Source organism: Mya arenaria, chromosome 8 (assembly GCF_026914265.1).
Source record: "Mya arenaria isolate MELC-2E11 chromosome 8, ASM2691426v1".
In the NCBI taxonomy this organism is placed as follows: domain Eukaryota; kingdom Metazoa; phylum Mollusca; class Bivalvia; order Myida; family Myidae; genus Mya; species Mya arenaria.
Window position 1 is genome coordinate 17,645,051 of NC_069129.1, and position 122,576 is coordinate 17,767,626.

At 36.4% G+C, this 122,576-nt stretch overlaps 4 protein-coding genes across 8 annotated transcripts; 3 read left to right on the forward strand and 1 right to left on the reverse strand.

Annotated features, from left to right (window-relative positions):
* Positions 1-751: 751 nt before the first annotated feature.
* LOC128243076 (zinc finger protein ZFPM1-like) lies at positions 752-46,785 on the forward strand. Of its 4 annotated transcripts, none has more exons than XM_052960583.1 (6): positions 752-1,071; positions 29,664-30,139; positions 33,076-33,196; positions 38,760-38,969; positions 39,611-39,802; positions 40,314-46,785. In XM_052960583.1, the coding sequence occupies exons 1-6, from the start codon at positions 1,032-1,034 to the stop codon at positions 43,319-43,321; spliced, it is 4,047 nt and encodes a 1,348-aa protein (XP_052816543.1). In that variant the 5' UTR covers positions 752-1,031; the 3' UTR covers positions 43,322-46,785. The 4 variants fall into 4 exon arrangements, with proteins under 4 accessions (XP_052816543.1, XP_052816545.1, XP_052816544.1 ...); XM_052960585.1 differs by lacking the exon at positions 752-1,071 and adding an exon at positions 1,381-1,534; XM_052960584.1 differs by lacking the exon at positions 752-1,071 and adding an exon at positions 24,924-25,011.
* Positions 46,786-47,936: 1,151 nt separating this feature from the next.
* LOC128244018 (uncharacterized) lies at positions 47,937-53,582 on the reverse strand. The gene is made up of 8 exons (XM_052962036.1): positions 53,577-53,582; positions 53,315-53,459; positions 52,177-52,784; positions 51,591-51,681; positions 51,138-51,204; positions 50,544-50,680; positions 49,213-49,306; positions 47,937-48,564 (listed from the first exon to the last, which is right to left on the reverse strand). The coding sequence occupies exons 1-8, from the start codon at positions 53,580-53,582 to the stop codon at positions 48,474-48,476; spliced, it is 1,239 nt and encodes a 412-aa protein (XP_052817996.1). The 3' UTR covers positions 47,937-48,473.
* Positions 53,583-55,159: 1,577 nt separating this feature from the next.
* Positions 55,160-73,353, forward strand: LOC128243088 (uncharacterized). Its single transcript, XM_052960614.1, has 8 exons — positions 55,160-55,277; positions 60,378-60,539; positions 60,924-61,035; positions 62,806-62,866; positions 63,887-64,037; positions 64,509-64,662; positions 66,734-66,849; positions 71,966-73,353. Exons 1-8 carry the CDS (start codon positions 55,194-55,196, stop codon positions 72,629-72,631), a joined length of 1,506 nt encoding a protein of 501 aa, XP_052816574.1. The 5' UTR covers positions 55,160-55,193; the 3' UTR covers positions 72,632-73,353.
* Positions 73,354-75,022: 1,669 nt separating this feature from the next.
* LOC128243074 (CCR4-NOT transcription complex subunit 1-like) lies at positions 75,023-116,193 on the forward strand. Of its 2 annotated transcripts, none has more exons than XM_052960579.1 (46): positions 75,023-75,426; positions 75,930-76,037; positions 76,367-76,465; positions 76,981-77,167; positions 77,528-77,671; positions 78,236-78,345; positions 78,782-78,837; positions 82,524-82,647; positions 83,174-83,284; positions 83,743-83,913; positions 84,233-84,360; positions 84,747-84,879; positions 85,329-85,556; positions 85,873-85,995; positions 86,333-86,484; positions 87,101-87,347; positions 90,713-90,899; positions 92,777-92,941; positions 93,225-93,406; positions 94,206-94,330; positions 94,959-95,148; positions 95,439-95,747; positions 96,235-96,375; positions 96,613-96,792; positions 97,015-97,131; positions 97,293-97,403; positions 97,975-98,109; positions 98,574-98,888; positions 99,114-99,254; positions 99,682-99,837; positions 100,921-101,064; positions 101,569-101,790; positions 101,961-102,149; positions 103,730-103,878; positions 104,758-104,968; positions 105,334-105,401; positions 106,312-106,570; positions 107,828-108,064; positions 108,755-108,918; positions 111,578-111,695; positions 111,974-112,075; positions 113,318-113,575; positions 113,883-114,129; positions 114,400-114,532; positions 114,791-114,925; positions 115,530-116,193. In XM_052960579.1, the coding sequence occupies exons 1-46, from the start codon at positions 75,325-75,327 to the stop codon at positions 115,615-115,617; spliced, it is 7,401 nt and encodes a 2,466-aa protein (XP_052816539.1). In that variant the 5' UTR covers positions 75,023-75,324; the 3' UTR covers positions 115,618-116,193. The 2 variants fall into 2 exon arrangements, with proteins under 2 accessions (XP_052816539.1, XP_052816540.1); XM_052960580.1 differs by having other exon boundaries at positions 76,981-77,161.
* The last annotated feature ends 6,383 nt before the right edge of the window (positions 116,194-122,576 follow it).

The following is a 122,576-nucleotide window of genomic DNA, read 5'->3' on the forward strand; positions in this document are numbered from 1 at the left end:
TACATAATGACCATTATTTGAAGCGTCATACAAGAAAGAGTGTTCGTATCTTCAATATTATTTCATATAACATGTGAAAATATGCAAAGTCAGTGAAATGTGATTCGTTAATGGACATTTTTTGATAATCAGGTTGGAAAGTGTCCGCTAACATTCAAATTGCCGTCCGACGAAAATGAACATGCAGGTGCAAATGTGCCAATCTTTTACTAATTGGAACCTATTTTGTAATGAAATACCCTACTTGCACCAGATATTCTGGTCAATCATTTCAATAATTATTTTTTCCTATCAAAATTCGATCTCAATTGGCATTGTATTTGTTAAATTGTAGGCTTTAATTGCAAGAGTATTTCTAATTTCCACACTAAACAAGCCGCGCTATTATTCCAATTCAACACCTCATATCAAATGTAATATCTACGAACAAGGTTGACAATTTTGATATCACATCTAATATCAAACTAATATGCTATGGAAGGCATTATTGAAGCATTGTTTCCCCATTACATTACTGGGGACCATAATAATGGAGTCGCGTACCGACCCTCGCGACCTCAGATAAGCATGATAATACGTGATGAATGGCGAAGATTATTTACTAAGATAAGATACGATCTAATCGCGAAGTTTGATAAGCCAAAACCTGAAAACTCTGTACGTCCAATCACGGGAACTGAAACTCTAATTGCAGACGATAACGCGAGCGTATTTTCAACTTCAGTGGTGTATTGATCGTTATACACTTCACTCAGTGAGAGCCATTGTCACTATTATCATGGTAGTCATATCATATACAGAGAGCATAGCGGTTGAAAGTGAGTTCGACAATGTAAAAATGTAAATAAACTGGAAAACAAAACTTATATGCGACAAATCGTGGACATAAATGGATGAATTTGATCGGCGACTTTCAGTTTTAGTTTTGGAATTGCAGGAGGTCATGGCGCAACCCACAGCGGGGTCACTGCACATAGAGTACGGGTCAGATATCTAGAACCGGGGATTTTAACTTGATACTAAAGCGAACAATGTCCCGAAGGAAGCAATCCAATCCGAAGCCATTAAAAAGTAAGTGAAATAAGTGGAATAAGTGAATTTGTTACGGATTACAATGCTATTATAGGAAATACTTATCCATGGTGTTCAAAGGATTTATTATTTCTGGGGGCTGAGAGAAGTGGCTTGTGTGTGTGTGTGGGTGTGGGGGGGTGTAACTTGTTAAGTTGTTAGTGGTACTTATTTTATGCAATTGTCCATCGTATCAGCTAATGTTATCACGATGGCATTTGTAGCATTTCCGAGCTGAAATTGACTCTCATTCCATTCGCATTTTTTGTTGTAGTGTGGGTTTACATGGCCTATTGTGTTTTAAAAAGTTATGCTTTATAGCCTATTGTGCTTTGAATATTTATACTTTTATAGCATAACATTTAATGTAGATATTATTTATAGTTCCTTAATCACATTTTAATTGAAAACATTACAGTATCAGAATCACGGACTTATAGTTATACTTCGACAGAGTCGTTTGGTATGTAAGAGAGTTTATATACTATCACACAAGTATTCTGAAATAGTACTTGACTATTTGAACACAATTATGTCACAGCTTATTATTACGCACAGTTCTTCATAGCATTTAATCTTTTTTTTAATTTATCGTATTTCATAAGAAAGGTTTTCTATGCATATTTGAGGTGACATCAAAAGATGATAATAGATCTTAATCAAAATGACAACACAAGTGACAAAGAGCAAGTACTTCTTAACACATATTTTACCATGTATACATTAAAGGCTTTGAACTAAGTAGCTTAAAAAACAATCCAACATTAAGATCGTAAGTAAATAAAGATCCCAGGAGGGGGTTGATATGTACAATTCTTTGTTGCTATGACCACACAAACATTTGGAGTCTTCTCTGAGATGGTATGAGATATGAGCCTGGACCTCGCGATAACCCGTTCGTCCTCTACCCTCGTTATCTTGTCTCCGACCTTACTTAATCTCCATCTCACGTACAAGATAAAGATAAAGGGGGGTTGGAGACGTACTTTTTAAATAGATTAAACTTGTGACATCCGTGGTTTAGGTGCTGCAGAAATATGCGTGCATATTATTATCCTCATTTTAGCAATTTTTAGACTTAGTGTTTATTATACATGTTGGTAGTTGATTTCTTAAATTCCAAATTCCATTATTTATGCTGATCTTATGGTCATTGTATTTACCTTACTCACCAATGTGATCATGCGTGCACACTGATCGAGTATATATTGCTTATTTCGTGGAACTAATTCCAAGAACTTAATATTATCTGTTCCAAGAGAACTAGCCTTTGAACTGTTATTGTGTATGCAAGAATGGAGATCATGCAATTGGTGTTCTACAGAGACATGCATGACTGTAATTTCAAAAATCCTGGACTCGTTTTTAATCTTGTCGATTTAATCGTAAATTGAAAATATCATAGTGTAATATTTTCATTAATTTGCTACATATTTGTGTAAAGTTGACTACAGCCTGTATTAAGATTAACACAAAGTTGATTAAATTTTAAAAACAATTAACTTGTTGACATTTGTGACGTTTCTACAGATTGACGATAAATGTAGTTAAGCCTTTGATCCTTTACTATAAACGGACGCCTGTGCTGTATGCTATAATACAAAATACTAACTACAAGTATATGACTGCCCGTGGAATATATCTAATGTTTGTTTAATTGATAAAATATCTCAAAATATGAAAGTTATTTGAGAATGTTCTATACATTCTCGTACACCAGAGCGATGATGCTATGCGTTAGATTTAATATAATCAAACCTCTGATGAAGGAGAATGGGTATATACAGTTTATCTTAATTCAACTGATAACCGTCTGTCATAATAATACAGGTGAAAACATATACATAATACAGTTGAATACATATAATCAATAGAGGTAAATAATATAAACAATACAGGTACATACATATAAACAATACAGGTGGATACATATAAACAATAGAGGTAAATACATATAAACAATACAGGTACATACATATAAACAATACAGGTGGATACATATAAACAATAGAGGTAAATACATATAAACAATACAGGTGGATACATATAAACAATACAGGTGGATACATATAAACAATAGAGGTAAATACATATAAACAATACAGGTACATACATATAAACAATAGAGGTAAATACATATAAACAATAGAGGTAAATACATATAAACAATACAGGTACATACATATAAACAATAGAGGTGGATACATATAAACAATACAGGTAAATACATATAAACAATACAGGTACATACATATAAACAATAGAGGTAAATACATATAAACAATACAGGTGGATACATATAAACAATACAGGTGGATACATATAAACAATACAGGTGGATACATATAAACAATACAGGTGGATACATATAAACAATACAGGTAAATACATATAAACAATACAGGTGGATACATATAAACAATAGAGGTAAATACATATAAACAATACAGGTGGATACATATAAACAATACAGGTGGATACATATAAACAATAGAGGTAAATACATATAAACAATACAGGTACATACATATAAACAATAGAGGTGGATACATATAAACAATACAGGTAAATACATATAAACAATACAGGTACATACATATAAACAATAGAGGTAAATACATATAAACAATACAGGTGGATACATATAAACAATACAGGTGGATACATATAAACAATACAGGTGGATACATATAAACAATAGAGGTAAATACATATAAACAATACAGGTGGATACATATAAACAATACAGGTAAATACATATAAACAATACAGGTGGATACATATAAACAATAGAGGTAAATACATATAAACAATACAGGTGGATACATATAAACAATACAGGTAAATACATATAAACAAAACAGATGAATTTATGTAATCAATACAGATTAAATAAATATGAACAATGTGTCGTCCGCGTAAGGACCCAGTGTTCATTCGTGTGTTTCGTTGGAATTGGATAATCCATCACTATCTATCTATTTGTTTATAACTGTGTCTAATTATAACCGAAGGTCATTCATAATAAATAAGAGCTGATCTAACTGATATTGCATACTGTGAGCTATGTCGTAATTTAGAATGATCATTTAGAATGAACCTTTAACTACTAAATAAATAATGCATTTATGGAAAATAATAATTACTGACACATGTAACAAGATTGTAACCGTGTAATTAATTGCAGAAAGCGCAAAAATATTAAATGATTGGTGAATGCTAAAAGATTCACTGTGGGCTACTATAGTCTCATAAGGTAGAAATACCATGTTTTATGAGCAAATAAAACTCGGTTTCCTTCATAAGAACCATTGTTTTCGACATTTTTTCATCCTTGTTTTGAATATTAAACAATATCATTAATTGTGCTAGATCTGATATGGTAGTAAGAAAAAGAGTGCATCTTTAAATTATGCAAAATACCTTTTAAGTGATTAGAGAAAGAAAATATTATGGTAATTAAATCATAAGTCGTTCAAAGATATAGTTCTCAATTCTGCAAGCGTCCAACACATATCAGAGGTCTGAGCCCTTGGTATAGCGGCTATCCATCTTGAGATAACGTTATCGCAGTAATTGTCCCTGATACTTAATTTTATGGTTGTCATATATCATATCTGTGGGCTTATCCCTGCCATAACTTTCCTATCTCCAACTCCTTATCCAGCATAATTTATATCGCCAGTTTCTTATCCATGTGTAATTTAGGCCGTGAGATAACTGCCGGTGTTTTATGGGGGAAGTCTTTTGTTCACGTTATCTGTAGAAACCCAATACCTCGGACTCAACCCAGGGACTCACTCGGAGACTGGAATCCATGGAAATAATAATGGAAATCATCGAAAAAACATTTTATTCCTATATGCAGGATTTGACCAAAGGTGGCAGTATCAGTAATATATACTATAAAATTATATGTATCATTTCTGACTAATACTGTCTCCTATGGGTCTGGGGCCATGATGACAGACAGTCTCAAGTCTGAGTCAAGACTTAGTCTCATAAAAGCTTCTTTTTTGCGGAACAAAATCATATTTTTGACATCTTTAAGAAAATATATGCAAATAATAGTAAAACATTCAAATCGTGATATAACTAAGCAAAGTTAAGCATCAGTGCTTTTCTAGAAGGAAAAGTACAATGAAAAGAAGATTTGCAATTTTGAGTCTCGAGCCTGAATTCAGGCTTGAGACTGTAGACTTGAGACTGTAGAATTTAAGACTGTAGACTTGAGACTGTTCGTATTCACTGTCGAAATATCTTAAGTCCCTAAGCTAAGATCATTACCTTAATTGCGTTATAAATTGAGTAGTTTTCTCGTTTGAAAGAGTAACGAGACTTTTAAAAAAGTGTCTGAATAAAATATGGTTCTTAAACCTATGTTAAAGACTGATGATGATATTTCGAAAACTCGGGACATGATCAGAAGCACGTAAGGATCACTTGAGCTTGCACACAGGCAATGAAAGTTAAGACATTTGTTTTTACCATAAATAAGGTTTTGCTATATCAAAAGTTATTATGTAAGGCGGCGACTGTTTACATATTGTCCCGGTTGTTATGGTCTGTGTACGCTTAATATCATATTTTCAACATAAGTAATCAAAAATCGCTTTTATCTCTTAAAAGATATATGCATACTGAATAGCATTAATTTATCGGCGCTGGATAAATTACAATACCGAGAAGATAATTTCAGTATTTAAAACTGGCTTCGTTTGTCGACTGTATTTTTCTTATCAGGGATTTGATAATCACATGCCTTATATGACCAGAATCAGAAAATTTATTCTGCCCACATTTGGTCAAGTGAAAATCTGTTTATCTTTAGGTTCATGGCATGTCATAAATCATCGAAGAATGTGACAAAATTTTATCATTTTATGTGGCCCTCGACTTTATAGGTTTTGCTCGAGTTATCGCCCATATCTCGTATGAGTATTTACACAACAGATAAGACAAACGTTTAGACGACCAAGGCTCTCTCTTGACAGTGATAGCGAATCTTAACACCTTATCAGACACGCATAGAGTATTACACGTTGTAGGTCAGTGTTGGAGGCCTGTTAACAAATATGCTCATTCCCGGTACCCGGATACCTCGATATACACTTACACTTGTGGTGTGTGTCGCTAAATCCCGGCGCCCGGTGCCCAGGATACGCTGATAGATACAGTCTGATAGGAGACCTTATCAGATTGTGACTAACCCAAAATTCCAGTTTTGTCATAGATACTGTGTAAATGATTACAGTGACTTTTAGTTTTAACGCCCCTCACTTCAAAATTATAGTTAATTCATATATTCATCTATATCTTTTTCTTTCGGATAAAAGCATCGGAACAAGTAAATAATTATTATTATTCACAAAAAAATGTTTATTCGATAGTTCTAGTCGGCAACAGTCCTAGTACATGTCATTCGGAATCAGCCCTAGAGCATAACAGTCGGGGACAGTCTTAGTGCATGGCATTTGGCTTTAGTCCTAGTGTATGACAGTGGGGAACAGTTCTATCGCATCCCGGAGGTCAATAGTCTTTGAACATGACAGTAGACAGCTTACTCTATTTCGATTGAAGTAAACAATATGTGGGCTATGTTTTATTTGATATTTATTTTGCCTCACTGCTATATAACATATTTGCCTCACTGCTATATAACATATAGTTAAATCGCCAGGGCAATATAGTTTCGACAATCACCCGACACTATCATCCTCTGTGTTACTGTTTCCCTCTGACGTCATGTGAGATTTTGTTTGGTATAAATATTTTTTATAATAATCATGTTCTCCTCTGTCGACAGTATTCACCTTAGGTTGGAAATATGCACTGTCACCCTTAAGGCACTCAATATCTATATATAATACAAATGTATACTGTATTTGAAATAAATTTTACAAAACAATTCTCACAATAGCTGTTTTAAACCTTCAGTAGGTCTGATAGGCGTTATCTTGTGGGTAAAACACTTTTGCAACAAACCATTTGGAGATTATAAATCATCGAAAGCAACTCGTTTTCAAGTTTTTGTTTTATAAACATGGCACTCGCTCATTTGTATACAGTTTATACAGTTGCTATATCTCAGGTTCTATCTTTTATCAGATATCTCAATATTGTATATCAATACTTTCTTACAGCTGTTAAGGTATTTGCATAAAGTCAGTTTAATATGTAGTCTAGTGTTTTATTTCAAAAACAATTATTTTTTCAATGTACGAAACTGAAGACACATGTACATGTTCACCCACGTGTACCCTAGCACGTGTTCAATACATTTTCCATGAAATCGTTTACATGTAGATTTCTATTCCGTTTTTTAGTAAACCCGTAATATAATAATTGTTGTTTCCATACAAATGGATAATTATGTAAAATTGTATCTAAAAATGAAATAAACTATATCAAAAAAGTCATTGATATTTTCTACAGATTTTTCGTTTAAATGGTGTTAAGTAGCTAACAACATTTAATTTAAGGAAATAATAACAAAAATATTACATATAAGGTTCTTGAAAAAGCAAACATGTAATTATACAGTTTAGTATTGTATAGTTGGCTGTCTAGTAAAGCTGGTCTCCAAGCTACCCGAGCCGCCAGGCTACCCGAGCCTCTTAGCTATCCGCGCCTCCATTTAAGCTACGTATGCCTTCAGTCTGCCTGGGCCTCCTAGCTACCCGGACCTCCTAGATATTCGGGGATAGCTAGGCCTTGGAAGCTAAGAGGCCCAGGTACCCAGGAGATCCGGGCAGCTAGGAGGCCCGGGTAGTTAGAAGGCCCGGGTAGCCAGAAGGCATGAGTAGCTCGGATGCCCAGGTAACAAGGAGGCCCGGATAGCTAGGAGCCTAGCTTCCACTGCCTTCTACCTTCCCGGGTCTCCAAGCTTTCCGGGTCTCCAAGCTTTCCGGGCCTCCTAGCTACCCAGGCCTCCTAGCCAACCGGGCTTCCTAGCTACCCGGGCCTCCTAGCTAATTGGGCCTCCAAGCTACCCGGGCCTCCAAGCTACCCGAACTCCTAGCTACCCGGGCCTCCAAGCTTCCCGGGCCTCTTAGCCACTCTGGCCTCCTAGCTACCCGGGCCTCCTAGCTAACCGGGCCACCAAGCTACCCGGGTCTCCTACCTACCCGAACCTCTTAGCCACCCTGGCCCCATAGCTACCCTGACCTCCTAACTACCCGGGTCTCCTACATACCCTGGCCTCTTAGCTACCCTGGCCTCCTACCTACCCGGGCCTCTAAGCCACCCTGGCCTCCAAGCTACCCTGACCTCCTACCTACCCCGGCCTTTTAGCCACCCAGGCATCCTAGCTACCCGGGCCTCCTACGTAACCGGGCTTTTAGCTACCCGGGCCTCCAAGCTACCCGGGCCTCTTAGCTAACCGGGCCTCCAAGCTACCCGGGCGTATCTTTGGCTTATCGGAATGATAAGCATTTGTGACAGGGCCAAGATGGTCACTGAAGATAGTTGACGACGCTGGCCACGTTCACCGGTCACTGGCCATTGTTCAAAAGCCGGATATTAAGAGATGTAATCTTATATATTGATGCTATCAGGAGGGTCGGGATCATTATTGTTTCATGTAATTTCTACTTTCTCATTATTGTTGAAGAATGTTTAATCTTTCAACTTCAACGTTTATTGGTCTCGTATGTTTTAACTTTTAAGGATATTTAGGAATGTAATCCATAAATGATGCTATCATGGGTCTGGGTGCATATTTGTGTTCCATGTAATTCCCACTTTTCAGTTCTGTAATTTTCCGGAGCTGGTTAATCATGTTTGATCTTCAACGTGTAGTGGTAAATAGCCCGTACATGCTTTAATATCGGACATTCAGAGATGTTATCCATTACTGATGTCATCATGAAGAACGGGAGTGATTTGTGTTCCATGTTATGTCCACATTGCAGTTTTATAACTGTGTTAAAGTTGTTCAATGTTTCAACTCAACGTGAATTATAGGTGTCGCTGTATCGTTACCTATTTAGGTGTTGAGAAGGTGTAAAAGAGCTCCAGTCTGCCCGGTTAGCTCAATCGGTAGAGCGTTGGGCTCTGAATCGGACAATTCGGGTTCGATTCCCGGGCGGACCAGGTCACTTCTGTTGTGATTGGTTATGAAATCCTTTCTACGCACTGTACCACTGCCCCTGGTATGTACAGAAGTTGTCAGTTCCTTGCAGAGGTGAAGGCACCTAGTACTGGTTCTGCCCAGGATAGGTGTGCGGTGGTTGAACTGTCACTCTGGGACCCTTCAATGTGCTCACGCCGGGACCCGGAGTATAAACTACTAACACCACCAAAAGTGCTCCAGTAGCACAGTCTGTAGAGCACATGCCCTGATAGCGAGGGGTCCCGGGTTCAAGCCCCGGTCTGGCTTCTCACCCTGTGACATATGCTTTAATGACAAACATACATGGATGTACACCGCTATTGATGTGATCAGGAGGGTATTGATGGTATCACAGATTAACAATGTTTGACCTAACGGTTATTGTTTGCAAGTGTGTGCTAGTGTTTTCCTGTCATACCTAATTGTCGAGTGTTTTGATTGACCTTTGAGTACTTAGAAACACTTCTTTCGTCGCTCCATGCGTGTTTTAAATCGCTGTTTCCACGAGAGTTTCATTTGTATAGTTTGTGCTTTGCGGTGTTAGTTTTAATGGTATAATAGAGATGATATACTGTATATATGTAAGGTAATAGTGTTTCGAGTTGAACCCGACCCCTTCCCCCTTTGATCCCATCCCCCTCCGACCCCGGGCCATCCCCCTCCGATCCTACCCGTCCCGTTTTGGTAAGCAAGATTAAAAAGCTTCTCGAATTTCTTAAGGCGAATCAGTATGTGTAAACAAACAGGATCATTTGGAATGAAGAAATCCGGAAAATAATTGAGAAGGTGTTGGTTCGAGGGGCTGGGGGAGTGGGGGCGGGGGATGGGGGGGGGATACTTTAAGGTATAGCTAAGCCTTATTTTTGAAAACGAGTTTCCATATATGTATATGAAAGTGGACTGATCAGCGTGACAGATTTAAGTCATATCTAGGCGTTATCTCTGTCAAGTGATTTCCACAAGATGCGAGCACGGGTCTGCCATAAGCATTCCTGGGCATCCATACACCCAAAGATATATCCATAAACAAGCCAGATAGCTAAGATAACCCAAAGAGCCCGGGCTCTTTGATTGGAGCACCGTGTGACTGTATCTGGGCTTATCATCCCTTAGATAAGATATAGGGTGGGGGAACGCATTCTGATGTAGGTCTGGTGCCTTTTTGGGTTTTCTTAAATGTTGGCCATTTATGCAACTGAACTATGAGAAATATGCGCTGCCAGATAAACATTTAGTGCATCAGATATGCAAATGAGTACTCAAGTCCATTCGCCGCCTTTTACTGTTTCTTCTTCCACAGGTTTTCATACCTTTAATATAATACACTTCAAAGCTACTCTTTTCATACATATTGTTTTGAATTTTCGAAGACAATCATGACATAATTTTACTGGAGAAGGCTGTAACTGGTGTTGGCATTACTCGTGGTCCAATCCCTTTGCATGCTGGATTTTATAATGTCGGTCTTAATATTGTGTTGAAATTTGCATTGATATTGTCATTGTGAAATGTGTTCTCATGCAATAAAAAAATTATTAAATTAAAAAAAAGAGATAATTTTAGGTGGTCTGTTTTGTAACAAAAAATGTAGAGTTATTGTCAACCCTGGTGCCGTCATTGGCATCGCTATGTAAAGAGTCAGCACTAACTAATGAAAACGTTCGTGCATTCATATTCTTGTTGCAACTAGCAATTCGCAAATGTAGCGAGGTCCATAACTCTGGATTTTATAATAGTTGTGTTACGCCCCTTGTTCTACTGAGAGAAAAAAAGACGAGCGTTGGCGACCACTGAGCGGCCATCTTGTAATAACAATAATAATGACAGGAAAATATCTGATATTACCAGTGTCCTCTAGCTTTCTACTCCAAAATCAGATTTACCATAATTAATACAATTGTTTTGAAATTCCAAAAAGGATGAATAAATGTCGAAAACAATGGTTCTTATGAGGGATACCGGGTTTAATTTGAACGAAATGAGCATAAAACACGGTATTTCTACCTTATGAGACTATAGTAGACCACAGTAAATCTTTTGGCATTCACCAATCATTTAATATGTTTGCGCTGTCTGCCATCAAATACACGGTTACAATCTTGTTATCAGTATCAAACTAGTATTTTCATGCATTATGCATTATTTAGTAAGTAGTTCAGGGTTTATCAGTCAAAATTGATGTTCGTTATACATGTGTTTGTATTGATTTTGAATAAGAGTGTGACTTTGAGATAAATTGTATGCTCACTATGATGGTTCAGACCTTGTACAACGCACATATTTGTATTGAAATTATTACAATTTCTCACCATTTGTTAATGATTAAACATGCGATTAAAATCAGCTCCGTCTGTTGGTAGGAAAGATTTGAACATCGTTTCAACGTTCATTACCACAGCCGCTGATAAATACAGTGATGTTGCAAAATGGGACCAAATTAGGAGACTTCATTTTATCAAAAATCAACCAGGATTTTAGGCGACATCTCTATATCTGAAGCTTTATCTTAATCTGTAAATTACTACTTTCACTTCCATAAAACATCAAACAAAATATTTGAAAATAGTGAGTCTCAAGCCTATGAAAGAATCAATTTGATAAGCGTTGTTCATTTAAAGCAGAAGCGATATCGACCAATCAGATCTTTGGAATTCTTTTAAATCTTTTATGTCATTGGTTGGGGCAATTCATAAGTTTGCATATGCATCGTGTATACTCTAAAAAAACTTAAACACTTATATTCTATTTTTTAAAACATAGCAATGCCTACCTATTTTGGTTCCAATATTATGTTGTCGCCATTCATGTAATGCACCACTCAATTGTAACCACCCGAATGCCCCTGCAACCCAGGTAAGGCCCATTCCCTGGCATTTTGGCGCAAAGACAAAACCACCACATCCACCCGGCACTGCTATAATTCCGGGCTTCAACTATTACAAAACATGATTTGTGTTCAGATTTTTTTTTTTATTAACTTTACTTTTTTACCTTTTTATTTAAACAAAAAGAAGTATGAAAAGTCATGCATACAATACAGTAAATATAAGCAAATAAAATAAACAACAAATGAACAATGAAAAGCGGTACTCCATTAATGGCTACGTGGCCATAAATTCTGCAGTTGAAGATGCCTGCTTACTTCCAAATAAGATTGAACACAATTAATACAATTGTTTTAATATACCAAAAAGGTTGAATAAATGTCGAAATAAATGGTAATTATGAAGGATATCGAGTTTAATTTGAAATAAAAGTGCAGGAAACACGGTATTTCTACCTTATGAAACGATAGTAGATCGCAGTAAATATTTTAGTACTCACCAATCATTTAATATTTTTGTGTTTTCAGCTCAGTAAAAAATACACGGTTGCAATCTTGTTTTCAGTAATTAATATGTTCCATGAATGCATTATTAAGGAAGTAGTTAAAGGTTTATCACTAAAATTTATGTGTGTTATACATGTGTATGTACATGTGTATGTATTGAATTTGGGTAAGAGTGTCAAAAATAATTTCGCTAATATTTTTTTTAATTTGGCATCAACCTATATTGTTCCCCTTTAAAAACAACCGAACTGAAAAGTTGAATACACTTTGATGGTTAGTGATCTACTTACTTTTGGGTAAGTGGCCTGAAATGGCTGACAATCGTGTTTTGGTACTGTTACTCGAAGTCCTCAAAAGATAGGATCTCGTTGAAAATAAAACATTACATTGAATATTGTAAATACTTGTATTTGATGATATCTACTTTAGATCAAGCTGATTAAACGTTATCTCAACAAAGGGTAAAGTTATTATCAGTTTTCAAATCGTTCATCATTGCAAGTTAGCTCTTTTCCTAAAATGACATTGACCCCTTAAGTAATGGCTAATGATTCTTAGTATGCACTTAAAATGGATGGTGTGAAGCGACACAGTCGCATTACCATTTATTTTGTGTAAGTACATACTAACAATTTTTATGTGTTTTAGTGGTCTACATTATTTTGCGTAAACTACCTACAAACTGGATCAGCCATTGTTTATGTCTACCGCTTCACCTGATTAAATTTAATAAGAGCTGACTGCTGAATTATTGAAATAAATGTTTTAAAAAAATAGGAAATTCAGGCTTTTCAGTTGGGCAAAATATAATGCTGACCACTAACTGCTGTTAAAAGCATTATATTAAAGTAACCTACAACTGAACTGGGGAGATATTGGTTAGGTTATATGCTTATAAGTCTCTGGAAAAAAACACTTTTCGTGTAGATCAGTGTTTGTTTATATGCAATTGTCAATTAAAACGTGGCCAGGCCATGCGCAGCTGTGCGACCACTTAAATTCGATAATGCACATTAAAGCTGCACTCTCACAGATTAACCGTTTTGACAACTTTTTTATTTTGTCTTGGAAAGAGCAAATTTTTGCGTAAATATCTGCAAACCAGTGATAAAAGATTGCTGACAAATAAATCAGATCGCAGATATTCATATTTCCGTTCGAAAATTAATGTTATATGGATTAAACCGTTACTAACGGTTTAAAAAAAATGCTTAAAACATCAATTTTTGAACTTGAATATAAAAATCTGCAATCTAATTTTTGTAAGCAGTCTTATATAACTGGTTTCCATGCATTTTCGCAAAAATCTGCTCGTTCCAAAACATGAAATTAAAAAGTTGTCAAAACGTTCAATCTGTGAGAGTTCAGCTTTAACAAACAGTAACCGGCTTAGTGTTCGAAATGACATTGTGTCAACTGGCCCAGCTTTTTTTTAATTTAGCAATGCTACCAAATTGAAAAGTTTCGGTCAGAGGAGGTGAAAAAAGTGTTCTTATACTCGGAAAAAAGTCGACAATGCATTTGTTTGAAGTCTTAAATTGTGTCGTCAATAATTTAATTGTGTACTTTCAGCTGGACTTTGTTTGACCATTAACATTTCAGAATTCAGTTTTTTGACACTGAAGTGAAACGGACCTAGTTTATAACATAACAGCTGATTGCTGATTTAACTATGCAAATGTATTGAAAATTTCAAACACTCTGCCATCCCATTTAACAAAAACGTCGAAATACTAAATTTTGTAACTCTATAGATGAATTAAAATGTATAACTTATTAATCAAATATATCCATCCAAAACAATTAACACGCCTAAGGCCATGCTATATAAACAGTGTGTTTGGCCAAACACACCCGCGACCCGATTTTGAAGCTTCTTCGGTATTTGTTATTTATTTTTTATGTATCGGATTAATATTCGTTTTCCTTACAGTTAAAACGAAATAAGGACCGTGGCACCACACCTAGGGGCGGGGAGGCGAGGGGGGCGGCGGGTAACGCCAAATCAACTTCTCTCCAATAGGGGGTCGGGAGAGGCCAAACTAACTTTTATCAATTATGGCCTTAGATGTGTGTGGGTTTTTTTTAAATAAGGCCAATTCCGTTAACTGTGACATATCTTCACAGTCATCATTTACGTCCTTCTCAATATCCTTTTCAAACTCTAAAATCGAACGATTTCATCTTTCTTGTTCTCTTAATATCCGCTATTTTTCGGAAAATCAAAGATTACAGACCAATTAAGTGATGTTATCTTCTTTTTTCAAAAGGGGAATTGAAACAATTACTATAAATACATGTTGTAATTAAAATGATTTTCAAAATGTCTGAGTTTTTTATCATCCTAATTTCCTCTTACAATCAGTTACCATGTTTTCGAGGATCTGACGTCATGACCCTATTAGGCACTGATACTCATACATTTATGCACAAAGCAACATCAACACATCAAATGTTTTAAGGGCTATTTCAGTAAAACATATAACCCGGGGGGGGGGGGCAATTATTTAAAAAGTATATTGGTGTGTGTGTTTTTGTCACTAATGTGAACTCCAAAAGGGTTAATTTGGTCCTGTAGGGGGATGGCATAATATAAAAGTGCCTTCCCCCGAGGGTTATATATGGAATAGCCCTAAGTCAAAAAAGGGAAAAAAACTTGACTATGACTATGACTTAATTAAGGTAAAGGGCACCCATGCCACTATCATGGTACATATTTGTTCGTTTTATGAATACACGAACAAAACGCTCTATATTAAGGCAACTATACAAGCGGAGTAAAGGCACTGTGCACATTGAGGTCACCGGAGAGCCGCCGATCCATAACAGGGTCCGACCGGTGCTCTACCGACACAAACACATGCTACCGATTCTTAAAGGGTCTGTCACACCCATTTTCATAGGTTCGATCGAGATACGCATAGCATCATCACTCTGGTGAACGAGAGTGGTCACACCTGGCAGCGCAACGGCAGACATTTTTGAAAAAAAATGTACACCGTCTTCGGCCGATGCTATTTTAATGCAAATCCTCCGGAATGGCTGTGTTTATGTCGATAGAGCACCGGTAGGGTCCCCTAGTGGATCGGCGCCTACGGTGGCCACAATGTGCACCGTACTGCAATCGGAACACCTCGGCCAGCATCCAACAGTCTATCTCGAAGCTTGCCGGAGATGACCGAGTTGTTACGATTGTACCGTACTGGTACAGATGTGATACTGTAGTCCTGCCGATGTACTAACGATGTACTACCGTTCTCACCGATATGTTACCGTACTTATATCGTACATCGATAGTACAATGGAAGCGCAACTGTAAAAGTCCCCTATAGCTCAGGTCAGCGTTGGCACATCGGTAGAACAACAGATGCGCTTCGGTATAACATCGGTGCCAGAAAAGGGGTGTTTCGGTAGGACATGGGCGCTTACGCCGGTACTATATCAGTATTGCTAGGGCGAGTTGTGATTTTTCAATAGGTATCTGGACGGAGCTCCGCCGATTTTTTCGCTGTTGTTAATTGTGTGCCCCGGTTAAGTCCCGCCAAGGTACTTCAGTGGTATGTGACAGGCCCTAGATTACCCATGGAAAAACATCTTTTTATAAAGAGCATTTCATTGAAAATTGTCACAAGCATGAGTAAGTACCAACCTGTATCACAGTAACATTTATGGGCCAACAACGCGTTATCATTAAACGATTTGAAATTATTTGAGACAATTTTCGTCATAATATACGGCTTCTTTTTTCTTCTGGTATATATAATATATATAGAGAGGGACAGCTAAGAAGGAGACACGTCCCATAATATATATAATAACAGCCTGAGTGTCTTGCCGTTTGTCTGTATACATATGTATACATATTACACACACACACACACACACACACATATATATATATATATATATATATATATATATATATATATATATATATATATATATATATATATATATATATATGTGTGTGTGTGTGTTCGTGTGTGTGCATGCTGCGTGCATGCGTGCGTACGTGTGCGCACGTGGCGCGAGCGCGGTGTATGTATTTATGTACTGTACAGTTCAAATTCTCTTTACATCATCAACGTCAATAAGCCAAAACCAACTGACAAATGTTGTGATATAGTAATAGGCGATCCATAATTTGTCTGTTGCATATCATGAAATATGTATTACGGAAATATTTGATCCATCCATCAACCGACTATCAGACGAATCTTGGTTAGACATCCCGTATCTTTAGTAAATATCTATTTCATTTTCATCTTGCAAAAACACGATAAGCCGAATAACATTTTTTTATCAGAATAATGGTGTGGAATCTCTTTTCGTATTGATGTATTTATCGCTCCACCAGGGATTCAAACCTTCGTCCCAATAACGCCCTGGATTCCAGCGATATTTTACTGATAAGCCCCGCCGATAACTGCAAATGATAAGTAGAAATACACAGCAACATGCAATGTCATCACATTGCACATTATACTCGTAGAAACTGTTTTACTGGCAAGTAACATAGGTTTAATGTGCATTTGATTTGTGGTTCATTGGTTTACGGTGGGGAGCGCTGTCGATAGCCCGGCGGAATGACTTGCAAGAGTGAGATTCATCATCTATATCATACGTGAAACATTGTGTGCAAAGTATGATATTCCGCCAATTGTAAGAGTTCATAAAATTTGAAAAGAATTTCAATCATTGTTGCGAGCCGAATGAAAATACCTGCAACACTTAACAACTTGACACGCAAGCTATTGTTTATTATTCTGATTCAAAACTGCAACGAAAACCTGATGCATCTGAGATATTGTTTTGGAAAAAAAATGTCTGCGGGCTTTATATTTAGTATTTCTCGATAGACATCGGTGAAAATGAAACCCCGATCGTGCTCGCTTAACACTGCGGTAAACAAGAATAATCGGTAAGGGCGGATCTGTTTAAAAACAAGCAAGATTTCCTATCATTTCTGAGATAAGCCTCTGCTTCTCGGAACTGTCAAAGAACAATGCTTCCACAGTGCCCTTATCGCATGATGAATTTTCTGGCCATAGACAAAATGCAATTTGCAAATTGTAATTATCTATGGACGTGATTTAGTGGCAGTGTCGTGTGCTTATCTTCTTCAGCCCAGGCCTACCCATTTCTGTAGGCACGATAACATCGCATCCTATATTCCGATTCTTTATGAACGAGCCCGATAGCTGATTACGAAGTCTTGCTTTCTGATAGAATTCGCTTAAATTAATCCATTAACCAAGATGTTCTTGTGGATATGGGCGCGATAGAAGCCAACGATATCGCCCCGGGCTTATCACCCGGACACCATCATACGTAATTAGAGACTTGGGGAGACCAATCTGCATTTGGACTGATAATCAGAGCCGATATGGTGCCAAATATGATCAATATTCCCGGAAAGGCTGCTCGGTTTTGCCATTTCCTCAATTTTGGGCTAGGCTGATAATCCGAGATAAATGGGAATTTTAGTCAGAAAACCAAGATAGGACAGAAATGTGATAAAGTGACGGTTTTATTTGGAGCGTTTTCATTATTTTCTACCATATCTCTATTTATCGCCGTCGCAAAAGGAAGAGGATTCTGGCGGCCCGATCTGGGAGCACCGTTATCACGGCACGGGCAACTTGGTCCACGAAATACAAAACACGTCATGTGGCCATAATAAGTGCTGATATTAATAATGAGATTTGGGGTATTATTCTTATCACCGGCTTTATAGATTTCATTGTCAAATTCTGACACGTTTTATGGTGCCATATGAAATACATCAGTGGCTGGCTGCAGCCGCGTTTGGCATGCGATGCCAGGCCGCCACTGTTCTAACCACAGGCTGATATGCAAATGTTACGAGCGTAAGGTTGGGGATTATGACTGTTATCAGGACCTTGTCGGTACTTTGATATCGAGCATTAATCAACTCTGAAGGAAATTATAGAAATGATGCTTTAACTTACTGCACTGGCATGATGCACTGAATTTATTACAACAGACACTCGTACGCCTGACACCCACAATGACATGCGACAGAGCATCACTCGTAATTAATAAGACAATGGATTATACAGGTACACGCCCATTATCGCATACACTTAAACATAGCTCCTGTTCAAAAACACAATGAGAAAGGCCAAACAAACTCACAACAAGAAACAGACCACTGACGGATTAAGACGGAGCGCACCAGGCGCGGACCTCCTCAAAAAATATTCAAGTATTCTTTTTTATGTCCATATCCTGGAAACAAAATGTCATTGAAAATAATGCTCTTTTTTACACTAAAATGTCTTTCCATGACAGCGACATCAAACCCCAATCAATGTATTATAACTATGTATTGTTCGAATTTCTTGGGAAGGGCCATACTTTCTTAGTTGCGCTCCCAAAGTGTATCCTCTCTTACACCAAATCTTGAACCCCAGCACCCCCCCCCCCCTCCCCCACCTCCCTGCTAAACCAACCCTGCTAGACGACAAAACTTAACACGACTATCAAAATATCGTCACTGGTACTGGTTATTTATATCTAAGATATCGTGGAAAATTCACCTAAGCGCATTGTCAAGGACAGCGTTCAAAAAGTAGCGAGCGTATAAGTGAATATGGCGGTAGTTTATCCGCGTTTATTGCGTGGTTAAGCCCCGCCTACTTGGTTACCGTATTGGAGTTAAAGTGATACTCGTAATTAAAATCAGTACATACACATGTATAACAAACATAAGCTGTAAGTGATAAACCATTACTGACTTCTTACAAATAATGCATTTGTGGAAATTATTAATTACTGATACCAAGATTGTAACCGTGTATTTAATAGCTTAAAACGCACACATATTAATTAACTGATGGGTCCTAAAAGATTGACAGAGTTCAACTATCGTCTCATGGGGTAAAAATACCGTGTTTTTCACCTTTCCTTCAAAATGAACACGGTATCCTTTATTCAAACCATTGTTTTTTTAATATTTGTTCACCCTTTACGGTTAATTAAAAAAATGTATTTATTGTGGTACATCTTATTTGGGAGTAAGAGAGGATCTTCAATGTATAGACGAAAACAAAGAAAACTTTCTCCAATACGGTACACATAATTTATATAGCGTCTGAATGAGTTTGTGTCGTCCACAAATGCATACATGTAAGGTTTCTTCGTCTTCGGTGATATCTACAATCTTCATTTATTATTAATTTGAACATAGACAACACCTATTTTTCTATTCAATTTGTACGTTATGACAACTGACAGTGTAAAACGATTAGAGCAAAGCTAAATCACAAAAAGAGGACATCAGTGATCAACAATGACTGTATTTAGTTAATGTCTTATTCCTGATGACAAGATTTCAGGGAGACAGAGGGTTAGTATCACTTGGTTCCCGGCACAAGAAGATTTGGTGATACAGTGTATTGTGAGTTGATTGTGATTGTTTAATGGTTATAAAGAGGAGATATTAGAATGATTCTTTTTATCGGTAAAAGTGAAAACGGTTTTCGACAAGTAGTATCAGATTTTGGAATCTAACTCCAGACTAATGTCAAATCGTGTCTATTGCTGCACATGTTCATTTTGATGTCATCTCGGTTTAACGACAAAGCTATCTGGTTTCTGTAGTATGACTCTGAAATTGTATTGGCAATAATTATAAAAGCTTCCAATCTCACTTCGATTTTCAATTACAAAATCGCTTTGGTGTATTTAGCAATATATCAACTTTTAATTGATAATCTAAGGGCTGGATTATATTACTAGTATCTCAGTTATCGTTTTAGCCAATGGGGAACCGTAACATATCGGTGCGTTGTGTTCTGACGTCATCTATTTAGGTATATTGATGAAAGAGGGTGGGAAGATATTTCCTAATCAAATTAAAACTAAAGTTATGACATTTTTCCCAAAGGCTGTAATAAAATAAGGATGAGTTGATCAGTATCGATATTAAAATGGTTTTTGAAACGTTAAAACGAAAGAGATCAACTGATTTCTCCTCATTTCTTCTTGGTCATGTTTGGTAGAAATAGGTTGTGTAAGCTTATGACAGTCATTAAGAAATTCATGAAGTCCGTATCTCATCAGGAAGTTATTTAATTTGAGCTACAAGTATTCAAGCTCTTATATTTTCTAACACATGACGGTGAATTAAAACATTGTCTCATTTCAACTACTGCCCAATTCCTGTTCGTTCTCTTAATTAAAAAAATATTCTTACCCAAGCTTTACCAAACTTGGTCACACTTTTTAATAATAATCTGACTAATATATCGACTAAATTTGATCAACAACTAGATCCCAATATTAATTCCAGAGTTCTTTGATTTTTTTTAACAATTTTCCTTTGTCTGCTCTCTTACTTGAGAATTTCGCATCAATATATATACGAAACTATGATTGCAAAATATATAGGCATGCTAATTTGACTAAATTCAATCATTAACTCTTGTTTTTTGGATATTTAACTCCAAATTTGGTGAAATTTAGCATGAGCGTCTGAAGCTTGGGGTGTCGCCTTGTTGACGATGATAAATGTCGGGTATTACTGACGGGTCGAGATGGGTTTACCCGTATTTCGCGTAATCTGAATTTTATCTCCACATTAAAGATTCCTGATAACATAGATTATATGAGGATTTTATGATATAAGGATATAATTGCTCTTATAGCTTGGAGAAACCTAGTAGACCATCTAAGAAGTCGGTGTCAGATCGCTAACGCTGATATAACATTCATTAAAATATGAACATATCCTCTGAAAATTGTCACCAAGTTTGAAGGGTCTTTTCATTTTGATCAAGATAAGAGTATTAATAAGCAGTAAGTCTTACCCATTTCACACATGCCGACTCCTTGAATGTAATAGATAATAATAACTTACAATGTTTCTAGTTTCACCCAATGTTTTCGATTTGGCTTATTATGCATTAACAATACAAAAATATGTAGGCATGTTCAGTGTTTAGATATAAATACTGATAAGCCTTATCGGGCGGATAGCATTAAGTTTTAAAACCAGTCCAAGTCTTTTTCATTTTTTATCCGGTTTGAAATTATATCTCAATATCTTATTGTTCAAGTCAACATGCATGTTCATATAAAGTGCATTTTATTTTCTGCTGATAAAAAACGTTTCCGTTTCGCATTTTAAGATTTTATCGTTACTTTGCAATTGAAAATTACCGTTCCGTTTTAATTTCCGTTACAACGATACCAGAAAAATATCTTATTATGTTATTAAGTTTAAGAAAATGGTGTGTATGTGCAAACTTCAAAACCTCTTCCTTGTTCTTTTATCTTAAGTTACATCCGCCATCGTCAACTCAATCTTCACTTCGTCTTTACAATAAACATAAACATCGAAGCATCTGAGTCTGATTTAAAATGCCTTTTAGAAGTATTGTGAACACATGTCAAAACAATATATTTTTCTGTCCTCAGCTTTATCTTTTTCTCTTTTCTTAAGAATAAAATCTTTGAAATATATACGTACATGTATACAAATAAAACACGTCTCAATAATCAAGAGTTTTACATCATTGATATAATTATTAGTTTGATAACAAAATTCCAACCTACAAGTTGTCATTTTTAGATTCTTTATCACACCGTTTGTATTATGAAGTTATAAAGGTTGGCTGCTCAAAGCTTAGAGCACCTGAGTTTCGTCTATCCGCTGTTTTGTTCGATTCCTGGCCATTTGACCACTTAGGATCTACAAGTTTTAGGACGTGGTAATTTGACAAAAAGTGTACACTGTTTAATGCAATTAAATACGTAAGAAGCATTTTCTACTTGTGCGTCATCCGTAACCATGCATACTTATGTCAACGCCCAGTACTAATATATTAAGTCATAGCATTAATTGGGCACGTGTTCAATTTGTGCCGACGATAATCGAAAAGGCAGTGAAACCTCCCAAAAAACTGACTGGCGCCGTACGACGTCACATATAGAGCCTGGTGCAATACGACGTCCCAAATAGTGCCTGGTGCAATACGACGTCCCAGATAGTGCCTAGCGCCATACGACGTCCCAGATTGTGCCTTGCGCCAAACGACGTCACAGATAGTGCCTAGCGCCATACGACGTTCCAGATTATACCTGACGCCATACGACGCCCTTAATAGTGCCTGGCGCCGTACGACGTCAGTAGAATTCCCATTTCCCATGCGAATAAAAAGTGCAAGCAGTAACGCCATGACATAACAAGACGCCACAGCATTTCCTTATTTGTTTCTCGACTCAATAAATGTACAGTCAGGTATGATAGCCATCAGAGCAGTGCATTGCGAAAAAGGATTACAGTGACTATGTGGAAAGTGAGGTTGGTAGTTGTGCGCCTTCCAGCCGTCTAATGATTATTGGCGTATCAAACATCGCATTTCTGTTCAATCCATTGGACAGATTAAATCTAAATTAATGTTTTTCAAAGGCTTCTGGGCTTTGTGGGCTGTGGTTCAGAGTGATGATGGTGATATGGTCGCCTCGTAGGTAGATAGTGTCGCCAGATAGCTTCATGATTCACTCGCTTCCATAAATGTTCAATTCTAGATAGATTCTCGTGATTGCCACTTCAAAGTGGCCAGAAGCCTAGAACCGATGAAGCCCGACTCTTTAATAATGAAGTTTTAAAGATTTCATCAGTTTTTCTGATTTCATCTCCCTGTTGCATAAAGAAGCGATGCTGAAAAAGTTAGTTATTCATAGAGGTGACATAGATTTTGTACACGCTTTTATCACGCTAGTATGTCAAAAGTAAATCACAAATCGGATATTTTCAATTCGATGTGAAAATTGCATGTCGATCAGTGTTTTTAGTTGCAACCAATTCGCTTTGATTTCAAATGACTTAATTAAATTGGCGCTTCAGATAACGTCTGTTCTAAATTCTGTATGATTAAACCACTGTTTTTTATTTATTTATTCGCTTCAATACTGCTGCAAGATAATCATTCCATTAAATATGCACTTAAAATACTTAATCGATAAGTATTTGAATTAAGCATCAACATATTATGGTGATGTGGCTTTCTTATCTTTTGCGATATTTCGGCGTTTGAACTCAAATTCCCGCATTATCATTGTTTGGAAATCGCTAAACAATTTTGAAATTTCGATAAGGACGAAAAATTCAGATAGTGTTATCAAACATGGCAATGTTCTTTATCAGAAATTGACAAACATTCTAATCTTATGCTCAACTGTAGGCAAGGAACCACCGGCGAACATCCGATGTTTAGGCCGCCGTCGAAAGTTCACAACCGGGCGACGTTCGCGAGCGGGCGACGTTCCCGACACTGACGTTTCCTTTTGGAATGTTCCTACGCATGGCATCATATTCGTAAATGAAACGAAGAAATGTGTTTATATTTCAAACCTGCAGCAGTTATACAAGCGGCAATGCTTTATATGCAAGAATAGGATTTTCCCAAAAAGCAACGTTCTACGACTTTCTGGAAACGACGCCTTAAAGTTGCGCTCTCACAGATTAATTTTTTTGACAACTTTTATTTATTTATTTTGGTCTTGAATGAACCAATTTTGGGGTAAATGTCTGGGAACCAGTGATATAAAACTGCTGACAAAAGAGCATGCCGCAGTTTTCATATTCACGTTCGGATATTGATGTTTTATGGCTATAAGCGTTACCAACGCTTTAAGAAAAATGCATAAACCATCATTTTTTTTAACATAAATATGAAAACCTGCGATCTGTCAGCAGTCTTATGTCAATGTTTTTCATGCATTTTCGCAAACACTAGCTCGTTCCAAGATAGTAAAAAAAGGTGTCAAAACGTTAAATTTGTTAGAGTGAAGCTTAAACAAATGTCTAAAGCCAAACACGGATAAATCAAAGCCATGCAACTGGCTTGAATCGAAAACGTGATTCCTCGTGCATGCACATGCTACTGTTTTCAATCAGCATGCAAAATGTATAGATACAATCAGAATTATTATCATATGTCTTTCTTAAATAATTCACTGCAGCATTTTATCACGGCGGAATGAACAGCATTTCTCTCGGTTTCATCAATTGGGAGTCTTATCTTATTCTACAGACGGACTTACCTGTCTGAAAGGTCGTTATTTTAGCCGACCTGTCAGCTATTATGTTTTACAACAGCTTCAGGGAAAACAAAAAATGAAATTATGTATCATATGTATTCACCTACTGTGTCCTCGTCATGATGTATCCGACCAAGGTTACACCCAACTCGTCTTATCTTGAACATGCACTGTAGAGATAAGGGTAGAACAATGTTACTGATCTCCTAACTGTTGTGATAGACCCGATAGGAAACGCCGATAAGGCTTATTAGCTGATGTAGATTGAGGCCAGGCCGTTCATGCTGGGTTCTAACAATTTTCTCTGATTTTTTGACAGTTTTCTGCGGAGTGGGTGTTTAATATTCCGAAGGTACCTTCATCGCGATAGACATGAGAGTATTTGTTTGTTAAGAAATGTTGTTAGTTGGACCTAAATCTAATTGTAAGTTTTTTTCTTCTTTTTGTTCAATTTTATCTTTTATATGATAGCGCTGGCTGTGTTATACCTGGCTGTCTTTATTTTAAATATTTTTGTAGTATAAGTGATCAGTTACTGTCGTAATATTTAGGATCAAGATTATCGTAATTATTTTCATGCTCGCTATACGCCATTATTTTCGTATTTTTTTTTTTAAACTGAAGTGTCGATGTATTTTCATTTAAAAATAAATAATACTTTTATAATTTCCAAACGAAAATTGAATATACATACATGCATTAAATTAGTATCAGCTGATGGTCTGTGATTAAGAAAATCGACGCGAGTGTCGCTTTCATTATCCGTTCAGCCGGGCCTCAAACCTAATCTCCCATGGGTAGATTCTTATGTTTTATTATCAAAAACGCCTTGTTTTCGCTGTTCATAAGCCGTGGAAAATGGACACCTCTAAGTGATCTGGGCAATTTGCTGATAAACCTCAAGATAACGGGACCGACTCTGCCTGGCAAAGATTAGATAAGAACAATCTAGCTCATTTTGGGCAAAGTCGGTTCTTTCAAACAGTGACGCTAATTTCGTATCCTTTTTGGAATCTTTCATATCATTCTTAATTTCTTCAGAAACATGATGGCAGATTTTCGATTTAGGTACGCGATAAGAAAATATGAAATAAATTTTAATTTTTAATGAAGGGCATGGAGTGACAATTTCGACATAACACTTTAAACGGTTTCAATACCTTTAGTTGAAGATGCCTATCGCTTATCTGTGGGTAATTTGAAGAAGGTATATTACACAAATACAATATGAAGGGTCTTTTATAAATATGACAATTAAATAATGGATTTAATTTCCATGTCATTTACAGCTATTTTCGCGTCCATTTTCATTCTTATTACGCTTGATATTGCTAAAAGAATACTGATTCAATGGCTTTATATGTATTGATACAATGGAAGTCATGATGAACATGATACGGCATTTCTGTAATTGAAATCGTGGATGATTTTTTACAAATGTTAAATGCCGTATTCATACAGATTTTGGCATTATCTCAATTTGAATGTATATTCATAAATCTTAATTTGACCCACGAAATCGAAACTTCTAAGTTCATAGTAATTAATCATTCTCAACAAGACTGGCTGACATAAAAAAATGTCCGACTCAGTCTGTGAATAAAACACCAATTTAATAGCTCCTATTAATGTCCTATAATGTTAAATTCGGATGACGGGGTAAAGTATTTGTGATAGAGGCAAACGTTTTGGTTACAAAACAAAAGTATGTGATATAACATTTAGAACAAAACCACTCAAAAAAGCTAAACAATGTATATAAGAAAATGAAAAATATCGTGTTTTTTTTTCAAAAAATAGTATAAGTTTTTCTTGGATAATTTACCATAACCATATAACCCACTCTTATGATCTCCCTTTGGTTTAAAATCCCAGAGAAGTTACGCCCCTTACTTTATTATTTGCCATTTCCTTTGGTCGTTAGTTATCACTATGGTGAAGGTACTTTTATTGTTTATTTTGCTTGTATCTTCATTTGTATTACCACATTATTATCCACATTCCTATGTAGGATATATACCTAGAATGCCCCTAATACCACATACGAACTTTACGAAGGGGGTGGGAGGGTAGAGCACTCATGAATCATTTAATGTTGTATTGTCACTTTCCTGAGTAGTGAGTGGGACATGTACAAAAAATGCTCCTGAGTACCGCATACCAATGGGGTGGAGGAGAGGGTACAGCCGCATGAATCATTGAATGCTGCATTGTATTCTACATATTTTAAGTTCTGTTTTTTACTGTATAGCAATATCACAGTGGAGAAGCTTAGAATATGCTAACTATGCAAGCACAATATGGTATTGTAATAGAGGTATCTGAGAGTGAGATAGCAGCGGGCTGCTTCATCTTGATAACATCATAATTTTCTATTAATATCCGCTGTTTTCCTAAGATTTGCATACATTTTAAATCTGTTTTGAGCACTGGACCTGGCTACTTTACTGCCTAATCTCAGTTTCAAATATCTTGATTTATTTCATGTATTTTAAATCTAATTTAAAAATGTTTTGCTTATCTGTATATCTTGAACATAAATGAAACTAAGGGCTGGATTTTCAGATGATTACCTTTTGTCATGTGTTGTCACATATTATAATGATAACATAATTTTCTATTCAAGGGGTCAAGTTGCCTAATCAATCTTTTTTCACTCATTATTTTGCCTAAGATAAGTTTGTAATTGTGTTTTACCACAAGATCAAATTGAATCCGAAATACCTTAACTGAATTGATTGTCGAGATAAGCAAAGAACAATTAAAAAGACATTACATATTGTATTCTGTGGGAAGTATTATCCATTTTTATGTATCAAGGTGAAAGGTATATCATTGGCTTAACACCAAATGTAAACTGAATATTCCTTTTAAGTTTTTCCGTATATTAAAAATAATATGTCATAATTAATTAATGGAGTGGTTTACTTATTTCAATGATTTGTTTTAATTTATGCAATACTGGAATAACTGTGGGGTATCAATGTAATTCCAGTTATAGAGATAAAATGTAAATTGGTTTAAACTTATTTATTTCATGAAAATATACAAATGATTGCATATATTTCATACTAAATATTTAAGACTTTGATCAGAAGCTAAACACTTATAAAGATCATCTTCTTCTGTAGAAAGAAGTTTGATATATTTATTTTGTTGTCTCTTTAAAATAAGTGCATTCATAAGGGTTTCAATACGGTAAACAGATTAATTTTAAGTCACATTATCCACATATAATTTGAATATATTAATTAAGTTTTGGGTAATAGTTTGTTTTTATTACTACTAGAAAGGTTTTATGTTTTTAAGTCTTAAAGGGATTGGCTCATGTTCTTGTAAAATGAACTTTTTCTTTGTTTGTCACAATCAAGTGTGGCAAATCATTAGAAGTGTTAAGTCTAAGATATTGGGATATTGGAATGTTGATGTATGCTCAAATCTTGTCTTTGAAGGCAAATATTTTGAGTGAAGTTATCCTTGAGATGTGTATGAGTCCCTGTGGGCGTGTGATTTTGTTGTCAGTTTTCTCATTTTTTCTTGACTGAATCAGTGTGGGTTCACCCCCTCTAAAACCAAATTGTAAGTGTATCTTTTCTGCAATTTCGGTATTAAAGAATAAAATAGTTATAATGTATGTGCTTTCAGATAATATACTCGGGGGGGGGGGGGGGGGGGGGGGGGTGGTAACTGATGCCAAAACATGGGCGAGGCCCTTTACTTGCAATTATAACTGGATAAACAAAACACAAATTTTATTACAATCATTATTATATTTAAAAAATAAGTGCATCTCTTGTATTAAGAAGTTTTATATATGTGTTTGAATTTGAATTGCATTTGCAATGTTATTCTATTAATGAACTCATTATTTTTGCAGCATCATATTTTACATTTTCTAAGAATGAAAAATTCTTTGCTATTTTTATAGGTAAATTCAAGCATGTCATTTTTGTTTTGATATTTTTATTTCTGATAATGAACTGGCATCCAAGTGCCCCACTCATAAGCAATTTATTATAAGCAATTTGTCAGAAATGAAGCATCTCATGAACTAAACCTAATATAAAATCCTGTGGCATTTGAAAGTTGCAGTAAAGAAGGAAAATGTTTGAAATATATGGGAGAGATTTCCTGATAAGTTCCAATGTTACATTTCACCAGCAGGGTACCTTTAATGGCTGTGGCCTCCGTTGATCTCGAACACCGAAATCTGGCCATGAGACTGACGTTCTGTATAGATCTCTGTTGATTTCTGACAATGATAAGGGTAAAGACGCTAGAACAAGCTAGATGGATCACTTGTCAAATTAAACTGCCAGTGGTTGCGAAGGATGTTGGGATGCTGTCATAACTCTTGTGTATACTTGATATACTTCAAAAAGACAGTTATAAATGTTATTATCTGATGGCATTTTATTAAAAAGTCTATTAAAAGCTAAGCAACTCTATGTGTCAACTCCAAAACTGCTGCTAGGTCCCTCTCATTTAAACTGTTTTGATTTGGCGTACTTGTGAGTTTTTTGTATTTGATAGATGTAGTGATTAGAGCTTGCGTTCCTTCCAATGATTTTGTCTCCAGCTCACTATTTGTGTCATGGTTTTTCTACTTGTGAAAGATAACAGTTATTATCTTTCAACTTGAAGTGCTTTCCAAATTTTCTCTGATATAAAACTCCAGTTTGGTCAACAAATCAGATTCAGTCAGATTCATAACAAGGCAGGGAGATGTTTGTCTAGTTTTGTTTCTGGCTGTAAATTTTAACTGTGTTGACTGTATGATTAGATATCTTTTACTGTGTTCTAACAAAGGCAAATAAAGCAGGATGCATTGTCTAATCAGGTTGATATTTATCTTTTGTTAGTAATAGGATGTTTCTTTTTTATCTATGAATGTCTCCTTTTGATATTGTTATTTCAAAAATAGATTTTTGTTCAGTTTTGCATCTGTAAGATATTTTCAATATGCTATTGTTTTAGAATTATACAGCTATAAAATGTTAAATATTGCTATAAAATGTTAAATATTTTCATGAAATATATTTGTAAATAAAAACATGTTTGAAAAATCTTTTACAGGGCCAGAGGATGAGGAGGATGAAAAAGATGTGAGTTCCAAGGAGAGCCAATCAGAGGAAAGGATAGGTATGGAGGGTAACCAATCTGAGACAGAGTTACAAAATGAAAAAGAAAATGAGCCAATGGAAGAAGAGTGTATAGCTAAGACAAATGAAAGTGACAATGACAACGAAGAAATGATACAAGATGATTCTAAAATTGAGCATGATAGAACTTCAGAAGAAAAATTGCACAATTCAAGACAAAACCAGAAAATAGAACCTATGTCTCCACGACGACTAGATGTCATGAAAAGATTACATTTTCCGGTAGATCTACTTACATTACGTCAAGTGGACGAGTCAGAGTTTTTGCAAACAGGAATCCCATGGTCTGTTTCATCACAAATGGCTGTACCCAGAGGCAGCACCATTGGCCCATACCAAGGGGAGACGATCGCGTTGAGTTCAATCAAGCCTGGAGAACTTGTGCTGCAGGTTCGTTTATGGTGTAAATGTTTGTAATGAGCATGTTTTATTTAATATTATCACAGTTTTTAAATGGAATATCATTGTTGTATATTTATATACTTGATTGTGATCTTTTGAAGAAAAGTGAAAGTATTGTCTAAGCCTTGGGATCAAATTCTGAAAATATCGGAGAAAAATGGACAACAGTTGTCACAAGTTTGCAGTATTTTTATTAAGGCTACATAGATTTTTAAATAATTAATTTACAGAATTTTGAACAGCATAGAATAAAATCAAATCAGGCTGTTGTAAAAGAATAGAAGAAAGTAAGTCGAGGGTATGAAAGTGATCGAGTGAACCTGTAGGGATCAAGTTGTAATGTCAAAATTTCTGTCCTAATATTGAATTTTATTTGCATATAGCATAAAATTAAATACTTTTCCTTGAAACAAATTAAAGCAAAACAACATTTATTATAATTATATGATTCTTCTTCGACATAGTTTTATGAAATAAAATATTTGAAAAAATCTGCACTGAATTTATCAGATAAATCACAGGAAAACATCACGAAATGATTTCAGTGGCTTTTTGATCAGTACAACGTAACATGATTTAGATAAATCAGATTGGAAATTATATATTGGAACATTCTTCTTGGTATCATCTTTCTATAAGTTTGATAAAACTTCAATGACTTCAATATATCCTGCCTCATTTCTGAAGATTTCCGATAAAGGGAGATAACTTTAATACTTTTGCAGCTGTTGGGAGCATTATCGCTCGATTATATTTGTGACTTTATCATCGTAAGTGGAATATCACCAAATAGTGGGGTCTATCTCGACATCTAGGTGGGTAGACAAATTTTTGGATCAGTACAAAAAAACGTTTTTCTCTCAAACTTCACATGATCAACGATGGTATCAGTAGTTGATTATCTTGGACCCAACAAATGTTGATATGGAAGATAAGGGTAACAAAAAATTGATAAGTTTTCCTTCATTTTATCAGTGCACCATATAAATTTTGACCAAAAATAAGAATTTAAGATTAAAGGGGAGATAATACTTGCATTCTGGGAGTGATAAGATGATATCAGGGTGTGAGTACCCGTGCTATCAACCTTTCTAAAAGCGAGATACTGATGTGTACCGTAGGGTTTGCACCGAATAAGTTCAGTAAGATAAGTTCCGATATTTAAAGAAATCTATCTTTCCTATCACCGAACCGTTTTCAAAGTACCAGTCGAGTTTGAGATAATTCTGAAATCTTAATTGTATCTTGAAACGATAAGATAATCATTTAAATGTGAAAATTATTCAGACAATGAAAAGAGATACTTTAATTGGAAAAGTGTATCGATACTGTAACTTCAAACAAAACATTGTATCACAGGTGTTATAAGCTCCAGAGCGCACAAAAGTCACACAACTTGAATTAATATAATTTTTTGATAATTTTTATCAGTTCCGCTAAGAGAGATCTCACATTCTACAGATCTGATCAGCTCATAGGGGGTGGGCTTCAAAGGGAAAACCACTGATATTACACAAGTCATGAGACCAAAATCACACTGAAAAATGCCAAAAACATATTTTAATGTTGGGTAAGATAAGCAATTTTAATGTATTTACCTGGCTTTTCGGTTTGATTTGTAAACTGATTAAGATGCGTTGTCTGATAAGCCCAGCCTTATCTGTCTGTTTGTGAAAACAAGGTGATTTTCTAATTTCGGTGCAATTTGTACATTTTTAACTGCTGATCGATCATAATGGTGATCTGATGAGGGCTTATGAAATCTTGCTTATGTGGAATTTTCTTTGAAATATATAATTAAATTAAGTATTGCTAGATAAATAACAATCATGAACATAATTTTCACAAATTCAAAACGATGGTCTTTCATCAATCTGTTACAAGAGTGACAATATTTTCGTTTTCAGGTCATAAATTATTTTGAAGATTGGGTATTTGAAATCGTCAAATCACATTATATCAACATCAGTATAATAACAAAATATCATAAAATATATTTCAGATGTTTATCTTTATCAAAACCATCATTTATAATATTTCTTATTATGGAATATTTGTTAGTTTTATGGTCGACTAAAATCTTGACGACAATTAACTAAACCATGATACTTAGTTCACTGGTTTAAAGGTTTACGCTCGATAAGTGAAGTTTCTGAGTGATGGGCGTAGCTTGAGAAATCTCTCACAAATTATGGTATAGATAATTAAAAGAGAATTTTAGGATAATGATACGAAAACTGTCAATTGTACAATAAACATAATTATCAGAATTCAAGATAGAAAATAAGTTTTTTGGTAAGAATTTGCAGAGGATTTTATAAATAGAGAATTAAAGTGTACCTAAATTTATCCTATATCAAAATTGATATTCCAGAATTAAATTTGCTTTTGAGACAAAAACTGTGAACTCACTACTTAAAATACCAAATACCAGAAATATGAGAATACCGGTAATTCGCTAGAGAAGTTTGAACTCTGGACAGGGTTCATAATTTTTAGGAAAAAAATACAGAATTTTCTTATAAAAAGTCATTTCAATTCCTGATAAAGTATTTAATCTTATCTGTTATTCAATGAAAAATAGTCCGTATAATGTGATAGCCTTAGTGTCATTATAGGCGCCAGCATCATCGACATGCAAAAACTTTAATCTCAGCCATAACTCTTCTTCTCTTTATTTTTGAGATATTGGATTGAAACTTGGTACAAATGTTGCCAGAGATCATATGCACTTGTACAGGAAGGCAAATAACTCTGGCTTTTATCATTGTCAAATAATTCCCCTTGATGGTTTGCAAAAGACATGCAAAAACTTCAACTTGATACTAGCCATTGAAGATATTCACATGAAACTTTGTACCCATGTAACTAGTGACAATATGAACATGTGTACCAAGGTCCATAACTCTGGCTGTTGATTGCAGTTCCAGGGCAATGATGGGGAGTTTTCCTTCATCAAGGTCACAGAAGAGACAGGGGCTTGGCTCTCTTTGCTGCGCCCAGCTGATGCTAGCTCCACCCACAACACCTCTGTCTACTTTGAAGGTAAGCATACTATATTTAGAGCCAAGGGGCCATAAATCTCAAGTTTGGGGAGTCAACAAAATTACCATAAATCTCACATCAGGGGAGGCAACAAAATTGCCATAAATCTCAAGTCAGGGGAGGCAACACAATTGCCATAAATCTCAAATCAGGGGAGGCAACAGAATTAAAATAAATCTCAAATCAGGGGAGGCAACAACATTTACATAAATCTCAAATCAGGGGAGGCAACAAAATTGCCATAAATTTCAAGTCAGGGGAGGCAATGAAATTGCCATAAATCTTAAATCAGGGAAGGCAACAAAATTGCCATAAATCTCAAGTCAGGGGAGACAACACAATTGCCATAAATCTCAAGTTTGAGGAGGCAACTCCTGTTTTTTTCTGCTGTGTTGACTGACATGTAAGCTGCTTCTTTTTGTCATGCCTAGATGACTCTAGCTCTGCTTACAGCACAGCACCTCTGTTTATTTTGAAAGTAAGGATACTGGATGAAAGGGACATAATTCTTGAGTAAGGGTAGACAACAGTTACCTCTGACTGTCTTGGCAAAAAGGGGAGACAAGTGTAGATAGCTTACACAAATCTACACTCATGCTTTGTGTTAACTAGAGCAAATTGAATGATTTAAAAGGGTTACACTTGATAGATGTAAACAATTTTAATTGTTATCTTAATGCATTATTAGGTTGAACTCATTTGGCTTTGATGATAAAAAAAATAAAAAAAAAAAAAATATATGGTTTGTGTACCAATCAAAAAAATATTACCTATAATTTTTGTTTTGTTTTGTTTTAACTGTGGAATATGTGGCCAGGTAACTGAAAATCTCATTTATATACATTAAAAAGGCTAATACTTTTATTAAAAGGCTAATACTTTTTTTTAGCTGTACATAAAATTAAAATATGATAGAATTATGTTTGTCAAGAGAATATTTTCACCTGCTATAATATGAGATCATCATGAGATATGTGTTATTATTTTCATTTAAAAGAATAAGTTGAAATATTTTATTATAATTATTTTGAATATTTTAATTTAAGTATGTTATCTGAAAGAAAAAAGCCTATATAGATGAACTTCAATGTTAAATTGACATCTGCCTCCAGTTGCTTGGAGTAGATCTTTAGATATTTAGTACTTAAAGGCATTACGGTCCAATATTATACCGATTAATAGTTCTCTCAAACATCATTTATAATAAACATAATTTGTTTTTAGCTTGAACCTGCAACACAGTCGGCATATCGCTGATCTTACAAGCCTTAGGGTTGATCAAATATCTTCCTTAAAAGCATAAGATAGCATCAAAAAATGGAAAATAATCGAATGAACGCCTGAAAAGGCAAAATGATGGAAATGCCTTGTTTCAGTAAAAGGATTAGTTTTGGTAGACATTAATGGATGGTAATTTACTATAGATTGCCGATAAGGTAGAGATGTGTATCAGCTGTGATGATAGTTTTTTTCTTTAAGCGTCACTGATTTACGAACATTATTTGCTTTTGAACAAAAAATGTTTATGTTGAAATCTTTGTAGTGAATTTCCATGAATATTTGTCAGTGGTAGAAGTGCATGATTTATATTAGTTTAAACTTTATTTATTTTACAACGATTGTGAAGAAAATTACATTAGCTTATGATAAGTCACTCTTTTGACAAGATGTTGCACCAGCCTGTGGCTTTGTGTTTTTTGGGAAACCAGAGCACACCCAAAAAACCCATTTGTCTACCTTGGCGACCACCTTCAAAACTCACCTACGCCCAGGCAAGGAATCGAGCCCAGGGTGGTTCTGCGTCATGACAATTGTCATAGCAGTGTCATGACATTAAACCAATAAATTCCCATAAAATTTAAAATAAAGCATATTCACCAAGGACAATAGAGAATACACCTGTGTAGAGCATTAGCCATCAATTTTGCTATATAATTGTAGATTTTTTCGCTTTGTCTCACGTAATAGGGATGTGAATTGTGATCTGATGGATCCAGGAACACCCCACTTTTGACCCCCCCCCCCCCCAAAAAAAAAATGGTTGCTACTTTATATCCTTAGGATTGACACTCCATTTCGCTTCAAATCTGAAGCTAGGAGAGCCGTCAAAAGGGCTTCTAAAAAGCCAGTTTTGATAGGGCGGCCCCCTTGCTGAAATGGTGTCGGCCCTTCAGCTGATCAATGCTGCTTAGAAAAAGGGGCGAGCATCAGCATCTGCATGTGGTACTATTGTGTTTTTTTCTGATACTAAATCCTTAATATGATTTATAGCCAGATTTTTTTTAAGCAGAAAGATATGGATAAAAGACATTTATGAATTATCTTGTCATATCACATTTATTTCGCATACTGTTCAGCGAACCAATCATTATAACTAGGCTTAGTTTTTACTTGATATGAAATGTGAAATATTTGGAAATTGGTATTAGCTGATGTATTATGTTTCATTCACTTCTGCTCGAGTTACTAAATTTAGGCCTTTAAATCCAACCTCATCACAAAATTTAAATAATACTCTCATAATTTTAGAATTATTCATAAATATCAAAATTCTTCTGTGTTTCGTATCAAAGTTTGAGATCTTTGTTTAGAATTAACAACTGTTTTTGTTGGAAATCTAATCCTACAAGCATTATGTAAAATCAATTTTATCTCAATATGCAAATCATACCGATCACATTCATTCAGAAGCTTGCTGATAAGGTATGATGAATCTAGGTCTTATGAAAGCTTGCCTTGTTGCTTCCACATCATAATAATCTTCAACATTCACAAATAGCTGACGATAATGTCAAACATTGATAAAATCTCATTTTTCCGCTTAAAAAATGAGACATATTATGATATGCTAATTTCGGTTGATATGCAAATAAGGAAAATGAGATGGGATACAATTTAAGCCGATTATTAGAATTTTTTCTTTAGGGATAAAGCCTGGAAAATGTGCTTGATGATGTCACGGCACCAGATTGTCATATTGGATAGATCATTTATTCAACTTTTAACCTTGAACTTGTGTCATCACTGTCATCTTATCCATTACGAAACGTCATGATCACAACTATGATAACATACCATATTCAAGGCCGCCTTGTGAATCTATAGAAACATAACACTTCATTATTACATCCCCCCTACTTGGTGGTTGCGGCTATATAGGAATCACCTTGTCCCATCCCTCAGTCTGTTCGTCCTGAGACATCTAATGAGAAGTCTACTTTTCTCCACAGCTCCATATGTTTTTGAGGTATTGACTTCAAACTTCATGCACATATTGGCAGTGTTGATGAGAAGTGCTGTGCAAAAGAAGCATCCTTTTGTGAAGCATATTTTTAGAGTTTTTGTCCTTATTTCTATATATCGGTAGTAGAACTTGGACCATTAACTGAATTGATGCTTTCTCACTGACATAGGGAATTCAAAGAGCATACATCACACCCAGTGATACCTCATAATACAAAAAGGTGATTTGGTGGGAGTATATATATCACATCCAGTAAAAGCTCTAGTGAAGTCATAACTTTCACATATTAAGATCAAGAATTGAATCCTTTTTAAAAATTTGGGTGATATCGGAGTTGCGAAGCTGGCCGAGTTTGAATTCAGAAGTATTTCTGTGAGTGTTAAATCCTTTTCCCAGTGGAGAATTTTTCCTTATTTTGTACCCAAATCCTGCATATCAAATAATTTTGAATGATTTTTGAGAACCTGCATACCAAGTTGACCAAATTTTGAGTTTCTGCGTACTGCATACCAATGTTTTGTGTCCCTTGTACTCCATAAAAAGCTCTTGAAAACCACGTACCTAAAAAGGTTGGCTTCAATCTCCTTTCTTATGCTGATGAACATTTTAATCGATTTTTTTTTAGTTTGTCAAGCCCCTCTTAAGCAATTTACTTTCCGCCCCAAGCATTTAGGGATGTTCCGATCATGGTACCCGGTACTATATTTTCATTCTATGAAGACCTAACATTTGAATATAAAGAACTATTATATTTCAACTCCTCAGTAATGTATAGTGAGGACCTGAAAATGACTAATTTTTGTCTTAATGATCAGGAATGTGTGTTTAAAATCATCTTTAGATATTTAGCAGATAATAATGAAGACAGATAGGTGTGCATTAATTATAAGCCCCCTGTTAATTTTAATTTATTGATAAGAATATATGATTGGTATTGTGTATGCCTCCGTGCACTATTCTTATGGACCAACCTTGATAGGCCGTTAGTCAACTCATGATTATCATTTTTATCAATCTGTATATTTAACCAATTCATTATCTTTAACAATGTGTTAAGGTCTTAAAGATGTTTATATTTGGAAGATAGGTCTTAAAGTCGTTTTGTCATTTGTCTGTTGTTCCACTGATAATCGCATACACTTTGGTTGCGAAATATTTTATTCTTTATCAAAAATCATTCCTAAATGCAATCATTTAATTTTATCTTTCATGAAATCTAGATTAAACTATTCACACAATATCATGTTTAAATATGAAAAGGCGTCAGTTATGGGAATTTTAATTAGATTTAATGATTGGTCAAGTTTCAGATTTAGCGATTAGAATCACGGCTTAAAAATTCAATACCTGATAAAATCAGAGAATAAGCACAAAGCCGTAATGATGGGACAAATTGATTAATAGGCATCGGTGCTAGGTTCGTATAAGGGAGGATAAGGTATCTTGTCAATTCAGGCTTGCTTTTCCATATTGTTGTTAGTGATAGCTCAGTTTTCATTTGTCATTGGATAAGATTTACAATTGATGATTAACGGTTAAATGAGTGTTTTTTTCTACTGCATTTTCAAGGTATTATAAGCTTTGAGAGAAATGGCAATGACTTTCAACCATTTTTAACACTAAGCTCTATTAAGCCTTTTAAAATAGATATGCCATTTTGAGCATGGTTATCAATTGAAATCACTTTGTTTGCAAACTTATGCATTTAAAGATTCAAAGCTGCACTCTCACTGAGCGACAGTTTTGACATTTTGTTTTAATTTTGTCTCGGAATCTGCTGATTTTGGTATCAATGCTTCAATTCAGACATGCAATATAACTCACAATAAAACAGATCTCAATTGATAGGAAAACTGCCGAAAAATTATATATTCTAACAGCGTTAGTTCGGCTTTTAGCCATAAATGTTAATATGAAACACTGCGATATGATATTTTGTCAGCAGTCCTGTACCACTGATTTCCAGGCTTATTCCAAGACAAAAATAAAAAAAGTTGTCAAAACGGTCATTCTGTGAGAGTGCAGCTTTAAGGTATATCAGAAGTCCTTGTTTCAACTATGCACCAACTTGAAAGGTATAACAGAATGAGCTTCACAGGCAGGTGTTGTATTTTGTTATAATAATAATAATGATTCACAAAAACAATCCTGATAAATAATGACTACTAAACAGAAGCAACAGCAGCAGCTGGAGTAGTAGCAGCAGCAGCAGTAGTGTCATGAGTGAAGGGAATGGAAATATCAGAGCTTGATTGAAATTTATTAAGTTAAGAAGTAATGGATGCCAAACAAAATAAGTTCATGTATGCTTCTTTGCAGGTGGGAGAATTTGGTGTGAGATTGTTGAAGATCTGGACCAAGGGACAGAACTCCTGGCTTGCTTCACAACAGGAGGGGAACAGTCATCTCCCTTGGGCAAGGATAAACAAGAGAAGAGTGAGAACTGTGTTATTCGGGAACCAAGAGTTGCGGCCCCTGCAGTGAAGAAACATGTCTCGAAGTCTGGAATTGGTGTGACGCCCCAGCCAGGTTAGTGTGGAAAGAGTTTGCATTGAAATACAGTGTTTGCACTTTTAACACAAACAGCAATGTTGTTTACATGGAAAACTAGGACATTCTTATGGCATTCTCGTTCACCAGAGCGATGATGTTATGTGTATGTTAGATTGATTATTATCAAATCTCTGATGAATGAGGATACCTCATCGATATGCTGGAACTTTCCATTGACTGACTTCCTTATCAAAGGCCCTTTATGTGGCTTTGTCCAGGAATGGATAAATGTAATTAATAGTTTGATGTTAAATAAGTTTAATGTTAATGATGAAATTTCATTGAAGCCTTACAAAGTGTCACAATTATGATCATGGAACTCGTGTATCATTAGTGAAAACTATGTTAACACTATTTTCATAAGATACAGAAGAAGAGCACTTTGTCTTGAAATATATTACAGAGTGTTATTTTATTTCTAATTTATAAAACTTTTAGATGAGGTGATGCATGTTATTTTTCTCAAATATCTGCTAGATTGTTATTACAATTGTTACTTCTTATTATGTGCCATCTAATACTTCAATGTGTTGCATTATATTGATATGTAAAGCTCAATGTTAATATATGAATTATGTAGAAAAAATTTCCTAACCTGCTATCATTCTTCATTGCAGCCTTGATATACGGGTGCCCATTCTGCAGTGTCCGTTTCTCCAGCCAGCGCACCCTTGAGGCCCACCTCCAATACTACTGCTCGAAGAAGCCGGCAGACTTTGTGAGCCTCCAGGAACTCCAACAGAGGATACAGCAACATGCTGCCCTTGAGCTTCGCCTGCACCAGGCTGCCAAGATGGAGGATGACTCAGGTAGGGATAGATTGGGCATGGAAATGATTTAGCATACACTTTAAGCTCATCTGTTTAAAGAAGAGAGAGGTATTATGATAGTCTTTGTGTTGGCATGGGTGTGCAAAAACTTCAAGATATCCGCATGGGAATTGGTTCGCATGTTGCCTGAGACAATTCCCACATAGCAGGTCCTATAAATCTGGCTTTAATAACTGTTGAGTTGTGCCCCTTGTCTGACTGAAAAACATAGCAGACCAGCGTTGTTGTTGACACAGTTGTTCTCTTGCTGTTGATATTTTTTAAGAACTTAATGCCAAGACACAAAAGGATACCAAGGGGAAACCTATAGAATTTATTTTAATGGGTAACCAGTATATACTGATTTAGAGTAACCATTTTCAGTCCTTATCACAAACTTATAAGTAAATTTAAAAAGATTTTTGTGGTAGCCTGTTTTAATCATGATGCATTTGCTAATTAGACTAAGCATTTTCTTTTGTATTCTAAAGTTATCTTATTCAATTTCCAGGATCCCAGAAAAGTCCAGGACAGGTGTCTCCTCGCGGTGTTAAGCGTTCCAGTGATGGAGACCAAAGTTCTGACTCCGAGACCTCATTGAAAGTGAATTCCCCACAGAGCGAGGTGTACCGCTGCAAGATATGCACATTCTCCACAGACAGACTCTCCACCCTCCACAGACATCAGACCTCTCATAGTATAGACACGGACTCAGGTACAGAGTCAGAGCGTCTCTCAGTATCTCCCGCTTGTGTTGATGAGATGTATTGTAAGGAATGTAAGATCCAGTTCTCATCAGTAAACACTTTCCGAGGCCACAAGGAGTTCTACTGCAGGTTTAATTTGTCTTCAAAGGACAAGAGTTCAGACAGTGAAATGGCCTCACCAGGGGCAAGCAACCACTTGCATACAGCCAGTGAGCTGGCTATGAAACTCCTTAAGTCTCCTCCAGTATCCCCTGAGGCTCAGCTGCTAGCCGCTAAAGGACAGTTACAGGCAGCTCTGTTGGCTTCAAACCCTTTATTGCAATCTCCGTTACTATTACAAGAGCTGCTTGCAAAGTCCCAACAAGAGGAACTTAATAAAGCTCTTGCAAGTGCTCAGCAAGCTACTGCGAGTAAAACTGTTTCCTTGGTTTCTGAAGACCAGCCATTAGATCTGAGTAAACCAGGCAGGAGAGAGTCAGAGGACTCTAAGCCATCTGTTTCCCCTAACAAAGCAGAAACATCATTAAAATCTGAACTAAAAAGTCCCAATGAACAGCTAAGCCCTGCTTCAAAAAGAATTAAATTAAGTGACGAAAAATCAGCTGACGTTCCTGTGTCAGGATCCAAAACTCCTCTCAACATTCCATCTCTCCACCCTTCGATGTTGCTAGGCAACCAGACTGTCCAATTCGTGAACAAGAAACCGATCCCACCTCTACAGTCCGTTAGTAGGTGTGTAGAGTGTAACATCGTGTTTTATAAACACGAGAACTTTCTTATACACAAGGAGCACTATTGTTCAGGAAGGCACGCTAGCAAAGATTCTGCTTCCGATTCCGATAACCAAGAAATTGAGGTAGATGAAACTGAACCTTTGGAAAAACAGGAGGTGGTGTCAAAGGAAAACGTTACTAAGGAACCTGTTTCAAAGCCAGTGGAAACTGAGAGTAAACAAACTGTAAATAATGACATTCGGAAAGATCTGTGTTATAAATATTTCTGCATTCCATGTAAGATCAAATTTAGTTCTGCTGGAACATTGAAAGCCCACAAAGAGTTTTATTGTCCTCATGGGAAAGAAAATGCTTCCGCTGGGGAAAAAGAAGAGTCAGAAAATGGTGGAAATCATTTGAATGGATCCAGTTATCATTGCGAGAACTGTAAAGGTGATTTTAGTTCAGCCCGTCTGCTTAAGCTTCACATCTGTATGGGTGAAATGTCACCTGCCCCTCTTTTACGCTGCTTGTACTGTGACTACGTTACCCAGACTGAAAACAGACTCTCTGAACATATGAAGGTTCATGTCCCGACAAAAGCGTTCAAATGTAACCTTTGTGGATATCGTGGCAACACTGCTCGGGGAATGAGAATGCATGGGAAAGTCCATATGGAAAGTGGGGTGGAATTTACTGATGATAACATGATTGAATTTCAGGAGCCACCTTTAGTTCCAATTCAGAGAAACGGAATGACAGAAAATAAAGGCCCTGTGGATGTTGAAACTGAATTAATTAGAATGAAAAATGAACCCTACAAGAGAAGGCGGTCAAGAAAATCATTTGAAAAGTCTGAAAACATGGTTCCATTCTTAGGGCAGAATTTGATGACTCAGATCTGTGCAGCCTGTGGTCAGACATTTACAAATGTAAGTGACTTTGTTATCCATCTCAGAATGCATGAAATAGCAGCTCTAGAAGCAATGAAAAATTTGAAAAGTTTAAGATGTGAGCACTGTTCGGAGTATGTAGCAGAATCGCTGACAGCTTTGTTAGTTCATATGCAAACAAAACACCCTGAACAATTTCCTGGAACAAGCAGACGTGAGCAGAACAGTCCCACAGAAAATGAAAGTTCAAGGTCACATGACAGTCATGTTCCAAGTGACAGGTCAAGGTCATGCTCAGTGGAGAGTTCAAAAACTACAAACTCTATGTCTAGTCAGGATAATAAACTGTTGAGTGACCCCTCGCATGGAGACAGTGCACACAATATAACTCCAGGATATGTTGAGGTTAAAGTTGAGAAGGAGTCCAGTGATTCAGAATCTGAAATCAATAAACATTCTCCGGTTGCTAGGGAAACAAGATCTCCAGTGGAAAACGATCTGCCAACCAAAACAAAAACTCTACGAGATGACAGTCCCATAAATGAAAGATTAAGATCTGAGAGGAAAGACTCTGCTTCAGGACACTCTAAGAAACAGCAATTGTCAAACAACCATGAATCAAGCCAGTCACCTGGACCAGAGATGTCTCCAGAAAGTGCTGTGAAGGTTGAACCCAAATCCCCTTCCAGTCAAAATATCAGCAAAAGTGACAGAAATAGAGACTCTGATTCCCCTGCAAGTGACATTCTTAAACAAGAATCCAAGCTGTCCACTAAACTTACCTCCCCAGACCCGAAGACTCGATACTTAATGAACATAAAGCAGGAGCAAATGTCCCCTCCCGCAGCTCCTGTGACTCCTAAAAAGTCCCCGCCACCTACTAGTCCAAGAACCCCAGTAGTGTCCCCAAAAATCAGCGTACCGCATTCCCCAAAACTGCAGAACCTGCCTCTGTTGTACAACCACCCGGCAATGTTGGCCCCCTTCCATTTCCCTACTGGGATTCCTCTGGCCCTTATTCCTCCAGCGGGCCTCCAGATGAGTCCCCCCGCCCCTGTGAGCCCCATCGAGAAACCAGGCAGAAAGTACTGTAAACATTGTGATATAAACTTTACCTACTTGTCATCATTCCTAACACACAAGAAATACTACTGTAGTGCAAGAAACACAAATGATGGGGGAGAGAGTCCAACTGCTACTGCTTAATTATGCTGAGTTTAGTGTTATGTAACCTTTTTTGTGCTTAAATAAAAGACCACTTTCTTCACGATTCTTACAACAGCTAGTTGTATTTAGTTTAAGTTTTACAGCATGCTTTTTCATAAAAACATGCATTTTGTTAATTGATATAAGAAATATTTTCTTTCGAGAAACATGTTGTTGTTTTTTTATTTTGCTCTTTGGCAAACAGTTGTGGGCTATTGATCAAATATATTTTTTTCGTAGACTGAAGGATACAAAGAATGTTTTTTTCATTCATAGTTATTTATGATCATATTAATTCTTAAAAATATTCTTGTATAGCTTTTATAGTGCTCTTTGAAGACAAGTGTTTCCGATACATTGTAATTTGTGATATAATTTTTTGATAGAAAGTTGTGCCATATTGTGTTTCTGCTATATCCTGATATAAATTATTCCTAAAGGCTAAAGACAACCTGACTATACAGCAAATAGTTTGAAGATTTTTTTTCATTTTTCCTTTTGCTCCATAATGTAATGAATGAATAATATACTTTTTTTAAAGAAATTATTAAAAATACTTCCAGAATTTGGCAAAGTTTTTCTTTACCCATACTTACATGTACAAATCTATACGCAAAAAATTATCATCATTTTGCATTGTTATAAGTATTTACTTTCATGAAAAACAGTAATTAAATTTTTGATTTAGTGTCTCAGTGATTTTTTATGAATTGATTTAGAGTTTCAGCAAAAAAACTTCAACAAAACTAAATTAAACCATTCAGGTCAATTTATGCTAGATTATGCCTTGTGCTATTGTTCATTCCATGTCATAAAAAAATGATACTTTTTTATTTTTCTATGACAGCTTTATCAGTTTTGACTTGTGCACACTGTTTTAATGGAAAAAGAAAATATTTTTCCTGTGATGTTTGGGCCACACCAAATTGAAGTTTTGTTCGACGGATTTCTCTCACAATTTATTAAGAAAATGCAAAGAAATATGAAAACACACTCTTGTAAAAAATGTTGCATCGAACAATGGGAAAAATGTGTTATAATAATTATATCTTTAAAATCTCCCAGAAAACTGATACAGGCGTATAAAAATGAATACTCCATTGAGTATTTGCTGTAACAATTACACTAAGAAGAGAGAATAAAGTTATGATTATTGAGAATTATCATTCTAAATAATAACTTATGCATAAAAATGGTTAAGCTTTCTCCCTTCCTGTTTATAAACAAAATCGGAAAAATGTATTTTTATTTTTACTATTTTTCTCCATTTTTTTTACAGCTAAATTTGTAGGACATAAAAAATTGGTGTGGCCCTTAGTTAACTAAACCTTCATCATTTTTTGTTGAGAGCCAAAACTGTTCATTGTTTCATTCTGTAGTAAATTGATTTTCACATTATCAGTAATCATTAAGTTGCCGCAGGGTCAAATTATCAACGAAAAAACAACAATGTATCGTAAGATTATGAATTTCCGTTAAATACCAAGCGCCTATTAGAAATATAATTAAATTTTTTACCTTGAAAATCTTAATAACCATAGAGGGTTTGTTCCAGCCAAATAATTTCTTTCAAAATATATCTCATTATTAACAAGAATAAAGAGTTATAATAAATTTACAATATGCTCATTGGTAAGATGGCCCTAACACGTATTCAACACATTGATCAGCAACAATTTAAATCTTATTGATATGGTACAATTAATACCATTTAGAATAATTTTATAACTGATCTGATATTTTTGCTTTCTATTCAGCTATGTATAGTAGGGCATTATGTTTTTATTTGAATCCGTTACTTTTCTAAATTTTGATCATATAAGTCTCAAAATAAAAAATTTCATATGTGCCATATGCCGAACATTTCAGAATGTTTGCCGTAATAGGTTGAATATAATTATCCTATTCAACTTTACTTTATTAATGTATTATAATTCTGTTTGTAGCTTTTAATGTTTTGTTTCACTTTTGTCTGTAATTCAGCATTGCATTGTGTTCTAATTTATTTACATTCTATGGTTTATGTCGACAGTCATGTACGTTTTTAGTTTTAGCTTGTAAAATAGAGGAGGTATTGTTATAGCCTTGGTGCCATTGTCATCAGCCTTTTCATCAGAGTGGTCAGTTTGCAAAAACATTCAGTAACCATGGTCATGGCCGTGGCGCCATTGTCATCGGCTTTTTCATCAGAGTCGTCAGTTTGCAAAACATTAAGTAACCATGGTCATAGCCATGGCGCCATTGTCATTGGCTTTTTCATCAGAGTCGTCAGTTTGCAAAACATTAATAACCATGGTCATAGCCATGGCGCCATTGTCTTCGGCTTATTATCGAAGTGGTCAGTGGGCAAAAACATTAAACATGGTCTTAGCCTTGGCAACATGGCCGTCGGCGCCTTCAATGGCAACTTCAGTGTGCAAAAAGATTAACCATGACCATAACTCAAAAGCTTTTCAAGATGTTCAAAAAAAACTTGCAACATGTTTTCCGAGACATTACACAAAATTTCCTTTAGGCCCATAATGCCAGCTTAAATATTTGTTGAGTTATTCCCCATTTTTAGCAAAACAATAGACAAGCGTTCGCGTTAGCTTGACGGCGCTCTTGATTTTTTCTGTTTTCACCAGTCACATTTGTGTATTTTTAAAATAATGCATGTTTTTCTGTTTTTTTTAATGATTTTAGTCATACTGCTAGTTCAGGTCTTTGAAAATGAATATGAAAATGATATTTTCTAAAAGTATCAAAGTGTCAATTCTTACATGTTTTCTGTGTTATAATTTCTGTATAGTTTTGTTTGTAGTAAATAGATTACTAGCATCAGCATTCTTACTTCCAGGTAGTAAAAGAAATTCATAGTTATTAACAATTATCAACATCATGTTCAGTCAGGCACTTCTATCTAGTCCGCACAGTCAAAATGTCTGCATTAAACCATAATCATGCTGCGTTGTAACAGACATACACATGATTGCTATTTAAATATGTCGATGCTGACTTAACCTCTGTTTAGTTTTGTACACACTTTTCTCTAGTCTTTCGTGCAATTGGCAGTTCATACACTTTCCCGGTGCGTAACTTCAGGGGAGCAATGGAGACATTTGATGTCCATACCAAAAAATGACCCTCTACCTAAGATTATGATTAAAAAAATGGTCTGCATGGTCCTGAAATAAAGTTATATCTTTAAAGATTATATGTTGAATAAAAAATATGTGGACACATTTCTAAAACAATAGAAACTTAGTAACACCAAAATAATCTCAAAAAAAATGCTGCATGTTTTTCACCATAGTTCATCTGGAATTACGCCCCTTGCTATTTCTGTACTATGTATACCAGAGTTATCTTCCATTTTGAGGAAGCGTTGTTGTTATGTATTCAGTCCAAGTCAGCAAATGTTGTATCATGTCTATTATTATTATTATACCTATGATTTTGTTCTGATTTTATAAAAAAATAAACATATAATTATTCTAATTGTTTCTTTTCTTTCCACTAAAACAGTGGTAAAATTAATAAATTACGACAGAAAGATGGCTTGCAAGTGTGATGTCTGTTGTTGTTGGTAATTTTGCTTTGAGATAAAAAAAAGTTGAGGCATTGCAATGGCCTTGGCGTTGTTGTTATCATCATGCAAGTTTTGCATCTTTGCAATGACTGAGAGTCCTACATTGATCAAAGAATCTAGAAAGAAAGGAAGATGGTAAAATACCAATTGGTATATTAACTCTACACACGCACATTTAACAAGTCAAGAAATAAAGAAGCAAATTCATAATTTAGACTCGTGCTTATCAATCAGAGCCATTGACCAACTTTTCCTTTGTTTCAAGTAAGTAATTTAACTGACAGCACTTTAAGCGCTTTTTTTTTTTTTTAAAACTGGTTGCCAGGTCGGGTAGAACGCTTGTATCCAGAGAAGCCTCCCAGTGAATTGAATTGCAATATATCGCACAGCTAAGCAAAATAAAGAGAGTATTAAGAAACCTGCATAAAATTAATTACTAAAATACGGTGGCAATATACACATGACTAATTGTAGTAAAACCCATGACTTACTTAATAATGGTCAGTTATCCCCCTTAGTAATCTGGAAACAAGAGGCCAACAAGGGCCTATGCTCTACTGGCATGACTTTTTTGGTAATATACTGAACTCACATACAAAGGGAAGCAATCAGTAAACCATGTTTAACAAAGGACAAAGGGAAACAACCAATACAATAATACACAACACTCCATATAAAGATGTCTACTTTAACATTTAGTATTTTTGCTAGGGATGCAGAAGCTAGCAAAAAGGCCTTTCAAGCATTTCAAGGCCTATATTCAAGTCGTGCATGGGCAAATCTGGCTGATTTAAGTAAAGACCAGAGCTCTCATGAATATCTAACTACTGTTATTTACTGACCATAACCAATTTGCTAAGCAAGTTTAAAGACTAAACAATATATTATTCAAAAGTAATCAATTGGAAATGACAGGGTTAAACCTACAATGCTGATAACATGCAAGTATTCCTCATGCCGGCTGTGCTTCGCTGGTGATTCAAAAACAGTGGACTTAAACAAATCTGTTGTTTGCTCCAAATTAAAAAAACAAATTATTTTTTTGTCATTTTATTGACATGTATCACAAATGAACAATGATGTAAAAGATCGCAAAAATAAACATAACAAAATTTTAAAATAATAACAACAAGTCATATTATACACAGAAGTTATCGCATGTAACAATAAACATTTGTGAGAAAGAACTGAAGTGTCAAATTATCTTTTAAAGTGATTCTTTTTTCAGTGTTAGGCAGTATATTTATACAACACACATACTTATATCATTAGTGTATACATGTAATATAAAATAATAGATGTAATTATGTATATTGACATACATTATTAATCCACTAGAAAAACTCCTAAAACTGAAAAACGATTACAGCAACTCTATGGCAATGTTTCTGTACATAGTTAACTTTTTGTTTGTTTTTTGTCCTTAATTGCAAGCAACATGAGACTTTACACTATTCCGTCAAAACAGAGGCAATGTCAATGGAATGATCAAAATATCATTCTTAAGCATGCAGTCCAGATCAGAAAATCCAACCTAAGTATTGGTATAAGCCACAAATGAAGTCTTGATGACAATTGGATTTAGTGGTAAGAGTACAGCTTGCTCTTGTCATGATCCTTGCCTTTTGCCTTCTCATGAGTTCGCCAGTTGTGCACCTTTGCCTCGCAACACCTGCAAAAAGACAGGAAAAACACTTTGATATTGTTGAAATTATCAACTACATGTGTCCAGTTGACCACAGCAAACGTTAGTGCACCCACTTCTCACCAAGTTGTTTTGATTCGATTTTCGGCCTGGTCATATGTGAATTTAGTTTGTTGTCACATTTTCTCTGGCTACTCCAGTTACCTCCACAACATAACTTAAGAACCCTGTCTCATGCAACATCATGCTTATGGGAGCATCATGGCATTACTGTAATCAATATAACTTTCCTCACAATCATTGTAAAATAAATGTTTACTGTACACTTACTACATCTGCATGTACGCATAACACAACTAAAAGATTTAGTGACCTAGCCTAGTTCCACAGAATTGCAATCTTACAGAGTAGAATGTACGTTCAATGTAATGGGATGCACTTATTGTAAAATGCAATTGGTGGGATCAAACCAATGACCATTGACACAGTTGAGCACTCTACATGTGCTATGATGCTATAAAGCAAAACTAAATTCAGAGACAGTGGCACTATAATTATATGATACACATAAAGAGCATTTCATGTAGTTTCATGGAATGTTTGTTCGGATTTAAATTTTACTGTTTGTTTGAAAACTGCTTATTCCAAAGGACATGTGATTTAAGTCTGCCATACCCTGTCGATTTGTGTTGTGTGTAATGGTCAGCCGCAGTGTCCACAAACTGGTCACAGCATGACCATCTGTGGTCACCCGTCATTTCATCTTCCGCTGAAAAGAGGAGATAAATTTCTCTTATTGAATGAATTCCCAGGTACTCATCAGTAAATAACAAGAGCCCCACAGAGTGGACACATGCTCGTCTTTTGTTGTTTTACAGTCAAACGAGACAAAACTCTACAATGATTAAGTCAGTTATGTCCCTTGCTACACATATACTGGAACATGTGTTCCAAGTTTCATGTAAATATGTTCAACAACAGCCAACAACACAACAAAAACACATAATTTTCTAAACAAAAGAATATATAATATTAAATTAATTCATAAAGGCATATTTCAAATAATTGCCATCATATTAATAGGGTTATGCAATAATATTAATAAATCAAAATATTGTGCTACAAAACAGACACAATTTGTATCAATATGCAAAGACGGAATATCAATATTGTGCTACAAAACAGACACAATTTGTATCAATATGCAAAGACGGAATATCAATATTGTGCTACAAAACAGACACAATTTGTATCAATATGCAAAGACGGAATATCAATATTGCGCTACAAAACAGACACAATTTGTATCAATATGCAAAGACGGAATATCAATATTGTGCTACAGAACAGAAACAATTTGTATCAATATGCAAAGACGGAATATCAATATTGTGCTACAGAACAGACACAATTTGTATCAATATGCAAAGACGGAATATCAATATTGTGCTACAGAACAGAAGCAATATACATATTGATACCCATTGACAGAATATCAATATCTGTCTTTCTTCATTTATCTGGTATCGTTAATGCATTTTAATAACTCTTGACAAACAGATTCGTCCACAAGTTTTTAAATGTGAAAAAATAATCATATTTCACTTGTATAATAATGCATTTGAATTTACTTGTAGTTTTGGTATTGCTTATGATAAACACACCAAGTTAGTCAAAGACATTTAATTATCATTTTAATCATTATCATCAGGTGTTAAACAAGAAAGGAGATGGTCAAGAGAGAAATCATTATGATGAAAATAAGCATATATGATATTTTTAAAATGATTCAATACCTTTTTCCAACATTACCCATCCCTACCTATAACACTAAAGTTTCATTGCAATAGATGATAATGGTTTGTTTCTGTTTAAGAGACATGTAGCTATTCATTTCCCTGAATGAGCACATAAACAAGTATTTCATGCGTGCACACTTATTTTTCGAATATTTGACTAGAAATTATACATTTTCTAGTCAAATGAATATGTCTGTACGTTCTTACCTTTATAGCCGGCATGGTATTTACAGGTGGTTGTGTCATGCAGTCCGGGGAACGGCTTGTAACAATGGAGACAGTGACCGCCGTCTAACACTGTTGTGGTCGGCCTTGTGTTGTGACTACCTTTTCCTTTGCCCTTGCTGAAGAACAACAATAATGTAAAGTTATACAAAAAATTTTTTATATTTGCACGGATGAGTGTTTATGAAATCAGTTGGAAGTTTTATTAAATTCCCTATTTGTAGGCAGCAAGCCTACAGGGAACTGTATGTTGGTTCCAGGCCGATTTTGGACAGCCAATCGCCCATATTCACAATCTTGACAAACTTGCAAAACTTATTATTGAAGTACTTGGGGTTTACCTATTAGTTTATAATCATTTGTTTTATTATTAAGTTTCCTCAAGTTAATGGATACTTTGATTAACCTTTTACTTTTTACTTTAATCAGGACTTTTGGCTACTGAGCTTGTTTCTGTGGTTTTTCATATAAACATTACGAACATTGCGAATCAAAACTATCAACAGTATAATTATAATGATTATTAGTTGCAAATCATCCATAGGTGTATTACCAATTAAACCATAAATACAGTACCTGTTCTTGGCCGACTTGTGAGCCTTCAAAACAAAGTCATCTTCCTTCAATTCCTTTGAATTTTCAACTACAAAAAAAAATACCAGCAAGTCATCACACAATGAAATACTATGTACCCTTCATAAAAGTCTATGCCAATGTATTTAACATTTGATGGGTTTAAAATTTATTTATTATAGAATCTTATTTTAATTAAAATCCATTTCTAGATTCAGAGTAGAAACATGGGTCCACATTCGGTATACATATCCAGTAAAAAAAATCATCTTAATATGTGTGGGTAATGCACACAATTGACAAGAGTAGAAAAATGTTGGAAAATGGACAACGTGATGTGCAAAAGACAATGGGATATCACCATAGGCACTTTTTGGTGAGCTCAATTTATTAAGAGATGTATATTTGTTTCTGATAAAAGTTAACTATGACAATGTATTTAAGTAAACACTGTACCGAGATCCCTGTATACATGATCCTTTTGTTCAGCTACTATACGATTCAAGGCTTTTTGCTTCTTCTTTTCTGACATTGCTCTAATTTTTACCTGAAAATACAAAAGTAACAATGAAGTTGCTAGTCAAATATGCCAGGTGGCCACAGTAAGAACTAGTTTTTTCGATTGAAATTGCAATATTTTGTCATACATGTCACTAAATCTCAAATGCATACGTACTTAATCAGTATGGTAAATTATGTAATATAACTAATGATTAAACATATTTTCTTTAATTGACAACACTATGTAAGTATTTCCCTATGAAGTTCTTTCCTTTCTGTTTACCGGTAGTTATTTATTCAGAGACACACATCCTTTCTCTATGGAAATTGCAATTTGCTACAAATATCATCAGAACATTGTCAAGGTAACCATGTGTTCCAATGTATGTGAATATCTTTAGCAATTTTCTTATCATAGTTATTAGCATAATTAACTTAGGTTACAACAATACTTACTCAATATGTTTTTCTTAAAGCAGCAAGCTAAAAACTCTATAACGTTAACCAAACTAAACAAGCTATATATGAAACAACCACCTACTTCTCTGAGATCATCCATTTCTTTCTGCACCTTGCAAGCACTTGCTTCAAGCAGGGAGTGGAGGCAAGATACGTCCTCCAGATTACCCCAAACTTTTAATACAGTGCTTTGCTTATTTGCAGCCATATTTACAGAATTAACCTGTGCCTGAAACTCAATGTAAGTGTCCTTTTTTCTTGCAAACTGGTGCAAGCCACTTCCAATCTCCTTTTCAAGCTTTTTCATGTTTCCTGGATATATTGACAGAGTTATTTCAGTTGAATCAAGTTTCTTCATTTTCTTTATCCTTTTCTGTTTTATGATTTCCTTCTGTTGTTCTGTAAGCTTTTTCTTCTTGTTAACTTCTCTCTGAATCTCTCGTTCAGAAATGGATTTATTGGAGCAGATATTCTGTCTGAACAAGAGTGACCAATCATTCTGCTGCGCTTGAACAAGTACCTTCATCAACATGAAACGACTGTGATCAGTAGGACTAGCTGACTCAATTGCATCGCAGAGAAAACTGTGTGACGCGGGATGAAACGAACCCGAATCTTCGGCAAGGAGATTCAATGTGTCTTGGCTTCTGGATTTCACATCACTAAACTCTTTTTCACTTGGAGATGAAGCTGGAATACATTTATTATGTTAATTGTCATTCAGATTTTAGTACATACATGTTTTGGCCAAAGGTTCATTTATGAAAGAATTGCACCATATTAGGCAATACAATTCCTTGCAATTCAAATAAATTTGGTTTTCCAACCTTTCTTAGAAGAGGATTCTTCACAATCAAAAAGATAATTATTGTTTCCTAATTTTTAGTCATTTTTTAATCCAAAAACAATTAAAAAATAATGATAATAAATCAATCTATTAAATGATTGTTTGTGATGATATTATACTCATGTTTGTTTCTTAACGTATGTCAATCTTCCATTATTTTTTAAATAAATACTTGAAGCATTTATGTGCTCAAATATTCATAACTGAATTTTAGCCAGGCCCATTCCCAATTTTTGCTTAAAAACAGGAATTTAGTTTATAGAACAAAACCTCTAAGACTCTAATCAAACTTCATTTTGTTATAAGATATCAAAAACTGGTTGAAAATTACTTAATTGTAATATAATAGGATATAGTCAAGAACAATACATACATTTGTTTTTCCTACAAGCGCACACGGCCATGGCAAGCCGGTGCGCATGTTTCCGTGGTAACCATTTTGCTTTTTGTAGATCATGCTGCATATGATCAAACATGTCCCGATCATCGTGAAACAGACACCCAGACATTCTCAGTTCCTGAAATGGATTTGAAAATTTACATTTATTTACTTTTTCATATTTAACTAATTTTAATATTTAAATTTATAATTTTAATAAAATCTTCCAATGTCCTTTTTACAATAATTGATACACCCTCATAATATCTTAAATGCATTATAATGAAATGCACAAAATAAGTCATATCCAGTGAAAATGGGTCTTGTTGTCTGTTGACTATCGAAATTATGTCTCTATATAATGCACCAGTCAATTGTAACCACGGCCCCCCAGGTCCGGGGAATAGCGGGGACTTTGACTTTCGGTCCAGCCAAGCCCGGGCAAAGTTTCCGCCCTGCGGGGACGAACTGCTCGTGAAACCCCCGCCAAATGCCCCCTCACCCAAGGGACTCAAGATAAGGCCCATTCCCCGCTATATTTGGCGTAAAGACAAAACTACCGCATTCACCCGGCACTGCGGGGCCACCTGAAAGATAAAAACATGGCCCATTTCCCCGGCATACCCCCGGACCTGGGGGGCCGTGGTTACAATTGACTAGAGCATAATGGTGCCAAAATATTGTTGTTTGCATGTGCGTTTTTGTATTACTATTATCACCAATATTTAAGTGAACATTTAATACAAAACGCCTTAACTGATTTAAAATTTTTATTGACATGCATACATAATAACTTTTTATGTGACATCATTAATGAATAGAGTTGTAAATTGTGTGCGTTATTTAAATAGTGATGATTTTTACCCAATCAATCTTCAGATCTTTTATCTTTATCTTATAATATAATAGGGTTATAAGTACTGCTTTATGATTGAGTAGGACTTATTTAACTTGAGTGATTCTTCACGGAAATTTGAAAAATGCACTAGAATTGAATATGACATCCAGATCTAAACAAAATAGTAATAACCCTTATACTTCAGATATTACTCTTTTAATCACTTAAAATACACATTATTACATAATAAATTTTTAATTTGTTTTATGACATCATTTGAACAATGCGCATTATGTTTTTATTGTACTTATAATAATCTAGTATTGTTATATTTTTACTAAATTAGTATAAAGACATAAGTTAGCACTAGTGGAAATAATAACATTTTTGTGATATGTATTGCTTACAGATTTTTATGAATATAATATATAATTAAAAAAGAATATTAGTCTACAGTTATTTTTATTTTTACATTCAAGATCTTTCAAAAACTAATTTATTAAAGTTGATAAAAACTTGCAAAGGTTCATAGGACATAAAATTATAATAATTCCATACTGAATGATTTATGTCATAAATTATGATGAAAAATATTTTGTGTATAAAATCACACATATAAACCTGGTTTATAGGTCCGTGATAAAATAACTTATTTTTATCTACAAACCTTATTATTTGCATTTCCTGATGGAAGCAGCTTATATATAGTAAAATATAAACACTTAAAATAACCCACCTTTAAATTCCAAAAAAAATAAGTGCTATAGCAGCTGGATTTCAGTTAAAATGCAATTCAAGAGGCGTCAATGAAATATTTATATCATCTGGAACCCTGCAAATAGAAATGACACGGGTCGAGAATATTCCAATTTCAATTTGATGAGCTATCATAAACATGCAAGGATTTTTTGTTGTTGTGCAATCTGTCACATGACTGTCACGTGATGTAAACAAAAAAAGTGCAGAAATCACAACGTAAAATATTTGTAGGATCGTGAAAACACGCGGGAGTTTGCCGGTAAAAACTGCGTCAACATGGATCTAAGTGCAGAGCAAAGAAGACGACAAAACATCCTTGACAACAAACGAATTTTGGCGGAAATTGGTCTTATTAACCCGGTACACACTTTTGCATTCTCTGTGTTTCCGATCGATTAGATTTTCATGTAAATTCTTACCTAGAATTACAGTGCAAAATCACCCTTCAAGGCTTCAATCAGAGGCCAGGGGAGACAATTTCAAATTAAAGGTTACCTGGTCTGGTTAGGAAAGTGGTCCAACACTGTACACTCTTCGCCATGGCTTACTAAAATCTGTATATTCAGCAAAATGTCTGGGCGTTATCTTGTCCACAGATCTATGGTGGCCTCATTATCAGAATGTGCACAGAAATTTTCTTTTGAAAAACCTAATACAGCACATTACGCCACAGTTACTTGGTATTTGGACATCATTTTTGGCCAGTCGAGCTATTTGGTCCCTTGGGTGATTTCTTGGACTGAGAATCATAAAAAATGTTTGTTTTTTTACATATTAAACAAGTCCAAATAATTGTACGTTGACAGATTTTTTTTAGATTTTTGATATGGCAAATCCTTCACGTACAAATTGGTTGGTACCAAAAGTGGGTAGTTGTTCCGATCAGGATTCCGGGTTAAAGCATATAGCGTCTATAAAATATCATACAAACAAGAAATATTACCAGATAATGTTATTTTATATTAGTTTCGTACATAAAAAATAAATATCCAACTTATAATTATGAGTTTGACGGCTTTTCTTCATTTCATTCTGTCAAAACATAACGATATATAAATGAAGGGCGCCTGCAGGGCTTCAGGGCACAATTTTAAATCGCTTGAACATCTCGAAACTTTGTTGGAGGTGACCAAGTTATTACGATTGTATCGAGTTGTTCCCCTTCGCATAATTGTTGTCGGAGTCGGTCAACTTTCGTTTTATTGGAAAGGTAAACAACTTGTTTGAATGCATTAAATGCTTGTTTAGTGCAAAATAACATTTCACTTACATGGTAAAATATGAATATAACTCTTTATGATCAATTTCAACCATAAAATAATTCACTTAAAACAATTTCAATATTTTTAAAACACCCCCGTTTTTTGCACATTCCCATTTAGACGTTAGGGATTGGAAGAATCCTGTATAACACGTCTATTATTTTAGACTAATATTAAACAAATAATCCACTTTTGGTCGTTTATTTTTACATATTAAATATTTTAAAATTTCATACAATCTTTATCCATTCACAAGTTATGAAGGTTAGCAGATTTCGGATTGAGCACATTAAGCATACATGTGAACCTTTGGCTGTGCCGAGGGGTACATTTCTTTCTCCACAGACGTAGATTTGGGCCCAGAGAGGTAGATTTTACCAAATGCATGATTTTGTGATTTCTTCAGTTTTTGTTTGTTTCTGGTACACTTTAAAATTTCTTTCTCCACAGACGTAGATTTGGGCCCAGAGAGGTAGATTTTACCAAATGCATGATTTTGTGATTTCTTCAGTTTTTGTTTGTTTCTGGTACACTTTAAATGCGTAACTTTCCCCGCTGAATGAAATTTCATAACTTTCCCCGCTGAATTGTATGTTTGAGGTCTGCTAGAGCCCTTATTGAGATAAATTTAAATCAGGAGAAGTTTTTATTTATGGGGATGGGGGACACTGATTCTGTCATGAGTTTTTCTATTTATGTCTGCCCCTTTCTGCGGGAGACATATTGTTTTTGCCCTGTCCGTCAGTCCGGTAGTCCGTCAGTCCGTCAGTCCGTCCGTACGTCACACTTCGTTTCCGATCGATAACTGGAAAACCGCATGACCTAGGATCACCAAACTTGGTAGGGAGGTTGGTCGTGAGGTGTAGAGGATCCCTATTGTTTTTGGGGTCACTAGGTCAAAGGTCAAGGTCGCGGCGACCCCCAATATAAAAAACATTTCTGCTCAAAATCTTGAGAACGGTTTGACCTAGGTTCACCAAACTTGGTAGGGAGGTTGGTCATGAGGTGTAGAAGATCCCTATTGTTTTTGGGGTCACTAGGTCAAAGGTCAAGGTCGCGGCGACCCCCAATGTAAAAAACATTTCCGCTCAATATCTTGAGAATGGTTTGACCTAGGTTCACCAAACTTGGTAGGGAGGTTGATCATGAGGTTTAGAAAACTCCTATATTTTGGGGGGTCACAAGGTCAAAGGTCAACGTGGCTGTGACCTCTAATGTAAAAAAATATTTCCGTGCAATATCAGGAGAATGCTTTGATCTAGGTTCACCAAACTTTGAAGTGAGGTTGGTCATGATGTCTAGATGATCCCAATTGTTTTGGGGGTAACAAGGTCAATAGTCAAGGTCGTGGTGACCTTCCATGTAAAATCATTTGCGTGTAATATCTTTATGTCTCCCCCATTCATGGGGAGACATATTGTTTTTGCCCTGTCCGTCAGTCAGTCCATCAGTCTGTCAGTCAGTCAGTCAGTACGTCACACTTCGTTTCCGCCCAATAACTATAGAACTCTTAGACCCAGGAACTTCATACTTGGTATGCTAGTTGGTCATGACTAGTAGATGACCCCTATTGAATTTGGGGTCACTAGGTCAAAGATCAGGGTCAACGTGACCTTGAGGTGAAGAAACGGTTTCCACTCAATAACTAAAGATCCTTTGGGTCCAGGAACTTCATACTTGGTATGCTAGTTGTTCATGACTATTAGATGACTCCTATTGATTTTGAGATCAAAAGGTCAAAGGTCAAGGTTACCTTCAGGTAAAAAATGTTATGTTGGCAGTGACCTTAAGCTTAAAAATGGTTTCTGCTCAATAACTAAAGAAAGCTTGTACCCAGGAACTTCATAGTTGTTCATGACTAGTAGATGACTCCTATTGATTTTGAGATCAGTAGGTCAATGGTCAAGGTCACCGTGACCTTGAGGTGAAGAAACTGTTTCCGCTCAATAACTAGAGAACGCTTGCAACCAGGAATTTCATACTTGGTATGCTAGTTGGTCATGACTAGAAGATGACCCATATTGATTTTGAGATCACCAGGTCAAAGGTCAAGGTTGCCATGACCTTGAAGTGAAGAAAAAGTTTCCGCTCAATAACTAAAGATCCTTTGGTTTCAGGAACTTCATACTTGGTAAGCTAGTTGTTCATGACTAGAAGATGACCCCTATTGATTTTCAGATCAAAAGGTCAAAGGTCAAGGTTACCTTCAGGTAAAAAATGATACGTTGGCGGTGACCTTAAGCTTAAAAATGGTTTCTGCTCAATAACTTAAGAACGCTTGTACCCAGGAACTTCATTCTTGGTACGCTAGTCGGTCATGACTAGTAGATGACCCCTATTGATTTTGAGATCAGTAGGTCAAAGGTCAAGGTTGCCATGACCTTGAGTTGAAGAAATGGTTACCGCTCAGTAACTAAAGAACACTTGCACCCAAGAACTTAATACTTGGTATGCAAGTTGGTTATGTAGATGATCCCTATTGATGTTGTGATCAGTAGGTAAAAGGTCATGGTCACGATGACTGTGAGCTGAAAAATGGTTTCCGATCAATAATTGAATAACGCTTGCGCCCAGGAACTTCATACAATGCAAACTTCGTTTACATTTTCCATGATTAATCAACAACACTTTCTTCTCTTCACTATTTAATATAATCGAATAAACCAAACTTCACTGTTGGTTTGTCTCCAGTCCAAAGTTACAAATTTCATGTCCATCATTTATTTTTTCTCAGCTACGACCACACAATAGGGGAGACAAGCGCTTTTTCAAAAAAGCAATCTCTAGTTAGAATTTGTTTTGCAACACCCGCAATTATCTGCGCACATTGTAAACAACATTATGTCAGCTGAATATTCCTGGTCATCTTGTACTTTATCAAGGCATGGAAAAATACAGAGTGCAGCAGCATGAGGAACAAATTATGTTAAATTATGCAAGTCATCCTTTTAGTGAGACAAACATGAACAAAACTAATGTCGATATCTTACTTGGACTGTTAACATACAAGATGTTAATTATTTCTTAATCTCAACTTTGATTTTGTTTAAATAGTATTTAAGGTTCAATTTAGACAAATATATAATAATAAAAAAATAGTAAAAAAGATGATTCCAAACCAAGCTTTAATTTCTTGATGAAATGATGCCTTTCCCCACCTCCCAGAAATTTACGATACGATCTTCAAGAAATGTCTTGAATGAATCAAAATACAGTGGAAACTCACTTAACCGGACAAGGTCCGGACTGGGCAAAATTTCCGGTTTAGTGAGGATTCCTGTTTAGTGAGGATTTGATATACGGAGTAAGTTTACTCAAACTATTAACTTTAGAGGGAAGTTGAAAACTGGAATAAAATGAAAAGGGACAGTTCAATTCTTCGACGTTTAGACGGAGGTTGAGAATGATTAAAGCACATGCTAAAGTAATAAACATAGTTAAACATTTTTGTGTTGTTATAATCATCTTTTTTTCCAAGTCTTAAAATAAAACAACTCGCGTAATTTAATGCTTGTTAAGTTTGTTTGATAGTTAAATTAACGCACCGCTCTGATTTGATTTAATCATAGAAGTCTTTAGATAAAACAACCCTCCAAAATGATCACTTAATAACCGTTTCTAGTTCTTTATTTTCTGCAACAAACAAATTAATTTTCTTTTCACAAGTTAGATTATCGCCCGGCATTCAATCCTAAGCGCAATCATCATTATCGATTATCGAGTTAACACAACAGCACAGGTGCATAAACGACGCACCGGCTGTCAAAACAAAGTGACACGCGATTTCCTAATACACAAAATCATTTTGACATGTTTGAACAAATATACGTCCGGTTTTGTGAGGTAAAATTACGTTGACAACTAACAATTTTCTCGATTTTTTTGTCCGGTATCCGGGGTTCCGGTTTTGTAGGGATTTAATTACATTGAAAATAGAAGGGACTCTGAAAAAAGTCCGGTATCCAGAGGATTCCGGTTTTGTGGAGATCCGGTTCAGTGAGTTTCCACTGTACAAGTTTATCAGTAATAAGATTTAAGTCCGTTATTTGGGCAGGGGTTGGGCCTGGAGATGGATGGGGGATGGGAATTGTAAATGTAAGGCCTTAAGAATCCAATACATTTAACTTTTATAAATACATAAATGCATCAATTGTATGTAAACCTTTTATTTGATCCCAATAACTTGGGGTTTTTTCAGTTTAAAAACTTGCCTAGAGTGCAGCTGAAGAAAAGTGGCTTAAAACGCAAGGCTCAAGATGAGATTCCAAGGAGAGCAAAGAAGCCCCTTTTGGAAGAAAACATTGATATTAGCAGCCCTCGCATGACAACAAGACGGCGTTCTGCAAGAATACAAGGCAGTGTAGGTCTCTTTTACAACATTTTTTCAGTTTTCTTTTAGGTTTAGTACATGTTGTAGTTTAATCTTGTAGATCATTAGATAAGTTACATGTACATTTATCATAAGCAATGAATTCATAGCCAAACTTTTGAAAGTGAGATTATCTCTTCCATAAATGCTGCTTTTTAAAACACTTCAGTACATTGTGACACACAATATTTAATTTAAGCAAACTAGTTCACTGATGCAAATTTCACAATAAATCGGCTAGGTGAGTTGAATTCAAAATTGATTTTTAAAATGATATGATTTTGAGATTGTGCAAATTTGCTCGAAAAAAAAGATTCTTCAAAATCTTAACACCAAGACTTATCAAACCTGAAATTCCAAACATTTTCATTTCAGCCGAGTGTTCTAGGTTCAGAGGTTCTGGATGATTTTGATGATGATGAAGATGAGGAGAATCGAATTCGCAGGGTGGCACCCAACAGACCTAATTTCTATGGTGCAGTCTCTGGTATGGTACATGATTATTATGTTGATCTGTAATTATGTAAGGTCAAATAAAAATAATGTTGTGATAACCGTTACGTGCTGCCGAAAAATACACAGGTAGGTATTGAAATAATTTTATTTTGGAAAATTATATTGTTGAGTGCTAAGCATGTTTATCACTTAACTTTAACCTATACACATTTTGTCATTAATGTTGCCAAGAAAGTACACAATACAAGTAAACTGTATCACTTTGTACAAATATATAGTGCAACATTAAAATGTCCAATTGAAGTAAAACAATAAGAAAAATACCAAAAAAATCTTTTTCTGAAGAATGTAAGATGTAGTGTTATTATGGTGAATGATTATAATTGCAAAAACTGTCAAAGTCGGCCACTATTGAAAGTAGGGATGCAAACGAATGGCAAAACTGATATTCGAATATTCGGTAATTCTTTTGATCGAATATTCGAATATTCGATTACCAACATTAATATTTTAGAAGTGCAGTAAACTATTATTAGTATTCACTGTAGTAATAGCCGGTGCCTTTTAACCCTTCCTTGTCGATCGTAGCCGGTTCACGCGACGGACCCTTATTTTTCACAAACTCAGCCACTGAAATTCCCAATTTTCAGAAGCAAAAAAATCAAATAAAATGCAATAGATTTTGAACAAACAGAAAACAACTTCAATAATAATTTCCATTCCACTGCATTAATATTTGCAAACAAGGGGAAGATCGTAAAATTCCGGTTGAATGCCGCGAACCGGATCTCAGGGTTGTTCTGTAGGACGGGCAGCCTCGTTCGGGAATTGACTTCTACTAAATATAACCTTTGGAAAATCAACTCAACTCGGGAAATGGTAAAATAATAAAACGAAAAAAAAAAGAATTCTGACGAATCTATTGTATAACAATACAGAAAATATATCATAAAACGCTTTCATTTACAGTTACATTTTAAAGCACGGATGTTATATCGAAGCATGGAAAACAGTTTGTTAGCACATAACTAGAAAATGTCATTCATATCATCAAGGCAATTTGAGCTATATTGCAGCCAAGACAACACATTGCTGTGGGGGCCGATGCCGTAAATCCTTTATTTGCATGGTCATTTGGATTTACTGAAAACTATTGAAACTTCTTTGATGTCACTTGTCTACTTGCCAGTTTTCGTAAAATTACGGGGACTGTTTATAATCACCGACGATGTATCCCTAATTGACATATGACGCGGATATAGTGTATTTGTCATCACATTCACGCCTCTGGCATAAGGGGTCAATCCTTATAAAAACAAAACAGCACATTTCGAGGCAATAGTTATATTATTTTATTTTTTATACAAAAAACATCGAATATTCGAATATCGATTTTAACATTCGAATACCAAACGTTTGATCGAATATTCGAATATTCGAATATTCGTTTGCATCCCTAATTGAAAGTGATACTATCATAATCTATTATTGAAATATCCTGCAAGGCTGTTTTTCAACAATTTTGACACCATTTCATTCCAATATCTTTTTTAAATCACTAATTTCCCTCATATGTATTTTCTCAATTTACTGTTACATATAATGCATAAGAAATCTACAATTAATGTTATACTATATTCAATATGCAAAATTGGAAGTGTTCAAACATGCATGAATGATAACTATTTATTAATTAATCAATCATTGATGTGGTTGGATCCCTGATAATCAGGAGTAAATTTGGTGTGATTCCCAACACAAGTAATATGTTATTAGTTTTCATAAACACTTCTTTTATCAGGCGTGGAAGTGGGAGCCAGCTGGTACACGAGGATGGAGTGTTGTAGGGACGGCATACACAGGTAAGGCTTTCATTATGAAAGTGAAAAATAAAGCTATTTAAAACAGATTTGGTGAAAATGTGTTAGGGCATAATAGGGACAAGTTTGATAGACAGCTGTGTCGTTATAGCCTTCTTATTATAGAAGTTACCTAAAATTGGTCTTTATGGATCAATAACTTAAACAGCCTTTGTCCTAGCATCACCTGATGAGGTCAGAATGTTTAGCGAAAAAATATCTCGGTCAGACTTGATAACCAGCTATTTCACCTCAGTCACTCCAGACTTATGGCCTTTGAAATGACAAAGACTGTATTTTCAATGTCAGCTCTCTAAATTTGGCGTAATGCACAACTGCTTATAGCCAAACTTGTTGTGCTAAAATTAAAACAGGCATAGTTGATGCTCTTATTTGCAAATGGAGTTTGAAAAGTAAAGATCTTTTTAGGAGGTAAACTGTTGCTAAAAATATGACTATTTCCTACGTAGTGTCATTCCATTAAAGGTATGAACAGTGATGTACAACCGTAAATGGATTGTAAGTTTTTACAGGATGGCTGCGCTCCACTTATCAAAATTTAATCATGCCTTACTCACCAATGCCAATTGATTAAAATGACATTTTACTGAATTCCTTGCATTTTGGTATGCAGATATTGATAATGTGCCCATTTTATCACACTGGTAAACGTTATACCCTTTGGTATGGAGAAGGGTGGGTCGGGGAGAAACATACAGAAAAGCATTGGCATATTGATGCAGTGCTCTAGTTGTAATTTTGTTCATAATCTACCGTATGTTTCAGTTTTTCTCACTCTGAAAATGTTAACTTATATTACAGTAAGTGATCTGAAATTTATTGTTATAAATACCACTTCTTTTTTTGCAGACTCTGGCTAAACATACATTTATGATATTGGAATATGTTGAATTATACACAATGTAAATTGTGGATGGCTATAAAATCTTGAATCTTCGAGATAAGTTGTAACCTTAAACTACATGTATCTTCTGGTCGAATAATTGAGACAAATCATCACAGGCCGACAGTTGCTGGAATCCATGGGGGACCAGATGGGGCATACTCGATCGCCCTGTCTGGAGGTTATGATGACAATATTGACCTGGGGGAGTGTTTTACATACACAGGGGAGGGTGGACGCGACCTGAAAGGAACCAAGACTAACCCAAAGGTAAACCACTCATTTCTTACCTAGTATTGCCCAGCTAAAATAATATTTGACTTGTTGAATCCAAATGTTTGTTTTTGCGTTACAGCTTAAATCATATTACGGTACCGATTTAAGCTCATGTATTGTCATAGCTTTGGTGCGGTTGGCAGTATTGTCAATGTCATGCAAAAACTTGGTTATAACTGCAAAACTGTTCCATGAATTTCAAATGAAACTTTGTTCACAGGTTACCAGAGACATTATGCACATGCGTAGCAAGTCCCATTACCCGGAAAAACTACAAACAAGCACTTGCTTTATTTCTGTTTTAAATAAAAATTGTGTCTGTCTTAATATGTGAAACTTATTTTAACCAGTCAAGGACTTAGGTAAAACATTTATGTTCTTTTAGTAATTTCATTGTTTCTATGAGCATTTTGTAACATCGTGAAAATTGCACATTGAATTATAGTAAACTAAACAATTTTTCAGAACCTTCGAACAGCTGCACAGTCCAAGGACCAGACCTTGACACGAGGCAACCTGGCCCTCAGTCGTAACGTTGATACAGGCAATCCAGTCCGGGTCATTCGGGGATACAAGCTGCCAAGCCCTTTTGCCCCGGAGGAGGGTTACAGATATGATGGTTCGTACACGTACTGTGGAGCTACTGCCACTGCTTTGTTCTATGAAATATAAATAGTTGGGATATGTCTCCCATCCTAGATTTGATTATTTTAAATAATCACAAAAGGTCGCCCATTCTAGATTGAAAAATATAAATAGTCACAAAATCTTGCCCATTCTAGATTTGATAGTGTAAGAATAATTTCCCTATATTGAGATACAATATTTAAAAGACTGAAAGGTTATTTTTGTTCTTTTCGTGTTGAATTGAATTTTACTATAATGTTCATGCTTTTTCATGTTTTTAAAAAGGAAGAGTACACTTCTAATCTAACAGTGTACGAAATTCAGCTTTGAATCCACTAGCCCATTCGGGCTACCAGATAGGAAATTTTACTAGCCCGAAACCAATTTCACTAGCCCAAACTTAAACACTTAAAAATTTCAGTTGTTTGGAATAAGTTTTGGAAGCTTAATTACGATTCCGCAACGAGTCCGATCATCTAATCTAGCATGCTCATACAGTTTCAATAAATGCTCCCCAATCTGAACAATGTGTCAATAATAAATTATAGACATACTTATATTAGTGTAGTCATCAAAAGTTCAGTAACTAATAGTTTTCAAAAAGGTATTACGAGAAGAAAGAGAAAAATATTTTCTGAACATATCATTTATTTAATGGAAAGAGTTATGCATGTACTGTAAGTTCTGTTATCCAATGCATCCTTGTCAAATCCGATATGCACCAGCGATTGTGCAATGACATTTTTCTCTTTTCAACTTTCAGTTTCACTTTCAAGTTTCAGAAGTAACAACAAAAAAATATGGATGTTCATATTGCCAATATTCCTATAATTGTTCTTTAAGAATTAATGGCAAAGCTATTCAAAGGTATAAAATACAACAGGTAGAACCCTACTGTACTGTACACAGACAACGAGTTAACTATATCCGACAGTTCTCCTTTCACTTTGATTAAATTTGTCAGGAAGTAAGCGGGCACCTGTTTCCTCCGCATTTCAGACAACTTTTGTAAAATGATTATGTTCTGTTCGCATTAAAAACTTAAATATCTTTCTTTTTATTTTAGCTAATAAATAAAATATATTTAAATGAAATAAACAAAATATCAATGTTGATATTGCTATTTTAGCATTGTTGATTTTCATAGCTATCGTTGTTGTCAAAAACTGCCGACTTTATCCGTTAATTTACATAATGGGCGGAGTTTAAATGACGTCATAGAGTTTGACTGCTGCTATTAGACGCAGTTACTGGTTAGAAACTGATCGATAATTATATACTTGTCACTTTGGGCGTTAATCAATTTTGACATGTGCTTATTGATTAAATAAACAAACATTGAGCACATGGCTTGAGCCCTGAATAGCAGAGCAATTAGCTTTTTTATCATCGTAAATTTCGGCGAATCACAAGGAAAAAACGGTAGCCCGGTCGGGCTAGTTTCTGTGGAAAATCGGTAGCCCCAGCTGAAATTTGGTAGCCTCGGGCTATCGGGCTACCGCAAATTTCGAACACTGATCTAATAGTATAAAAAAAATTTGATAAGCTTGTCTGTTCTGATGTATTGCTATGGCCTTAATGATGTTGTTGGCGTTGTTGTCCTCAGCCAACCTTGGCCATTACTCAATAGCTGCTCAAGATATTCAAACATGTGACAATAAGCATGTGTTTGACAAGACCCATAACTAAAACTTTAATAATTGTTTAGATATGCCTCTTTTTTAACTGCAAAACAGAAGGCGAGCATTGGCGTTTGTTGAAACTCTGACTCTGGCTGTCCATAAAACAGTAGATATTGGTTTATGAAGCAGTCAATATGTGTCCGTGAAGCAGTTAATATGTGCCCAGCTTCATGGTATAGGTGAAAAGGCCTGGTATACTGTTGGAGGGTCGGGCATCATAATGTGGCAGTATGTGTTTGACCTATGTAATCTTACTAACTTGAATATGTTGTAGGTCTGTACAGTGTGATGAAGGCCTGCTATACTACTGGGCAGTCAGGCTTCATAATTTGGCAGTATGTGTTTGACCTATGTAATCTTACTAACTTGGATATGTTGTAGGTCTGTACAGCGTGGAGAAGGCCTGGTATACTGCCGGGCAGTCTGGCTTCATGGTATGGAAATTTGCTCTGAAGAGGTGCCCAAACCAGGATCCACCCTCCTGGACAATTGGCGAGGTACTTGGACCTTTTGATTGTACATCTATTAAAGGGACTATGTCACAGATTGGCACCAAAAAAAGTTTTTTTCTATAACGAATCTTCGAACAATTATCTAATAGAATGTGTTACGCTTTGATATCATTATTGTAAAAAAAAAGTACCAAAATGTAAAAAAAAAATGTGTTGGATGCCTAAATTGTAGTCTAGTGTCTTACTCACTGCGCTACAAAGGCTTATTCTAACCGGGTGACATAATTAAGCTATACACCTACCTCAGTAATATCACGTGATAACACCGGCAATCACACATAAGGAATGAATTCTACCTGGTAGACATACCTAGTAATCTTTTTAATGGAAAAATACGAAATATCTGCTAAACTTAAATAAATTGTAAACTATGTGGTACTTCAGTTGGTAAGTTTCAATGCATTGTACACATCGATGCCAAGATTATGTCAGTTTTCGACAATTTTCTTTTTTTTCCGCTATTTTATCATACGTTAGACAGCCCCTTTAACATCGGTGAGAATAATGTCAATTCGAGATTAATTTTCATTTTTCATTTAACTATAAATAAATTTTCCAAAGATAGCCCAGTTGAAAGGCTAATATTTGTATGTACTCAAAACAACATTTCTAATTTGAGCACATCATGGCTTTAAACAGTTTTTTTCCAAATTTTGAAAATAAAAATTCTTCGACATAAAAGTAGTACCTCATTCAAAACCTGTGCTTTTAATTTAAACTACGCTTACAATAGTTAAAATACAGCTGAAAAGCATTTTGCAATAAGATCTGTTAAATATCATGTACTCAACAAAATTATTGATGGGTTAGCTATACGATTTTTTAAATTAGTGTTGTGCTGATGATTAATTAGAACGACAATTGATTGGAAAGGCCTACATCGGTGACAATCGATAGTAAATTCGAACAATTGACTATAGAAACGTTAGGGACGTAACCGCTACTGACTAATTTTCTTTTTCTGGTTAATGCTAGTTAATGTTGCAATGTTAAGGTGTTACTATTTTATCTTGGGCCAAAAAAAAAAATAGGTCTGTTTCCGGTCGCCTGACCGACCCTCTTATTTCCGCGCCGACCCTATACTTTTTATTGGTGTAAAAGTTAACTGCGCGCATATTTAGTACTTTTCGGTACTTTCTTTCCGTTAATTTTCTTATCTTTGGTCTCATTTCGAATTCGGTAATTTGATAAGCAGTCTATTAAAATGGCGGCACCCATTCTCGACTTTCCAATAGACCATAATCCTTTGCGGCATGGTGACTTCCGGGTTATGACGAAGTACAATAACAGCGATAAATACGGACAAATTATCATTCCAGGTTTGTTATAATTTATTTATTTTTATTAGATTTGTCATTTTAATGAGTTTATATTACATTATTGTGATATTATTTGAATGTCATGAGCTATAAATCGCTTGACTGTTTACTTGGACAGTTAGTTCTGGTGGGTGGGGTAGATGGTTCAGAAAAGACTGCAGTTACTATTCTTATTGGAGTATTATAAACAACAAATTCTCATCTATTCTAAAACAAAAGTTTTGAAAATTAACACAAATAATACATTAGTCTGTTTTACTATCTGACAGTCATAATCTAATGAGGAATCTGTATGTACATTACCAGGTATAACTAATAGCCTTATGAATGAACATAAATAAATCATCATCAATATAAATTCTGATATTTATACTGATGTGTGTATTTTATTACTATGTAATAAACATTTTACTTAGAGTAATTATGTCATGCTGTCACCTGTGTAGTCTTCTAAATGATTTGTTATTTTCAAATATTATGATGCAGTGTTCTCAATAAGAACCGGCTGCCGGCCAAAATGGACATTTCAAATGGCAATAGGGCCGGTTCAAATTTGGAAAACTAAATGAATTTTCAGTAGAATAAGTAGAAGCTGGTCGGTTACTTTACTATTTGAGACGGTTCAACCGAAACTTATTGAGAACCCTGTGATGGCCACCGGACTAGTCGCATACCCCCAGGCCTGGAATTAAATCGGGTTCCAGATTGTCTTAAAACCCATTCATAAAAAAGTCTGAGAGTAACTTACTTTTTTATAAAAATATGCTTTTTATGTTCCATTCGTTTCTTTACAGATATGATTCAAATATGCTGATGTTACCTTCTGAGATCATTACTTTCAATGAAGAACATCACTACAATTGGTTGGGCTGCTAGATTGGTAGCAACGTGATGGACAGCTAGTACCTGACATGCTATTGTTTGTTTGGTATCTATTGCTTACTGGGCCGCTATATTGGATGGACCATACGTGTTGGTTGAACAATTATAAATGGTTGGACTGGAAGTGTTGTTTGGACCACCAGTGTTGTTTGGACTGCTTGTTGGACAGAATGTGTGATAGACAACTAGTGTTATTTGAATCACTGTTGGGTCATATTGGTTTGATTCCCATTGCTAGTACTTGTTGGATCTCTTTTGTTGGTTGAACTGTTGTTTTTTGACTGTTATTATTGATATTCATACATTGTATAATATGTTAAGTGCTTAGTATTCAACACTTATTATTATTATTGTTATCATAAGAAATATTATTATTCAAAAAGCATATAAATATATAAAATTAAATATTTTTTTATGTCCTTGTACTTTAGTTTTACATTTACAATGTGCATCATAATGTTTTATTATATGAACAACTATTTTTATAGATATTTAAATAAACATTAATTCTGTACAACCATTTTTTGTTTCTTTTGCTACAATTTGTATCAGGGGCGGATCCAGGATTTTGGGTTAGGGGGGGCGTAACTTTTAATCACTCTAAAGGTTGCACTAGCAGATCCAGGGGCATACCTATAGTTCTAATATCATAACGAGGTTTCTATTAGGACGACTAAGTGGCTTATATAATTTGTATATTTTCGTTAAGCGGGAAAAACGAGGGAAGATACATGTATAATTGTGAACCCATGTTCAGATACTTTTACTATTCAACATATTCTAAGTGCATAGCTATCTATGTGTATCTATTCGCACAATGGATCTATCAGTAGCATGCGCCTAGGATATTTCCTGGCGTAGATGTTCACAATTTCCTCAATATCCAATTTTATGTCCCTATGAATGAAGAGTAGCATGAGAGCGTTGAACCGGCTCTGGCCCATGGTACTCCTGTGCGGGTTCTTGATGAATTTCAATGACGAGTTGGACCGTTCCACTCCTGCTGATGTCACAGAAGTTAAAAGCAACAGTGTAAGCACTTTCGATATGTTGGGATACATATGTTGGCATGTTTCTGTCAATGTTTCGACAATAGTCGACGGCTTGTTTTCCGTGTTCCTCCAGGTCTGTTTCCAGAGCTGGACCTCTTGTGCGAACATGTCTGGCTGTGGCATGTCATCTCTGTAAAAGTCCAGAAGAGCTAGCATCGACTCTTGAGTGGCGCTGGCAATGTTGTTTGGCAGCAGACAGAACGCCAGACATGCCTGCTGTGTCATGGTGTTAAATCTGAGGTTTAGTTGCTGTGACATTGAGTCCACAAAAGGAAGGAACACAGCCCGTTCATAGTACTGTTCCAAATCCGCACAACAGTTTAGAGTTGTCATTACATACTTCAACCAACAGTGTGGCCATACCACGTGACTCGTGACGTAAAAAATTTATGGATCTCAATTGAGTTTGAGTATGAAATTTTGATATCAGTGTTACCAAACCTCAGGTTTAAACTCCAAATAAGTCAGATAACCAGTACCTAATTATCACAAGTTTTCAAATAATTAGTGTCTTAAATTTAGTACTAAACATATTTTTGAGATTTAAATAAGAAATTAAGTTTCATACTCTTAATTCAGTTGAGAATGGAAACGCTTTGTGAACACGGGTCAGGTGTACTTCGGAGATCATTGAAGTGACAAAAACAGCTTCTGACAATGTTTGGAATTTTAATATTCTATCAAATATAAGAATAGCATTATAGCACAAATGTGAAATTGGTAAATATGAAAAATTGACAAATCTGAGGCACTCTTTTTCGACATCTGTCATACAGACAAACATGTTCAACAATACATGCATTTATATTCTAGAAAATGTATATCTATACATTATAATTAATACACATTATACAGTTCTTAATAAATGAATGGACTTGTATTTACATTTTATGCTTTAGTACCTTTTAAAATTGTCTCATACGCAGTTAATATGGTTGTTTTTGAATAAAAGTCAGCCGCCTTCTATTCTAGATCACTTCCCCCCCCCCCCCCCCCCCCAAAAAAAAAAAAAATGCCTACCTACCTACCCGCTTTTTTTTAGAAGGAGACCGGAAACGAACCTATTTTTTTTTTTGGCCTTGTCATATTCTTATCAAGTCAGTAAGTCAGTACAGGACCTTATTACAATTCCTTTGTAATTTAACTCCTAAAAAATTAGTTCTCAACTTCTCATGTTTGTGGTTTAAAAATGATTTTTAAAACATGCTACCGTTTACTTCTTCAATACCATGTAACATTTTAGTTTTCTCAATTTTCTGAAAGTGATCTTAAAATTATTAAAAAGAAATTGAATCTTTCTTTGTGTTTATTTAACACATGTATACAACACTGTAAGACATAAATTATAGCCTGTGGCCTCATGTTCTGTCATAGTTACACATAAACACTAAAAGATAGTTGCATTCTGAATAAATAATGTAATCTATACAAAAAATATACAAACAATATTGTAAGGGAACATTCTTCTTAAAACTGATGCATGTGCTGTGTCTGTATGCCTTAAATATGATGACCAAAGATAATTAATTTGATTAATAATTGATCATTTATCAGTTTCATAAACTGATTATTGATAGTATTTTTTCTGTCCCAACACTAGTTATAATATTAATACAGAAAAACTGATTTCTGACGAAGACCTTTTTAGAATGTTGCTAACCTGCATATCAAGAAATACATTAGATCTTGATGGTATAAGGTATTACCTAGGGGTATATGAGGAAGTTTTGATGAAATCTAAATTTAAAAAAAAAAAATGTTTTAATGTAAAGTGACAATTCATTATTATTTTCTATTGTAAAATAGAAACTAATATAAAAGTTGATTATCAGAATGAATGTGTTTCAGGATGGTGAGGGTTTGAAAAGCCCCACTAAAGACCAGACAGAAGTCAAGAAACAGGAGGATGACACCAGTAAACCAAGCCCTAGGGACAACACGGAGATGGGAGATATCAATGATGATACTAAGGCTACAACTGATGAAATGCAAGATGAAGATGTGGAAATTAAGTCAGAAAAGGAAGGTGATAATGATGAAGATAAACATGTAAAAGAAGAACAGTCAGAAACAACTGACAAAGATCCAGATAGTGATGATGCTAAAGGTGTTGAAGATGAACAAGTAAAAAAGGACAACAAAATTGATAACTTGAAGTCCGACTCTAGAAAAGAAACTGAAAGGGTAAAAACAGGTATTGAGAAAAAAACTGAAAAAGAGGAACATGAAAAAACGAATGATTTAGATGATGAAAGTGCAGAAGAAAAAAATGAAATAAAACAATCTATCACTGAAAATGCTGGTGCTATTGAAGAAGAAAACACTAGCGAAGTTGAGGCTGAAAATGGCAAGAAACAAGATGAAGATGACATAATTGATGCAGGTCAGAACAGAGACAAGGTGAGGAAGGCAAATATGGCAGATAAATCAGAACATAACGCTGACAAGAATGATGAAGAAAATAATAGAGAAGTTGAGGCTGAAAATGACAAGAAACAGGACGGTGATGCTTAAAAGAACAGAGGGGAGATTCGTGAAGAACAAGTGGCAGGTGGATAATAAGAACATCAAGATGACAACAATGATGAAGAAACTGCAGCTGATCAGGATAAGATATGAAAAAAGAAAACATATCATCTGACATGTGCATAGGTTATAAACATTTTGAAAGATTTCAAGAATGTGAAGACAATACATGTACATCTTTATTACAAGTACTTGAAGTGTATATTGATTGTGGGTTTTTTTTGGATGGCACATAGATTTTCTACATAGTATTGAGTTAATGCCAAGAATCATTGCCATGATTTGTTGAGTAAACGGAAAGTTAGAAATTTAATGTTTGTGATAAGTCTGATTTCTTCTATTAAATTTTTAGCATTTCATTATTCAATATTGTACAATTGTATATATTTTTATCAGTTGTTAATGTCAATTATTTTTATATACGAAGTTATTCATCATGCTACTGAGTTAGATGTCAAAATGTAAAGGTCATGTAACAATGGGTCAATGAAATGTATGTTTACTTAGGTTATAATTGTATATATTTTATCAGTTGTTAATGTCAATTATTTTATGTACTAGGTTGGTTTTTTAGAACATTACCGCTGCTGATTTGGGTGTCAAAATGTCAAGGTTATATTACAATGTGTTTATGAAATATAAGTTTACTTTGGTTACAATAATGAATTGTATATATTTTATCATTTGTTAATGTCAAATAAATGTTTATGTACTAAGTTGTTGGTTTCTTAGAACAAAACTGGAACTGAATTGGATGTCAAAATATTTCGAAGGTAATATTTCTGTGTTATGTCAACTCCATATTTTATAACTTATTGAAGGATGTTGATGGAACTTCAGTTACACATTGGTTGATTACTTGAAAAAGTTATCAATTAAATCATGATTATTTTGCTCTGAGGTCACTTGTTATCCTGACATGGTAAAGGACAGCACTTTTGGAACTGTGAAGGGTCGAGTTCAATGCAAGGATTTGAGCACTTTGGAACAACATAGAGACATAATATTTGGTCTAATATTCATCGAACGTGATCAGAATGTTTCCCTTGATGTAATCTTGGAAGACTTAAAATGTTGGTCACATGGGGGTCAAATATTAGAAAAATCTTGGGAACAAATAGAGCCATATATATCCGCTCATATCTTCATAAAACTTTGAGAATATTTGCTGTGATGAAATCTAGATTAGCTTGAAATTGGATCACTTGGTCAAATCAGAAAAATCATTCGAACACTTTTGCTATATTTCTGGTCCAATCTTGATGAAACTTTCAGAATGGTTGCTTTGATAAAATCTTTAATTATAGCTGGAAACTGGGTAATGTGGAACTAAACACTGGGTAACTAGGTCAATTCAAAAAGCTACACTATATACAATATTCTTTTATTTCAGACAATTGCAAATTCATATCTAGTTATGACTATTAAAGACCCTTGAATGAAACCCACCGTTAGTAAGTAATGGGATAATTAGAGATACTTTCATTGTAGCTGGAAAACTATTAGATTTTTTCACAATGCTACCCAAAATTGCTTGACTAAGATAATTCAGAATAAAAGTTCGGACATCCTGTTACAAGAGCGAGAAGCTGTGGGTTGGATCCTGGACATTATGCACATAGCAATTTGTGAAGTCTGATACATACCGGTAGTTATGGACATTTATTATAACAGAACTCTTCTTTTAAAAAAAAAAATAACAATCCCTGACAGAACAGAAAATGTTTTAAATTCCCGGAGTATCCAAAATCATACATGCGACGAGAGCAGAACCAGAGGCACGCAGGGACTATTCCAGGTCCAAGCCGTAGTCAGCATATTCAAGGACTTATTCCTCCAAAGTACAGTCAGGGATGGATCACGTTTCCAACCATAGTTAATGAAATCCTAATGTTACTCTAGAACTCCTGGGCCAATACATATCATTGTTTTGAGTCTGAGGCAGATGAGCAAATATTTTAATGTAAAAACAACTTGCATGACACAATTATTTAGAATTCCCTTAGTCCCAGCTTAGAAACTGTGTTCTTTACAAAATATAAATGAAAGTTTATTTCAGAATTAATTAGGTTTGTATGTATAAGAATGAGTACAATTTTAGACCAATAGAATGACAGTTATTACACCATTGTTTCAAATTACTATGATATTGTTTGGTTTAAATGAAAGTTGATTTCATATTTTATTAAATTCAAGAAGAATAAAGTTATATTGCATAGAAGCTTTAACGAAATCTCGAATAAGGGGAACATTTTTACTTAAAAATTCATGAAACGTTTTTAGGAATGACGTTTTGTCTTGACCATCTGTCACATGACAATCACGTGGTCTTAGTAATAGGTAGTAGACTAAGAAAAATGAGATTATTTCTATAAAAAAGTCATTACGATTATTATTTTCGAGATATCCCTAATTCCTAAAAAATATTTTCATTAATTAACACGACAAAACAAAAAAATAATATTATTATTCACTTCCCCTTCTTTCAAACATGGCTGCCCAGACGCCATGTCCGAGATGACAAAGACATAAAATACAGGATAAATTCCTGTTGTACGCAAAAGACAACATTATAACAAACGAAAATCAGCCCCTCTCCTTGTCTAGAAACAGTTTTGACTGAAAGGGATTGAAAGCTTCAAAGAAATTTGGAGCTTTCGCTACCGACTTTATGGAATAATATGAATCTGGATTCGTTATCCTTTGCTTTAGCTGAAATCAGTTATTCGGTTGCAAATCTTACAAAGAAGAACTTTAGGTCGAGTGTTGCTGAAATAAACCACGTAAGTTTATTAACAAAGTACATAGTATCAAAGAAATTTAAAAAAAACTATTGTGTGTACGTAAATTTCTTCGCGTTGCCCGAAAATATCAGTAATGTTAGCATGGTTCAAAAAAGAATGGCTGCTAGACTATAATTCACTATCTGATTGAATTGTGTTGTAAACCTGGGAGGAAAAGTGTGCCCGGTGTGGGGCTCAAGCCCAAGACCACCGGAACACTTGCACAGTGCTCTAATCAACTGAGCTAACTGGACGGCTGTTTCTAACCCACACGCCCTTCACTTTTCTCCCCATTAACTTTTAAGTCCAATGGAGGCACTCCTGCCACTTACTGCTGCCACCGCTAAAGTAAATCTTGGAGGAAAAGTGCGCCCAGTGTGGGGCTTGAGTCCACGACCGCTCAAACACTAGCACGGCGCTCTAGCCAACTGAGCTAACCAGGCAGTTGGTTCTAACCCCCACTCACGCCAATTATAGTGTTTATATTTTGTTTTTGTTTTCAGTTGGTCAGCCAGCACGGTGCTGAAGCAGACAGGCATCTATTCCGATGTTTGTTTTCCCATGTAGATTTCAGCAGTGATGGTAAAAGTGCTGGCAAGGACTTTCATCAGGTTAAAATTAATCTCATTCTGTTTCAATTTTTCAATGTATGTCGTAGGTACCAAAGGATCTTTAAAGTGCTGCTTTGTTAACTCACATCTTTGGATTTCAGTCAGTACAGTGTAATATTACTTTTTTTATCTGGTTAACTGGGTATCATCCTTCGCAATTATAAGTGCCTTCCTGTAATACTGTGCGTGGTTTATCTTAATTAAACTACATTGCATGATGACATGTAAGTTTGTTAAACACATAAAGTAAAGTTGATTAATTCATTGATATTAACTACGTTACAATTATAACATGCTAATTTATTGAATAATATGCTGTTATTTTTCAGACTCAGTTTTTAATTCAAGAGTGTACTTCACTGCTTAGCAAGCCAAACTTTGTGTCAACATTGTGTTTTGCTATTGATAGTCCACTCCACCATCAAAAGGTAATTAGTTCTTCTAACAATATTACTATATTGGTTTTCTTTTTCAGCTCATTTAGTACCCCTGATTTATTGTTTTAAAGCTGTGTTGCGGTGTGCGAAATTAATGGTAGCCTGATACCCAATGTGTGCAAAAATTGGCATTGGGCTTTGAAAACAAAATTACTATAGTCAAAATCTTTCGGTATTATTTTTATATGGTACTGGTCCAGCGCTAAAAATCTAATCTGGCCATGAAAATAAGGTCGGTAGACCTATTTGCTATGGCATTTTAAAGTCAGTTTCATGAACTGTTGGGGTGTTATTTAGAGGTAAATATAGACCATATGAATAGTTTTTATCTTTACACCTGAATCAGTAAAGTTATCGTGTTTATAAAATTGTGAAACTTAAAGAGAATTGTTCATTGTTGAGCTTTTACATGATACATATACTGTATGTATAGATGCAATAAATCTGCATACATGTACTTATACCAGTCGTTTTATACAGCAGTTTGCCTTCCTGTAATGTTTCAGACTTTGAAGCCATCACCGCACCTGTTTCCGCAGATTAGTAAGCTCCTGCGACTCACTCGTGTACAAGAGGTTGTATTTGGACTAGCATTCCTCCAATCCTCAAACCAGGAAATCCAGAATCACGCCATTCAGTTTGTGAAACAGAAACTACCAGATCTTATCCGCTCATACGTAGATGCAGGTGACCGTGAGTTTGAATTATATATGACCCTCAGTGTTATTGGAAATCCAGTCTAAGAGACAGGATTGGGATTACTCTCAATTTCAAGTAAATACTAGAAATCAATACCATAACTAACTTGCACCAGTCCTGATGGGGTCCTAATTATATTTAATATCTGGTAGGTGCTCTTAAAAAGGACAACAAACACAATACCCTAGACCCTACAGACCATCTGTCTTTACTGACTTTATAATCAGGTTATAAAAGAACTTTTGTTACTGTCACATATGTAATTAGTTATATTAAGTCCTATTTGCATAATTATGAAGTGCTCAAATGATTTATCACATATTAAACATGTGTTATATATACGCTGTGGTTCAGACTCTTCGCTGAGGCAGGAGGGAGGCCTGCAGGACGTGGCTATAGAGGTTCTCCACCTGCTGCTTGCCCACCTCATACAATCTAGGGAGCAGTTTGGCATCGGCATTGACCAGAAAGAGGCATTCCTCGCTACACTACGGAAAGGTAATTGGCTTACCAAGTATCTTGGGCACACTGCTGAAAACTAATGATTCTGTGACAGTGTCATCATGAGGCAAAAAAATGGTTTGGTTAGGGTTAAATCCTTTTCATAAACAGTAAGGGTAGGTAGGCTTTTTATTTTATTAGGCGTTATTGTCATCGTTGGAGAATGGTGCTAAAGTAATATTCTGTATAAAGCTTTTAAGGTTTTAAACTACTTTAATATTAAATCACACACTTACAAAAATAAATGTTTTATTTCTTTGTATATTTTTACCAATGGTTATAAAAACGGAAGGATCTGGGCCTATTTTGTAGGTAGGGGTGGGCTACCCTAACCAAATATACTTTCTTTCAAGGCCTAACGTATAAGACAGGATGCACAGCAATGATATCACTTGTTTCAAGTACTTAACATTTTAATGCAATAAAACAATGTGATGATTTATCCATTCGAGGTTTATCAAGTGAAATGTGTTTGTAGGGAAAATAATACATTTAAAAGGATGTTAATTAGTTTAAGCAATCAAAATAGGCGTAATTTTCATTATTTTTATGCTGTTTTAGACTTTCCGCGTGACCGTGTGCCCGTAGTGATTGGACCACTGCTGTACCCAGAAACCGAGGACATCTCTGTTGAGAAACTTATGTTCATCACCAGCATGCCGAAAACACATGTATGTATACGATATATGGTTGTATCAGGGATGATAAAGTTCAAGGTTATCCATAAATCAGGATTCAGACTATCAAAGATTTGTTAAGTTTGTTTTTTGCTGGACACATGTATTAAAAACAGTAAGATTTACCTTGAAATGGATATAAATGGCTGCTTGCTTTTGGGCCTGAATCCTTCATATTCAAATGAAATTTTCAGGATACTCTGTATCATGTTTTTAGTCTGATTTCATCACTGGCACAGAACATTAAAAATGTTAATAAAATTGTTTAGTTACTTTCTTCTTCTTTTTTCTTCCGTTATAATACTTTGAAAATGAACCACAATAAATTAATTTCTGTCTTCTTATGGACTATGTCAAAATAGTTAAGCTGCATTTATTGAACCTGTTTAGATGATTGAAGTTTCCTGATTTATAGAATGTTGTTTTCTAGCTTGATGCATCCCTGGCTGACATGATCCTGGAGTCGGGCTTCTCCTGTACTTCATCGTATGTAGCTTTCCAATTTACATTTATTTCAATAAATCAGCAGTCATCTGTTATTGACTTCAATCCAGTAAAGCAGTAGATATAAACAGTGGCTGGCCCAGTTGGTGGGTAGTTAACACACAATAATGTAGACCACTAATATCTTAAAGATTTTAAGTATGTGCTTACACAAAATAAATGCTTATGCATCTGTGCCGAATCAAACAAACTAACAATCTTTAACCATTACTAAGAAGTCATTACTGAGTAGCTTTTCTATCTATTATAATTACTAGACGAAAACAACAACAATATTTGTAAGTATTACGTTGGATCATCAATTGTATTATTATACCCCCACAAACGAAGTTTGAGGGGGTATATAGGAGTGAGCTTGTCGGTCGGTCGGTCTGTCTGTTGGTCGGTCGGTCGGTCTGTCGGTTTTCATGGTTTCCGGACGATAACTCACAGGGATGGTAAAATTCCGGATTAATCCGGAATTCCGGATTTAAGACCTTACAGATCGATTTTGAGATTAATGTAAATCCGTTGAGTTTTTTCGGGGGGGGGGGGGGGGTTACAGGGAGCGATTCTAGCTCAGATCGAACAATATGGGTACGAAAGGTGAATTTTCCGGAAGTGTAAAGCCGGAAATTATCGAACCTATTTACGTCTTGGCAGTCGAGCTATATGATTGGTTAAGCTAGCATCGGGTGATTACGGAAATTACCGATGGGACTAGAAGACAGTATCCGGATATGACAGACGACGAAGACGAATAAACGAGTATTGGAAAAAAAAACGACCACCACCAACTTTCAAAAACATCGATTCGTCGATTTAAAGGTATATTTGCTATTTATTTTTAAGAGAAATTCCCGAAACGTTTCTTTTTAAGTTAATAGAATGTGATCAAACTGAGAATGGCTTTTGCGCATGTAGCAATATTTCGGACATCGCGATTCGGATTGTGTCATAATAATCGATTTTTATTTTACTTTGGCCGATTGAAGTTTACGCTGTAAAACCGTTTCTTTATTGTTCCCATAATGTTTGAAGCATTTTTCTCAATAAGAAGTGGCTGTTGACTATAATGAAAGGTTCAAATGAAAATTTAAAAAAAAATGAATACACATTTCGTAGTAGTAATATATATTAAGTAGGAGCAGTCAGTTTATTTTCTATTTGAGACAGTTCAACAAAACTTCTTGAGTACCCAGTTTGAGTGAGATTTAATTTCTATAGTTGTAATTTGAATTTCCAGGTATGTTGATGGTTCCAAAAGTCAGGGATGAACAGACACCTCGGCCAGTGCATCCAGTTGTTCCTGTCAATGACTGACAATTCAATGCAGAGGCCATGATACTTGGATTTATGGCTGAACATGACCTTCCATACTCCCTGGCACCACATGTAGTGAGTCTTGCTTAAGACACTTGCCAAAGATACAAAAGCTCTCAGCGAATTAAAACTTCAAAGGTGTACAGCATCATATAAGATGACTTAGGGAGAGGCAAGCCATTTCAATGATGAACTTGTGGAGGAGTTAAGTGAAACTCGGTTTTGTTTGAACTTAAACGGGTCAACAAACACAATGAGAAAACTGTTGCAGCTATTTTTCTGCTATAGAGAAAGAAATAGTGTTGAGACATTTGGCCTCCTTAAAAATCACAAGGGCTGATTCTGAATCAGTTTTTAAGGAATTTGAAAGCCTGTTTGAGAGACTTGAACTGACGTGGGACAATCTGGACAATCTAATTTGTGTGCTACTGGACTCATGTAACACCATGAGGGAAATATTTTTGGCTTTGAGACCAGAATACGTCAACTTGTCCTTCACCTCATAGACATTGATGGCGACACAGTCCAACATGACCACAACGGCTCACTGCCAAAGCATTTACAGTCCCGTTTGGATATTACTTGGAATAATAATTAATAATATTATATTCTCATCAAATGTGCAGATAATGGAATAAATACTCTTTATGATATATAAAAATTGAATAAATAACACTTTTACAATAAACATTTGCAAGCTTGATAATGATGTTGTTCATTATTATAAATCAAACATCCCACAGTGTAGACTGTTCATACACAGGCATTTGATCATAGCCAGTTGAGTTTTATGGGAAGTGGACAACTGAACCAAAATGTCAGGTACATGTCTTATGCCTGTGACTTCAGGTAAAAAAGTAAATTTAACTTTGTTTGAAGACAAAGGTGTTTAACTTCACTGCTAAAATTCCTGATAATTGTTCTGATTGCGGATGTCTCCTGTTGAACATAATTATTTCTACCAAACCGAAAGGTTTACTCCTTGAACACTATTCTAAGGCAAAAAAGGGTTTGAGAAACCCTGAAATACTGAAAGCTTCGGGGGGGGGGGGGGGGGCTTTGCCCCCCTTGTCCCCCCACCAGGGCTTTGCCCTAAACCCATCGGGGGCCTTTAGCGGCCCCCTGAACCCCACGCAGACATTTTCAGGATTGGCAACTTGGCTCTGTTATCATCCCTGAACTCATGAAAGGCTAGACAGATTTGAAAAAATTTTGGTACACAGGTGTAACATCAGAAGATACAGGTCAAGTTCGATATTGGGGCTGATGGGGCCAAGGTCAAGGTCACTGTTACTAAAAATAGAAAAATGGTTTCCGGACGATAACTCATGAAAGGCTTGACAGATTTGAAAAAATTTGGGTACACAGGTGTAACATCAGAAGATACAGGTCAAGTTCGATATTGGGGCTGGTGGGGCCAAGGTCAAGGTCACTGTTACTAAAAATAGAAAAACGGTTCCCGGACGATAACTCATGAAAGGCTTGACAGATTTGAAAAAATTTTGGTACACTGGTGTAACATCAGAAGATACAGGTCAAGTTCGATATTGGGGCTGGTTGGGCCAAGGTCAAGGTCACTCTTACTAAAAATAGAAAAACGGTTTCTGGACGATAACTCATGAAAGGCTAAACGGATTTGAACAATTTTTGGTACACAGGTGTAACATCAGAAGATACAGATCAAGTACGATATTGGGGCTGGTGGGGTCAAGGTCACTGTTTCTAAAAATAGAAAAATGGTTTCCGGACGATAACTCATGAAAGGCTTGACAGATTTGAACATTTTTTGGTACACAGGTGTACATTTCAGAAGATACAGGTCAAGTTCGATATTGGGGCTGGTGGTGCCAAGGTCAAGGTCACTGTAACTAAAAATAGAAAAATGGTTTCTGCTTCATAACTTTAATTGGGCATGAGATATTGTGATGAAACTTGCTGTATAGGCAGCCTCTGTGAAGACAATGCTTGTGATTGAAAATGGGGCCAGTGGAGTAAAGATTTTTGTGCACTGTTACGAAAATAGAAAAACAGTTTCCGGACAAACAATACATGCATGATAAAAGAAGATGCAGTGTGCAGTAACCTTGGAGTTATGGCCTCTTTTCAAAGGAATGGTTTGCCATTCCTGTGTCCAGGCGGCATTTGGGGGTATTCGTCACTCCTGTGACAGCTCTAGTTAATTCAGTAAAAGCAAACTCATAAATAAATATTTAATTTAATTCAACGGTTTTCCTGAATTTAATGTATCATATTTTGCACTTGAAATTGAGAAGTAATTTATTTTCACTTGTACTTTTATAATACAAAGTCTTTGTTTTGATTCTCTTTGGTAAAATGTTTAAAAAATATCCTCGTTTTCATTCCAGGGTGGAAGAATGCCGTAACATGGTTGTACAGTTTGGCCAGAAGGAGGTTACCCCAGCTGTGGTAGCTCGCGTCTTAGGGATGATGGCGAGAAATCCCTCCTCCCTGCCGGACCAGCCACAGCAGGTATGTTGGTCAATGTATGGTCAAAACCTGACACTAAAATATTTTGTGCTGGTCTTGTTCAAAATGTAGATTTTCCTTGAACAAGCTGATTCAAGTCTTCAAAGCCATATCTGTAGGTGCTGAAATGGTGGTGACAAATAATTATCTCAATTTTAGTTTTAATGTTCCTGACATCTTCCACAATTCATTTTTTAATGGACTTTTATGTTGGAGACATTTGAAAGTGTTTTATTAGGGAATACTGCTTTAAAATGTCCCCTCAAAGGGTACATGAATGTTTCTATTTAGACAGGAAAAAGCCTTGCTTAACTACTTCAGCATATTAACAATAGCCGAAATGGCCATTGGATACTAACTTCTTAAGAATTCAAAAAAAAGTATGTTTTTTGGGCATTGGCATTTAAAAATGACACAAATAGTTTTTGCTTAAATTTGAAACTTTGGCTGATAATTTTTGAGTGCCAACCTTGCTTAACGTATGAAGATGCAATAAATGTATAAAACTTACTATCCTGTGTAACTGAAGGTGAGTGTGGCCCCTGGAAGTGGCTGGGGAGACATCGGGAAAGACAAGATCGAACAGCCGGGAGTCAACACTTGGAATGTGGAAAACTTTATACAGACTATACAGGACCTGGTGAGATAATAGTTCAATTAATTTGGGACAGTTTCTGAGTTGTAGAACACATGTTTTTTTTGCATGTTAAAAGGTATGTTTCCAAAAATCCCTGTTTGAAAGTTTAAGAAGAAAATGGCAGGATAACTGTAGAATATTGTCGTTTAAATTACAATAGACCACATTGAATGGTTAAAAAGTATATTTAAGCTACACTATTATTGCCAATATAACTAATTTGTTGTTGTTGAAGTTATAAAATAGCACTCTTACAAGAATAATGAGTGTATACAACCTACATAATTGTTATCAAAAATTCCCAATTTTGTGAAAAACAAGTGTATAGGTCATTTCCCAAAACTACTTGTGGAAAAATGTTTGAATTAATGATCAAAACAATGAATCCTCGGCAAGCTGCTAGAAGTAGAGGTGGACTGTCATTTATTCTGAAATAATATTGTGATTATCTTCACATCTAGTTTACATCCCATATGAACTGGCGTGAGGTTGTGAGTGAGATGGACTTCCCACAGTTCCTGGTGGCCAACAAACGGGGCCTCCGACTTCTCATGAAGGGCCTTATACAGGGCCTACAGGAAATATTCCCTGTCGAGTACATCTACCGTCCGTGGAAGAATACTGAGGGACAGGTATGCATACTTTATGAACCTACTACAGTGTTGCAGGAACGCCTTATGTATTTGGGAAAGTGATATTTTTAGTGCGATATTTGTGGTATTAAATCAATTAAAATTTAGACCGATCTGACTGTATAGTCATAAACAGGCTTGTAAGAAGTCTTTGACTTATCAGAAAAAGTGCAACCAGTTCTACAATCAGTCAGATATCTCATCTTTATAACATTGTGAGATCTGTAACATGAATTGTTGAATTATTGTAACGACATAAAAAAAATCTGCAAAAGTGGTAATGACAATGAGAATTAATGCCACTTGGTGTGTATTTCAGTTATCATTGATCATCCAGTCCTTGAGAAACCCAGATGTGTTCTGTTTTGCTGACTATCCCTGCCATTCCGTGGTCATTGACATACTCAAGACTGCTCCCGATGATGAAAAACGTGACATTGCCACTTGGTAATACATAATATTAACATTTTTTAAGAATTGTATATATGTGTTTGTACATCAGTAGTTTTACTGGACCTATTAAGGAAGAATTTGACCTTTGATGCAGTTTTGTCACTCTTTAATGAGACATTAGTTTTCACCCAAATCTTAAATAAAATAACCTCAATTATTGCTAAACATGTTGCTATAAGTTGTATTTCATGTCGATATGACATACATGTATCTGGAATTTAAACACTATTTGTCGTATTTCGTAACAGATGAACTTGTACATTATCCTTTCTTTATATTTGGATGACTACCACTTCCTTTATGTGGATGATCACCATAATAAATATGAGTTGACACCCTTTATTCATTTAAACCCTGACCATATTTTATCTCACTTGCAGGAAGTCCCTAGACCTTGTGGAGCTGCTGTTGCGACTGTCAGAGCAGGGTCACTACCAGCAGGTGTCTGAGCTGTTCAAGTTCCCCATACAGAACTGCCCGGACATGCTCGTACTAGCACTGCTACAGATATCGGTGAGTTTTTGAGATTTTGATTTAATATGGGGAGACTGTCCGAGCTGTTCCCAGTCCCCATACAGAACTGTCCGTCATGCTTATATTAGCACTGCTATAGATATAGAAATTATTTTGTAAGGGTTTTTGAGATTTTCATTTGATACAGGTTAATGTTTTATGAGGCTGTTTAATCTGTTCCCATACAGAACTGCCCAGACATGCTCATTTAATATTGGGAGATGTATAGATTTCTGAGCAGTATAAGTTACGAAACTACCTTGACATTTACCAAAGCATTCTTGTCTTTCAAGATTATCTATTTTCCAAACAAGACTACATTTAAGTGGGTGAAAGTTTTCAGTAAGTTATATGACGAGTATTTAAAAAATGTCATGGTCAAACTTTCACCCATGCAGTGACATTGCATTCAGAGACAAACCAGTGGACAATGTATTGTCTTTTTACAGCCATCATGGAACACACTGAAGCAAGAGCTGATCTCCATGTTGATGCCGATGTTCCTGGGAAACCACCCAAACTCTGCCGTGGTGCTCCACTATGCCTGGCATTGTCAGGGCCTCTCTTCCACCATCAGGACGCTGATCATGCACTCAATGGCGGAGTGGTACATGCGCGGTGAGCCACATGACCAGACCAGGCTTTCCAGGATATTGGACGTTGCACAGGATCTCAAGGTATTAGCCATACATGGAACTGCCTGCCTTCAGTCAATTAAATGTATGTTTCACAGCCATTTTATCTGATGAATATATACATTACACCAAGGATGAAATGTGTATAACATAAAAAATCATGCGGTAGATTGTTTACTGCAAGTATCTTTCATTTAGGATGATAGGCGTATAACAAAGTTATGTGGTAACTAGATCCTTTATCGTTTTGGCTATATTTTATGTTTTACAAAAAAACAACACATAGACTGCTCTTTATATATTAATCCGTATTGTCAACATTTATGCTAACGTTTTAATCATTGCACCTTCCCTCCAGGCCTTGTCCATGTTGCTGAACGCCACACCATTTGCATTTGTGATTGACCTAGCGTGTCTTGCCTCCCGTCGTGAGTACCTTAAACTGGACAAGTGGCTGTCAGACAAGATACGAGAACATAGGGTAAACTATTTCCTTATTATGTTATTTGTTCATGTATATCTTCTTTTAGTAAGCATGTGAGCTGTTCAGGGCTATAGTTGTCCCACTATCACCTAAGAGGTTGTGGGTATGAACCCGACAAGATACTCATTCTCTTGGCCGCTCAAAAAGGATGAGCAATCATGTGCTTGGGCTCACACTTAGCTGATCAAATGGTTACATTTCTATTGGGCTTGCTCAAAATCCTGCATTTTGTTATTATGACTTCTTACAAATAAAGATTTTTCTAGCAAATTATTAGTCTGACAGTTCAGCCTTGTTCATCCAACATCTTATTTCTGTCCATTTATCCCTCCAGGAGCCGTTTATCCAAACATGTGTGACGTTCCTAAAGCGAAGATGCCCCCAGCTAGTGGGTAACATGCCTAAGGATGACCTGACTTCTCGTAGTCAGCAACTGCCACCAGAAACCATCAAAGTGATGCTCTCCTGTCTACAGGGATGTGCTAGGTATGGGTCTGACTTTATTAACTTGTCTGAGAGTTTTTGAAGAAAAAAAGTCTAGGTATTTTATTAGCCCTGGCCCAATTTCTCAATACAATCATATTAGTCCCTTGCAACAGGTTCAAGCAAAACAATAAAATATTTTCCTTTATAATTTAAGAGTTTTGAGACTTAAAAAAACACAATTTAAAAGCAATTTTTAAAAGATAATTATGATACTTCTTCTTGTTTTGTAAATTGAATTCTAATCAAGGATTTCGGCTATTAAAATGAAATAAGATACTTAAACCTGTTATGCTTATGATTCGAGAAATTTGGGCCAGGTGTTGATGTTATGTACAAACTTCCATGTTTACCTGAAAACAAATGAAACTTAGAAAACTTTTGGGCACTTACAGCATTTCTATTGCCTCTTCATTAATGGAGAAAAGTAAACAAGCATGTTTTTGTGGCTGTGTTGTATTTTAACTCTCTTGCCTAGAGAGCTGTGCTAGGAACTAGCTGGGATTCTAGGTGTAAAATAGGTGTTAAATGATATAGTGCTGAAACATTTTTCGTTTTCTTCTGCTGTACAAAGCTCATTGAAACAATATCTGAGGTATTTTTTTTTATTTTAATACAGCAATGTTAGCCCAGAGTTAAATGAAGTGATTGTGATGATGATCAACCACGCCAGTGTCCTACTGAGGCAGACAGCAGTGGGTCCTAAACCCCCTAACCCCATGGCCTCTGGCCCCCCTGTGGGACCGAGCCCCAGTATGCCACCTGTGGGGGTTAGCCTAGGGGGTGGGGCAAACACAGGGCTTGGACTTGGGCCAAACATGGCACAAAATGCAATGGCCTCCATGGCTGCTGGGCCTTCATCACAGGTAAGATATACTGTTGAAAATTCAATGATTGATGCCAAAATACATAAAAATGAGGAAATAAATAAAAAGATCTTTGAAAATGGAAGTGTTTGTACCACTGGTTAATTGTTATAAAAAATGGATTAAACGGTCTATATCGGCAATTATTGATAGTTGTTTTGTCATATTTGATTATTGAATAACCATTTTGGGAAGTCTTTTCATGATTTTAGATCATTGGGCACAATTACTCTTACCGTATTTTCTCGACTATAAGACGGGGAAATTTGGTCCTGATTTTGAACCTTAAAGATTAGTAGGGGGCCTGTCTTATAGGCAAGTCTATAAGAATTTCATAAAGAATAGAGTCATAATCAGGAATATTCAACATAAGCTATTCAACTGACTGATTTATTGCCTGTGGATGACACCCCAATAAAAGTGACACGATCACACCCATCAGATTAAGACGACCATAGATCTGCTTTGTTTCGCTACGATGAACACTCAATATAACACATGTTATCGGTCCAAACACGTTTTTCACAGGAGACATATTTTGTTACCTTTAAAATAAAACTATTTTGACATTTATTATGCCCCCCTTCGAAGAAGAGGGGTATATTGCTTTGCACAGGCATGTCGGTATGTCGGTCGGTCCGTCGGTAGACCAAAGCTTGTCCGAGTGATAACTCAACAATTCCTGGACGTATGGTCATCAAACTTCACATGAAGGTTGGGCCTGACCAGTAGATGACCCCTATTGATTTTGGGGGTCATCGGGTCAAAGGTCAAGGTCACAGTGACCTTTAATGATAAAATAATTTTAAAGCTTGTCCGAGTGATAACTCAACAATGCCTGCACCCATGGCCCTCAAACTTGACATGGAGGTTGGGCCTGACCAGTAGATGACCCCTATTGTTTTTGGGGGTCATCAGGCCAAAGGTCAAGGTCACAGTGACCTTGAATGGTAAAAGGTTGTCCGAGTGATAACGTGACAATGCCTGCACCCATGGCCCTCAAACTTGACTTGGAGGTTGGGCCTGACCAGTAGCTGACCCCTATTGTTTTTTGGGCTCAATGGGTCAAAGGTCAAGGTCACAGTGACCTGGAATGGTAAAAGGTTGTTCGAGTGATAACTCAACAATGCCTGCACCCATGGCCCTCAAACTTGACTTGTAGGTTGGGCCTGACCAGTAGATGACCCCTATTGTTTTGGGGGGTCATTGGGCCAAAGGTCAAGGTCACAGTGACCTTGAATGGTAAAAGGTTGTCTGATTTATAACTCAACAATGCCTGCACCCATGGCCCTCAAACTTGACTTGGAGAATTAGCCTGACCAGGAGATGACCCCTATGGTTTTTGGGGGTCATCTGACCAAAGGTCAAGGTCACAGTGACCTGGAATGGTAAAAGGTTGTCCGAGTGATAACTCGACAATGCCTGCACCCATGGCCGTCAAACTTGACTTGGAGGTTGGGCCTGGCCAGAAGATGGTCCCTATTGATTTAAGGGGTCATTGGGCCAAAGGTCAAGGTCACAGTGACCTGGAATGGTAAAAGGTTATCCAAGTAATAACTTGACAATGGCTGCACCCATGGCCCTCAAACTTGATTTGGAGGTTGAGCCTGGCCAGAAGATTGTCCCTATTAATTTTAGGGGTCATTGGGCCAAAGGTCAAGGTCACAGTGACCTTGAATGATAAAAGGTTGTCCAAGTGATAACTCAACAATGCCTGCACCCATGGCCCTCAAACTTGACATGGAGGTTGGGCCTGACCAGTAGATGACCCCTATTGATTTTAGGGGTCAAAGGTCAAGGTCACAGTGACCTTGAAAGCAAACTCGACTATTCTTGGACCTATGGTCATTAAACTTGACATGAAGGTTGGGCCTGCCAAGTAGATGACCCCTATCGACTTTGGGGGTCATCAGGCCAAAGGTCAATGTCACAGTAACCTTTAATGCAAAAAAGTTAACAAATCTTCCCCCAATGATATCTCGACAATGCCTGAACCTATGATCATTAAACTTGACATGGACGTTAAGCCTGACCAGTAGATCACCATTATTGATTTTAGGATTCATAGAGCCAAAGGTCAAGGTCACGGTGATCTTGAATGGTAAAAGGTTGTCCGAGTGATAACTCAACAATGCCTCAACCCATGGCCTCCAAACTTGATGATTTAAGGGGTCATCGGGTCAAAGGTCAAGGTCACAGTGACCTTGAACGAAAAAAACTTGTCTTTTGATAACTTGACAATGCCTGCACCCATGGCCCTCAAACTTGACATTTAGGTTTCTGGTGACCAGCTAATGACTCTGGATTTTGAGTTCATAGAGTCAAAGGTCATGACGGTCATAACACACTTTATCCTCACACTTTAATGGTCATAATCTTAAAACAGCAACAAATCAGCTGTCATTTCGGTCCATGCATATTTCATTCAATTGTCCATATAATCCTGACAACATGGCGCTCAGGGGGGGCATAATGTTTGACAAACATCTCTTGTTTATTTTTTAAATGCATTGTTATTTTTTCTATGTCGTAAATACAACTTACCTTTTCCTTACTATAAGGCTTTGCATATATCATGCACATTACATTAATTTATCTGCAATCATCAATGGTTATTTATTTCTCAAAATTTAAGTCCCATCAACTGCAATTCAAACAAACACTTGCGAAAATATAACTCATTAACACATGTAATGGAATTTGTTCTGTTTGTTGGCTGCAGATCAAACAGTACAATTTGTGACGTCACAGCATGAGCTGTGTAAAGATCAAAGATGCACTGCAATAGTTTGTATTTAAATAGGTCAATCAAATACCGTATGAACCCACTTAAATCCAAAAATTGCGTCTAGGCTGGTTCAAACATACCATACCATCGGAAAATAAAAATCAATAATCCCAAGCAAATGAACAAATTTAGTTGATATTTGACTGTTAAGCTTGAACATTATCACAGACTTGGAGAATTTCAAGTGCTGGATTTGCTTTGAAAATCTACCCCGTCTTATAAACGAGTCAAGACAAAAACACCAGATTTCATGGGCAAAGTAGGGGGGTCGTCTTATAAGCGGATCGCCTTATAGTCGGGAAAATATGGTATACAAACAACTTTGCACCAATTTCTCATCAAAATTAATCTTTCTGAAATTATTCAATTTGTTATTAATTTAATGACTCAAAATAACGCACAAGTTAGTTAATGTAATATGGACAAAATGTAACTTGTGAAGTGTTTGTGCTAGCATAAAAATATTAAGCTGTCAATCGATCAATTGGTTTTGATAACTGATAATAAATTTAAAAAAATCCTGGTTCCTAACATTACAAAGAAATATTGTAGTTATCAAAGATAATCTCTGTCTCAGCTTGACCAGGCTGACACACTGGGTATCCCCAAGTCGTGGGGGGTCCCGGGCCAGGGCAGTACGGGCTTTGCAAGTCTTGGCGTCGGGGGCTCCACCAACCAAACCCCAGGCTCTCCAGCCAAAGGCTTCCCCTCCCAGGCAAACTCTGGCTTTGGAGCGATGCAGAATCTTACTTCACAGCTGCAGAGTAAGTTCCTATCCTTTTACATACATGGTTTTGTTTATTTTTAGATGAATATTATAGGAAATCAAAGATGTTATTGCAACAAGTTTTGAAATACTCTGTTAGTTTAAAGAATGACATAGTTGATTGGTTAATTTGAAGATTGACTTAGTTTATTTGTTAGTTTGAAGACTGACTTAGTCTGTTTATGTGTTTGGGACTGACATAGACTATGTGTTAGTTTGACGAATGACATGGTTTGTAAGTTTGAAGGGGGACATAGTTGTTTTGTTAGTTTGAAGACTGATATATTTCCTAAGTTGGAAGACATGTTAGTTTGAAGACTGATTACCCTTTTTGGCTTTCTTTGGCTTAATGTTCGACAGGAATAGAAACTTTTTGAAAACAAGACACTTCTGTAATAGATATTAAGTTTCATTGATATGCTGTTTGCCATCGCACAATATTATATAAGGCCAAAAAAAAAAATACCTGTGTTTCCGGTGACAAGGCGAAAAAAAAATAGGGTCGTTCTGTCAGGATTTTTTTTTTTTTTACAGTTTCCATATCATGCAATTTTCGGTTGAATCATAACAATTATGTTATATCTAAGCATTTCATAATTTACAAAAAGTCGCAGAAAAAACCTTCGACTACCGTATTTTCCCGCCAATTTTGCCCATGAAATCTGGTGTTTTTTGTATAGAACACTCGTTTATATAGAAAACAAATCCAGCACTTCAATTTCTACAGATCTGTGATAATGTTCTACCCAAACAGTCAATTATCAACTAATTTGTAAATTTGCATGAGGAAAATTGCCGATTTTCTTGTCAACTGTGAGCTCCTTAAACTAGGCCTTCAAGTGGAGGTTAAAAATAGAACAAGTAAACACGGATATGGATTTATTTTACTTATCTTATTTTCGTACAATCAAAGTCATTCATATTTATAGTGAATTCAAACATTTCGGTCATTGTTATAAGATTCCCAGACGACGATTATTGATTATTATTTTTTCGATCGTATGGTATTTTCTTACCAGCCTAGGTGAAATCTTGGCAATCAAATGGGATCATACGGTATCCAACTGACCGAATTAAATACAAACCATAGCCACGCGCCTTTGATATTATCACCGCTCCTGCACTGACGTCACAAATAGTACCGTTTGATCCGCAGCCGACACATTCCAACAAATGTGTTGTTAACTTACGAAGTTTTTAATTGGATTTCAGTTGATGGGACTTATTTTTAATAAGGCGCAATAAATAACCATTGATAATTGCGGATAAATTAATGTGACGATTAGTGAAATGTGTATTGGAACCTGGCAAGTAGCCTGCATTAGATGGAGCAAAGCTCAATCGTAAGAAGCCTGCATGATATACACAATGTCTGATCATAAAAAGAAAGTTTTATTTTGGACATGAATAAATAACACCACGAGCTATAATCCTAAATATTTTCATTTTAAAGAATGCAAAATATGTCTCTTGTGATTAACCACGTGTTTGGACCGTAAACATGCGTTTGCCAATTTGAAGATATCGGACAGGGTTCACCGCCCTCCGCCATTTTGTATTCTTGTTGCCATAGCGTCTCGTTAATACATATTAAGGAATGAGTTTATTCTTCAGGTACATAGAAAGACAAAGAACGAAAATAATGACGATATATTTAAAAAAAATATATAAAAAAAACTTACGATAGAATTTTTTTTTTTTACTTTTATGTCTAATAAAAAGATTAGGGTCGGCGAGGAAAAAATAGGGTCGGTCGGGTCACCGGAAACACAGGTTTTGTTTTTTTTGGCCTAAGAGGAATTGGCTACATGTATACGATATTGGTTCAATTTAAATTCCATATGTTAGTTAACTTAAATACAATGTATTATCCAGACCTGACAATGCCCTCCAGTTCAGGCCTGTCCGGGCTCATGGCCCCACGGGCACCAGGTGCTCCTGGCGTTAATACTCTGGGCTCCCTTAGCGCCCAGCAGGTGATGAAACAACAGGGGCCTCAGCCAACTCCCACTCCCCCACAGCAGCCCATACAGCCACAAGGTTAGTGGTCCAACTTATGTTAGAATGTTTAATCATTTGATTATTTCACATAGTAATTAGTTTATTGATCACATTTGTTGACCATTTGTATGTATAGTAGGTTGTCGTTAATATATTTATTTATAAAATGTTGATGGGAGCAAATCTGGGAACAAAAATGAATGATGACATCGAATTTGACAGCTTACACAAATCATGCTAATGATACAACAACAAGTCCATCTGGAACCATACAACAAATATTTAATGTGGTCTTCAATCAATTCTTGTTTTATTCCTTTAGTTCCGACAGATGTATCGTCCCTGTTTCCGGACATGAACCAGCAGTTTACAAAGGAGGTAGAGGACGAGGCAAACTCTTACTTCCAGCGGATCTACAACCAGCCCCCGCACCCCACCATGTCCATTGACGAGGTCTTGGACATGCTCAAACGATTCAAAGACTCCGCTGTCAGGAAGGAAAAAGTAGGTTGAAGATGTTCTTTTCTTATCAACATGACTCCAGGGGGGAGTTGTGTATGCTTAGCTGTATTTAAGAGTGCCACAAAAGACCCCTCTTTCACATAGCCATGACCATCAAAATAATGTTATCTTTTTGGCAAAAAAATTCTAGCAATGGGGACTTAGGTGGCACTCTATGCTAATGTACTGTTGCATAAGACTTGCATAGGATATACAGCAATCAGGGCTTTTTCACCAAAAATTGTGAAGAGGCCTAGCCTTTTCATTTTGGGAAATTTAAATGCGTGAAATTCTGCAAATTGGGAAATTTAAATGTGTAAACGTCTCAAAATGGGAAATTTTTGAAGTAAGATCTTCCTTTTTTGGAAAAATATCGGGGAATTGTGAAAAAAAATCTGCAAATTGGGAAAATATGCCATTTTCCCCAATTGTGAAGTAGCCTAATTTCGGCCCCTAGCAAAGAAGGTGAAAAAGCCCTGGCAATGGTTTAATCAACACACCACAGGTTTCATTGAAATTATCATGCCTAACTTCTAAACGAAACAAGTACAAATGCATTTGGAAATCATTCATGAGTTGGTTCAACAGCTTCAAACATTGATCACAGAAATATTCCAAATTGAGGGTCATTGTAAGAATACATGAACTGATATGATCTGACAGCTGAAATGCTTTAAGATTGAGTACCAAACCAAAATATACCAGTCTTAATCAATTTCAACTGGTTAATGGTCAGTGTTACATTTCTTATTTCAAATGCTGTTAAAGTGTGTTATGAAGTCAATTGTATATCATTTTCCAGGATGTGTATGAGTGCATGCTGCGGAACCTGTTTGAGGAGTACCAGTTCTTCCCCAAATACCCAGATAGGGAGCTTCACACCACTGCTGTTCTGTTTGGGGGAATAATCGAGAAAGGACTCGCCACGTAAGTTAAGTTTTGTAGAGCTCTTTGTTTTATAGTCAAAGTAAGATTCCTTTTTGGTAGAGATTTGTTAAGCATTGTTAGGAAAACAGTGCTCCAGCTTGGCTTAAATAGGAGGGAAGGGCACCTCGCTGCCCTTTTCTGGACCCTGTTGCCTTTTTACTACACCCTGCTGTGCCTTTTTGTTCTGAGTCAATTTTTAAAAATAAGTATAAAAATGATAAATAGAAATAAATTTGACACTAAAGTAAATATAACAGTTAAGGTATTCATAACAAACTATATTAAAAGTAGTTACAACACATACAAAATAAGAATTGAACATTGGCCCTTGCAAGTGCCCCATTCAGTGTGCATCAAGTGCCCTTTCTGACCTAGCATCCTGCCCTTTTCAAACCCAGGCTGGAGCACTGCAAGATATCTTATTTAATTTAATTTTTATATAAAACTGGTAACACTGTAACTTCAGAATTGGCGAAACTTTTCTGACCCACCCGAGGCTGGTGAAGTTTGAATTGGTAAAAAATTGTCAAATATAATATAGACAAAGAGTAAAAAACTGATACATATGATTTTTAGATTTTGGTCATAGCTGAAAGTATTTTGCAATACTTTAACTTCTGGTTTTCAGATACATGGCATTGGGTATTGCTTTGCGGTATGTGTTGGAGGCTCTGAAGAAACAACATGGCAGTAAGATGTACTACTTTGGTATAGCAGCCCTAGATAGGTTCAAGACTCGCCTGAAGGATTACCCATCATATTGTCAGCACCTGGCTGCCATTCCACACTTTAGTCAATTTCCTCAGCCGCTCATAGAGGTACGGTGTTCAATTATGTTCAAAAGTCAGATTTGCAAGAATCTCTCTTTTTATTTATTTCTTAATCGGAATATTGTACAACACAGTCATCTTTTGTTTACCAAATCAGAACAAAACTATGTAAGGACTATTTCAATTATTAAAAGGAGAAAATCTCAAATTTCTATCATATGTTTCTAATTGATTTATCTTCCTCTGGTTAACAGTAGATTAGAAGCAGCATCAGGGGTTGAAATATAACTTGGAAAAGATTGGGCTCACTCTAATAAAGGCTTTTTTCCACCCAACAGTTTGTCGAGTATGGAGCCCAAAACCAAGAGCCGCCTCAGCTTGCAGCAGCCGCAGCAACCTCTCGTAGCTTGACCCCCGTCACGGCCTCCCTCAACCTTCTGGGAGGTCAGTCTATGTTTGGTATGGGTGGTAACCTCGGGGCACCAAGCTCAGTCTCAAACGCCATGAGCGCCGGGCTTGAGTCAACGTTCAATATGATGAGCATGGGCACCATGACATCCATTCCGACAACCACGGTGACAGTAACCACGGCAACAGCTTCCACCCCAGCAACAACAACAACAGCTAAGACAGGAAATATGCCTAAGGTAATCTATTCCTGATGGTGACATTTGTCAAGAGTTTTTCTAAGGCCTTAAGATCGGAGAAGCAACCTTCTGTTGTGGGGGGAAATAATGGGATTATTTTTTTCCAGCGATGTTCAAAATTTGGGTATACTGCAATTGTTTTAAAGATTTTTCTCTGTTTATGGCTGTTTCTGTAGAAGACACCAGTAAACACAAAGGCATTGAAAGCTTTGAAACAACATGTAACATTAAGTTTACAAGTAAGATTGGTGATTCATTCTGCACATCTCTAGTCCTATAGTCTATACTCATGTTTTTTCGTTGGGACCCTTTATTTACTAAATATTGTATCCTGGGGAGATGTTTGCTCAGGACCTATAGTTGTGGAGTCGACAGGGATTTCCTCAAGCAGACTTGTCATATTTAATCACTGATATAATGGGAATAAAAGACTTCCAAATGTGTACAATTACTTCTGGATTTTTGTTTACATAAATTTTACTTGCAGCCATCGATTGCCAGTGCCACCAACATTGACACCCTTCTGGCCGGTCAGGACAAGGAGGAGGTGGTCGTGCCCTCGGAAGCCATCCAAGACCGAGTGTTCTTCATTTTCAACAACCTCTCAATGTCAAACATGACGCAAAAGGTGTGGAAACAGATATTTGATAAGGACGATAAAAATTGAGCTTCACAAGTTTCATGGGTGGTTCGTCTGTAATAAAGGTTTAAGCCATGGCATGTTAAGTTAAAGCTCTCTGCAGCTGAATGTGGCATTTGCAGATCAATGCAATCAACATTGAAGCAATTGATGGTAATAAAGAAATAATCATGTAATCTTAACTTGATTCTGGTACAATAAATTAAACATACAGCATATTTGCAGAGTGAGGAGCTGAAGAAAGAAGTGAAGGAGGAACATCGACAGTGGATGGCCCAGTATCTCGTGATGAAGAGGGCCTCTATTGAGCCAAACTTCCATACGCTATATGCAAACTTTGTGGATGCTCTCAACATCAAGGATGTTGCAGAAATGGTCATACTGGAGGCATTTAGGAATATCAAGGTAATATAGGTTCTAGTATTATGTTTGGCTGTGGGTGGGTGTATGTTGACTTCAACAACTAGAACTTCTTTATGGTGGATGCAATATCCTCACAAATGCTGGATGTGTTTTTTTTCCAACATAATGGAGATCACAAAGTTTGAGACTCGGAGTTTGATACCTAGTACGACTTTGATTTATACTTGTTCCAAGTCTCCAATGTCTGATTTTTTCTTCTCACAGGTTTTGTTAAAGAGTGACAAAGGTGACGCTAACTTCTCGGACAGAACACTACTCAAGAACCTCGGACACTGGCTTGGCATGCTGACACTCGCCAAGAATAAACCCATCCTTCAGATTGTAAGTTTGTAATTTTAAATTTCCTATGTGCATGGATCTTACAGATGAATACTGTCTGAATTCTTGAATTGAATAGCAAAACTAATTAAAATTCGAATATTAAGAATTTGATGGAAAAGAAAATCTTATAAAGATCACTTATAGTTGTGGTGTGTTTCCAGGACATTGACCTGAAGAATCTGATTTATGAGGCCTACCATAAGGGTGCCAGGGAGCTGTTGTACGTTGTACCCTTCACTGCCAAGGTCCTCGAGTCATGTGGCAAGAGCAAGGTATGGAGATACATGATACAAACCAATAAGAGTGTTAAAAGTGGAGAAATTTAAGAGAGATCTTAGATCTTTCTGCTTCTTTATTTAAAGTCACTATAAAGATCTATTTTGATTCGTTGCATGTGTAAAGATGCATCACTCTCGGCCTTCTTTCTTGTGCAATATGCACTTTACGCAAGCAACTCAAAGTGATACAACCCCACAGATCAACTGTTCCATATTTATCATTGACATGCTTATTTACTAGAACTACAGGTAGAAATTTTAAACATACCTGTATGAAAAGTAGGCTGTTGTTAGAAAGCAAATCCAATATTGAAATGATTACAGACTCCAGTGGAATTGGTTTGTCTTCAATTAAAATTCACAAAGAAACTCAAATTGTTCCATATGATACACACATGCAAGCGTAGCTGTCTTTAATATTGAACTGTCGTAGTTCTAATACAACATAAATTAAAAACCTTACCATTCTTAAACTTGAACTTGACATTAATTATATTCAGGCAACTCCATTTTTCAAACCTATCCTCACACTATTCAAGCATTGATTGATTATGTTTATCCACAGGTATTCCGGCCCCCGAACCCCTGGATCATGGGCATCATGAATGTGCTGGCTGAGCTGCACCAGGAACCAGACCTGAAACTCAACCTCAAGTTTGAGATTGAAGTCCTCTGTAAAACCCTCATGCTGGATTTGGGGGTAAGTGATTGTAACATTATTGTTGCAACTTAAATGTGTTGTTTGCATATTACATGTGCTTGAAAGTACTGATTTTGCTTTTTGCCAGATAGCTAATCAAACTTGATGAAGTTTTGCTTAGGGGATTATAAATTTTCTGGAAATGAATTTTAATTACCGGTACTACTCATGATGGTGCTTTTTATGATTTTATGAAAAAGATAGAGAAATTATTAACCAAGAAAAAAAATCATGCATTGTAAATTATTGATAACAGTCATCAAAATTAGCCTTTTGGATGAACAAGTCCAAATTCATATTCTACTGCTTGGTATTACATTTTTTAACAAGCACTTTTGTATGAAACCAAGAGTTTGAGCAAGCCCTGAAAGTATTTTACCAGTGCAGGGCTTGTGGGCTTGCGCAAATTTGACAGCTGATGTAACTAGAAATGCATGAAATAAAAATAATGTTAAATTCTCCAGGACCTGAAACCAGGCAACTACCTGAAGGACACGTCTCGCCTGGCCAACCTGGAGATCCAGCTGTCCATCAACAAGCCCCTGGTGTCCCAGGTGTCTGCCCCACCTCCTCAGACCATCTCCACCCCTCAGCCCCCGGAACCTCCTGTCGTCCCCACCCTCACAAATGTGACCCCAACAGTGACGACCACCTCCATTACTGCATCGACCACCCCCAGTTCCACCCCAAGTCTCCCACCCCAGCCCCAGTTTGCTTTTGATGACATCATTGTTACATCACTGGCTGGACTTGCAACCCATATTGTCATCAATGAACAGGTTGGTTGTCTAAACTGTTATTAATTTATTCATCTGTAGTACATTTCGTTCAAGTATCAAGAAAGCTACATGTTTTATGAGAGTTTTTAATTTACGTTTATAAATTATCTGCATAACTATTTTCTGTTCAGAATTTGAACTAAGGTTATACCTAGCATAAATTTCACCATGTATATTTCAAGAACAAAATAGAGGGTGATTAACTCAGGCTTTGCTATTCTTTAGCTGGGAGTGTTCCAGGCTAACCCGCAGCTGAAGCAGTATGTACGCGTGTCCATTGAGAGAGCCGTACAGGACCTCCTGCCTCCCGTAGTGGAAAGGTCACTAAAGATCGCCCTTACTACATGTGAACAGATCATCAGAAAGGTACGCTGGCAAGATGTGGATGATGGTACTATATGGGAACAGTAGTTTTGATAAATCTTCTGAATATTAAAACCATTTAGGATATTGACTTAAAAATGTATATATAAGTAGATGATAATAACAGGTATATCATATGGAGGCACCAGTACTCTGGCTTTTTTTTACTGCTGCCATTGAACATGGTAAGATAGAAACTGTCTGGGAACACTAACAAGCAATTGATGATATGTGCTGTTAACCAAGACTCAGTGTTTGAAAAGAAAGTATATTGAGACATATCCATCCCCTCAGCCCCCTCAACCCCCTTTATACCTACCCTCACAAATGTGACCCCCTCTGACTTAATTTTTGAGTAGAAAGTATATAGAGACAACTTCTTATGCTATGTGGTTCATTGAAACAAAGTCAAACTTACTGTGTATTTCAGGACTTTGCTCTGGACCCAGATGAGAATCGTATGCGTGTTGCAGCCCACCACATGGTGCGCAGTATGACATCCGGTCTTACACTGTACACGTGCAGGGAACCACTTTTCCTGGCTATCTCAACCAACCTCAAAACAGCCTTCATGAACACACTCCGGGTTGGTAGATGTTGTTATGCCCCCACAAAGTGGCGGCATATAGGGTTGCCCTTGTCCGTACGTACGTCTGTCCGTCCGTACGTACGTACGTACGTCCCGAAGATTGTTTCCGATCTAATTCTTGAAAACCGTTTGTCCAATCCTCACCAAACTTTAAACACATGTTTGTGACCATAATATCTTGATCAAGTTCGATAGTCATGGAAATCGCTTTAGTCATTTAGGAGTTACGGCCCTTTTTTGCCAAAAATACTTCAAAAATATATGTTTCCAATCTAATTCTTGAAAAGTATGTGTCCAATCCTCACCAAACTTTACATACATGATTGTGACCATAATATCTTGATCAAGTTCGATAGCCATGGAAATCGCTTTTGTCATTTAGGAGTTACGGCCCTTTATTTGCAAAAAAAGACTTGAAAAATACGTCCCGAAGATTGTTTCCGATCTAATTCTTGAAAACTGTTTGTCCAATCCTCACCAAACTTTAAACACATGTTTATGACCATAATATCTTGATCAAGTTCGATAGTCATGGAAATCGCTTTAGTCATTTAGGAGTTACGGCCCTTTTTTGCCAAAAATACTTCAAAAATCATTATGGCTTATTTTCTGTGACAAAAAACCGAAGTGGAGGCATCCGTGTCCTATGGACACATTTCTAGTTTTATATCATGACATGGTGTGTATTATGACATCTGACCTCACACTGTGTATATAGAGGAAACATCTGTGTCTGACCATCTCATGCAAGGCTGGTTAAAAAATTTACCTTAAGTGTACCTATGTGTTTTACATAATGGCCTTTTAGGACCTTTAATCGCTTGATTTTCACTTGATTACTGATTAAAATTAAAATCACAGTTTGCATAATAGTGATCACTTTTTCAGTAGTAAATTCTTTAAAGCTATTAATTCTGCAGTATACAAGCATATATTCATTTCTGGAGATTTCCCAGGGGATTTGTGATAATCCCAAGGATATGGCATGTATGTGTATTTAATGAGTACTAGTATTTGTTTATACTATTGTAAAATGCTTGTATGTGTTGATTTATGTTTTCTTACCTGCTAAATAAACAGCAAGGAGCAAGCCAGCAGCAGAAGGAGTTGATCGAGCAGGCGGCCATGTTGGTTGCCCAGGACAACATAGAACTGGCCTCGGCCTTCATACAGAAGACTGCAGTGGAGCGCGCCATTCCCGAGATGGACAAACGACTTGCAGCAGTATGTGCTCCTAGTTGTCTCTCAGCCAAATGATATTACACTGCTTACTGCAATATTGTAAAATGCAATATGTTAATATCTGGACAAGTAAATAATAAAATTCAGGACTCTCCCAATACCAAGCCAGTGTCTTAGTTTAAACTCTTTTTTTGCAATGATTGTGAAACAAGTTGTTAGAACATCATTAATCACTTGGGGAAACCTGAGTATCCAGAGGAATACCACTGGTCTGGCTTGGTGACCATAAACCAAACTCACATGAGCCCTGGTATGGAATCGAACACAGTTCACAGGTGAAAAGCCAGTGTGCTAACCGAGCAAGCTACTGTCTTTCTCATTTGTTGGCTGTGATATCATGTTTACATGGAGAATAAAAGATGTTTTTGCAGAAAAATATTAAAACTTCCATCTATCATTGAGTTTGGACTATTGTAGAGTTTGGGAGAAGGGAATTAAGTTTATACATGTATATAGTTTAATAACGAAAATAAATTATTTTTACAGGACCTTGACAGTCGGAAGGCTGCAAGGGAAAAGGGTATCCGTTTCTGTGAGCCAATCACGCTGACATACCAGGCCGAGCGTATGCCGGAGCAGATACGCCTTAAGGTTGGTGGAGAGACGCCCCAGCAGATTGCTGTTTACGAGGAGTATGCCAGGAACATCCCAGGATTTCTGCCACTATCCGAGCTGAACCTGCCAGCAGGCCTTGCCAAACCTATGCCTGTAAGTGTCCAGTTCTATTATAGGGGTTGTGTAATGATATCTAACATTGAAAACTAAATGTTTGAGTACTCGAATACGTGATGTGTTCATTAAATGTTCTTTTTATAGAACTGCAACTGTATCCAGCTTTTATCAAAATTTTAAATACATGAATTTGGTATTTCTTTCAGTCTTACCCGGCCTCAGAGGAGCTGATGCTTATCTATGAGAAGATCGCTCGAGAGATTGAGCAGAGTATCTCGCAGGCAGGCGTGGCGGGCACCAACCCACTGCTGGCGCAGATGAGAGCGCTTCTTGACACAATCATGATGGCAGGGGCCAGTAGGGACCTAGCATCTGCAATGGCTCTGCTTCAGAAGGTAAGGGTCGGGAGTTTGGAGATTTGTCAAGTTCGTACTTTTTTTTTTTCCCCATACATTTACATATTAATGGTAGATGCCACCCTAGAAGTCAAGATAACAGTTTATGGTCAAGAGCCTTTAGCCAAATAATGGATACTAAAAGTTTCAATTCACCGATAAACTGCAATGAACCACTACAAATCATGTTTATTATGCCCCCTTTTGAAAAAAGTGGGGTATATTGTTTTGCACATGTCGGTCGGTCGGTCTGTCGGTCGGTCGGTCGGAATACCAAATGGTTTCCGATCAATAACTTGAGAACGCTTTGACCGAGGGACCTCATACTTGGTATGTGTATTGGTCATCACCAGCAGATGAACCCTATTGATTTTGAGGTCAGTGGGTCAAAGGTCAAGGTCAGTGTGACCTTTACATGAAAAACGGTTTCCGATCAATAACTTGAGAACGCTTTGACCCAGGAACCTCATACTTGGTAGGTGTATTGGTCATGACCAGCAGATGAACCCTATTGATTTTGAGGTCAGTGGGTCAAAGGTCAAGGTCAGTGTGACCTTTACATGAAAAACGGTTTCCGATCAATAACTTGAGAACGCTTTGACCCAGGAACCTCATACTTGGTAGGTGTATTGGTCATGACCAGCAGATGAACCCTATTGATTTTGAGGTCAGTGGGTCAAAGGTCAAGGTCAGTGTGACCTTAACATGAAAAAACGGTTTCCGATCAATAACTTGAGAACGCTTTGACCCAGGGACCTCATACTAGGTAGGCTTATTGGTCATGACCAGCAGATGAACCCTATTGATTTTGAGGTCAGTGGGTCAAAGGTCAAGGTCAGTGTGACCTTTACATGAAAAACGGTTTCCGATCAATAACTTGAGAACGCTTTGACCCAGGAACCTCATACTTGGTAGGTGTATTGGTCATGACCAGCAGATGAACCCTATTGATTTTGAGGTCAAAGGTCAAGGTCAGTGTGACCTTAACATGAAAAACGGTTTCCGATCAATAACTTGAGAACGCTTTGACCCAGGGACCTCATACTAGGTAGGCTTATTGGTCATGACCAGCAGATGAACCCTATTGATTTTGAGGTCAGTGGGTCAAAGGTCAAGGTCAGTGTGACCTTTACATGAAAAACGGTTTCCGATCAATAACTTGAGAACGCTTTGACCCAGGGACCTCATACTTGGTAGGTGTATTGGTCATGACCAGCAGATGAACCCTATTGATTTTGAGGTCAGTGGGTCAAAGGTCAAGGTCAGTGTGACTGTAAGCTGAAAAAAGGTTTTCTGATTGTCCATATTTTTTTAATGCATGCACAGATGATTGGGATTGATGTATAAATGTTTATATAGAAATGATTTTCTTTTATGTTACTATTTTAGTTGGGCATTTATTTGCCTTCTTAAGTTATCATAAGTAGATGACCTGCCTCATATGCATCCAATGACAAATCAGCTGTCATTTCAGTCCATGCATATTTCATTCAATTGTCCAAATATTTCTGGCAACTTGGCGCTCAGGGGGCATAATGTTTGACAAACATCTCTTGTTGACCTTGATTCTCTCCCCGCAGGCTACTGAGGGGTTGATGGAGCAGTTCACCGCCCGGACCCAGGATCAGAAATTAATGTTGAGGTTCCGAGACTGTCACCTCCTTGTGTTGAATGCTTTGCAAGATCAGAGAGCATTTGGGCCTCAGTGGACCAGCAAACATGTTACCAGGTGAGTGAGAGGATGGGGCTGTTTTGGGGGCAAATATCCAACAAGATCAGAGGATATTTGGACCAGCAAACATGTTACCAGGTGAGTGAGGGATGGGTCTGTTGAGAGGTTAAATGTCCAGCAAAATCAGAGGGCATTTGGGCCACAGTGGACCAGCAAACATGTTACTAGGTGAGTGAGGGGATGGGTCTGTGAAGGGTTAAATGTCCAGTAAGATCAGAGGGCATTTGGACTTCAGTGGACCGGCAAACTTGTTACTAGGTGAGTGAGGGGATGGGGCTGTTCAAGGGGCAATCACCAAGCAAGATCAGAGGGCATTTGGGCTTCAGTGGCCAGGTGAGTGAGGGATGGGTCTGTTAAGAGGTCAAATGTCCAGCAAAATCAGAGGGCATTTGGGCCACAGTGGACAAGCAACACATGTTACCAGGTGAGTGAGGGGATGGGGATGTTCAAGGGGCAATCACCAAGCAAGATCAGAGTGAGGGGTGGGGCTGTTGAGAGGTCAAATGCCCAGCAAAATCTGAGTGCTTTTGGGCCACAGTGGACCAACAAACATGTTACCAGGTGTGTGAGAGGATGGGTCTGTTTTGAGGGAAAGGGTGTCACTAAAAGATGTGTTTGATCATAAAAGATGTCCCTAGGAGATGTGGTGTGGTATTGACATAATAAACTGAATACAGCCAAACATATTGTCATAAGATATGAGAAAGGACCATAGTGGCTTCTTTAACTTGATGATAGGCGGATGGGTTCAACCTGGTGGTAGACATTCTCATGCAGAGGGGCCTTGTGGTCTTAACCCAATACCACAATACCACATGCAGACTCAAATAGAAGCAACCGTCATATATTTAATCCTTCTTTATCTATTATTTGCAGGTGTGTGTCAGAGGGATGCCGGGAGGAACATCGTTTTAACCTGGAGGCAGTAGACATCCTCATTCAGAGTCAGCTTGTGAACCTTAACTCGTACGACATGTACCTCTTCCAGCTAATGGAGAGCGACAGGAATGGTGTCGCTATCACATTCGCCATGCAGCTTGTCCAAAGATACTGTGTGGATGATAAACGCAGTGGACAGATAACTGAGGTATGCCTGATGAGCTAACTTTTAACTAGTTAGCATAGCATGATCATTGTTGTTAAAATATAGAGGGGGATGGTTGAGTTTACAACAATTATAATGACTAATTGAACCCAGTTCCCCTTACAAAGTGAGGTTTTAGTCCCGTCATTTTCGCTGTATGTTACAAAAATGAATTGTTAAGAAAAGTAAATCAGTTGATTAGAATTTGATGATAAAATGTGATTAAACTCAATATGAGGTATAGCAAGTACATGTTAATAGATTTGGCTGCATTTTAAGTTATTGCTCTATAGATATAGATAAATACAAACTGCCATAAGGAAGTCTATTGAATTTCAAACTTGTTAACCATTGTTTGTGTATTACAGGCTGACTTTGCAAACACCATTGAGTTCCTGAGCTACTTTGCTGGCAAGTCCAGGCAACTCCCGGCTGGGTAAGTTTGATATTGTTTCACTGACCAAGAGTTCATCATATATCAGATGTGATGGGTAAATTGGTTTATGCTGAATAATAGTGTTATGTTCCTGTATATATCATCTCCTTTACAAATGACACTATTCTGTTGGTTAAGAGATACATGATGTAGGTGAATATTCACTTGAGTAAATTTAAGTACCCCAGAAAAAGGCAGAAATTCCAAATTTCCAGCAACTAACATTTAAAAAAAGTTTCTTAACTTCAAACAGCCATGCTTGTTTTACACCTTAACATGTCTGATAGGGACAAAAAACATGTTTATCAGATATGTTTCGAAAAACCAAAATCCCATAGTTAAATAAGACAGAATAACCTTTGTAGTCAAGTTCCTGATTTACCAAACTCAGAAAAAAAGTTCAAAAGCTTGTTACTGGTTTTAAGACGCAGGCATTTTTTTTACATCGAAATCTAAGGGGAAAAGGTGTGTCTTATAACCAGTCTTTTACGGTATCAATCTAGGTTACATTCAACCATTACTAATTATAAATAATGGTGAAATTTTGGTTAAGTGTGGGGTTTTCTTGGAAATATAAAAGGTAGTTGGTATCACTATAAATAGCTCTTGTGAGGCATAAACACTGGAACATATACTGATAGTGTATATACCATACACCCTCAGCTACTAACAAAAGTGACTAATAATACCACACCAGACTGAACTTTGTTTACATGTTTATTGCGAGAAATGTTTTTATAAAAACCTGTATGAAAAACTAGAGAACATACAATAATTTCCTGGGAGTATATTTTGAGGCTGTGTTTGATGGCCTTAAGCTTAAAACTTTTCTGAAACTAGAAATTTAGCCAAGCTTGACTTCAGAAGGAAAGTCAGGCCAGCAAGTGAACAAACGACACGAACATTGCAGACTGACGAACCTGTTGGAGAACCTGCGCCAGACCCCAACTACCGGTGGGGGAGGGGAGTTTGGAATGCTAGACCGAGCCCCGGGCGGGGGCGGACCCACCTTCATGATGCAGTCGGGTATAACCCAGGCACGGGAGATCGAGGATCCGCCCGGCCTCCACGAGAAAACTGAGTACTTGCTGCGGGAGTGGGTCAACATGTACCACTCGCCTGCAGCAGGGAGAGACAGCACGAAGGCGTTCTCCGCATTTGTACAACAGGTCAGTGTGATACATTGCAACACAGTAGAATACTGTATATTTTGATTCTGCCTGGTCCTTTTTTACTGTTTTTGATTTTTTGGCCAATTTTGCAAAACTATTTTAATTAAATAGTGATATGAATATTATTTTTATTCAATTTCCCAAGGTTTACAATATGCACTATCACTATTTAATTATGTAAAATAAAACATTGATGAGTTCAAATTAAGTTTTAAGTTTGAGATCAGATCACTTAGCAGATATAAGCCCTCATGATACTTACCCAGACCTACAGCTCATGTATATTGTAGACCTTATGATAATATTTTTCAATAGACTTGATGATTAACATAAGATGCCTGATGTCTTTGGTGTCAGCTGCTTGTTCCATATATATGCATGAAGTTTTGAACTCTTGTGAGGTTTATTTTGCATCAGTGCTCTGCACTGTTGTGTATCCTAGAAATGATCGAAATGAGTGTTCTGTCTTTGCACTTATCCAAATCATAGTCACACAAAACATCCATAAAGCATATCAACTAATTGTAGGCTAGAGCATTCCATCCCCTCCTATTTAAATGGTGATTATTGTATTGTCAAACACTGCAGTTTTAGTTAAACCTTGCACTTGATAAAATGTTATACATGTATATGCCTTAAATTTAGCTAGCTGTAGACAGATCCAGTTATTGAGGTCAGTTCTTGAAGGTAAAGCACAATGTTGTTACAAGAAATGAGGACAGTCTCATGGATTAGCTTTATCTCGACCATCACTGGCACAAATATTCTGGGCCCTCAGAGTTGATTTATCCAGATATATTTGTGTTGATCAATGGTCACAGTTTATTGTCAATGACTTTCAAAGAAGTTGATTTACGGAAAGATTTATCAGGGTATGATGAAGCATGCGCAGTGTTTTAAAAAAACAACAACAGCTGCCGCCCAAAATAAACGGTTCAAATGGCAATTTGGGCAGTTCAAATGTGGAAAAATATGTGAATTTTCAGTAGAATAAGTAGTAGCTGGTCCATAACTTTACTATTTGAGATGGTTTAACTAAAACTTATTAAGAGCCTTGGTGCGGCAATTCTGACCATGGAACTTGTGTATTTAACAGTGTAAACAGTGAAAACTATGAATACTGTTTTAGATTTAGAAGAAAACCCAAACTCAGGGAGCTCTGCCTGTAATCAAAGCTATATCTGCATTTTGTATAGGAATTATTTCTTATCAAAAAAGGTCAACAAATCCATGTTGCCCTTATATCCCTTCCAGATGCACCAACAAGGAATACTGAAAACAGACGACTTGATAACCCGATTTTTTCGGTTGTGCACGGAGATGTGCGTTGATCTGTGCTACAGGGCTCTGTCAGAGCAGACGCACAACTCCGGTCTGGTACGCGCCAAGTGTTTCCACACCCTGGACGCGTTCGTACGACTGATCACCCTGCTGGTGAAACACTCCGGCGACACTGCCAACTCAGTGACCAAGATCAACTTGCTGAATAAGGTGAGATTGACAATGTTTATCTCTCAATGTGATGCAGTGTTTCCTCAAAAGTGACGTGAATTTCAGGTAAAATAAGATGTAATAAGACATACATATGCTTCTCTATATATTTTGAAAATATTTTCAAGGTTTTCTTCAAGCTGTGTAAAGTGCTGTCTAGATTTTTTGGAAAAGGGCCATAACTGATGTTTGAAAAATTTGTGGCCCAATCCTTTTGCATGTCCTTTTTATATTAACAAGTTAGTTACATTGCACTGATTCTGTTCCTTTGCTGTTTTCTTTATCATAATTATATTGTGTAAATGTACCATTTGGGTGTATTGCCGGGAGTATGCAGGACCAAGGGGCATGCAAGACTAAGCTATGGTAGTTGTAAAATAGAGGGCATTATATAAAGGTCAAGCTGGAATTTCAAGTACTAGTAAAACCATTTTTTTTCTCATATCCCCAGGCGTTGGGTATAATAATAGGTGAGCAAGACCACAAAGCTTGAGAAAGACATTTATAGAAGTTATTGCTGCAATGGAAAGATTTAACATATCCAGCTCTCAATTCCCTATGTGTTTGGTATAGTAGCGGGCATGCTACTGCAGGACCATGAAGATTTGAAGAAAGACTCAAGCTTAAACACATCTATGGAAGTTTTAGCTTCAAATAAAAGGTTTAACAATACATCTCTCACTTCCACAGGTGTTGGGTATAGTAGCAGGCGTGCTGCTGCAGGACCATGAGGTACGCAAGACAGAGTTCCAACAACTGCCCTACCATCGCATCTTCATCATGCTCTTCATTGAGCTCAATGCCCCCGACATTATCCTAGAGAACATCAATTTCCAGGTTCTCACTGCCTTCTGGTGAGTCAATGTTGAGGAACAGAACATTTGCAGTGTTCGGAATGGAATGTGAGGGAAATACATAGACTTAGATGAAGAAAAAGGATTGAATTTGGCTATTTGGTGTTAAATGTCAATTATTTGTTTCTTTATAGGATTTTTTAAGCCCCTACAAAAATGGGAGTGGGGTATATAGATTTGCTCTTGTCCGTCCGTGCGTGCATGCATCCGTCCTTCCCTGATTCTGTACGAAAGTATTATGGGAACTGTTGTCCAGTCAAATTCCAAAACTATATAACCTAGAGTCATGAAATCTGGGGAATGTTAATGAGGTGATTAAGTTGTGCACCTGGTGTTTCATCAACTCTGTGCAAGCAGTAAAACCAGAGGTATGGCCCTTGAAATAGCAAAAATGGCATTTCTGTCACTCTATAGGCCAATAATATTTCACCTTAAGTCCAGAAACCTAGCCAGAATGTTATTTAGGTGTTGAAGTTGTGAACCTGGGGTTTCGTTTCTATACTGCACTTAGTAAATCTAGAGTTATGAAATATAATATAGGCATTTTGGGACTTTTTCTACTTGCGTCGCTCATAAATTAAAAATTATAAGTCATCCACTATTTCAGATCTTTCTGAGCGGTATTCAAGGTTATTAAGTTGTGGAAATCATGACTTTGATGCACATTTTTATGCCCCCGAAGGTGGGCATATTAAAATCGCACCGTCCGTCCGTCCATCCGGCTCTATAACTTTCCCTTGTATGGACAGATTTTAAAATAACTTGCCACATGTGTTCCACATACCAAGACGACGTGTGGCGTTAAGAACCGTGTCCCTACCTCAAAGGTCAAGGTCACACTCAGTGTTTATTCACAATGGAGTGCTGCATATAAGGACATAGAGTATAGGTTGTCGTGTCCGGGCTGTAACTTTCTCTTGTATGGACAGATTTTAAAATAACTTGCCACATGTGTTCCACATACCAAGACGACGTGTCGTGTGCAAGACCCGTGTCCCTACCTCAAAGGTCAAGGTCACACTTAGTGTTTATTTACAATGGATTGCTGCATATAAGGACATAGAGTATAGGTTGTCGTGTCCGGGCTGTAACTTTCCCTTGTATGGACAGATTTTAAAATAACTTGCCACATTTGTTCCACATACCAAGACGACGTGTCGCGTGCAAGACCCGTGTCCCTACCTCAAAGGTCAAGGTCACACTTAGTGTTTATTCACAATGGAGTGCTGCATATAAGGACATAGAGTATAGATTGTCGTGTACGGGCTGTAACTTTCCCTTGTATGGACAGATTTTAAAATAACTTGCCACATGTGTTCCACATACCAAGACGACGTGTCGCATGCAAGACCCGTGTCCCTACCTCAAAGGTCAAGGTCACACTTAGTGTTTATTCACAATGGAGTGCTGCATATAAGGATATAGAGTATAGGTTGTCGTGTCCGGGCTGTAACTTTCTCTTGTATGGACAGATTTTAAAATAACTTGCCATATGTGTTCCACATACCAAGACGACGTGTCGCGTGCAAGACCCGTGTCCCTACCTCAAAGGTCAAGGTCACACTTAGTGTTTATTTACAATGGATTGCTGCATATAAGGACATAGAGTAAAGGTTGTCATGTCCGGGCTGTAACTTTCCCTTGTATGGACAGATTTTAAAATAACTTGTCACATGTGTTCCACATACCAAGACGACGTGTCACGTGCAAGACCCGTGTCCCTACCTCAAAGGTCAAGGTCACTCTTAGTATTTATTCACAATGGAGTGCTGCATATAAGGACATAGAGTATAGGTTGTCATGTCCGGGCTGTAACTTTCTCTTGTATGGACAGATTTTAAAATAACTTGCCACATGTGTTCCACATACCAAGACAACGTGTTACATGCAAGACCCGTGTCCCTGTCTCAAAGGTCAAGGTCACACATAGTGTTTATTCACAATGGAGTGCTGCATATAAGGACATAGAGTATAGGTTGTCGTGTCTGGGCTGTAACTTTCCCTTGTATGGACAGATTTTAAAATCACTTGCTACATGTGTTCCACATACGAAGACGACGTGTCGTGTGCAAGACCCATGTCCCTACCTCTAAGGTGAAAGATACACTAAGTGTTTATTCACAAGGGAATTCTGAATATAAGGACATAACAGTGTAGGTTGTCAAGTATGGGTGGTATTTTTTTATGTTCAGAGGCAATTTAAAATAACTTGCCATATGTATTTGACACGTAAAGGCAAGATCAACTTTTCATGTACTGACCTTGTTCGTAGGTCAATGTCACATTCGGGGGCATTCTTCACATACTGTGACAGCTCTTGTTATATCTAGAATGCAGACGTTTTTTGTTATTATATAAACTCAAAACTTAAATTAGTTGATCTACTGAGCACTAGGTATTTTTTTTAAAGAAAAGTAAATGTACTATTATGAAATAGACAGCATATTAATTATGAACGTTCATATTGCCTAATGAATAATAAGATCTCGTGTAGAATGTCTTCAATAAATCTGAGAGGGCGAGAGGCGTGAAGTTTTCTTTCTCATACCCAATAGTGGTGGGCTCCAGCATTCTTTTGGCCCCTCAAAATGAACACCAGTACTGGTTTTATGTTCACTATGGAGCTGAAATTAATGTATATAACTTGTGTTTGTTACAGCAACACGTTCCATGTACTGAGACCCACGAAGGCCCCGGGCTTCTGTTTTGCCTGGTTGGAGCTGATCTCTCATCGAGTGTTTGTAGGGCGCATGCTGGCGCTCACCCCACAACAGAGGGTAAGGGAAAATGACATTCAGGGGTTATTTATAGAACACAGAGATTTTAAAGTCTTTATTATTGAATGTAGAAAACTTCAATTGAAAAAAACTGGAGACAGATAAAATAATCTTGAAAATATTCATTTTTTTGATTGGTATCAAAATAGATTTTATTTATTAAAATAAGTACATCACATCTTAGTCCATAAAAGTTTAGGTCACAATGATTTTAAAGGATATAACTGTATAACGAAGGAACACTTATAACTATATGATAATAAGCTTGTCTATTCCAGGCATGGGGCATGTACGCTCAGCTACTGATCGACCTGTTCAAGTTCCTCCACCCGTTCCTGAGGAATGCTGAGCTTACCAAGCCAATACACTTCCTCTATAAGGTAGGGATTACACATTTTAAAGACTGTTGTACCTCCTTCTGTTTGTATTTGATGTTGAACTGTCTTTCCCTTAACCCTAGTTTTTTTACTTGGATACAAGACTTGATTTCTGCTAATTTAATTTTTGTAATGTACAGCCAAAGACCAAAGTGTGCATATTTTTGACGAATATGATATTCTATGTTTGTGGATATGCATTGCAATAGAGCTGGATTAAATGTTTAAATAACCTGGGACTGTATCTCAATATTCTTATCCATGTATTTAGACATGCCTCATCAATTTGATTAAGAATATTGGTCAACTAATTTTATAGTCAAAGCACAGGGAGGGATGTGATATGTCTGCAAATTTAAAGCTCAAGGGACCAATTATTAAAAAAAATATGGTTAAAAAAGTTAACTGGTTGCTTTCAGCTGATACTTTTATTTGTAGTTAGTATTGACACTCCAGGTTGTTTCAAATGGTTGGGAAAGCCCTCAAAAGGGTCTTTTAAAAGCAAGTTTTGCTTCTGTGGCTGGGTGCTTCACCCCCTTTGACCACCAGTCGAGTCCTAAAGCGCCCTCAAAACCCATCACTGAAGGTTTGAGTCCTACAGCTAGCAGCTCAATCACATCCCTGAACCACAACACTCTATTTCTACATGTTGAATTAAGTGAAATCTAATTTGGTTATTGAATATGAACCCCAGACACACACAGCACACGCTAGAGCCAAGAATCGACAAGTAGAGGAAACAAGAAAGTATTATGAGAGAATTGTTTGTCATTAAAAAGACCTGTAACATATAGGTGGTATAGGCTTTTACATCACTGAACCAAAACACTTCACTATGATCTGCCTTATCATATGAGGTGCTTAACATGATTTTTTGCCTTCAAACATAATTCTTAAAAATGAAATAATCATTGGAAAAAGTGCTGAAAAGAATAAAAAGATGTTAAAACTTCTCTCTTTTGAATGAAAAGGTTTTTTTGCATTATTGTTTTTTATTAAGACATCATGTGTGCAGTCAAAATTTGCACCACATTGCCAAGCTTGTAAGCACATAATTTTTCCACTTTTAATAATATCATCCAGCAAGTTTCAGCATTACTTTTTGACGTTTCACTCAATTGAAATACCAAATAAAATAAGAAAAAACATAAATTATATATACCCTATGTGACTTAAGGCTCAAAATTGTGTTTTACAGCACCTATGTACTGTGACCACTTAAACCATGGTAAATATGTTTTCCAGGGTACGTTGCGAGTGTTGCTGGTTCTGCTCCATGACTTTCCCGAATTCCTCTGTGATTACCACTACGCGTTCTGTGACATCATCTCCACTAACTGTATCCAGATGCGCAACCTGATTTTGAGCGCGTTTCCCCGCAACATGCGCCTCCCCGACCCCTTCACTCCGAATCTAAAGGTGGATATGTTGGCTGATATTGCCCACGCTCCAAGGATACCGACAAACTTTGCAAACATGATCACTCCCGTCTCATTCAAAAATGTAAGTCTCATTAGTTGAGTGGCAGTGTCAGTAAATAGTTGTTCATTTTAAAATAAACCATGTTCTCTATGTTTCATGTTATCTTGACATACTTTTCCCAAGTTGGCTTCGTATGTTACCAGGATATGGTGAACCATTAGGTTTCTTTGTTCATTTCGTTTGTTTTAGAAAGAAAATTAATACAGACTGTTAAAGTCATGAATATTTGACAATTACATCTTAGGCTGTCTTTACCAAAATATCTTGATTTCCTCAAAAGACCTGTTTGTAAGAAATGTACATATTTTTTACCAACCCTTATAACTAGGACCTGGACTCATACCTGAAGACACGCTCCCCAGTGACGTTCCTCTCGGACCTTCGCAGCAGCTTACAGTCCAACGAGCCGGGCTCACGCTATAATATCTCGTTGATGAATGCCCTGGTATTGTACGTGGGTACACAGGCCATACAGCACATACACACGAAGAGCCTCACACCAAGCATGTCGACAATCGCCCACTCGTCTCATATGGACATATTCCAGAATCTTGCTGTTGACCTGGACACTGAAGGTATAAGAATACATTATCATGTTACTGGAGATGGTTTAGTAGTCAAAGTTTGAAGATTTTTATAGTAACATTTTAATTGACTGGTCAAAAAATTGCGTCCAAAACGTTCTCGTAAAGCTGCAATAAAGCAATTGCTTTACCCTTATTGCAACTAGTTTAGTTTAGCCTAATGAAAGCTAAGTAGTTTATATAAAAGGTTTTAAGTGTTGTTCATGTAAAATAAGGCTTAGGTTACCTTGATTTTGCATAAGTTCTATTTTTCTATTGCAGGTCGATACTTATTCCTGACAGCTTTAGCGAACCAGCTGCGCTACCCCAACAGCCACACCCACTACTTCAGCTGCACACTGCTGTACTTGTTTGCCGAGGCCAACACGGAAGCCATACAGGAACAAATCACCAGGTAGGACACAGGATTGTGCAGTGTTTGTCACTGTAAAAACTGCTTGTTACTAGTAACAAAATGTTTTGGCTCTTAATAAACACTTATCATAACAGAAGGATTTTATAGTTTTACTCTCTTACTGTTTATGTTCAAAATATGAATACTGTTTCCATTTTACCAGTATTTATTATTTGATGTGTGGCATTTCTTACTTAAAAGTCAGTACATTCATGACCTTGGAAATTTTTTAAACCACAAGTCCCATTCATGTTGCAGGGTACTGTTGGAGCGTCTGATTGTCAACCGCCCCCACCCCTGGGGCCTGCTCATCACCTTCATAGAGCTTATTAAGAACCCCCAGTTCAAGTTCTGGACTCATGAGTTTGTCCACTGTGCTCCCGAGATTGAGAAGTAAGTACCAACAGTCTTGATGGGAGGACTATTCATTTAGATGATAGGGGTTATATGGGGGGTGATTTTTAACGCCAATATTTGAATGTTCCTAATCCCAAAAAGAAAAGATTCTGGTGGTAAAATGTTATTTCTTTTCCTGTTTTTCCAACTGAACAGTAGTCGGTTTGGCAAACAACTTCCCCTATTGAAGTTTGTCACCTGCAAAGGGTGGCGCGCACAAAGATTGCTTTTTCCATCAGCATTATCTCGTTTCAAATAAAAAAAATTCACAACTTGGTGATCAAAACTTTGGAATTACTTGGTGGATAGTCCTCAAACTTGATTTGCACACTTGTCATATTCTGTAGATGACCCATATTTTGGGGGCTAAATGTCACATTCATGATGATCTGTCAAGGTCACCATGACCTTTACTAGGAAAATTGTGAGTGCTCCAGACAGGCGACCTGTCCAGTTTTTTTTAGGTTTAATGTTTTTTTTACTGTTATAATAACGTTAAATGTTGTAAATCTTTTAATAATAAAAAAACCTTGTTTCACAATATTGATGATTATTGTATTTGTGAATAGAAAGTTCTAAGTTCATCTTTCATATTTTCTAGGTTGTTTGAGTCAGTTGCTCGATCCTGCATTCAAAAAGGGTCAGGGGCGACCCCATCACGTGAACAAGAGGCTGCCGAGTTACATTAGGGGCATGTGACCTTACTGACAGGATGCCATACGCATTAGTCATGTGACTTGACCAAACAAATCATGTGACATCTGCGTCAGTCGTGTTACTTCACAGACGTCTGTGTTTGTCATGTGATTTGACCAATCTTATCAGATGACCCTTGCAGAATCCAGAAGCTACTATGCCTGGTCTTATATTTGAACCAATTCTCCAAGAGAATGTTGGCACTTGCAACAAACAAAATATTTGTTAGCAGTCAAACAAAATAATCAATGGAAATATTTAATATACGGTCATTGTAAAAGATGAAGTGTTCTGTGTTTCATTTAAAGTTCCTTATGTGTTAAAGTCACATGAATATTAATGTTTGTCAGAAGAATTATTTCATTTATCCTCCTTTATTCCAAGTTGGTACTTGTGCTATTGTATATAATATTTTGAAACTAGACATAGTTGCAGTGTATGTGTGGACTTGCGCATTTAGGAACTGGTTTGTACATTAAGGTAGTTTTGCTTCCATACCTGTAAATGCTTGGATGTGTGATATCTTGTGTATAGTGTGAATGATTTGCTGTAGTAAATATGAGTATATACTTTGTCTTTGTTTTGATTTCCATTTTGAGATGCCAAACAAAATTATCCAATACAGTGTTTTTCAGAATTCAGTTTTATTTGTTTAGAACTATGGTACACATTTTATAGCATAATGGGTCTTGAAATACAGTGCTTAAAGCATAATGGGTGTGGAACTCTGGTACTTGAAGAATAATGGCCTTGGAACTACAGTACTTAAAGCATAATTGGTTTGGAACTACAGTACTTAAAGCATAATGGGTTTGGAACTACAGTATTTTAAGAATAATGGCCTTGGAACTACAGTACTTAAAGCATAATGGGTTTGGAACTACATTATTTTAAGAATAATGGGTTTGGAACTACAGTATTTGACAAATAATGGCCTTGGAACTATAGGACTTAAAGCATAATGGGTTTGGAACTACAGTATATGAAGAATAATGGCCTTGGAACTACAGTATTTAAAGCATAATGGCCTGGGAAATATAGGACTTAAACATAATGAGTTTGGAACTACAGTACTTAAAGCATAATGGGTTTGGAACTACAGCACTCAAAGCATAATGGGTTTGGAACTATAGCACTCAAAGCATAATGGGTTTGGAATTACAGCACTTGAAGAATAATGGGTTTGTAATACAGTTCTTAAAGAATATTAGATTTGGAACAATGGTACATGGATTGGAACTACAGAACTTAAAGCATTATGGGATTGAAACTGCAGAACTTAAAGAATAATGGAATTGGGACTACAAAACTTAAAGAATAATGGGATTGGAACTACAGAACTTCAATAATAATGGGATTGGGACTACAAAACTTAAAGAATAATGGGATTGGGACTACAAAACTTAAAGAATAATGGGATTGGGACTACAAAACTTGAAGAATAATGGGATTGGAACTACAGAACTTAAATAATAATGGGTTTATAACTACAGTTCTTAAAGAATAATGGGTTTGGAACTACAGTACTTAAAGAATATGGGTTTGGAACTACAGAACTTTAAGAATAATGGGATTGGAACTACAGAACTTCAAGAATAATGGGATTGGGACTACAAAACTTAAAGAATAATAGGATTGGGACTACAAAACTTGAAGAATAATGGGATTGGAACTACAGAACTTAAATAATAATGGGTTTATAACTACAGTTCTTAAAGAATAATGGGTTTGGAACTACAGTACTTAAAGAATATGGGTTTGGAACTACAGAACTTTAAGAATAATGGGATTGGAACTACAGAACTTCAAGAATAATGGGATTGGGACTACAAAACTTAAAGAATAATAGGATTGGGACTACAAAACTTGAAGAATAATGGGATTGGAACTACAGAACTTAAATAATAATGGGTTTATAACTACAGTTCTTAAAGAATAATGGGTTTGGAATTACAGTACTTAAAGAATATGGGTTTGGAACTACAGAACATTAGGAATAATGGGATTGGAACTACAGAACTTATAGAATAATGGGATCGGAACTTAAAAAATAATGGGTTTGGAACTACAGAACTTAAAAAATAATTGGATTGGAACTACAGAACTTAAAGGTTAATGGGTTTGGGACTACAGAATAATAGGATTGGAACTACAGAACTTAAAGAATAATGGGTTTGGAACTACAGAACTTAAAAAATAATTGGATTGGAACTACAGAACTTAAAGATTAATGGGTTTGGGACTACGGTTCATAAAGCACGAGCGTAATTTCAAGTGCCTTTTCTACTTTGTTCTAGAATCATAATGGCTATGAAGTAAAATTCGTTATTTTAACCGCATTAACCAGGTATTGATATTGTAGCATATGTGATCCAAGCAATCATACTTTCTTCCTACTAATAAAAGAACTGTGGTTCCCATGGTGGGTTGTGTATAAAATGGGTACTTTTAGGGAACTTTACATTTCTTATTGGCAAGAAACTTGTTTCATATAATGCCAAACACTGATAATTCAAAACCTTGCTGAAACAGCCATTTCTGCCAGTTTGCTCGGTTATAGACCAGGTCCTGTACATTACAGTACTCCAATTCATTTTGAAAGCATAGTTGTTTTCAAACTGATATAGTTGTATAAAACATGATGGTGACTGTATTTGCGGCGTTCTCAACAAGTACTGCTAAAACTAGTGCACACAGATAGATATCTAAGTCTATTTCTCGTGTTTACTGATAACCATTTTTTCAAATGGCAAATGGAAAATTTTCACAGTTTATGATGTCATCTTTTTATCATTACAATTTTTACAGTTTAACATCAACCAGTCATTTAGCTCAGTAGGTTACTAGATCTTCACTTGATCATGAGGTTTGGCATGTGTTTTCCTTTCATCAATTGGCAAACTGATGATGGGTTTCAAATTATCAGTTTATTATCAGGTGTTACACCCGTTTCAAGGCCTAATGTGTTCAATATTATCTTTCTTGATATTAGAATCACTTAATAATCTATCATGATTACTGAACTACCTACTTGTTAGAATGGTAAAATGGCATTGAATCTTTGAGCAAATGTGTACTTAAAAATTGTGAGTTATATTCTGTGGAAATGTCTAAGCTCAGAATCCTCAAATTTAGCAAGATTGGTCATGGCAAGTAGATAACCCTAATCAAATTTGAGGTTAAAGGTACAAGGTCACAGAGACCTTAAGCAACAAAATGGTTTCAGACCAAAATCGACATACAGTCCATGGTCCTCTTGTTTCAGGTGAAGCTTGGCCTTCACAAGAACATTACCCCTACATAATTTAGGGTCAAAGGTCAATGTCAAAGTAGCCTTCATGAAGATGACTTTTTTCGACCATAGGCTTAAACGCGACTGAGACTAAATCGTCAAATTTTACACAGAGGTTTTATAGCCTTGACAAATAGGTGAACCATATTGATGATTGTGTTTAAAGGTCAAGGTCACAGTAAAATCTAGCAAAGAAATGGTGTCCAATTAATGAGTCATAAACTTCTGAGCATAAATGCCTTAAAGCTTACAAAGAGTTGAGCAAGAAGATGTACCATTTTGAGGTTGAAATCTAAAAGTCACAGTGACTTTGAGCAATAAAATGGTGTTCAATTAATATTAGTAACTTACTTACTAACAAAGTGATTAATCTTGAAGAGTAGATGAACCATATATGTTGTTTGATCAAAGGTCCAAGGTCAAAGAACTTTAAGCAATAAAATGTTGTTTAATCATTAACTTACTATCTAATTAATCACTAAGCACAATTAAATCCCTCAAATGTTAGAGAGGTTAATCTTGACGAGTTGATGAGCCATATACATGTACATGGTGTAATCAAAGGTCAAGGTCAAAGAACTTTAAGCAATAAAATGGTGTTTAATCAATAACATACTATCGAACTAATCACTAAGCACAAATCCCTCAAATGTCAGAGAGGTTAATCTTGACGAGTTGATGAGCCATTTACATGGTGTAATCTAAGGTCAAAGAACTTTTTGCAATAAAATAGTGTCCAATACTTAACTAGAAAATGTTTGAGCACAAAGTATTCAAATATCACGAAGAGGTTGGTACTGAAAATAATATGAACCATATTGATTTGGGGTGCTAAATGTCAAGGTCGCAGGAACTTTTACCAATAATATTTTTTTTCCAATTGATAACTAGCAAACGTCTGACTTTGTCCTCGATCCTCCAGCGAAGTCAGAAGGTTGCCATCGATTCAACAAGTTTGCTAATTTTTCTACAATATAGTATTTTTTCCATTGCCGAATGGCCTACCTGGTTTCGACGTTCTAATCGCGGGCTTATATCGCTCCAATTCGCGGTGATCTTTTTCAAATATGCAAAAAAGTAATATTACCCACGGTTATATAAAAAATGTTTTATAAATTTGACCATTTACGATTAAAAAAAATGTACATATAAGTTAGGATAATTCTTGCCCTTTTATATGATGTTTTTGCTTTAATTTTGTGATTTTTACATTTTGGTCCTTTTTTAGTGTTTTTTTTTTGTCACCCAAAGTTACATTGAATTAAGAAGGCGCTGAAATTTGTTTTGTTATTTAAAGTTACTTATAGACATCTGATCGCTTAGCTTCAGGCGGATCACGATGCAGATTTTTTTCCTCTTTCAAATGCACTTTTCGAAAACAAATGATCTGGTCCGTTTTGTCCATTTATGTAAAACTAGTAGAAAATCGATGCTCAGAAACTGTGTATTCAGCTGTACGATAAGGGTTTTCGGATTTCAAAAACAGAACTGAATATCTGTATACATGACACACTTGTGAACATTAGTACAAACGCACTCAAGTTGGTACGTGTGTATGGCTTGATGTTTGAAATAAATATCAACATCCGTTGCCGAAATCTGATTATAACTCCAAATTATAAGTTGTTATTATAAATGTTAGCTTTATGAATACAATAAGTCTAAATTACACCCAGAAGCGGACGTAGGTGGGATTAATTGTATAAGTTACTCGGGTTAGGGTAAGGTAGTGTCTCTAGCGGATTCAGGGGAGAGCACCCCCCTCCCCCCGCTAAAATCGTCCAAGTTTACTTTTTATTTCATTATAGGAGAAGAAAGTAATAAAATACGCCCCAAATACGCCCCAAATGCACCATTTCGGACTGGAAATTATTAAACCAACCCTGCCAACACGTTAAACCAAATTAATAGCGTAACTGAGGGAGGGGCGCAAGTCAAAAGGGTACGCCCCTAAATTACGCCCCCTCCAACGGCGAATCCAGACCGCCCCTGCATGTAGCCGTCGCCTTATGTAATAGGCGCCTCATTTTGTCTTCTATTGGATGTTGCACAGACACGGTCAACCTTATGTATACGAGCACGCCGTGTACGTGATGGGGAAAATGCACGTGTACATATACCCTAAGTGCACCGATTAGAACGGCTTTTCAACATGTGTGAAAAGTGTGCCAGAGAGGTGATATCAAATCAGTACATAATTCCCTTGTGGTTTTCTATCATGAGGCTATCATCGTATGATATGTCATGGAAAAACTGCCACTGTTTGTTTATATGTAGATCAAAACAAAGAACGCTAAAAGGTCTTGTTTTGTTTTAAACTCACCGGTGTTAGGTGAATACCGTATTTCAAAAAGCCGTTATATTCCATTAAAATAGAAGAAGGCAACCTTTGGTAAAATGTTCCAAACTATGAATTTATTTAAAATTTTAATTATATTTTACCTATATTACTAGTATACTATTTAAAGATCGGTGATGTCATTCATGTACTACTAGGTCAGCTGCACTGGATCACGATCCAAGCTGGGCAGCGTGTCCAGCCACAAAGTCCATCTGAGCCGTGCCATTGGCAAACGAACATATTTAAAGAAATAATGAGCTCGGGGAAAAATCACTGTTAGTATGTTATGGTTACCCCTGCTTAAGATTACTAGGGTATGTTAAGGATGAACATATAAATTATAAATGGAACATAACACGCCCCTCCTCCCACGTCCGGGAAATAGCGGGAACTTTGACTTTCGCTCCAGCCAATCCCCGGTAAAATCCCCGTCCTGCGAGGACATTTTGCTGGTAAAATCACTGCCAAAGGCCCCCGCACCCTGGGGGCATCCTAGGTTAGGCCCATTCCCCGCTATTTTCGGCGCGAAAACAAAAGCACCGCAGTCACTCGGCACTTCGGAGTCACCTGGAAGGTAAAAACACGGCCCATTCCCCCCGGTATACCCCAAATAAAAAAATATGATTGTGCACCCAACACCAGACAAACCTTTCACCCCAGTTTGCATTTTTCTTGTTATTATTTTCCTACTTAGTTACAATGCAGCTATGCAAGTATTTATCTTATTCGTTTCGTATTGAACCATGAACCGAACTGTAACATTATAACTGTCTCTCCTACATTAAACGACAATTCTGATTGATCAAAACTGCACTTTTCATCCTATTCGATTCCTATTGGACCATGAACCGAACTTTACATAACTGTCTCCCCTACATTAAATGACACATATTATTCGATTCTTATTGGACCATGAACCGAACTTTAACATAACTGTCTCCCCTACATTAAACGACACATATTATTCGATTCCTATTGGACCATGAACCGAACTTTAACATAACTGCCTCTCCTACATTAAACGACACATATTATTCGATTCCTATTGGACCATGAACCGAACTTTAACATAACTGCCTCCCCTACATTAAACGACACATATTATTCGATTCCTATTGGACCATGAACCGAACTTTAACATAACTGTCTCCCCTACATTAAACGACACATATTATTCGATTCCTATTGGACCATGAACCGAACTTTAACATAACTGCCTCCCCTACATTAAACGACACATATTATTCGATTCCTATTGGACCATGAACCGAACTTTAACATAACTGTCTCCCCTACATTAAACGACACATATTATTCGA

What these genes read in the sequence shown, in the direction of transcription:
- LOC128243076 (XM_052960583.1), top strand. Translation starts at nt 1,032, where the DNA reads ATGTCCCGAAGGAAGCAATCCAATCCGAAGCCATTAAAAA. An exon ending in CTGGAGAACTTGTGCTGCAG is followed by an intron (nt 30,140 to 33,075) that starts GTTCGTTTATGG and finishes TGTTGATTGCAG; the next exon opens with TTCCAGGGCAATGATGGGGA. An exon ending in CACCTCTGTCTACTTTGAAG is followed by an intron (nt 33,197 to 38,759) that starts GTAAGCATACTA and finishes GCTTCTTTGCAG; the next exon opens with GTGGGAGAATTTGGTGTGAG.
- LOC128244018 (XM_052962036.1), bottom strand. An exon ending in CGCTTGTAGGAAAAACAAAT is followed by an intron (nt 52,785 to 53,314) that starts GTATGTATTGTT and finishes AATGTATTCCAG; the next exon opens with CTTCATCTCCAAGTGAAAAA. An exon ending in AAATGGATGATCTCAGAGAA is followed by an intron (nt 51,682 to 52,176) that starts GTAGGTGGTTGT and finishes TTGTATTTTCAG; the next exon opens with GTAAAAATTAGAGCAATGTC.
- LOC128243088 (XM_052960614.1), top strand. Translation starts at nt 55,194, where the DNA reads ATGGATCTAAGTGCAGAGCAAAGAAGACGACAAAACATCCTTGACAAC. An exon ending in CTGCAAGAATACAAGGCAGT is followed by an intron (nt 60,540 to 60,923) that starts GTAGGTCTCTTT and finishes TTTTCATTTCAG; the next exon opens with CCGAGTGTTCTAGGTTCAGA. An exon ending in GAACCAAGACTAACCCAAAG is followed by an intron (nt 64,038 to 64,508) that starts GTAAACCACTCA and finishes ACAATTTTTCAG; the next exon opens with AACCTTCGAACAGCTGCACA.
- LOC128243074 (XM_052960579.1), top strand. Translation starts at nt 75,325, where the DNA reads ATGAATCTGGATTCGTTATCCTTTGCTTTAGCTGAAATCAGTTATTCG. An exon ending in AGACAGGAAATATGCCTAAG is followed by an intron (nt 95,748 to 96,234) that starts GTAATCTATTCC and finishes TTTTACTTGCAG; the next exon opens with CCATCGATTGCCAGTGCCAC. An exon ending in GTGAACAGATCATCAGAAAG is followed by an intron (nt 99,255 to 99,681) that starts GTACGCTGGCAA and finishes TGTGTATTTCAG; the next exon opens with GACTTTGCTCTGGACCCAGA.